Here is a 119,904-nt window from a genome sequence, read left to right as displayed (position 1 = left end):
AAGCATTACAGTACAATAGAATACGATTATAATACGTTATGATCCTCGTAAGTAATCATATGTAGTGGTACCGTCACGCACGCTCTGGGACGACATCAGCCCCTGGAAATGGAGCCAACTCTCAGCCTTATTGGCTGGCGTGGGTGTCGGATCTGGACCGGACTGCTGGTGTGGTCATTTTCGGAGACTTTCGGAGGCCCCAGGGCGATAGCAACCCCGGCGAGGCCGCTGCCAGCTGGTCTTCTCAACTTCCATCCTTGGTCACCGCCCAACTGAGCGCTGGCCAACTGCGTCGGCCATGGCCCACGCACCTCAGGCTTCCCACACGCCATCTGTCAGCGACCAGAAGGCGCGCGTACAAGCCGGCCTATCCGATCTCCAGCATCTCATCGATACACTCCCCCCCACTGTGCCAGAGGGAGCCGCTGATGGTCCGATTGCTCGCAACTTCAGCGACCTCGACATCAACCCCGAAGAGGGCCCATACTATACGCTCGACCGGGCGTGGGTCCGTACTTTCCAAGTCCCGGAGAGCGAGCAATCTCGTCTCATCTCTCGCGGCCAGTATGGGCTGCCCTTTCTCTACAAGAGCCTCTCTTCCTTTGCGGGTCTTCCTTCTATGGAAGCCCATAACGGCCTGCTTTTGCTGGCTGAGCGGATTGACTGGCTTAACAAGCTTGTTGTACAAGTGTGAGTACCATAATACGAGCCTACTCAGCGCACTGGTAACACCGTGTTCGATTTGCATAGGATTCTCAGCAGTCATAAGGTCATGGGTGTCGACCTCGTCGCCCAGCTGCATGCAGTGGCCTCTGTCCACGCAAGCGGCAGCCATACGGGAGGAAACGGTCGAGAGCAGGGGCCGGTGTCTGCGACGGTCTCGTCAAGCAAAGCCGGAGCCCGTACGTGCATTATCTACTTAGGACTCATGTCGGGGTCTCAAAGGCCGACTCACTCTTATCCCAGGTCCCAAGCAGCCACAGGCTGACAAGAGCGACGCTGTACAGCAGCATCCGGCGCCGACGAAGCGCAAGAAGAAGGTAAGCTTCGCATTTAACTATGAAATGAAGCATTGCTTCTCCGGCTTATGCACGCTATCAGGAGACAGACTCCGGGAACAAACCTTCTACCAAGCGACAGCGCAAGAAGGTGCGCACAAAGCATGTGCTACAAATGACATATACTAACAATGCAGTGGCGTCCGCATTGCTAGGTCACCAGCAACAGCGATTCCGAAGCCCAATCCGAGGGTGAGACTACCGACCCCGGGCCCGTGCACCACAAACGTGGCCGCCAGCCAAAAAAGAGCGAGTGGGCGTTTGCTCACTACGTGCCGACTCCGGTGATGAAGCCGGGGACCAGCGAGTCAATCTGGAAATGGACGTGCAATTTTTGCGAGTGCGTCCGCTTCCCCGTCTCTCCCATTTTCCAGCACGCTGATATGTTATTGCAAAGCACATTCCGTACCTCGCCACGTACGAAAGGCTGCAAGGACTACTCAAAGGAGAAGTTGCCTCGCCCGCCACCGAGCAACTTCATCTCTCACCTGAGCGCCTGCAAGCGTGTCCCACCGGAATCCACTTTCGAGGAATGGGAGGCCCGTAAGCAAGGCAAGCCCGGAACATCGAACGGGGACACCATCACGGTGCCGGGCGGCGTAACTGCAGAACGTATGGGCGGACGGGTGGGCCAGGTCGCGATGATGAAGGAGTTCCAGCACCGCGCTGTCGAGAACCCTGAGAAGGAGGTTACGAAGAAGGGCTTTCGGGAGCACTTCGTCAAGGGCGTCATCGAGGATGATCTCCCATATACCTTTGGGGAGCGGCGCGGCATGTCGCGCTGCTTCACGTACATACTCCCGAAGGGATACAAGGTCCCTGATCGAAAGGCTGTCCGGCGCGATCTTGACGTCCTGCACTATGAGATCAACCAGAAAATCAACGACAGGCTACAGGTTTGATATTTAATTTGGCAAGTTCATACATGATTGATACTAACTCAATGCTGTCTTTACGCAGATGAATCTGTCCATGATCGCCATCGGGAGTGATCTATGGACCAGCAAAAACTCCGTCATAGGTTTTGCCGGTCTTGTCGTATTCTTCATCGACGACACCTGGAGTCTCGTAGAGATTCCCCTTAATTTACTCACACTAGATGGCGATCATTCTGGTGCTCGTGCGGCGAAGCTCATTTACAACGACCTCAAAGCACGTCCAACTGTGCTTGAGAAGCTTGGTGAGTAGTCACCATGCATGTATTCTCCACTCATACGCTTACTGATTGCTTTGTTGACAACGTAAACAGCCGCAAGCTCAGCAGACAATGCAAAGAGTAACGGCACCATGAACCGGTCCCTAACGCGACGCATCGCCCGTAAGACAGATGTCTTCCTGATCGCTGAAGACATACAGATTGGCTGTGCAGGGCACGTAATAAACCTGGTATCACAGTACGTTCACAAGTGATTTCCATTCTGAACGCCTACCGATCGAGCTAACACTATCTTGGCTTCTCTTCGACTTTGACAGAAGCTTCATGTGCGGCCTCGGACTCGCACCCAATCCAGATGAAGAAGACCTCTACCTCAGCACTCGACAGTACCCTCTCGCTTATGAGCCAGAGCAGGACGAGGACTTTCAGCAGCACAGCAAGATTGCACTCGAGGAGCTGCGTGCGGAGAAGGAGGGGCGTGTCTCCGTGACCGCCGAAGAGGACCCGTCTGGCGATATGGATTCCGATGCGACGGACGACGACGACGACGACGATGCCTCAGGTGCCTCAGATGACGAAGAAGACGACCCTCTTGGGCTTGGAGCCGCCCCGGGTGGTAATGCAGGCACTACTGCGTCGAAGAAGCCTCCGAAGAAGCCTGGCAAGATCCTCACGGTTGTGGATAAGGTTTGCTTTCTTGCCGTGCCGTGTCAGCGCGCAAGCTCAGGCTGATACCTGCTCTCACAGCTCCACACAATCGTGGTCGACATCCTACGCTCTGAAGTGCGCCGCGCACGCATGCGCCGCCTCATTCGCCAGCTCTGCGATGAGTCGGTGCGGCATTTGGTGCCCGTCCGAAGCATGCCTGTGCGATGGAACACAACATACGCTGAGATCGAGCGAGCATTACTGCTCCGACCGGTGAGTTGATTATTTGTATCGATGTGTCAAGGAGTCTGCCCCTAAACGACGGCGCATATATAGGCTATCAATGCATGGATTGAACAGATGGAGAAGGGCCTCACAGGCCAGAAGAAAGCGGCTGCTACCCGTAAGAAAAAACGGTTATATCTCTCCCCGCAAGACTGGGAGCATCTTATCGCCGTCCGGGACACACTATCAGTATACCTCTTTTCATTGCGCACCCATACCGTGCTGATTACTGACTGTTCTTCTGCTTGAAGGTGCTCAACGAGGTGACCCATCTCCTCTCGAAGGGCGGTGTCCCGACGATCCCGATGACACTGCCGTTGTACAAGCATATCGAGACGAAGCTCAAGTCCTACAAGCAGAAGTTCCGCCGCCCCGAAGAGGCGCGGCTTCGTATGGGCTGTGAGAAGGCGCTCGAGAAGCTCGAGACATACACGGACATCGCCTTGCAGTCCAAGTATGTCCTGATCGGTGCCGGTGAGCTCTACTAGTATTCCCTCATTCTTCAAAATCAATGGATGCACTGTACTAATTACGCTCTATACTAGTTCTTCACCCGCTTACACGGATCAAATACTTCGAAAACCGCGACCTATGGGACCCGATTGTCCCGGTGCGTGCGCGTCGGCTGCTCGAGGAGCTCTTCAAGGAATATACAGAGAAGGCCGCCACAGAGTCGGCGCACTCTAAGCATCCCAAGCCAACGCCTGACGAGCAGTATCAGTCGGCGTTTGGGGCCTCAGTAGCAGCGGGGCGCGGGGATATGGCCGGGGACAGTGGCGATCCCGCCCTCGAGTCTTTGTCCGAGCTCGACGCCTATTTCCGAGACACATACCCTTGCAAAAAGGAGCACGGCGCTCTCGAGTGGTGGAAGGTCTGTCCGCGCCGCGCACTTCCTGCTATCCTTCACCATGCTCACGAACCTACGTATATCCCCAGGAACATACGGCCGACTTCCCGATCTTGTCGCGCATTGCGCGCGACGTCCTTGCAATCCCTGGTGTCAGCATCGCGGTCGAGCGCCTATTCTCCTCTTGTCGACACACTTTGTCCGACTCTCGTTCTTCTCTCAGCGCGGATTCTGCCTCGAAGACGGTCATCACGAAGGAGTGGCTCAAGAGAGGTTTCGGAGACGACGTGAACTACCTCGAACATATTTCTATACACCAATAGATACCATTTCATATGACTACCTTACCATTACAATATGATTACATTACGCTTTCATTAGGTTACGGGCCTCGCAAGTAATCGTATTCCTTTGTATCATTACTTACTCGCTCTCTGGCGTAAGTAATAGTAATTTTCCAGCACTACTGCTGAGAGGTAAGGGGAATTAAGGTTGGGAGAGTGTGCACGTGATGTTTTTGTATGTAGTAAGCGCTGGTCTAGTTATGTCGGAATAAATATGTCTACGCTACTTGAATTCGCCCCTTACCTCGAAGCAAGCGGCTGGTTGGAGCCTGTCTCGAGTGCGTCTCAAGCTTTGCGCCACGAGCGTCACATATTCAGCGTGGCGCAGACCAGCTTGAGGAGGCGCCCAAGTGACGTCGCCGGAGACCTTTACGATCTCTCAACGATGTCTAGGTCTGGCCTTGTAACGGATGGCCCGCAGATGAAAGCGCGAGGAGTAGTGAAGGAGAGGGTAGAGAGTGAAAGAGGGGAATGTGGGAGACGGACTGGCGATGTATGAGGTGACACAGGCGCGGGATCGCGTCGTGTCAACGTCGGCCAGAAAGACGCAACTCTGTTGGATTGCAAGATTGTCCTATATGACATTGATTATGGTGTGTATCCGTAGGCTTGGTACAAGGTGGTCATCATGATTCATGAACACGCTTTGGAAGGGAATTGCGAGTACTCAGTACATGAGAAGCGGCCCAGCTTTACCGATCGTAATGTCGGGTCTCCCTACATCGTCCCGGAAGTCGCCTAAGATTTACGACATTAGCTCTCCAGCTTGTGCCAAACGCGCATACCACGCCAACTTCATCCGACGTATCCTCCATCGGTGTTCCTGCACGCGAATCCCCGCAAAGGACGGGAGAACGGCCGGGACCATCTCCCAGCGGACACGCTGCTTGCGCGCCCACGACCACCACTCCCGTTCGATCGGCTGGATGTGTTCAGGCACATCCGGCTCGAGCGACAGCCAAGAGCTCTCCACCTCCTTGATGTCGCGGAGCGCATGCGACAGGTAGGCCGCCACGGCATACGGGTCGTCGATGGGGGACAGCCCCAGCGCGAGGCAGCTGAGAGTGGGGTAAGGTTTGCGGCCGAGCCAAGGGCGGCGCGCGCGTGGGCTCACGACGATGAAGGAGGTGTCTGCGTTCACTTCGACGCCGAGGCTGTCGAGGTAGCGGCAGTCGGCGATGAAGCGTACCAGTCCGGGGAGCGTCGCGCGCGGTTTACGCCAGCCTGCGGGCATGGGACCCGTGCGGGTGTCATCAGCTCCATCCGCGTCTTCTTCGACAGCCTCTCCGTCTTCGTTCGCGTGTCCGAGGTGTCCGTCGTCCCCGTTTACCCCCATCTCGGCCTCGTCGCTGGTATTGACCGCCGGTGTGGTGGAGGTGTTGACACTGTCCGAAGGATCCTCGACAGGCGCATCCCATCCGTAAACGCCCCAAGGGGCGCTGGTGTTCAGGTAGAGGCGCGTGATGTAATACCAGGACCTGCTCCTCTTGCACAGCAAGGCGTCGTCAACGTCGAATGGGCAGTGTATATCGAGACACAGATCGCGGAGATTGCGCAAGCCCCAGAGCGGGAAAAGCGTCTTGTTGCAGATCGGCGAGGGAGCGATGTCTGTGCGCTCGTCGCTGCGCACCACCTTCTCGACATTGACGGAGAGCGTACGGAATGTATCGCGCGAAGGAAGCGCGGCGAGGGCGGAGAACAGTGGCCGGATTTCGCGCCGCGGAACTTTGGCGGTCGCAGTGACTGTGAATTCGGCGAAGGTGGGCGACATGACGAACCGCAGGAATTGAGCGGGCAAGTGCAAAGTGGGTGCCGTGAGCCTGAGTACCTGCAACATGGGGAAGGTGCGACCGGGTAGGGCGTAGGGGAGGGGTCCGAAGTCATGCTCTTTCCAGAACATGTCGTTAGAGCTGCAGCGGAGAACACGGAGATTAGGCAGAAGTGCGAGGTGGACAAACATTAGTGGGGTGATCGGAAAGTGTTCGGGCGAGAGCTCGACGGTAGTGAGGTGACTCAAGCCGCAAATCATGGACGACACGGCCGCAACAATGACACGGCTAGATGGGTCCAAAAGTACATTGAGCTCGCGAAGTCCTGGAGAGAGGTCTTTGACCTTGGAGAACAAGCTGGCGATCATGTCCTCCGAGTCGACTTTGTCGAGGAGAGGTAGGTTGTCCGGGAGGGGAGGAAACCGTCCGAGTGCGCGACCCAGGATGTGCAAGGTATGTAGCTGCGGGCCGAAGAGGATATGGAGGGACCGCAAGATTTCGGGATAGTCTTCTGAGTCAAGCGCATAGTGCTGGACGACCTGTACATTGGGCAGAAGCGGTTGAGACTGCAGGACTTCGGACAAGAAATCATATGCGGACGGCGCGGCTTGATATCGGGACACCTCATAAGGAATGTGCCACACATACGCCTTCACAGCTCGGACGCGGTGGGCATTGGCAAAGAAGCGGATAAGATCCAGGCGTTGTACCGGTTCTTTGAAGCTCTGGAGACACGGGAGAGTGAGTGAGCGTGAGGGAACGTACAATGAAGGAACTTACGAAGTATTCGTGCCCCTCGTGGAAATGCCCGTCATAGATCTGTTCCCTCCGATAACAAGTGCGGGGCAGGGCGTAGAAGAAGACGAAGATATCGGGGATGGTGTGCCACAGCACATTCAACGAGGGACCATGAAGCGACTTACACGTCCTCGCGAGGGCAGCGAGTGTGCCACAACCTATGCGGTTTTCACGAGTATTCCATATATCGTCCTCCGGCCCAATAAGCTCACGGCATACGTACTCCCAGATGTGCGGGGGAAGCTGCTGGAACGCAGCTGCAGACATGACTACCAACTAGCAGTTCGGTACTGACGAATGTTTAGCAGCAGAGAAGAAGGGTGCCACGATAACAAGTGCAGTGGGAGCAAGCTTAGGAGAAGTTCGGAGGAGGGAGAGAAGAGGTAGGAGGTGGAGTCTAAGATGAAGATGCCGGGCGCCTGCCACACCAGCGTAGGAGAACGGTGACGACCGAGTCCGACGCGACGCGTCGACACACATACACGACCCACGTGACTGACGCGTCAACAAAAACGCGTCAATAAGTCTAAACAACTCATTAAGCGCGAGCGAGCGCTTGGCAGTACGTCAAGCCACGCCCGGCACCTGTCCTCTCGTCTCTCCCATCCCTCGTCGTCGTCGCCGTCGACCGTCCGCATCTCTCCCCGCGGGCCGCACGCGACCAACTCTCGAAAACTACGCGACAATGAGCCTCCCTACACCCCCCGGCACGTCCCACCGGGAAGAGAAGGAGAATCGGGCTCCCCGCTTTTCACGCGTCTCCTGGTGTGAGACCGCCGAGTACCACCCTATAACATCCAGTCCACCCCGCACACTATCTGCCCGATCTACCGTGTCGAGGGCGGGTCCATCCAGGTCGATCCTGAAGAAGCCAGTCTATCCCACTACGCTCCGAGCGGACGAAAACGCGAAGGAAGGAACCCCCGAGCCATCAGATCCTCTCACCGACCTACACTATTTGGACGGCCCAGTATCGCGAATCCTTGCCCCGGACGCGTCGTTACGCGACTTGATTGAGGCCTACTTCGTTTTAACAGCGCGTCTAAGAGCATGCGTCACGGAAAACACGGATGCAGACGCGTCTTGGCCACTTTTCCAACCCCTCAGGAAGCAACGCGACCTATTCGTGGAAGCAATGGTACGGGACATCCGTCACGTATTCGTCGACCCCGTGGAAGAAGCCGCATCTTCGACAGACTCGATCGAATCGCCACGGGGCGAACCCAGCACGCTACCCTCTCCCAGAGACAGCCCGAAGAAGAAGCACGGCATGTCTGAGGAGCAAGTCAAGCGTGCCCGCGACCTGTGTGGGGTTTGCCAAGCAGTGCTAAAGTTGCTCATTCTGGTCTCCACCGTACCAGCGCTCTACCAATTGTTCACCGGTACGTGACGGGCGCTCGCTTCCCAACCAATAGCTCACGAATTATCTTGCACCGGACGCGTCCTTGTTTGTCTGGAACTACAGATGACGAACTCGGATATATTCTAACTCAAGTCCTCGCAATTCCTCTGGCAAACGAGCTTCCTACTCCAAACGCTCGCAAAACCTGTTCTTTAGCCATCTGGCTCATCCAGGCGCAACGACTTCCCGCAGAAGTCCTTGAACCAGCTAAGGACCGGATCGCATACGCTCTCCGTCGTGGCATTGAAGGTGAACTTGGGAAGGAGGGCAAGAAGGGTTCGATTGGTGACGGTCTTAAGGTACGTGCAGAGCGAGAGCACTGAATATATGCGCTTACTTTGATCTGTGTCAGGCCGTCCACGACCTCTCGCTGTACCAACCGGCCATCTTCGTCCCCACATTCGCACCCTTGCTGCCGGCGATATTATCGAACCTCCTTGCACCAACGTTACCTATCCGCACTCAAGCATGCCATGCTTTGGGTGGCTTTGCGCTCGCTGTCGCCTCCCTTCCCCCAAGCGAGGTACATACCCGCATCTCTACCGCCGTGGCCGCGCGGCTAGTCAAGCAAGTCGACGTTAGTGGACCCATGTCTCCAGCCAAACGGGGGGCACTCGCAAGTCCGTCGAAGGATTCGCTGCTGGTTCGCACCCTCCGCACCACACTGCAAGGGCTGGAACCGAAACACGCCGCTCAAGGTCCAGTGTGGGCTTTCACCGTCCTTGCACACCTCATTGTCTTGCTCGGACCGACTGTCTATCTTCATGGGGAACTGACACGCGTCGTCATGGCGTTGTTCTCGCTTGGGATGCGTCATCCGAAAAGTTCGGTGCGGGGGCTGGGATGCCTCGCGTGGCGGGCTATGACTTGGGCGTATTTCAGGCCCCCTCACGTGAAGTTGACCATCACGACGGACACCGACGACGAGGCCGAGGACTCCGCGACCGAGGACGACTTGATGGAAGAGCGCCGAAAGCACGACGACGCGTTACGTGCCAGCTTCAAGTACTTCGCCGGGGTAGTGGATATGGGCGCCGGTGTCGGCTCTGTCGGAGCCCTGCTTGGGCAGGAGATCACCGAGGAGATTCATGTGCGAGGGGCTTTGCGGATTCTACGCGCCATGAGCAAGAAGGGCGGCCACACATGCAAGGACGCGATGGACATCGCGCGGCACCTGCTCGGGGTCGTCGCGTCGCGTCAGCAGCACCTGGAGCCGGAGTGGGATCACCACAAACTGCTCGCACCGGGACTTTTCTCGACCAACCCGGGCCTCCTGACTACGGAGTGGAAGGTTCTGAGCACGGTTGTGAAAGGCTTGCTGGAGCAATGTCCGCAGATTTCGGACATCCGCATGCTTACCTATGAGGAGATCGGGATGGACGGGATGTGGGACGAGTTCCTGGCTGTCTGGAAAGATGGCCTGGCCGTCTTGCGGTTGCAGTGGGGCAGTGAGGAGATTCCGGTACGTCGAGAATTCATTCTTGTTGTTGACGTCCGGGCTAACGATCTCTCCGCAGACCGAGATCAGGGAAATCTGGTTCAACCTCCTCAAGAGTCATGCCGGCCCTCTCCTTGGTATGTCTTCTTCCAAACCATAGTTGTGCAGCATTTAGGTTGACGTGATGACAGATGCCGATGACCACCAAGGTCTGGTGGAACTCGCTGCGCGAACGCGAGATGTCTTGGTCGAGGTCCTGGAGGATGACTCCTTCGACTTTACGCTCAGCAAGGAGGACTTCGGCGAGCACGTTCCCACATCGCCCATCAAGCCGACCAGCACTCGGACGAAGAACAAGGCCGCTAAGAAACCTCTGCCGGAGTCGCGATGGAACTACGCCGTCAAGCTCTTCCTCGTCCGAGACCTGTTCACGATCGCGCACGCGGTCTTCCCTGATGACGTCTTCGCGAGCCTCGCAGAATCGATTGCGAAGTTCCTCAACACCAACGAAGCGCTTCTTGTCGGCGACGTGCAATGTTCGGACGAAGTGCGCGAACAGTGGGCCTCTATCTGCGCCGACGCCACTCTTGCATGCGATATCAGCGTTCTCCAGGCGTTCTGGGCCAACACCCTCGGGAAGCCCAGCAACGGTCACCGGAACTCGGAGTGGTGTGTCGACGTCCGCGCCGCTGTGTGGCAAGTCTTCGTGGACCGGTGGGAGGACAGCAAGAGCTGGGAGGCGGCGATCGTCCTTCTCAGTGTCCCCTTCATCGAGACGAGCGGCTGGGAGCTCGCAAGCGAGGACCTCATCGCTTGGGAGGCGTTCCTCAAGCGTTCCATCGACGCTGCCCTCGACTGCGGCGTCGACGCTCCGGCGCTCATCGACCACATCGCAGGCGCCATCGCCGCCGGCCAGGCCCCCGGGGAGGCGTCCTCCGTGCGTGTCGCCGACCTGTTGCTGTCCAACTTCGAGGTCGCCGAGGCTCGTGAGGTCCCGAGCGAGCTGCTTGACTTCACCAGCGACACCCTCCATGCGGCGTACCCGCCTGCCCCGCGGCACAAGGTCATGTGCATGTGGCTCATTCGCTCTCTCACGCGCGTTATCGACGCTTGCCCACACGAGCTGTGCTTCTCGGCCCTCCAGCTGCTCTTGGAAGGCCTGTGCACTTGGATCGCGGACGACTTCGATGTCTGCACGGCGGACGAGTACTCGTCAGATGTACGTACCCGACATATCACTGCGTACTTCGCCCTACTAACTTCCCGCGCAGATCCTGCCATTGTACCAGACAGTGCTCGTGAGCTTCCAAGCGTTGGAGAAGAACGCATACCACCTGGAAGCTCTCGCGCCCATCCTGGAGGCACCGTTCCGCGGCCGGCAAGACAAGCATGCCGGCGTTGTCGAGGCATTCTCGGACTTCTGGCAGGAGACGTTCGCGTCCATGCCGGAACCCTCATCCGGGTGGCCCGAGCAGATCGTACGGTGCTTGGAGGCGGTCGCACGAGAGCAGGAGGACGAAGCCAGCGTCGAGAACCTCACTGCTCTCGACGAAGATTGTGCCAGCCCATGCTATGAGCCTACCGCACAGCAGGAAGTCGCTACTGGTGAAGATTCGGAGAAATCCTTTGATAGCGACGACGAAGGATCTGTCGAGTTGCCTTCGCCTGGAACCCTGTCCCGCCTCTCTGCAGCTCCATTGCTCAGGCCTGCTGTGTTCCCCCGCTTCTCATCCCCCGAGCCCTCCCTGCCGCTGGCACCTTCCACTCCGAAGTCGAGCCCTCGTACACAGCGGCCCCACGCCTCCTTGCGGTCCGTCAGGTCTATCGAAGATGCGATGTTCGTCAATGCTTCTCCCGCCTCCTCTCCAATCCGCGCCCCGACCACTCCCAAGCGTTCGCCAGCGAAAGCAGACGGTACGGGTTCGGCTCGCTCACAGGCCAGCCGGAACAAAGAGAACATGTCTCCCTCCCTGCGTATCGCGACGGTCACAGAACGTCTTGCCATGCGTTCGCCTTTGCTGCTGGAGTCGATTCTAGGAAAGCGGCCTCGCGGGGACGAGTTCGAAGACGCGGATCTCGCGGAGAAGGTGTACAAGAAGGGCAGACTCGATGCTTCGCTACTTGCGCCTCCACCAGCGTTTTCGAACGCTGTCCAGGTCCAAATGGTCATGCACGACGCTTCCAACGTCCCCAGGGAGTCGACGTCAGAACGGCCTGCGCCATCTGCTTCTACCGACGACAAGCCCGTCTTCGAGGAGGACGAGTCTTCGTCCTCAGCATCCGACTCCGAGGAGATCATCCAACCTGTAGCTTCGGGCTCGCGCAAGCGCAAGGGCTCGTTCCTGGATGCGGTCGTCGTCCCTTCGGTGGCCGAAGTGCTGCGGGCGAAGCGTCGCTTCAGCGCCGATTTACGTGGTACATCTCTGTCACTTGACAGCGGCACCCCCGCGAGCGAGCCGAAGTCTCCCGCGTTGCGCCGCACGCGTTCGGCGACGAAGCTTCTGGGCAAGGAGGCCGAGTTCCAGAGGCTCCCGTACACCCCCAAGAAACGGCGTATGGGACGCGCACATCAGCTGCGTGAGGAGGCGGCGTCGGAGCCGATGTCCTCTCCGTCCCGGTCTCTGCAGGACGCCCAGCTCTTTGGCAGTGGTGAGTGTCTCAAAACGGGAATAACCTGCGCAACCGTCGCTGATATTTTCATGCCCAACAGACGACTCTATCATGCTTGCCTCACCTAGCAAGCTATGCGAGCTCCCGCCCTCCGATGATGAGCCCCATCTGGCCATAGGACAAGTGACACCCCACCGCCTTGTCTCACCGGCCATCCGCCGCGTTCAGCACGTCGACTTCAACTCGGACCCGCCGAGCGACGACTCGAACATGTCGAACAGCCCGTCCAGCCAGCGCGTCGTGCGCAAGATGGCGCGGCTGGGCAGCGAGTCGGAGCAGCCGTCGCGGCTGACCCCACTGAACCTCCGCGCGCGCTCAGCGTCCGAGTTCTCTTCTTTCTCCGCGCATGGGAGCGATCTATGATGCTCCACGCGCGCAGCGATTGCATCTCCCTTCGCCTTCGGTTCGGGAGTAGTATGTTTTTGTCCCCCGTTTCTTGTCGCGGTCTCCCGGTGTTTTTGTTCTGCATACATAGGCCTGACTGTAAGACCCGTCCACTCTACTCTACTCGCACTGCATCTACCCACTCACTCATGTCACATACCACATCACTTGTCCATAGTTCCATAGTTACAAGCACCCCAAGACTCTTAAACTTTGTAGAATAGTAGCGCGCTCGCTCGCCCTCGATATGTTCCGTATGCTCCTCTCGTTATGCGCAATCCAATGTCTTGCACTGTATACATCACGCTGTTCCGCATCTCAGAAGCCCTGATGTCCGTTTTTTGCAACGTTTCACGTCCCCCGGGGTTGCTCGTCGCGACGGGGGTCCTGTCGTCAAAGTGGTCTCACTCGTGCCCATTTGGCACCGCCACCGCTCTATCCGAGCTCAACGCATCCGAGATCCACATCGCCCGCCTCCCTTGCGCACGAACGCACGTCACCCGACGCACTCAAGCCGCGCAGATCCGCCACAGAGCCCGTCTGCCGCCTCCCGCCGCACATGGACGTCGGCGGTGCAGCGATACCTACAAGGGAGGCAAGTGGCCAATCATGGGAAACACGTGAGTGCGTGCGGTTCATTCTACATCCCAGATTGCCCGAACTTACGCGCAGGATGCAGGGAAGCCCGCGTCATCTCGTCTAAAAGCCGCGTCGGGCAGCATGAAATTCGCACCCGGTAGCCGACGATCCTTGGTAAACAGATACAACATTCGCCGCCCGCCGCCTGCCGCGCACCCATGTCCGCGCCTCACCCCACGAATCGGCGCTAGAAGGGCTTCTCGCGGGTAGCCGAGGGAGGTATATGAACCCCCCGCCGAGGAGGCAGCGCACTCCCCCCCATCGCACCCCGTTGCACTGTCCCCATTCACGCCCCGTCCGACTCCCTTACCTGTCCTGTCCTTTCGCCGTCGCACGCTTACGATACCACCCGCTCGCCATGTTCTCCACTAAGCTCACTACTCTCTTCGCGGCCCTCGCCGTCGCCGCCTCCGCGGTCTCTGCCGCGCCCGCCACCTTCTCAGGCGGCAAGGTCGACATCGTGTTCCGCCCGCAGGTCACCGCGCCCACTGCGGGCGACGTGTGGCCCGCGGGGTCGACGCAGACGATCACCTGGGACACCTCCGCTATCCCAGCGGAGGCGCGCAACCAGACTGGGCTCATCCTTCTCGGCTACGTCGAGGAGGGCGACGCGACTGGCAACGAGCACCTCGACACTGGTACGTGGAGCATCCATAATGATATGGCAGTTTTCTGATATCGCGATGATGTGCAGCGAACGCTCTTGCGTCGGGCTTCCCTATCACCGCCGGTACCATCGAGGTGTCAGTCCCCGCTGTGCCCCAGCGCAGCGACTACGTCGTCGTCCGTACGTACACCATCCCCATCACCTCATTCACCATGCTCACCTCGTATTCAACAGTCTTCGGCGACTCGGGCAACACCTCCCCGAAGTTCACCATCACGAACTCGACCGCCGCCGCCGCCAGCAGCTCCGCCTCGTCCGCGCTCCCCAGCCTCCCCACCGACATCGCCGACGTCATCATCCCCGGGCACAACTTGTAAGAGCGTAGCTGTGCTCCCTTTGTTCCTGCTTCTGCTGCTGCGACGGACGTATAGCATTACGACGACGCTATTATAGCACTGCTGAGGTACTTAGTCTTGGGTCGGGACAGTTTGCACGGATTCTCCGATACGCTACCGACTCACTCTTGTTGGACGTGAAATACATTCTTTTGTCGTGTTATGATATGATGCTGGCGGCTGCGAGTGGTGGAGAGGCTCGCTTAAGTTGAGTCGTCTGCGAGATACACGAGCGTCATATCCAAAATGTGAAGGAAAATACGATCACTTCATATCTTTGAAAGCGTGTGGTGATACGCGCCAGATAAATCAGGATGATATCACAGTTTGATGTCTATGGCAGTGAAATTTAGAGGGAGCCGGCCGAAGCTTTGGACACAAATCTAGCGCGATACGTCGACACGAGTCCTTCGCGGGCGACGCGCGTCGCGTACTGAGGAGAAGCGACGGGTGTCGTGCGCTAGTCGAAGTCCAGGCGGAGGTACTGACGCATGCTAGTGACGGCAGAGGGCGAAGCAAGCTTCTAGCTGTATCCCTGTACACTGGCAAAATTTGGTTAAGCTCAAAGAGCTGCAGACGAGAACGTACATCGCATGCACATGGTGGTCGAGAAGAAAGAGACGCTTGCGGAAGGACGCGCGGCGGCTAGCGAAACGCGGTCACGTGCCATCGGTAACGACGCGCCTCAACGCGTCGCTCGGGATATAATATATATTGACTTACAAGCTCGCGTTACTATAGGCGTGGATGTAAAGCCATACTAGTACTCAATACATCAGGGTAAATACCCCCTTAGACCACAAAATGCCTGTAATACCAGCAATTAATGCTCGTATATCACTGGATGTACGACAACGATAACCACAAACCAAAATCGTAATGCTCGCCCAAGCGTTCAAGAGCCGCAATTATGCACATACATGCCAATACCAGCGGCGTATCCCGACAAACTCATACACCCTCTGATCAAGGAACCTCGTAGGGAGGTGCTGCCACGACCCCACACACCCGTTCAAGCCCTACACTCAAGTCCGGCTCCCTCAGCCGCTTTCCCGCCCGCGCCGCACACGCCCTCTCCTGCGCCCGTATCCGCGCTGAATGCGAGTACAGCTCAGGCACAGCCAACCCGTCCTCCTCGTCCGCAAACCGGCCCGAGAGCACAGAAAGCCGCGGGAACAGCAAAGAGAGCACCGAGGCCGCGCACACCCCGTCGCAGAACAGGGACCCCGTCACATCGAACTTGCGCAGCTGCGGCGCCGCAGGCCCCAGGAGGTGCAGCGGGGGCGCGGGAGGGAGCCCGCTGTCGGAGGGCGGGTGCCAGCCCATGTTGGCGGCGAGTGCGAGGGTGTGCAGGCGCGGGCAGCGGCGTGCGAGGCGGAGGAGCGCGGAGGGCGTCACCAGCGGGAAGTCGTCGTCTTCGGGCGAGCGCTCGTCCTCGGGGCGCAGCTCTACGTCAGGGTCCCACCCAAGGACGAGCTCGACGATGTCCGGGCAGCGCTGTGCTATGGTGTCAAGCATCGCGTCGTCGATGATGGTGATGCACGCCCCTTTGATGACGAGGCGCCGCAAGGCGAACAGAGCCGTGAACAGAGGGGCGATGTTCGCAGACCGATACCGTTCGCTCTCGGAGTACTGGCCGTCCCAATACGTCGAGCTCAGGCCCAAGTCCTCGTGCCCGGGCTGGAACTCCGTATACCCGATGATGAGGAGGAGGTCGGTGATGGCGCCGCACGAGGGGTGTTCGCTGATCGCGGTACAGAGGTCCTCCAGGAGCAGCGGAGGCGGGAGTTCGTGGTGCTCGCATCGGAGGGACAGCGCGCGCAGCGACGAAGAGGCGAGCACGCGCAGGAACGACGCGCACCACTCGAAGCCGATCTTGTGCAGCACGAGCTCTTGGAGGGCTGGGAAGAAGTCGGCGCGTCTTTCGTGGGGCAGCGTGTCCCAGGAGTAGTCCTTTGCGTAGATGTGCACCAGCAGCGACTCCAGGCAGGGGAGACTGCCTAGCACCATGAGTGCGTCTGGAGAGATGCACACGGTGCGCCCGGTAAAGCTCGTAAGCCGCGTGAAGAGGCACAACTCCGTACAACGGAGAGAGCCGGCGTCCCAGGAGCAGGGGAGCTGGGAGTTGACCTCGACGTTGAGACGCTCCAAGGCGGGCGCCACACCGGCCAGAGTGCGCACCACGTCCGTGGCGTGGCCGAATTCGCCGTACGGGCTTCTGAAGAAGAGGTCCGCCTCCCTCAGCTCGGGCGCAAAGAGCAAGTCGGCGGGGTGGAAGTCGGTGGGATAGTAAGTGGCGCCAGGCTGCGCGCCGCGCTCCCAGTGGTATAGGGACCGCAGGTTGGGGAGGAGTGGCTTGGGTGCGAATGCGGACAAGGCCTTCCACACCGCGTGCGGGATACGATGGTAGGAGACCAACATCATTTTATCTGCGCCAGCGGAGGACAATAGGTCGTCGGTTAGGAGGTCCCGCGGAAAACGTTCACGCCCGAGTTTCTTGACACGCTTGGAGTACGTGAGGAAGCGCTCGAAGTCTCCCTGTACCGGGTCGCGCAGGAACACCTGGAGGAGCCAGAATTCAGTGTTCGACAACGAGAGGCCTAGGGTTCAGAACATAGGAAGCACTCACTAGTTTAGTCCTTGTAAAAGACTCACGACCGCTCGTTGCTAAATAAACGAACGGGGCAGTAGTGCATAGATCCTGGGGCAGCGTGCACAGCAATGGAGCGAGCGTGTCGAGCGTGTGCCAGAGCGTATCCAAAGCGGGCTCGCTGAGGAAATGGCAAGTAAGAGCCAAAGAGGTTAGATCACGGCGCGCAGTGGATCGTCCACCCCCATCATCGCCAAACGAAAGGATCTGGCATATGCGACGGATAGTGTCCGGACGCAGAGAGAAGAGAGTGGGCGAGTTCGGGCCCATACCTGGGTGTGATTGTTTGTGGGGGTGGGGTCGAGAGACGGAAGTATCACCTCTGTGAGTTTATTCATCTAATGCGGCTGCGACAGGCCGTGCATTGAACATCATACATACCCGCACCAGACACACGGCTGACTCAGACACGGAGTCCGACCGAGATCTGTGCACGCAGTTGTTGCAAGTCCCCTCCGAAAGTTGTACCGGTGGATTGACTTTCCACTACGCTCTTACAAAGGTCAAAAGAGAGCTCGCTTGAGGGCGTGGCTCTTGAGCTTGAGGCCTTCAGAGGTGCTCCACTGGTGGAATGCATGGCAGTTGCCAGCTGGTTGTCGACCTCGTCACTGCGATCGGACTCCGGTGGCCATGGGCCGGCCATGGGCGGCACTAGCACGAATTAACGCTCACACCACGTTTTTCGAACTTGCTACCTCGTTCATATATCGTTGTCCGGTGTGCAGTGCGCCAACACCCCCTTTCATCTCCGACAACTGCCGGAATACGACGATAGTGTATCTCAATAATGCCAGGGCACGCGCGAATGGTCATCCATAAACAGGCTCCTCCCCCAGGCCAAACACCTGTCCGAGTTCGACATTGAAATCCGGCTCCCTCATCCGCTTCCCCTCCCTCTCCGCACACGCCCTCTCCTGCGTCCGTACCCGCACGATCCGCGAGTGGTTCTGGCTGATGTCCCACCAGCCCTGTATCGCGAGGCGGTTCGAGATTTCGGCCAGGCGCGGGAACAGCAGCGAGAGAATCGACGCCGTGCGCGCCTTGTCGCCGACCAGGGACCCCGTTGCGATGAATGTCTGCAGCGGCGAGACCGCCGGCCCCGAGACATGTAGCGGTGGCGCATGCGCGAGCCCGCCGCGGCGGGCGCCAGCGGTACGAGAGGGCGGGGGAAGATGGCCCATGTTGACCGCGAGCGCGAGTCTCGTCAGGCGGGAGCAGCGCCGGGCGAGGTGGAGGAGCCCGCAGGGCGTCGCGTACGGGAAGTCGTCGTCGTCGCGGGAGCGTTCGTGGTCGAAACCTGGATGTACCTCGGGGTCCCACGCGAGCGTGAGCTCTGCGATGTCCGGACACTTCTGCGATACCTTGTCGAGCGTGGGGTCGTCGATGATAGTGACGCACTGTCCGGTGATGTCGAGGCGTTGCAGGGCGGACAGGGTGGTGAACAGAGGCGCGATGTCTCCCGGCCAGTACGTTTCGCTCAGGTCGTAGCGCTCGGACTGGAACTGGGTGGCGCCGATGGTGATGAAGAGTCCGGTAATGATGTGGGCCGAAGGAAGCTCGCTGATCACGATGCAGAGCTCCTCCAGGAGCAATGGGGGCGGCAGTTCGTGGTGCTCGGAGCGGATGGAGAGCCCCCGGAGCGACGCGCACGAGAGCACGCGTAGGAATGCCGTACACCAGTCGAAGCTGATCTTGTGCAGGACAAGCTGTTGCAGGGCCGGAAAGACGTCCGGGGACCTTTCGTGGGTGAGTGCGTCCCAGGTGTACTCTGCGGAATCAACGTGCAGCAGCAGCAGCTCCAGGTGGGGCAGGCGGCCCAGAGCCAAGAGCGCGTCTGGCGCAACCCGCACGGTGTTGCCGACGAAGCTGGTGAGTTGGTGGAAGCAGCGCAACTCCGGACCGTGGAGAGAGCCGCTGTCCGGACGGCTGGCAAATTGCGAGTCGGCCTCTACTCTGAGATGCTCCAGGGAAGTAGCGGAACCGGACAGGGTGCGAACCAGGTCTGTGAGGTGCTCGGGAGGCGCGTGCGGGTTTGTGCAGTGGATCTCTGCCTCCTTCAAGTTAGGCCCGAAAAGAACGTCGGCAGGGTGAAAGATGGTTTCCCGGTAGTCGATACCATATTGCACTTCCCATTCCCAATGGTGGAGAAATTGCACGTTGGGGAGGAGCGGCTTGGGCGCGAACTCGGACAGGAAGTCCCACACCGCGGAAGGGATGCGGTGAAAGGAGTGCAGAGTATATTCACCCATGCCAGAGGGCCGCAGTTCATCGGTGAGGAAGTCATATTGGGGGACATCGCGCCCAATCTTCTTGACATGCCTCGCGTATGTGACGAAACGATCGAAGTCTTGTCGTACAGGAGCTCGCAGGATCACCTGGAGGCGCAACAATTTAGCTTCAACGAAAGTGCTCAGAGCTTGGGGAGCACTCACGAGCTGTGTCCCCTGGATGCCAGGCGCATTATAATTACCGTGCGAGGGCGGATGGATGAACGGAGCGGTGGTGCATAAATCCTCGAGCAGGGTGCGCAGTAGTGGTGCTACTGAGGAAAGCGAGCTCCAGAGCGTATCAAAGACAACATCGGTGAGAGAACGGCAGGTGAGAGCCAAGGCTGTCAGGTCGCAGCGTAGATCAGACTGTCGAGACTTGTACCAGTCCAACAAGTGGATCTGGCATATGCGCGTGACAATCTCTGGAGGCAAGGAGCTGAGGGTTGGCGAATTGGGACCCATACCGGGTGCAAACGTCTGTGGAACGGGTCACCGGGAGGACGATGGTATCAATGTAAGTAGATCCGGGAGTGCAGTCGTGCACCCTGGGGGCTGTGCCGGCGACATCGAACGTTACGTACCAGATACGTCTGACTCGCGCGTGGCAGTCGTATGTGATATGGCACCTACTCCCGAAGCTATACAGAGAGACGGTCGGCCTCAGGCGACCTGGTGTAGCTTTCGGATTTCATAAAACCCATTTGAAGCGCGTCCCCTAGTCCACATACCCAGCAATCCGAAAGCCCCCCTGCAAACAGCGAACCAAAACAGAGATCGAATATCAGCGACAGTACAGGTATGGACACAGCCGGGGTAAATGTAAACAAGAACGAGATCAAGAGCCCATGCACCGCACAGCGAGAGGTAGTAAAGATACAACGAGAGGGCGCGCGCCGTGCGGGGGGCCGCCCGCGAGAATACGCCCCGCACGCGCAGGCCCCCGGAAACAACAGGCGGGTGGCTGACAGCGATTATACGGGGCCTATGCGGGGACGGGGACCGGGGAATGGGATGGGATGGGAGGGGAGCGCACGATCTAGTGGTACAGGGGGTAGCTTGTGCGCGAGCGTTTTACCATGCTTCTGCGTAGCTGGCATTCTGTGCGGGGTGTCAGCGAGGGCCATGAGATACGGCGCGAGAGAACAGGGACGTACGTGGGTAAGATGACTCTTGTCGACCTTCGTTGGTGACATGTTTGATTGCTGCAGCTAACTCAGCAAGAAATATAGTGGAAATGTCGGACAGAGACTTACCAACTGGTTGTCTGCGTCGAAGTTGACGGTGCGCTGCGTGACCTTGCCGACCATGAGGAAGGTGGGCATCGTGGTGGTCTCTGCATCTGTACCGCGGCCGCGGCTGATCCTGCGCGTGTTCAACCTGAATTACATGTGAGCGTCTGCATGGATTGCAAAAGATTGTCACGGAAGACGCACGCAGCGAGGAAGGAATTGGCGTATACTACGGGCGAGTAGATGTTAGACTGGCAACATTGAGGTAGCCCCGCGGAGCCTACCTTTGCTCAGGACAAAGTAGAACGCCATGAAGATGAAGTTGCCGGGCATGAAGTTATACTGTGCTCATCAGCATTGGCGTGCATTCACCGCAATCACTATGTAGACTCACCAGAATCAGAGTAGTCAGACTGATCACACTATATTCCCCTCCGGTTAGCACTGCGTACGGCATGATATTGTGCCTTCGTACCTCGTCAGGCCGCCTGTGCTGACGGCGTAGAAAATCAACGAGTTAACCGCAGAGTCATCTCTGCAACAAGCGGTCAAAATCTGCGGACCGCGAGGTGAATAAAGTCAATGACGCGCACTTCCTGTGGCCTGTCCGCAGGTTCCAGAGGAAGAAGGAAAGCGAGGCGGCGATGACGACGTCTGTGGCCATGCCTATGCCAAGGGACAAGGTGCCGATGATCTTCATATCTGCGAGGTGTGATAGACTGTCCAACCGGAAGCTGCATGCGAAGTCAGGGACGTGCAGGTTCCACGAGAGAGGGACATGACGCACGCTTTGACGGTGTAGACTTTTAAGCATCGAGGTACGGCACGATCAGGCACTGTGCATCAATCAAAATCGGTGCAGAGGCAACTCACTGGATGCAACAGCTAGAATACCGGAGAGGCAATCAGCGTGTGTGGAGTTGCGCAGTGTTGTAAGGAACGTACCCAATTCGCCGAAAGTCAACAGGAACTACAAACAAGTTCAGATGTCGAGCTGATGGGATGCACAAGAAACGAGCTTACGATGAGGCCTGTGACCAGAACATTCTGGTTGCTGACTAGAGATCAAATGTGAGAAGGCTTCGCAGACTCCAGGGTAGGGTGCAACAGCTTACAGCGCCATACGCGTAGCGCGAAGTTGCTATAGGTCGCGTGAGCATTGAAGGTCATCCGGGGAGACAACGCGGGGATCACTCACATTTTAACGATGGTTCCTGTTACGACCTGAGAATTCCGCAGTGCATGAGCGAACACTTCTCACATTCAGATCAGCTCACTCACTCCGAACGTGATTTGTAGCTACGCAAATGCATGAGCGCCTATCCCGACATACGCGGTAGAAACACTCACGATGAGGGACCATATAGGTTTCGCTACGAGGATCGTGACAATCCCCCAGTTGCTGTGCATACAGGGTCAGGCAATGCCATGATGGCGAGCAAGAGCAGACGCACGTTACGAGGTAGCTGTAGACGGCGTGCGAGATGAGGGCTTGATCCGCGAGTTCGATCAACCTTCGCCCGACGTCAGCGCCCACAGGAGTCCACAACCGCCTCGCGAAGCGCACCAGAGACCGACGACCTGCACGTCGCGGAGCGAGAGCGGTTAGCGAGCGTTCGCGCGGGATAGGCGACGGGCTTGGCGGCGCGTACCAATGCTTTGTAGAACGGCTTGTCGAGCGGGTACCGCTTGAAGTATGTGTACGCCTGTGTGCTGAGGACGCCAAGGCAGCTGCACGAGCACGCCAAAGTCAGGAAGGGTTCGCGAGCCGTGCGGGGGCGGCGCGTACATGCTGGAGGCGGCGAAGCCAGCAAAGGCCGCGCCGAACGTGTTGTCCTTGTTGAAAGACTCCATATTGTCCCAATTCCGGGGTTAGAGAACGAGAGACGGGGTGAGCGCGGCAAGAAAGCGTAAGGACAGTGGGGTCTCGAGCCGCGGGGAGTCTGAGGGGTGAATTCAGGCTGCGCGCAGCGAGGACGCGAGGGGTGGGGGAGAGAAGAAGGCTGGAGGAAGACGCGAGCGCCGGGCTCTTCGTGCGACATGTGGGCAGCGTGATGGGGCCCTGTGCACCAAATTCGCTCGCCGTTGTCCACCCAGACCGAGGGCCCACGCAGCAGCTGCCCCGAGCCTCCGCCCGTCCAGGGATCGACGGAAGAACGAACTCCCGCTGATCCCTGTCCGCTTTCGGCTCCGGAGGTAAACATCGCAGATGACAGATCTTGCCCTCATAATTGCCCTCAATCTCCGCGCGCGCCCGGCCACTCGCGGCCAGCTCGCTCGCGCTCTCTGGCTGGCGAAAGACGGTCAGAGCTCTCATCCAGCTACACACGCATCCTACACCGCACACTGCGAACGACGCACCCAAGCCTGAGCCAAGAAACAGCGATGAGGTCGAGATTGCATTATGGCAGCCAGATCGCGATCCGAGCCCTCACACACCCTCCTCCTTCACGACCACACCCTCCGGCAGAACAACGCCCGGCGCACCTAATGTCGCGCTATCCTTCTCCCCCCGTGCGTCTCCCCCACGCGTCGCCACCGCGTCAGTCCCTACTGCTATGGAGCGGGGCGCTTAGTCGGCGCCTACTTTGCACAGTGGCAAAATCGGGCGGGGAGCAGGGCTAACCCTAGCCTAGGGTCGGCGCCTAACTGGGCCCCTAGGGGGTGACATACTTAGTCGGCCAAATACCTAGGGTCCATCGTGAGCTGAGAAAGACCTCTTGGGCAGAGTATGAAATCTGCTGCACCTTCAAAGCTGCGCTGTAGATTATTTGGACTGCACAACGGGGACCATTGCGTACAGTCACCTATGCGGATCGAGCGCCTAAATGCCATATCGAGCGCTTATTACCATATATGGAAGGTTGTTCCCATCCCTGGCAAAATTGGAGGGCCCAAAAATAAATAACTCGGTCAGTTTTGAGAATTTTGGAAATCCCTCTGACCGTTTTGTTCCCCTGATGAAAAGGAGTCGATTGGTCAGATGGATAAGGATTTGGGCAAGAATTGAAGTGTCCAATGTCTTGTTCAAAAGTAGCGGTGACTAGACGCCCCGCTCCATATATGAAACGCCCCGTCTATCGGGTCCCCTCCCTGTGATAGTGGTGCACAACGTTCGCCCAGCCGCGCAAGGCACACGCGCAACGCGCCCCCTGTCGCGCTCGTCCCCGTCCGCGCGACGCCCGCCACCCCGCGCAGGACGTGTGACGGCGCGAGCACCCTGCGCGGGCCCTCCACCACAGCGGTGGTGGCGCGCCGCGCGCGCTCGTGGCGCCCCGTACCAACACGCAACGCGGCCTCGTCCTGCCGTAGCGTATCGACTCCGCGGCCGACCAGCTGCCGCACGAGCGGCTTGAGCACGACCGCGAGGAGGGCCGACGGCGCCAAGTGCGCCGCAGCCGCCGAACGCGCCATCGTGCTTATCGAGCCTAGGGCGGGCGCGACCACCGGCACGTCGTCATCGTGGCCAAGAGCGGGGGCGCTGCGGCGGCGCCGCGGCAGGCTGGTGAGGCGTTGGATAGCAACGACGAGCGCGGGGTCCGCGACCGATACCAAGTCCGTGGCGGGCGAGCCTAACGGTGTTTCAGCCTGAGCCCCAGATTGCGGGGGCGCCACGAAGATCGCGCGGCCGAGCCCGTATGGTGCAGGCTCCTCCGCGCTTGTCGGGGCAAATTTGAGCAGGGAATGGACGTCGAAGATGGGGGCGCGCGTGGGCTCCGCGTCCGCGCCTGTGCCTGCGAACGACATACACAGGCCCCGCTCCAACGCCGCACCGAGCATGGCCGGCTTGATGTCCACGGGCTTCGTGTCTTCGTCCGCGACGTTGGGATGGTACGTCCGGTGCAGGCCGCATGTGCGGCAGAACGCGGTGCCGTCGTGCGCGCCCGCGCCCGCGCCACGCTGCCGCCGTGATGATCTTGCGAGCTTCTGCGATTCTGATAGTGAAGCCGTGGGACTGGCGCGCGGATAGAAGCCCTCGTCCTCGAGCCAGCGGAAGACGTCCACGGTGGTGAGCGGGATGAGATCCGTGCCGGGGCTCTGCTCGCTGAGACGGGTATATGCGTCTCGTAATGCACGGGCGCGAGCCATCTAGCGAAAGAAGTGATGAGTGCGTTTACGTTTGCAGGATAGAATCGTGCCTGACCTCGATGGACTTCTGACGACCATAATGAAGGCTCTGGAGCTGGGCCGGGCTGTTAGCCAATGTGTACGGCAGGCGGGTGGAGAAGCGGCCTTTCACGTCTAGCGGTTCACGATGAGTCGAGATGACATCCAGATGTGCTACGAAAATGTACCTTTCAGCGTCATTGGGAACTGTGGCACCAGAGTGCGCAGCTTTATCGCGTATTCTGAACAGATGGATGCTTAGTATGATGTACATGCGTACAAATCACGTCACTCACCAAGTTCAACTTCCTCCTCGGCCTGAGCAGCCTCCCGCGCATCGGGTGCAGTATCCGCGTCGTGCATGTCCTCCAAAGAGGGCTCCTGATCATCAGCGGGAACGGGGAGAAGTTCGGTGCTACGGTCCAACTCGACATCGAACATCTGCTCATCGCCCTCTACAGGATTGAGATAGTGCATCGGGTCCAGCTATTGCACGCGCAATTAGATAAAACGCGGTTGCATGGGAGGAATAAAACGCACCTCGACCCAATGCTCGATCTCCGTGGGGGGGTTCATCGTGCCAGCCCACGTAAACGTCAAGCGTGCAAGAAAGGGCTTCTCCGCCGTACCCGTTACGATGAATGGCGGCTTGGACACGACGATGGGCTCCACCAGAGTGGCGGGCGGCTGATCGGTCGCACAAGCGACGGTCAACGTGCGCAGGATCGACGATATTGGGAGACTCTACAGAGACTCTGAGCAAGGAAGCAAGGCCAGATGGGGTTAGACGTACGTATGGAGGAGAGGTCACTGTGAGTCGCCACCGGTGGGTGTGATCCGCACGTTGCGTAGGGCGATGATCTATGATGTTCAGTTAGACGAATATATGGCAGTAATATCAACAAGACGTACTTGGAGGAAGGAAAAGACTGTGGTCTGCAACCTTCACGCGTGCATTGATGTGAAACCGGGTTCCAGAGAGCATCTGCAGTGCAGAGCTCGCTTTACCATCCGTTTCCTCAGGCCGAGATTTACTCTCGGGTGCCCGGTCTTCCGCGGGGACGTTGTCGGGCAGTGTACTGAGCGGGACGATTTCATCTAACTCCTTACGAGCGATGTTCCGGTGCGCATATGGCTTGCGCCAGACATGTCGCGCGTGTAGGCCAGAGCCTCCAGAAGTATCTCCGATATCCACAACCTCGTCTTCGTTAGCGCGGACGTTGATGCATCTCTTCTTCGGTACACGACCGAGGAAAGGCGCGAGCGCAGGAGTATCGGCGTGATATCCCAAAGTCTTCGTAACGTGTGCGCTTGACTGTGAAATCTCCTTCGGAGCCTGTTCATGCACTTTCGCTGTTTCTGTAGAGGCCGAAGGTTCCTCCAGCGCCGCTTCAGGTTTTGGTGCAACTGCAGGGGATGGTCTTCTCGTCGGTAGGGCCAAGCCCTCGCCCGCACCGACGGCAATCTCGAACAGTCGTCTCAAGCTCGGCAGACTCACCCCGCCCACCTCAATCCCGCACGCAACCACCCAGTCGCGCTCATGCTGCGGCACGAGCACCGCGCAGCTCTGCATGCACTCGTCGTGGCTGCCGTACTCGATCTGGTGCCGCAGGCGGCAGTGATTGAGCAGGCCCTGCAAGCTCGAGAAGTCGGAGCGTGCGCAGACATGGCAGGCGAGCTTGGCAACTTCTGGGGGGTCGGTCGCGGTGTTGCGGATGTAGAGGAGGCGCTCGCGGGGGGCGGGTGCAGCGCGGGGTGGGCCGCGGGTGCGTGTAGATCGCGAAGGGAGGTTGGGTAGAGGTAGGGAAGACAGTTCCGTAGATGGAAGAGTGGGGGGAGGGGGAATGCTTGCCGGACGGTGAAGGGGCTGGGGGGCTAGCCTGATGTCCCGATTGAAAAGGAGGTCGCAGGGAGCCTCGATAGCGTCCAGAGCGTCCAAAGATGCAGTGCGGAACTCATCTGAACCTGTTTGATAGTTGAGGCAGAGTGGGGAGGCACGAAGTCGATGAGGACGCACGAGATCCAGCGTTCCTGTCCAGAGACTCTTGGAGTAGCAGTGCCCATGTGAGGCGCGATTGCACCGTATGAGCTATACGTTGGCGTATTGCTACCTCGAGGTCGATTTCTTCCAGTATGATCTGTTGAAAGCTTGGGCTGTAGGCAGAATGAGGTTCTGGATGCGTTAGGTGACAGTCCGGGAGTACTAGTTAAGCTCGAGACTCACGGGGTGAAATCTTCTGTCGTTTTCTCGGTCGCTCCCTGTCACCTTCAGCATGGTCTGAGCGTTGAGTAGACCCATTCGATGCTGCTTTCACGGAGCGAGACATATAGAGCTGCAGGTCGCAGCCAAAATACTAGCGGCTCAGCAGGGACGCAAGTTGCAACGGTGTGAACCAGATGTTCCGCAAACATGTACTTCTCCACGTCAGACCCGTTCCTGAGTGTTTGGCCGGTAGATGACCAGTAGTGAGCAACACAGGAGATTGTTAGCGTTCTAGGATGTCCATGAGACAGTACCTGACAGTACTTGCAAGAGCCTCAAACTCTGCTCATCGGGGGAACAATATTACACATCCGAAAGTCGTGGACCGTTCGGCATCACGATGGATCCTTATGGTAAGCCCATTGACATAAGGCGATATGGCCGAGCGGTCTAAGGCGCTAGAATCAGGCGGTAGTCTAATCTAGTCCGAAAGGGCGTGGGTTCGAATCCCACTGTCGTCAATATCTTTTGCTTTTTCGTCACCGCCAGCATCACTGACCATCCAGTCTGTTCTCAATCATCCCCACACGCCTTAATTGGTATGGTCTGATGCTCGCAGGAACCCCCCACAAACGTGTCTGGTACGTAAAGTTCACAACACAGTATACAACCTCTCGCAGAAGTCGACTCACGGGTGTTGTTACGATCGAGGTCAGGTCAAGAGCCAAGAGCGTCAGCAGACGGCCCCTACGCCCCTTACTATGTCGATCTAAGTGACTAGTTTTGCATTACAATAGGATCTTATCTTTGAGACTTACTTTACTTATGTAGGATTAGTACGAAGTCTTGTTCGCCGACTGAATAAAGCACCCTCGAGCTGGGACTCAGGTCCTCAGCTTCGAGCTGGTACATTCTTCCCCCATCTTCCTCCTCCTCCTCCTGGCGTGATCCCGACGCTGCTCGTATCATAAGCTCGAAGCTACCCCCTTTCTCCCTCGTCCGTGGCATCTAGCGGACTCGAGGGCGCCTCCATTCCTCACGCGACCGCTGGTGCACAGCGTTAGCGCCCGTCTTCCTCTTTCGACCACCATCACCCGACCTCTCCATTCCTCCGACTCCTTTCCTCCTCCTCGCGTCCTCGCGCTCTGAGACGACTTTCCTCGGCTACGCGACGACTCTCTGCTTCTCTCACACGCTCTAGGCGACACCTTTCGCGACGTTGGACGATCCTTTCCCGACGCTGCGGCACCCCTCCTCGACAACCTCTACTCGACTATCCGGAGACCCGACCTACCTTAGCACCTACGGTATCGTGCTCGCTTCGTTTATTTTAGCTAATTGTTCTCGTTCGTACCAGATAGCCTACCCTACAAGACTCCCCCCCACGCGTCAGTCAGCCTTTTGAGGCAGGCGCGTTACGACCTCTGAGGAGTTCGAGCCCCCGAGTGCCACTCGGCGAGCTCCTCACGTGTACACACCCCGTCTCCTGTCCGGGTCGAGACTAAATACCTCGATCGCAGGCGCACCGTGCACAAGACGGTGGACTGGGGTTACGGCTACATGGACCACGACTACGACCTACTTCTTCAGTCATTCACGCCTGAGCCCACTCCCCCTCCGACGCGCGCGACTCGCGCGTCCTCTCTAGCTCTCCCCCCTCCTCGCGAAGCACTCCCTCTCCCCCTCTCGGACTGCTTTGCGCGAACGCGTTCCACGCGCGCGACGCCGACCTCGAGCACGACCACTGGTTCGACGTCGACTCCGACGACTTCCGCCCGTGTGACACCCCCTTCTGTCCACACCGGCTCGACGACGTCACCTCGCAGCTCGGTCGCCTCGACGCGCACCTTTCCCTCACACCCATCTCCCGTGTCCCTGCTCCCACCGCCGCCACCCTTCCTTCCACCCAAACCGACCATCCTACCCCCTCACCCGAAGCTCCTCGCCAAGCAAGAGCGATGGCGGCACCACTCGACCCGGCTACGCAAGCCTACGTCGACACGGCGATCGAAAGGCTCTTCCGACGCTTCCAAGCCCCGACGTCCCAGCCCAAGATCAAGGAGCCCGACTCCTTCGATGGGACTAAGGCGCGATACGACGCCTGGAAGCAGCAGGTTCAGCTCTACGTGGGAAGCATGGAGAAGGATCGAGCCCTCACTACCATCGTCTCCTTCATCCGCGGAGAACGCGTCGAGCGCTGGAGACAGGCCTTCTCGAAGAAGCACCACCAGGACGGCACCTGGACCTTCGCGACCACCGGCAACTTCTGGACCGAACTCGACAAGATTTTCGTCGACCCCAACCTCGCGAAGACCGCACAAGCGCGGTTAGAACGCTGCTACATGGGCAACCGCACCGCGAACGAGTTCTTTCAAGATTTCGAAGAGCTCGTCGACCTCGCTGGCTTCAAGACCACAGACCTCCACGTTCTCGACCTCCTACAACGCAACACTCGCACGAACATCATCCAGACCATCTACGCGTCCGGCAGTGAGCCCGCCGACTATGACGCGTGGAAGGCGCGCATAGCCAACATCGACACCCTCTGGCGCAAGGGACAGATCGTCCTGCGCGGCAATGCGCCCACTACCACTACGACAACAACGAGCTCGACAGCTCGTACCTCACACCCCCCTTCCTCTACCTCGCACCCTCCGACCTCGTCGACGACTGTGACCACTGCGCAGCACCCGACGCCGCGCGTGGACCGGACCGACGGCACAGGTACCACGTACGGAGGACGCGGCCAACCTATGGACCTCGACCGCGCCTGCATCAAGTGCGGCAAGAAGAAGTCCGAGGCCGGCCCCTGCCAGTCCCCATGGCACGTCCCCAACCGGAGCCCTCAGCAACAGCGCATCCGCCGTGCGTGGGAGGAAGAGGACGCGCGCGAGGAGTTCCTCGAGGCGATCCGCCACTTCGCCGCCGAAGATCCCGAGGACTTCACGGCGCAGGGTTTCGACTTCGGGAGCGCGTGACCGCACCCACACGCTCCCCATCTCTCGGTGCCTGTACGATAACGACCACGAACGATGTCTCATCCCCTTCGCCTCGCATCTCTGTCATCTCTGGTCTCGGTTCCCTTTCGACTTCATCACCTCTCTCTTCGACTTCGACATCTCTCTCATCGACTACGGCGACCTCGACTCGGTCCCCGTTGACTCATACCGAAGAGGCGTCTCATCTCGAGCGTGGCCGGCGGTCTAAACCGGTGCTTAATTCCTCTTTTCTTTCATCTACTTGTACTAGTACGATACATATCAATAAAAACTCTGAAAAAATCGGAAAACCTCGTCCGAGTGCGGCGGACACCAAAACCAATGCATTCAGTATCACAAGGGAGGGTCCCCGGTATTTCAAGGTGGTTCGCGGGTCCGGCGCTAGGCGCCAGTTGGACATACCGCTGACCATTGAGAATCCGGAGACGGGCGAGAAGACGGACTTAGTGGGCTTGGTGGACACTGGCTGTACGGGCTCTTGTGTTCATAGAGACTTGGTTCGACGAGCTAGGCTTACAATGCACCCATTCGAGCAACCGATTGCCGTTTACAATGCGGACGGTACAGCGAATGCGGGCGGCTCGATTACCCACTACGTCATCCTATGGCTGCGCATCGGAGATCATCGAGAACGTGTTCAGTTCTTGGTGACAGACTTGGGGAAGGCTGACCTTTTCTTGGGCCATGAGTGGATTGAGCACCACAATCCCTCAATTGACTGGCAAAAGAAAACGGTCGAATTCAGCCGTTGTCCTTCCTCGTGTCAGCGCGTCGTAGACGAGGGTGATCTTGTCTTTAAGCTTAACACCTCATCATACCTAAAGTCTCGTCAGGAAAAGATCAATGCAGTACATATAAGGGCTAAGAGTTCGGTTGCAATGGACATCGCAATCGAACAAAATCAGGCGAAAGGAAAGCGCACGCTCGATGACATAGTCCCGGAGCCATACCGGGACTTCGGGGATGTATTTTCGGAAGACACTTTCAATGTTCTTCCTGAGCATCGTCCCTATGACCACGTCATTGAGCTACTTCCTGGAGCTAAGCCCTATTGCGGGAAGATCTATCCTATGACACTGGAAGAGCAGGATGCTCTGGACAATTTCTTGGAGGAAAATCTTCGTACTGGACGGATACGCCCTTCAAAGTCTCCATGGGGTGCACCATTCTTCTTCGTCAAAAAGAAAGACGGGAAACTCCGACCAGTCCAGGACTATCGGAAGTTGAACGACATGACGAAAAAGAATAAGTATCCGTTACCTCTGATGTCGGAGCTGCTTGACCGACTGAAGGGGGCGAAGTATTTCACCAAGTTAGATATCCGGTGGGGTTACAATAATATTCGCATGAAGGAGGGCGATGAGGAGAAAGCTGCGTTCATCACCAATCGCGGCTCGTATGATCCTCTCGTCATGTTCTTCGGTCTGTCGAATAGCCCTTCCACCTTCCAAATGATGATGAACGACATCTTTCGTGACCTCATCTTGAAGGGCAAGGTTATTGTATACCTTGATGACATCCTGATCTTCACGGAGAGCCTGGATGAGCATCGGTCGATTGTTCGACAAGTGTTGCAAATATTGCGAGAAAATAAGTTAACGGTGAAACCAGAAAAATGCGAATTCGAAGTACAGGAGACCGAGTATCTCGGACATATCATTGCTCCTGGAATTGTGAAGATGGACCCTGCTAAGGTCGCTGGTGTAACTAGCTGGCCCACGCCCAAGTGCAAACGGGACGTACAGGGATTCCTCGGATTCGCAAATTTCTATCGACGGTTCATCAAAGACCTCTCCAAGATTGCAGCGCCTTTGAACAGATTGACTGGTCTCGCAGAATGGCAATGGTCCGAAGTAGAACAGGAAGCCTTTGATAGGATCAAAACCGCGATTACCTCTGCACCTGTACTCGCAGTTCCAAATGATCACGATCCTTTCAGGGTGGAATGCGATGCTTCAAAGTTTGCGCTCGGAGCAGAGCTCGCGCAAAAGCAGGATGGACAATGGCGGACAATCGCCTTCCTGTCAAAGTCTCTCTCGCCTGCTGAGCGTAACTATGAGATCTATGACCGCGAGATGCTAGCCCTTATGACTGCGCTGGACGAATGGCGGCACTTCCTTAAAGGCTCCCAACAGAAGTTCGAGATTCACACAGACCACAAGAATCTTGAATACTTCAGGAAGCCTCAACGCCTTAATCCACGTCAAGCGCGCTGGGTAGTAACCTTGCAGGACTTTGATTTTGCGCTCATGCATCGGCCAGGCAGAACCATGGGCAAATCGGACGCACTTTCACGCCGACCTGATCACGACATCGGCGACGGTGCGAATGATGATGTTACATTGCTCAAGCCTGAATGGTTCCGGCCAATAGCTATTGATGGAGAGGACAACATTCGAAAGGACTGCTTCTCCTTGCGAGAGCGTCTGGAAGAATCTGTCATCAATGAGCTGGGTCGTAATGGTGACTTTGAGAAGACCAAGGACGGTCTTGTCTACAGGAAGGGGAAGTTAGTCGTGCCCAATGACAAGGGTTTGCGGGGACGCATCATCACCGCGCATCATGATTCAGTCAGTGCAGGACATCCGGGTCGAGAAAAGACACAAGAATTAATTTTCAGATCTTACTGGTGGCCGTCCATGCGCAAAGATATCAGCGCATACGTCAAAGGATGTGCCGTATGCCAGAAGTCTAAAATTGATCATCGACGCCGTGCCGCACCGCTGAACCCGAACCCAATCGCAGAGTACAACTGGGAATATATCTCAGTTGACATGATCACTCATCTCCCGGATTCACACGGGAATAATGCGATCCTTGTCATTGTAGACATGAAGTCTAAGGACTTCATCGCTGTCCCCTGTACAGACCAGCTTAGCTCGGAAGGTTGGGCAAACTTGTTCATTAAGCATGTGTACGCAAACCATGGACTACCGCGACGTGTGTACTCAGATCGAGGGTCTATTTTCGTCTCTGCGTTCATCCGAGATCTCTATCGGAAGCTAGGCGTTCAAGGGAACCCAAGCACTGCCTATCATCCTCAAACTGATGGTCAGACAGAACGCATAAACCAAGAGATTGAGAATTACCTGCGCATCTTTGTAAACCACCGTCAGGACGACTGGTCCGACTGGTTGCCACTCGCGATGTTTGCGTACCGGAACAGGAAGCACTCAGCCACCGGCTTCTCGCCGTTCTACATGACGCATGGCCGTGAAGCGTTCACCGGGGTAGAGACGAAGAAGACAGTAGCGGCAGAAGAGGCACAGCAGTTTGCGGCACGGATGAAGGGGATTTCGGAGCAGGCTGCAGCAGCGCTGAAGGTGGCAAAGGACACGATGAAGCGAAAATATGACAAACACCGTCGCGAATCAGTACCGTATCGTGTCGGCGACTGGGTGCTTCTTGACTCGTTCCACATCTCGAGCGACCGGCCTAATAAGAAGCTGGAGGACAAACGTTACGGACCCTTTCAAATCCAGGAGAAAGTGGGCCAAGGAGCGTACCGTCTCAAGCTGCCGAAGCAGTGGAAAGCCATTCATCCTGTGTTCAATGAAGTTCTCTTGTCGCCGGCGCACCAGCCAACCTTCCCGAGCCAGCCCCGAATGGAGACCACTGCCCCCGACGTGACAGACGTGTTATCGGAACCCGAGGACGTCTTGGACTCGAAGGTTGTGCGAGGAGGCCTGCAGTATCTAGTCAAGTGGAAGGGCAAACCGCGTTCGGAGAACACCTGGGAGAAACGCAGCAGTCTAACTAAGACTCACAAGCTACTGCTCGACGCCTTCCATGCTCGAAACCCGACTGCGCCCCGCATGCCGACCATCGTGATCGCGCCGCGTTCTCGCCGATTGCAGCTGTTGGATCCGGATGAGAGACACTGGGAGTATTGGGAAGGACGATGGAATCGCTGGCGCGGACATTGTAGGCAACAGTATTGGACGCTTGGAGTAGTGGAAGCAGATACGGAATCGTGAGGACACGATTCTTGAGCGGGGGGTATTTGTTACGATCGAGGTCAGGTCAAGAGCCAAGAGCGTCAGCAGACGGCCCCTACGCCCCTTACTATGTCGATCTAAGTGACTAGTTTTGCATTACAATAGGATCTTATCTTTGAGACTTACTTTACTTATGTAGGATTAGTACGAAGTCTTGTTCGCCGACTGAATAAAGCACCCTCGAGCTGGGACTCAGGTCCTCAGCTTCGAGCTGGTACATTCTTCCCCCATCTTCCTCCTCCTCCTCCTGGCGTGATCCCGACGCTGCTCGTATCAGGTGTACAGCCACTATAATGCTACCGATCGACGCGTCTTCCACAACTTGACTCGCTGCCACAAACATTTGCATCTCTTATGGGTCCGCATTCGCCCACTCTCTGCACCCTACCTCTGGAAACTCTCTTGTGCATATGCCAGAACATTTGGCTCGGCCGGGCGACTGCACATTCCAGCCCAGAAAACGACCTGAAGTCTTTGGCTCTTACCTGCCGTTTGCTCAGCGAGCCTGCCTTTGATACGCTCTGGTACAAACTGGACTCGCCGGGCCCGCTACTGCGCACTTTGCCCGAGGACCTATGCACCGCTGTCCCGTTCGTACGTCGGCCAGTACAATCCAGCGATGATAACCCCGTGATGGGAACCCAGCTTGTGAGTGCTCCCTCTGAACACGCGTGCATCTGTGTTGAAGTCCGGCGTATTCAGGTGTTCCTCCGAGCCCCAGTACAGCAAGACTTTGTGCGCTTCTATACATACTCTCGACGCGTCAAGAAGTTGACACACGAACGGCGGCCTATTCCACGAGACACTCTCACCGACGAGCTCTTGTGGAACGAGTTCTACGACAGCTCGCCTAAACGGGTTCTAGTCTGCAATTACCGTATCCCGTTCATGGTGTGGGACTTCCTGTCGGGATTCGCGCCCAGGCCTCTGCTCCCCAGCTTGCAGTCCTTCTCCCATTGGGAACGAGATGATGAAGTCGCTAGCTCACATTATGGCAGAATCGTCGGCAGTGACATCTCATCCTACCCTGCCAGCCTGTTATTCGGACCGAAGCTGAAGGAAGCACACATCGAATACACGACCCCTTTCCGGGAACCTGATCATGCCACGGAGCTGGTCCGCGCCCTGTCGCGTACAGTTTCTGCCACATTGGAGCATCTCAACATAGCGGCCGTACCGTCGCGACGCCCCGAGCTTGAGTTTCATGGAGGTTCTCTGTCTGGTACGGAGCTGGGCCTCTTCCATCGCCTTACAAGCTTCAGGGGGCGCACTGTGCGCGTCGCACCAGACGCCCTCATTGCACTCAGCCGCCTACCCCATCTGGAGTCATTGGTGTTGCATATCTCTGCAGCGGAATACGCTTGGGACGCATTGACCCACGAAAGGTCTGACGACTTCTTCGCGAACCTGAAGCAGCTCGCGCTTTACGAAATCGGCTTCGACTGGTGCGCGGCGTTTCTACAAGTTCTCTCGTCCACGTCGCTACGCAGGTTGTCCGTTCGCTCCGAACCCCACGAACTGCCAGATCCGGAACTCTTGGAGGAGCTCTGTACTATAATCAGCTTCCTTCCTTCCGCCGAAATCATTTCCGACCTCATCATCACCATCGGGACTCCCCAGGGCGAGAAAGGCCCCCACAACGACGGCGCAATTTATTGGTCTGAAGAGATCGCACCTCTTTTCACAACTCTGCGGGCCCTGCAGCGCTTCGTCATCAAAGGACAGTGCACCACTATTGTGGACGACCCGTTACTCCAATCCCTATCGGAGTGCTGTACGGACATTGTGGAACTTGTCTTTTCATGGAACTACAATGTAGAACCCCGTCCCGATGACGAACGCTCGCCCGAGGACGACGATGATTATCCTCGAGCGACGCCTTCCGGGCTCCTCCACTTGGCCCGTTTCTGCCCTCGCCTCAAGACACTCGCGCTCCCGGTCAACTGGAGCTGGTTCTCGCTCTCCTACCCGGGACTCCGCCCCAAACACCCACCCGCTCCTCCTCTGCCCATCTTGGGGCCTGCGGTGCATGCTCTGCGGAAGTTCAACGGGTCAGGGTCCCTGCTCTGGAACGAGACCCGCGTGGCATCGGTTATCTCTCTATTGTTTCCTCAACTGTCCGTGCTCACAAACGACTATGGCTGGTTGGATATCGATTCGCTATACTCGTGGTTTGTGCTGATTCGGGCGCAGGAGAGGGCGCATGCGGAGAAGGCCGGGAAGCGGCTTCGGGAGCCGGACTTGTATGTAGAACTCGGAGATGTGTTGAAACTCTGACCTACTAGCAACTGACATGTGCCTTGACTGTACGATAACCAGCCACACGCGAGAGACATAACAATCTTGGCGTACTGTGTGAGGGATGGAGGATACAACGATACGAGTGCGGCGTAGCCTAGTTGGGCGAATGACGGGGTGGCGTCCGACCGCGAGGCGTCGGGATCCGGATCGGGAGGCAGCGTGGGTGGCGTAACCAGCACTTCGGGCCCGCCTCTATGCCAACGCGCGGTCAAGGATGGATGCAATGCCGAGCACCTCTTCCCTCTCAACCTTCCCCTCGACTGCATGCGACGCAAACATAAAATGAAAATAGCAATAGTCGGTTCTGGCGTCTCTGGTCTTGGGGCAACATGGGTAAAGACCTCCGCCACGTGTTCGCGAGTTCTCCCATACTTACCACTTTGCTGTGCTAGCTCCTCAACGAACATACTGACCACGAGGTTCACTTGTTCGAGGCCGACTCGCGCCCTGGCGGACATGCGAATACGGTCACTTATGCTCGTCCAGGAAAAGAATCCACAGATGTCGACACGTGAGTGAAAGCGCATGATATACTTATTTCACTACCTCTGCTCACACGAACCCAATGACATTTCAGGGGTTTCGTAAGTGACGTTGGTCGAAACAAACATCTTAGGCAACTTACCTGGAGCGATAGATTGTCTTTAACCCGAGCACATATCCGAACTTCATCAACTTCCTGAACATGTACCCGGACCTTGCAGAACGTATTCTCCCTACGGAGATGACGTTCGCGGTCTCGCGGGACATGGGCGCGTTTGAATGGGCCGGGAACAACCTCGCGACAGTCTTCTGCCAGCCCTCGCGTCTTCTAGACCCGCATATGTGGCGCCTGATCTACGACGTTCTGCGATTCAATGCCAGCGCACAAAAACTCTTGCTTGAGCTTGAACGCGAAGGTGTGCAAGAGGAAGAAGTCTCTATTATTGATTACCTCGAGCAGCATGGTTACTCTGATTCCTTCCGCGACAATTACCTCATTGTATGCATTATTCAAGAGCGTGCGTGTTTAGTTCAAGGCTCCTGCTCACTCTTCTCCGCAGCCCATGACCGCCGCCATTTGGAGTACCCCTCCGGACAAATGTGCTTTAGACTTTCCCGCGCGTACTTTGGTAAAATAGCTCACAGAAACGTTTGTGGGGCCTGGCTAACTATCGCTCCCGCAGATCCAGTTCATGTATAATCACCACCTCCTACAGATCACCGGCAAACCTTCGTGGCTCACCCTCAGAGGCGGAAGGTAATGACTCAGAGCCCTCTATTCCACCACCCTTAATTCGCTCACCGTCACGCTGTCGACAGCCGGACATACGTGAAGAAGATCTTGTCCAAGCTCCCCGCGTCGCAGCTGCATCTCTCCACGCCCATTCGTGCCGCAAAGTCGATTCCCATCTCGATCAATGGCGCAGGTTCCGGCCAGACGCACCAGGTCGAGCTTACGACAGCGTCGGGCGAAACTTACACATTTGACCATGTCATCCTTGCCTGCCATACGGACACCACCGTCGGCATTCTCGACGCCGGCGGCGGGATGACTCCGGAAGAGACGCGCATCCTCGGCGCGTTTGGATGGAACAAGAACGAGGCGGTTTTGCACTGCGATGAGCGCGTTCGTTGCTTCTCCTTATGCTCTCATGTGCATGCATGCTTATGTTGTTCTCGCTTTTCTCATAGCTTATGCCGGTGTCCCGGCTCGCATGGTCGTGCTGGAACTACCTGACGCAGTCAGTCACGGATGCCGCTGGACGATACCTTCCCAACGTGAACCAGGTCTCTCTGTAAGCCTCTCACAGCCTACGGCATCTCCTCCGCTGCCATGCTCACTTACTTCCCAACTTCCGACAGGACATGTAAACCTTATTTTTCCTGTTGTTTCCGTCGACTCCGCAGCTGACGGAAAATCACCGGTAGACTGGATGAACGAGCTGCAGCACCTCTCGGCAGAGAAACACGGCTCCGTGCTGGTCACGCTCAACCCATCCTTCGACCCCGCGCCCGAGCTCACAATGGGCCGCTACCAGTACGACCATCCCATCCTCAGTCTCGAGGTGCGCCCCTCCCCCGCCTCCCTTTCTTCCCGCTTGCCCCAACACGCTCACGCCGCCCGTCCCCACAGGCCATCCGCGCCCAATCCGAAGTGCCCGCCATCCAGCGCACGCGCGGGCTCTCCTACGCCGGCGCCTGGCTCAAATACGGCTTCCACGAGGACGGGTTCACGTCCGGGCTCCGCGCCGCCGCGGCGCTCCTCCCTTCCTCTGCGCCCTCCTCGCTCCCGTTCAAAATCGCAGACGCAGACCGTCGCCCGAGCGCGAGCGTCGTGTGGCTCGCGCGCGCATTTGCGGCGTTCGAGGCGAGCGGCGCACCGCGCGTGCTCGGCGCGCTCGTCTGCGCCTTCTTGGCGCTCCTCCGCGGGGTGCTTGGGCGGCTCGGGTTGGATTTACGCCACCTGGAGGCGGACGCGGGGCGCGCACCTGCCAAGGCGGTGGGGTCTCACAAGGTCAAGCAGGCGTAAATCGTGGATGTTCGTGGCGGCGTCAGACGGTGATGGCGGCGCAATAGTACTAGGGAGGCTTGGTGCCTGGATGTACCATGTAGCGGCGAGCTGAGCGTGTGTTCCCGCTCGATGCTCAGTGGGATCCCGAGGATGTATTTGGCAAGCTGAGGCCTAAGGAGACTCTGGCGACAGCGTCGCGACTTTGCAGGATAGATAGTGATATATTGCGATACGATGCGTATGATGCCTGAAAGTGGATAGATGAATGTGCGGATGCATGGGGGACGGATGCAGATGCGAGCGTAAACTATGTAGAGGATACACCGGTACCGGGAACGTGCAGGGAGTCGCGAGAAGACGTGCAGGACGAGTTGAATCTGGGAAAGCGAGACGGAACCGACTAGCTACTGGACGAGGCAAGACAAGACGAGAAGACGGAGAGAGTAAGAATGAAACAGAAAGAAACGGCGAAGATGCTACAAAGGCAAGAGAGGCATTAGACAGGGACGGCCCCTGGTGATATTCTACAACGTCCGCGATCCCAGCATGCGGCCGTGGCATCGTCCGTCTATGTACACAACACGCCCGAACTCCAAGCGACGCGCATCTACGACTCCCTCATCACGACTGGCGCTCCTCGTGCCCCGTCGGCAGGCTGAACCGCACCTGGCTCCGAGGCGAATCGTCCTCCTGCTCGCCACCCTCCGCCTCCGTCTCCGCGGGCGATGACGGGTTTGTTGGTGACGTGATCTTTGGCGTGACATGCCCACTGCGGTCATGCTGCTCGTCCGCGAACCGCACGGAGCGCGCGGGCGACATCTCCCTGCTCTGCGTCGCAGACTTGATCGAGTCGATGCGCATGTGTCGTGGTGTGTGCGCGCCCGAGCCGTGGCGCGGGCCTGGTGGCGGCCGCTGCCCAGAACTTCGTCCGCGGCCCTCGTCCGGGGTGTGCGCGCCCGAGCCCGAGGTGGACTCCTCGCCTTCACCCTCGGCTTCAGGCACGGTCGAGCGCCGCGCGTCGAGGTCTTCGCTCTGCGAGCGCTGAATTACTTGTGGTCGTTGTCCGAGTAGACCGCGGCGGATGGACGTGCGTTTTCGCGAGCTGCTGCCCACTGGGCGCGACGTGGCAATCTTTGGCTTCGGGATCTTGATTTTCGGGGACTTTGAGCGGGCCTTACCCGTCGTCGCGCCCGACGGTGTGCCCCCGCTCTGGTCGGACATCCACCCCTCGTCTTCGCTGCCCGCGCCATTTCCTTCTCGTGGCGCGCGGTCGCTGTTTTTCTCCCGCTTCTGTGGTGACGACTGTGGGCTGAGTGCGAGCATTGCGGCGTGGCCGGCTTCCCTCGTCCGTTCACCCATTTCGTGGGCTTCACGCCTGACGCTCTGTTCGGCCAGGTCGAGGATGTCTGCCACGTCCTGGGGTGCGTGTCTGATTCTGTCGCGGATTTCGCCAATGACCGTTGCCGACGCGTCCTCCGCTACCCGTACTCTGTGTGTCGTCGTCTCGTGGGGGCCGTACGCGTTCCGCTGAACCTCGACTTCCACCTACATTCGGCACCGCCGATCAGCACTCTAATCTACGCGCTGAATGAGAGTCAATGGAAGAGAACGAACCTCCTCGCCAGGGCCCGCGCGCCGCTCTACCACCTTGTGGGGGCCCTCGCGCCATTCCTGGTACGTCTCCGTGCCGTCGGGCGGGTCCTCCGCCTTCTCCGCCGCCTCGCGCGGCGTCTCCGGCTGCTTCTCCTCCTCGGACGACGTGCCGGCGACGGGCGTAAGGCTCTCCTCGCGCTCCTGCCCGGCGCCGCCGAGGCGGTCGCGGTTGATCACGATCTCCTCGCCCGGCTGCACGTGGCGGATCTGCGTCGTCCACTCGGGAAGGATCGTGCGCGTCGCGGTGTTGCGGCGCGAGCCGAACGTGCCCGTCCCGATCGTGTCGTGGCGCGACCAGGTGCGGGAGACAGAGTGCACGCGCCGTCCGAAGGTAAAGAACGGGATCGAGAGGCCGTGCACCGCGATGGAGCACAGCACCATGAACGCGACGATGGGCTGGATGGACGCCGCGAGGAGCTCCTGCTGGCCCTCGGGCGGGTCGTGCGGGGTGGGGAGCTGCTCGGCGGCGAGTGTGGAGATGAAAATGGCGCCTGTGCATTGTATTGGGTGTTAGTCCGTCCGTTTCCACGCCCGTAAGCCGATTTGGGGTACTCACCGATGCCCATGGGACCGAAATGGCCGCTGAAGATGGCCTCGCGGAAGGTTTTAATGTCCGGGATCCACCTGTATAGCGCAATGACCACGGGGAGCCGCCGGAGGACCATCACGAGGATTCCGACGACTATTAGGCGCCATACCGACAGTGTCAAGTTCGGGTTTGCAAAGTCGCTGAACGGCATCCACGCGCCGACGAAGACGAAGGCGGCGATGTTGAAGAGCAAATCGATCACGGATGAGAATACGGCCTCCTCTGTTTGTTTATTGAAGAAACCGTCCCAAGCAAACGCGGTTCCGCACGAGAATGCAGCGAGTAGGTCGTCTGAGCCGAGGAGAGTCGTAGTGCCGATGGTGAGTATGGCAAGAGAGACATATTGCGCAACGTATGACTGTCGGTCGATGAGGTCTTTGCGCTCGCAGAACTTCATGAGGTGTCGGAAGCCGAATCCGATCAATGCGCCGAAGATGGTGCCGACGACTACCTGGTCTGTACCAATCACATGTGTTAGCATATAACGCGCATATGAAGGCGGAGATAGCATGCGCACATAGCCAAAGGAGCACGAACCAGTCGGAGACTGCCCGACCGGTGGAAGTGTCGATGATCAGGTAAAGGGCGAGGAAGAGGAAAGGGAATGCGGCTCCGTCGTTGCATCCGCTCTCTGCTGCGAGGAGGTGTCGTAGATGCGCCGGAACATGCTTGTCTGCGTACTTTCCGCCGACCACGGCTGCCGCGAGGATAGGATCTGTTGGGGTGAGGCACGCCGCGACCGCCAAAGATGATAGGAAGTTGAGTCCAGGGATGAGCGCATATATCAATGCACCGGATACGAACCAACCCTGCGGACGACGTCAGAAAATGTTATAGCTGCGAGAGCGTATGCACATACCCAAGTCATGACGGGGCCAAGCAAAAAGAGTAAACTTTTCCAGTGCTTCTTCATGTACGTTTTGGGTAGTTCAACTCCGATGGCGAACACTCCGATGGCGAGCACGACACGAGTGACCTCAAGCGTGATAGTATTGGTGACTTCTCGGTCGCCTCCTCCCCATCCCCGGGGGTCGAAAATGTTGGCGCCGTATGGTCCTGATCAAGTTAGCAAAATCTTCTGGTGATGGAGCGAGTTCTTGGCTCACCTATGACCACTCCGAAGAGAAAAGCCCAGATAGCTTCTCCGATGTAGAGCTACGCACGGTCAGTGTCACGGGCCTCCAGGTATCCATCGTGCACGACATACCTTCTCACGAATGAAAAGCGAGAACATGCCGAACTGGAAGGAGGGTGAGAGGGCATTGAAAGCCAAGGCGGTATGCTGGTGCTCACCAATACTACAAATCCACCCAGCGCCGCATAGGCGATGTGGGGGATGGATACTTCGAACTAAAGGACGTATGAGACTAGCGCAGACATATTGGACTTCAAAAAGACTCACCGGATGGAATCTCATGATGTAGGCGTGACGGGAGTCGTGTCTCGGACGTTTGTCTAGCGTTCACGGGCCGCCTGGAGCCCGCCGAGAAGACGTTGTGGACGAGAGGAGAGAGTGGGAGGTCGTGCAAGACGTCGTGGGTGGTCGTGGCCGTCAAGAGAGAGGCAAGAGGGCTATAAGACGAGGAGGAAGGTGGTGGAGATGATAACGGAGTACCAAGAGCTTCGGTACTGGGTGTAGGCCCCTGGAACGAATGCCGAGCGGCGCGGATTGCCCAGCCGATGATCCTAAAACTTGCAGACAAGTGTGGCGAACGGTCCCTGCTCGGCGCTCTTGACCTCGTTCCGCCTTCGTTGCGCAGAGCTGCGGGGTCGAAGAAGAGAAGGTGGGCGGTCGCGCGCAATGAACGCGGGACCCATTTTATAAAATGTGGACGGCGTAGTCGCCGCCTGGCACGGGCGCTTACCCGCCGCGAATTAAGGGTCCATATCACGCGTGCGGAGGTCCGGCCCACGAGGCTGACCCATCTCCTCGATCTCGTCGTCTATTTGAACGCCCACGACGCGATCCACCTTCTCTTCGCCGTCCCCGACGATGTCAAGACTGCTTTCCTCGCTTTACCCATCCTGACGGGATCCCTCGATGCTGCTGCGTCAACGCTCTCCCGCTCTCGATCCCTCACCGCCTCCGCCATATCGTTCTCCCCTTGCTACGGCGCATCCGCAGCGTTCCGTCTTTGCCAGCCTCGCGAAGCTCTTCCGGCCATGGGAACGCGAAGCTGACAGCCGCCTCCGCAAATGGATCACACGACGGACACGCGGGGGACGTAACTTGGGGTCGTGCTCGATGCCCCGCCCGCTGCGCGACATGATTGGACCCCGCACGCCGTGCATGGTACTTCTGTGGGAAGCACGGGTGAGCACATCACTCAGGATACCTCCCTCAGGCGTTTCGCCGGGCGGTCTACGAGCTCTGGCCAATGCAGCAAGGGCGGTTTACGTGGACATTGACAGGGCGGAAACGATACCGGTCAGGTCGCACCCTGTCGCACCCGCGCGATAACGTAGACATCATACTTCGCTCTCCTCCGCTGCACTTTGTCTGACTTATGCACGGCCTTCTGACGCCAGAACAGGAAAAATTGCATTGGCCGGGGACCCCTGGCAATCTTTCGAGATGCCTTACACAGCGACCTACGAAATTTCGCGGTTTAGTTCGCGCCGTGCGTAAGGAGTACGTCTTGTGGGACTTCATTTGGCTCGGGGACTGTGTAACGGCCCTTATAAACCCGGGGATTTTGCTCATTTCAACGCCAAACCTCATCCAGAATCGCCTTGCGGTTTGCGTGGGTGCAAGGCCTTTGCGCGTCCAGGAAACCCCAACGGGTCGAGGAATACGCCTTCCGGATGCCCCACTCTGTCCAAGGCATTTGGGCGGATTGCCAGGGATCCTGGTGGCCTTTCCAAGTTTGCCGCGGAGAAAGGCCCGGCCACAGCGACCTGCAGGACATCGCACGTCTTCCTGTCGTAATGATGGTCGCGCTCGCCGACATGCGTCCTCAGGGATAAGGTACGCTGCCCTGCCTCCTACACAATAAGGACGGCGAACGTCAACGGTGGATGACGTCCCACCCGTACCTATACCTGGTGGTCGCAGCGGCTGAGTCTTCTTCGCCTTCCGCTATGAACAGGTTCTGTCGGACGACCGCATAGGCGCCCATGGCTCCGAGGGAGTTTGAACGGAGTTAGTGACCGTGGTTGCTACTCGACGCCTGTAGGCGAACTCAAAGAAGCGGTGAGTGTACGCGACATTAGCCGCACTGATCTCATTCCGGCGCAGCGTAGCACGGCACACAGGGGATTCGCCAGTCCAACGATCGGTGCGGATCCGGGCAGTGGCCCTGCGTAGCCTCGCGCCTCCCCCATGCAAGCGGAGCCTTCAACCTACGCCCTCCCCGAAACGCGATCCGCAGGCGAGACGGTCAATCTCCCTGTAATCTCGGAATCTACACTTCCTCTTCCTTGGGAACGCGCGTAAACGCCGCGGACTAGATTTCAGGCTTCACTGCACGCAGCTTCGCGAAGCTCCTCCGCGCAGGTCATTCGCAGCGCGTGTGCGCCTCAGGGTGTCTGCAACCGTACCCGTCCGCCAAGGCGGCGATCTGAATGCAGTACACGCGGCTCCGGGGCGGGTGCTGGTACGCCAAGCGCACTCGTTACGGAAGCCCGCGCTGCTGATGGGGTTAGAGTGCAGGAACGCGGTTTGATATACATAGCCTGAGGGCGGCAGTGGTGCGCCCCATTGAACTCTCTCGCGCTTATGGACAAGCTCGCCTCACCTGGCCCAGCGACGAATACCCTCCCCGGCTGCGTAGAGGCGACTGCGCTACCTGTGGAGCAAAGCAAGGCCTGGAGCTGCTGCTGCTCCCCGCGGCGTGATGCTCGTCGCGGCCGCATTACCACAGTGCTGCAGAGAAGACTTCTTCGGGGCGCTACTTGTGCTACACCTTGACCCTGGTCGTTATTCCTAGGCGACCTCGGAGGAGGCGAAAGTGCCGCAGTCGCGCCGACCACCGTAGCAGAAGTACCTCGCTACCGGCGCAGGGAGCGGCATAAAACGCGAAACGTCGGACTTCATTTTTCCATCGAAAGACTTCTGGTGCAAAGGGTGCGGGGGTTCTGCTATGCCCGCATCGTCAAGGTCTGTCGCGCCGTTACGGCACCGGTAGCATGAGCGTTCGCCGCGGCGCGAGGTATTCTACAAATAAGAAGCGTACGATGTTCAGGATCAAACCACACCGTGTATGATGCTGATCTCTGCTGTGAAAGGGTGTCTGCTGTACAAGCTAGCGGTCGTGACGGGGAGCTATCTGGAGCTGTGCAAATACCGTGGGCACTGCGGCGGTGCCGTGCTTAAACATGGTGGGCGCGCCATCCGTCAAAATCGACATAGCCACTAACCTCCGAAATAGATAGGATGTACAGTAATCCTTGGTATCGACACAAAATATACACCATGCCCGTTGGCATCGTCAACCCCAGCGTCGCCCCTACAAGGAACTCGATTGTCGTCATCAAGTCGCTCCCCTAGACCTTCGCGCCGCAGCGCACGCAACGCTTCTCGACGTCCGAGCTAGAGGGTGCAATGTCAGCCAGTTGCACTTCCACTATATAGGTGGTCACGGCAACTCACAAGAGACAGATCAGACCGCAGGGGAAGAGGAGCACCGCGCAGATGATACCGCACACGCCGTACTTCTTCGACACGTCGTGGTTGCCCGTGGCACACATCGCCATCACTGTCATAGGCGGGTCAGCGAGTCCGCTCCGGGTCCAGGACGGGGGGTGCACGCACGGTTGTCCTGGTACTGCTTGCCGACGTTCGCGTTCATTTTGGTATAGGGATGGGCGGGTGGGTATGAAGAGAAAGAGGAAGTATCAAAGGCGCGAAGAGCGGCGAATTAAAATGTGGGAGGGCGGCGAAGAGAGCGGGCGTGCGGCTAGGGCGCGGGAGGATGTAAAAGGGCAAAGGACGAGCTGAGGTGGGTGAGGATCAACACCACTGTCGACAACTCATTATATACACCTCCAGTCGCTAGGCCAAGACCCACCCAGCTCCGCCGTTGCCTTCGCGTGTGTGCCTCTACCCCCGGAAGGCATCAGCGCCGGACGTCGTACGCAGACCACAATCTCAATACCCCGCCCCGCCGCATAGGCATTTTGATGGCGCGGAGACGCAGTACGTCGTTTCCGCTGACTCCATGTCACTAGCAGGCGGCTGCAATGCATTTGGCAGCGGTCCTGTGCCGGCATCGAGCAGCCACAGGGCCTTGCAGATCAGCAAGAACTGCCAGTGAGTTCGCAGTTGTCGCGCTCATGTGTACGTGTAAAGCGGCCGATTTGATATATCGTGTTCAAGGTCCGTCTGTGGCCCTGCTGCTGTATCCCGGCGGCCGCGTAAAAGTACCTGCGAATCTCAAATAAGTATGATTGGGTGCGCAGTGGCTGTCCGACGCGGTCGGCGATCCTTGGGGTCGCGCGTGCATCAGTGAGCACTCGCACACATTGCTCACGCGCGGTGGATCACTGACAGGAGATGGAAGCCCGAAGAGCAGCCACCTGTCAAATGTGGTCATGTCGTAAGAGGTCGTAAAGCCGCCATCGGGCTTGACGACCAGACCGCAGACACCATCCCGCGACATCGTGTAATTCCGGGCGCATACTGCATCGTGCGGCCAAGCCCACATGACAGGACTCACTACGGTCTGGTAGAGTGTCAGGATACGAACATACGATATCACTGCACAGCACGGTGGATGTAATTAGGTGCGAACGGCGGTACTGCACAGCATCTACACGAAGCAAGAGGAAGGCGCATCCAACAGCGCGCACTGCGGTCCCGAACCCGACTCATCCTTTGCCCCTCGTCCCAGATCAACGCCCGTCGTCAATATCACGCCCTGACGCTGCTACCTCCCACGGGCCATCCGAATTTCAACCTACCCAGAGCCCCGGACGCCGCACCGCACACATCGCTTTTCCACGTCCGTGCTGCACGCGGGAGTGGTCAGCGCTATCATCAACGGGGATACGCATGCGCGCCGCCCATGCACCGCACGAGGGCGGGATCGACGCCGGGCGCTGTTACTCACAAGAGACATATCAAACCACAGGGGAAGCACAAGATCGCGCAGATGATACCTGCGATACCGTGCTTCGTCTCGAAGTCGTGGTTGCCCGCCGCGCACAACGCGAACACTGGCGGACGTCTGGTCAGCATTCCTCACGTCCGCGCATGGCTGTACGACTCGTCGCTCACGTTGTTGTTGGTACGCCGCTCCTGCGGTGAGCTGTGGACCTTGACTCTGTGGTGGAGGGCCCATCTGGGAAGGCATCTGTGGAGGGGGGTATCCTGGCTGGGGCCCCGAGCCCGGGGTGCCCATTGGTTGCGGGGACTGAGCCCCGGGCACGCCATACGAATTCGATCCCTCGGTGTGAGGGTACGGTTGTGGGGTCTGAGGGTATGGTTGTGGGCTTGAGTATCCCGCCGGTCCTTGCGAGGGGTTGTAGCTTGCGCCTTGCGGCGGCTGCCCGTACGCGGGCGGAGGATGTTGTGGGGCTTTCTCGTCAATCATGGTGATAGTGGGGGTGCGGACGCAGGTAAAGGAAGGTGAAGGTGAAGGGACGCCCCGGGAAGCTAGGAGATGGTGGGAGGTTGCAAGGAGCGGACAGGGGACTCGGAGGGGGATAGGGACCTGGGATGTACGCAGCGGCTGTGCATATGCCCCGCCCGCCGCCCCGGCACTGTCAATGCAGACACCGCCCACCACGGTAGCTAAGCGAGTTGCCTTGAAGTAAGCGCGGACCGAGACGTATTGGGTGGCCAGCCCGCTGACCTTACGTCCTCCGATTCGGAGCTCGGCCCATTGATTTAGTGCGCATATCAGACACAAAAGTTGGGGGCGGTGCGCGATTTGAGCCCTCGGACCTTTATCGTAGCCACACCAAGGAGTTCGCAGTGTGAATGGGCGGTCCTCAGTGATCGCTGCGTAGTTGCGATGGTGCGGTGGGCGGAGGTGGCAGTGATGGCCTGATGCTAACCCACGTTCTGCCATTTGAGGTCATTGGACTGGTTCGTATGCACGTGGTTGTATAAACTCGAATGTATATTATATACCTTTGTAGCAGCAGCGCCAAAAGCCCAAACCTCACGCACAGTTTGTCTTCCTTCTCCCTCAAACTGAGGCTGGCGCTGGGGTCCGATCGTGCACATCCGTGGAAACGTTTCTCGGTGTGAGTTGTTCCCAACACATAGGCTTTGAGTTCTACATTCAAGCCCGGCTGGCGAAGCCTTCACTCCGTGCGCGGCGTCCACTCCTACGTCCGCATCCGCACGAGCCGCGCGTAGCAGAAGTGACTCGGTAGGGAGCAGATTGTGAGCAAATTTGTACCCATGTGGGTTGAAAATGTTTGTGGAGATCTAGCTGGTCAAGAGGGAGGTAATACATATCAGTCGCTCACTGCAAATCAAACGTTACGTAGCCTGTCTAGACACGATCGAGCACGCAGTGGATTGCCTTCCTGATGGTATGCACCTTGCACAGGGGATACGTGATCAGACTGCCAGTATCCCAGGGTATCAACCTAACCATGCAATGGGTGCACTTGAACATCTGATAATAGTGGGATTCGACCACCTCGAACTGGGTGCCTACCCATCTGCTAATGCGCATACTAGTAAAACAAAGGGGGAAGTGTTGTAACCTGGTGTAATGATATCAGTAACACAGTGTACGCAATTGCGGATCACTCGTGGTGAGCCAGTATCTTCTCCTGCAAATTCGCAACTCTTGGCTTGAACCGCACCACGAACGGATATGGGTGGGCGAGTGCGCCGTCCATGATCGCCATCGTGTCGACCGGATGCGCCGGGTCCTCCGAGATCTCGAACGCCCACAGAGTCAATGCCGTGTTGATGAATACCGACCTGTGATGACATGATGAGCACACGCCCCAGCGGCGCGAGTTCGGACATACCGCTCAGCCACATGCAAGCCTGGGCAGATTCTAGAGCGGCGTTGTGTGAGCGTACAAGCCACAACACAAGTGGAAATACGTACCTCCGTCCGAACCCCCAGTTAAAGAACTTGAGATCCTCCTTCATCTTACCCTTCTCGTCCAACCAGCGATCTGGCTTGAACGCTTCCGGTTCCGGATAGACGTCCGGATCGCGCGCGATGGCCCTACATCGTAATACCGGAGGTCAAACCACTACTCTTTGCGGAATAGGGAAGCTTACGCACCAGTGGCACGCGAGCACCTCTGTTCCCTCTGGGATCACATAGTCCTTCTACGCGACCCCTCAGAGAATGTGTCAAAAGAGTGATGTGGGCAAGCTCACCCAAACCACGTCCTTCGTTGCTCTATGCACGAAGCCTGTCGATGAGAATATGGGTGAACATTGGCTCATTCGCGCTATTCGGGAGACGAAAGTACATACCTAACGGCGTAACTGGCCTCCACCGGTACACCTCCTGCACGAAGGCGCTAACCTCCGGGAGCGCGTCCCAGTCTGCGAACGTAGGCACTATGGGCGGTCATCAGCTTCCAAGACCCTCATAGAACCGTATAAAATCTCTTACACCGGTCTCGGCCGACAACCGCGTCTAGCTGCGTCTGTACTTTGGCTTGCAGCTCAGGATGCCGTGCGGCAGCCATGATTATGACCGGTAGTACTCCGGCGGTCTATCATAGTGTAAGCGTAGCGGGAGGATACGGGGACACAGGAAGGGCGTACGGTGTCGGAACCAGCGCCGAACATCGACCCGGCGAGGTATGCCAGCTCGTCGTCCGTCAGGTTGAATTCCTCTTGGCGCTCCAGAATGGACGTCGCGAAGCACGGCGGACACTCGTTCTTCGCCTACATGGCAAAGAGAACTCTTAATCTACAAGTCAATTGGTTATGCACATAGAATAATGCTTACTAGACGCGTCTTCACGCCCTGCAGCTGGCTGCGGTACAGCGCAAGCTCTTCGCGATGGAAGCGCCGGAGCTCAGACGTGAAGAAGGGAATGTACTTGAGGAAAGGGTACGAGTCGACGAGGTACGCCCCAGGGCGCACTGCGTTGCCAAGGCGCTTCAAACCAAGGTTGATCTGCTTGACCTCCGGGTCTGAGTACGAAGTCGGCGTCGTCTTCCCGTACGTAATCGACATGATCACGCTCGCCGAATACCTACCGTTCCGTAAATAGTGTTCGTATGCCCGTAAGCTCATGAAAACGGCAAGAACTTGCTTACCGCTTCGCATGGTTGAGAAACTCGGAGGGGTCGCGCAGCAGATCAAGGACAAACGTCCGCGCGTTATGCATCTGCATGTGCTCGTACCGAGCCGCATTCTGCGGCTGCAGTGTCGCATGCAACGCACTGACTGACGTCAGCACCTCTCATGTCTCGGACAAACGGGAGAATTCCTGAGCGTACCTCCTGTACTTCTTGAGGCGGTCGCCCGCCCCCAGCGTTAGCACACGCATCCCGTCCGAGAGAAGCTCGCCCGCGGCCACGGTACGCGGGCGGTCGGCAAGATGATGCGACTGCTTCACCATGATGTCCGTCGCGGCCTGCCGTGAACATGGAGTGAGACTGCGGGTGTTGTTGGCGCATGCCAGATGCGCGCACCTGGTGCCGAGTGATCACGCAGAGGCGGCGCGAGCCATACCGTAGAGTGAACACGGGACCGTATGTTTCTGCGAGGCGAGTGTACTGTAGATGCGCGCTGCAGACTGCGGCGTCAACACACTGAAGTCGTCAAGATCTGGCGACTGTGTGGCGCCAGCGTGGGGTGCGGTGGGACTCACTATGAGGTCGGAGGCGCGCTCCCGAAGAGCCAGTGTCCGGGTAGGCTTGGGGGAAGTCGTTCGTTCTGCCTGTCCCGGTGCAGCCTACGTACGACGGAATAGCAAACCGCGACGAATACCCCGAGCGCGAGAGACCAGGTGAAGAGCTGTAAGAGCGACGCGGCGTGTATATCCAGCATGAGTAGGCGGGGGTTCAGTGAAGGAGTGCGACGACGGCCGCGCTCTGTGTTTTCGCAGAGGATCCTTCGCTATATATTCAAATCGGGGTGCTCTCCCAGAGTCACGCACCAAGGGGAAGAAGCGGGGGTCGTGCGAATGCTCTCTCATGACAGCTGAGCTGTGTAGGGCGTGTAACATAAAGATCGGGATTACGCATATGTTTGTTTTGGAGCGTAACGCGCCTGCAAGATAGGTCATAAGATTGCTGGATAATGGGCGACCCGGCCGCCGCCCCACGCCGCCCGTCAGCTGCTTGGTATGTCGTCAATAAGAATGACGGAGGAGTGTGTGTTTACCGCAATGTTTCGCAGAGAAGTGTGTCATGCACAGTCCACAGTCCTGTTTTGAGGGAGTAGTTTCGCTTCGCGAAGGGTACATCGGAGGTTCATGTTAAGCAGCTATGCGAAGACTCTGAGCAGACGTGGTCAGTTGAGTAGTTCTCGGGTCGCGCGAAGCTCTTCGCTGGAAATCAGTGCCACTCAGCACCCTTTGGAAATAGTTTATACGGTTATGTTCGCCGGCGTACTGTTGTCCCTGAACGCAAGACTGCAGCCAGCTGTAGTGAACGCGCAGAGGAGGTGAGAGATCGAGGACAGGACCAGAGGACGGCTAAGCGCCGTTGCATTTATACTCACTCGGGTATCCGGGCCGGCCACCTCCTGCAGGAAAATATCCCCTAGCGCCGGGTGTACCGAGCCTGGCATCTTGTATCGGACGCTGTACTCTCCCCTCGCACTCACGGACTCAGGGAATCTCTGCTGCTGCACTAAAATCCACCATGAGCCTCTCGTCGCTGCTCTTCCCAGCCAAGGGCAAAGCCAAGGTCATTGACAAGGGTCTCGACGACCTGTTCCGCACCAATGCAGCGGTCGCTCCTCCACGCCCAATAGCACCTGCTTCTTCTGCTCCTACCGCCATTGCCACCTCCACGACACCATCCGACAAGAAGCGTAAGGCGGTAGAAGCCACACCGAGCGGAAAGGCGAAGAAGTCAAAATCTGACTCTGCAGGTGCGCATGGTAATACGACGCACAGTTTGTGGAGACTCAACCAACCTTCGTACTAGATGTCCCATCCTCGTCCAAGTCTGCCTCGAAACCCGGGAAGAAAGAGAAGAAACATGCCAAAGCTGCTAGCAGCAGCGAAAGCGAAGTGGACGAGGACGCGAAACTTCAAGAGCAGATGCACAAAAAGAAGAGCAAGAAGCGCGACTCCCCCAAGCCCACTCCTGCTGCAGAGGAGGAGGCCGAGAGCAGCAAGAGCGACTCTTCCGACGAAGAAGGCGACCCGTCAAAACTCGTACATGAGTCCCTTCTGAAAGGCAGCCAGACCAAGAGCCAGTCCCGGCACAGGAAGGCAAAATACGTCCCCGCAGAAGAGAGCCCGGAGCAGCGCGACGCGCGCACAGTCTTCGTCGGCAATGTTGCCGTGGACGTCACCAAGTCCAAAGTGAGCGCGCACCCGTACACGTCCGTTCTCCCCGTGGGCTCACCTCCCCGCGATAGCCCATGCAAAAGCAGCTGCAGCGGCACCTCCTCGTATTCGTCCCCGGCGCGAAGATCGAGTCCGTCCGCTACCGCTCCGTCGCCTTCAAGAAGCCGACCGCGGAGCTGCCCACGGACGCGACCCCCGGCGGCAAAGCGAAGAAGCCCGCGCGCGAGCACACGCGCGACCGCACCGCGACGTGGCGCGCGGACAACCCGAACGACGACGAGGACGCGGAGCCGCGCAAGGCGTTCCTCATGCCGAACGAGAAGAAGCGCATCGCGTTCATCAAGCACGAGATCCACGAGCACGTCGACGCTGTGAACGCGTACGTCGTGTTCGCGCACCCGCCTCCACCTGGCAGTCATCCTGCGAACCTGCCCCCGCCGGCTCCAGTGATGGACCCGCATGCGGCTGCGGCGGAGTGCGCGGAGAAGGCGGACGGGAGCATTTTCGAGGGGCGAACGCTCCGCGTCGATCTCGTTAAGAAGGATACGAGTGCGGGCGCGGCAGGATCGAAACCCGGGACGATGGTGGGAGACCCTAAGGCGACGATATTTGTGGGCAGCCTGGACTTTGCGAGCAAGGAGGAGGACTTGCGTGCGTTCTTCGAGAGCGTCGTGAAGGCGGAGCGGGGCGAGCCTGGGCAGCGCGCCGACGACGAGAGCAGCGGGAGCGACGAAGACGAGGAGGCTGAAGGCGGGGAGCGGCCGCGGACATGGGTGAAGCGCGTGCGCATCATCCGCGACCGCGATACACAACTCGGGAAGGGGTTCGCGTACGTTCAATTTGTGGTACGTCTCGCTTTCACTACATCTCCCTGCCGCCTACGCGTACTAACCTCGCATTTGTGCGCTCTGCAGGATCGTCAATGTGTAGATGAGATCATCGCACTCGAAGCCCCCAAGCTCAAGTTCGCAAAACGCAAGCTCCGCGTCGAGCGCTGCAAAACCCTCCCCGGCGCGCCCAAGCTCAAATCCGACGTGCCCATCCGCCCGCCCGCCCGCACCCCCTCCTCGCGCCCCGACCCGCCGCACATGCACAGCGCGCGGCACGGGCCCGTCCCGCGCGGCAACCCCGAGCTCGGCGCGCAGCTCGCGCACCTGCCAAAGGACGAGCGCAAGCGCGCGAAGGCGACGGACCCGGAGCGTGTCGCGCGGCGGCTCGCGAAGAAGCGTGCGGGGGCGCTGGCGGACAAGGGCGTGAAGTCGTCGCGTGTGGGGGAGAAGGAGAGGGAGCGCGTGAGGAAGCCGAGGCCGGCGGGCGGGAAGGAGAGGGGGGTTGCGAAGGAGCAGCAGAGGCCGAAGAAGAGGGTGAGGAGTGGGAAGGCGATTGCGAAGATGAACACGAAGAAATAGTCGGGAGGGAGAGGAGCGTCGCGTCGATGTTCGTGCTCAGAGTATCCAATGTTGATTTACTTGCGATATCTGAACCTGTGTGCGAGGACTGGATGGGTGCTTATGGACTAGGCTACTGATACAACAAGTGAGGTATACAAGCGGAGCATATGCTAAGATGCAAAACAGACAGCAAGACGAACAGAAAAGTCCCGGGGACAGCGGCTCAGGCGCACACCGTCATCTACTTTTTCTTCGTCTTCTTGCTGCTCCCCGCTTCTTTCTTGTCCTTGTCATCTGCCTGCTAAACCCATGTCGGTGATCAGTCGTGTCGTGCACACCAAAGGCTGGGCTGCATACCTTGCGTTTCGTGCCCTTGCCTTTGCCCTTCTCCGCCGGCTTGTCGCTCTTCTTGGGCGACGCCTTCGGCTTGGCCGTAAAGAACCCGTCTAGGCGGCCCTGCTGTTTCGCATTCAGGAACTTCGCCAGCTTCTCCGCGCCCTTCCGGACGCGCTCCTCACTGCGTAACCCCAGCGTCAGTATGATGTCAGCGCAGAAGAAGATATCAATGAGCGACGCACTTGAATCCCTTCTCCCGGACAAGGAAGTCGACGAGCCCGTCGACGTTAGGGCTCTTCCACTCGAGCTCGAGCTCATCCGCAGGCGTGACGTCTGGTTTCAGGAAGATGGCCTTCGCCTGCTCCCAGGGCCACTCCTCGGGGATCTGGACGCCGCCTTTCTTCTTCTTGCCCTCCTCGGCCGCCTCTTCCTTCTCAGCAGCTCTATAAAAGGGACTGTCAGATTAAGTGAAGCGTATGGAGCAAGCCGGGAACGTACTTTTCTTTCAGGTGTTCGAGGATCTTTCCTAGTGAGCCATGCTCGCGAATGAGCTTGAGTGCCGACTTCGGGCCGACACCTTTGATAGGCTCGAGGTAGTCGCACCCGAGCAGGATGCACAACTCGGTGAACTACGCCAACGCATCGTGAGTTCCTTGTCATATATGAATGAGCTATAAAACGAAACGGCGCACCTGCGACATGTTCATCTCGAGGCCCTCGAGGGCCTTTTGCAGGTTAATCTCGCTGATGGGAGTCTTGCGCGCCTCAGAGAAGGTGAGATGGCGGTAAAGGATCGGCGCGCCGAACGTGAGCGTGTCCATGTCCTCCGAGCCCGCCGCGTACACCTTGCCCCCGCGTGCGAGCTCTGCGCACTGCGCCTCCGCCTCTGAGGGCGCCTACGCGTACGCATACGTGATGAGCGCGGGAGCACAGATGAGAGAAGAGGGAAACGCACGACAACGAAGGGGATGCCCATCAAGCCGAGCAGCCTACGGCACTCCTCGTTGTGCTCGCGCGTGACCTTGACGGTCCTACGGGAGAAGCGGTCCATGTCCTCTGCCGTGCCCGTCTCTTTCGCCTCCTCGTTATCCTCCTTTGCTTCTTCGCGTTTCTCGAAACGTTTGGACAGCTGTGCAAAGTATAAGGAGTGTAGCCACGGGAGGAATGCGCTGAGGACTTACCACGCCGGACTTAAGCTCTGGCGGCTTGCCGTCAAACACGTATGCAGGCTTGATGCCGTTCTCTACCATCCGGATGGTCCGGTAGAAGAAGCCCATAAGGTGACTAGAATACGCGTGTTTAGCAGTAGTTTGGGGCTACAAAGCATGGCTCAGACGCACCTTGTGGTCTCTCCGGCATCGTTCGTGAGCAGCTCTCCGTCCTTCTGACGTACGGCGATGAGGAACTGGTAGATGGACATGGACGCGTCTACTGCCACTTTGCGCCCAAAAAGCGTCTTCATTTCATGTTCCTGTTTGAAGACCGGGTCAACTGCTCGCCCCCTTGCGTGAGGTCGTCTAGGAGCAGACCTGGAACGCTTTGGGTGCGTGCTCGGCGAGGAGCGCGGTGAGGCCTTTGATACCCATCCTGTCTCAGTGTGGCTCGCACAAGAATGTTGTCGCTGATGGAGGCGAGCGCGAAAGGGGTCCACAAGACGAGGTGAGGGGAACAGCAGCGAGGGCGGAAGCAGACTCGACTTCGGCGCGGCGCTCGCGACGCGCCCAAGCCAGCTCGTAACGCGTGACGTAACGCGTCTGTCACCCCTTTCGTCACGAAACCTCCGCGAGCGCTTGCCACTTGTCTTCGGACTCTCCACCCCCGCGGCCCGCGGCTATGTCATCTCACTTTTCGTCCATACATAACGCTTCATCATCGCAAGAGAAATATAAGTAGTACAAGGTATGTGTAGCCAGGAAATGTGGTGCAGTAGGCCGCTATGATACATACGCGGGCGTCCGAAGCAAAGCAGAACATGCGATAAAGTTACAGAATATGGTAGTAGGCGGCACTGACCAGAAGTCCGTTCATAACCTGAGAGAATTTGACGGCAAATCGAGAAAGAGCACATCATGTCCGTGTGCTGTAATATCGTATCGTATGGAGGAGGGTAATGCGAGATGTTCCGGGGACACAGTAGGAGGTGGGGATAATAATGTAGGATGGGACGGGACGGATGCGGGGGACGACCAAATATAGCGTGCAGGGAAAACGCGACGAGTGCATCATAACATAGCGAGATAACAGAAGATGTACGAACATGAGACGGGTATTTGGAGGCCTGAGCGGCAGACTGTGGCCGCCAGAGTTCAGATGGTATTTTGAGGTTCAGGTCTGTGTAGATCCTGCTTGCTCAGCGATCGGTAGAAGTTGGGGCTGAGCAGGTGGATCGTTTTCGGAAGGAGAGGACAGCGGGACCCCGGCAGCATAGCAGGAACCAACGAGCTTCTGGTAGAGATCGTCCCACCGCCGTCTCTGTTCTGCAAAATGGAAGACCTGCATGAGCCCGCCAAACGCAGCCACGGCGACAATCCGCGAACTCACCGGGACAGGGCCACAGGTTCATCAGGTACTCAACCGGACGTGAGAGCGCCCTCGCGACGTCGAGGGCCAGGGACAGCGTCTGATCGTACGCCCAGAGCGTCAGCGCCCTGAGTGCCCCCAAGCACGAACGCAGGCGTGGGAGGCAGCGGCGCGCAGGCACAGTTTTCAATTATGTGCGGGACCGTGACGAAGGTTGCGGAGGGGACGGGGGGGACGGGAGGGACGAGAGGCACAGTCAGGCACATGAACGTGATACGCACACACGCATGACGAGCACGCACCTCTCGATCTGCGACATGAACCAGAACAGCAGGAACGGACGCTTGGCCAGGCTCGCCGCGGGCAGGCCCGTGACGGACGGAAGCCCCGCGTTCAGGACGCGCTTCCCAAGAGACGCCAGGTGCGTAACTGTCCATCCAGCGGAAATTACGGCGGGTGGGGAGCGGCGACGACCATCAGCGACACCGCGATGAAAAAGACGAGGGCAGGCAGCGGAACACGTACGCCATTCTTCCGCCTTCCTCCGGTAGAAGAGCAGGTTCGCGTGCCTACAACGATCAACAGCGCAGGCATCAGTACACGACCACCCACAACAACGCCGCGCCCGACGTCCGCCCATCGGACGCGGGCGCGCCACGCGGCGGAAGAATAATTTACGTACGCAGTCGTCTGCGGCAGGCACCGCTGGAACTCGTACGCGATGCACATCCGCGAGCTGATCCCGCACAGATCCACGCGTCCGTTTCGTTCCGCGGCAGCACCACCAGCACCGCGCGCAGTCGGGCCAAGCCAAACACACACCACATCAGTCAAAGTCAAACAAAGTCACGGTGCGTCCGTCAGCATGCGCAGCCTAGCAACAACATAAAAAAGGAGTGGGGAATACTCACTTGAAGAGCAGCTCGCGGCCCTGGAAGAGGAAGGAGCGCTCGATCCCGCAGGTGTGCCGCTCGAGCGCGTCCTCGATCGCGTCGATCTCCTGCCACGCCGCGACCGCAAACGCCGCCTTCTCGCTGTCGGGAAGCGTGCTGTCTGCGCGCATGCGGATGCAGCTGTTCCACATCAGCATCGCGCGGGTGTACAGCGCCCACACCGAGGCCTTGTCCGGCGGCGGTACCGCGGGCGGATCCCCCGGCGCGTCTGTGTGCATGAGCGATTCGCCAGGGAAGAGCAGTGCGTACTAGAAGTTTCAGTTAGCCTCGATCCCCAGCCCGCGTCAGAATCTCGCGTTGAAGGAGAATTTGGGGAAGACGAAGCTGCCCCGGACGCCACAAGAAGGGAAGGGAGGCTACTCACGTTCCGCGGGTCCATCAAGAACAGCTGCTGGACCTCCATCGCCGAGCTCGCCGCGGTGTACGAGCTGTGGCCGGCGGTGAGCACGACGCTGCTCCAGACGAGGCGCCGGCACTCCTCCTTCCGGATCTCGCTCTCCGTCCACTCGCTCTGCCACGTCGGCGTCATGTCCCAGAGTGGCGCGAACTCGCGGACCATCGGCCAGGTGTGCCCCAGGGTAAACGTCATGCAGGTGCAGGGCGCATCGGAATCTTCCTCCAGTTGCTCCGGATGTGCATGGACAGGCCGGCGGGGGAGTCGGGCATCCACCGATGGCTGGGAGTCGTGGAGCGGCGGGAAGTCAGAGCCTTGCGGGTGGACATAGAGGGGCGTCGGCCGCTGAGTGGGCGGCTGTCCTGTCGGGTCCGTCGAAGGCGGCTCGGGCTGCCACTGCTGAACGGCAAATAGGTGTTGATCGTCCGTAGGAGGAAGTTGTTGTTCTTGGGGCGGCGCCTGGGCCGGAAAATCCTGGACGGCGAGCTGTCGGTGACGCACGGGGCGCGCCAACGCATTTGTCACTGCCGGCACGCCCGTGGTAAAAATGGATGCGCGCGGGTCCTCCGCGTCTATCGCCAAGAGGCCCATGCTGCGCAGGAGGGCGTCCAGCATGCCCATGGACGAGCGGACGCGAGGCGTGGAATGTAGCGGGTGAGCACATATTTCAAAGAATGCGATAAGCTGCGACAGATGGGATGTTAACCGTGAAAAAAATCGCCGGGCATTTTTAGGCGGACACTCACCCATGCAGCTTGGACGAGGCTAGGGTCGACCCACCGCGAGCTCAAGCTCGCCTCCAAGGCACTCTGCGCCTGGTCCCTAAGCTTCAACGCCCGACTCCTCCCGGCGGCCCCAAGCTCCCCCTCGTGGCTCCTAAAGAATGTGGCGAGCGCGAGCGCGCCCAGTATCAAGCTCGGCTGGACCCTGTGGCGGGCGCGCGGATCCAGCAAGGTCCCGAAAAACCGCGGCAGGTTTATGAAGTTCAGCCAGTACGGGGAGGCGCGGAAGATCGCGCGGAGATCGGCCGTGATGTTCTGCGTCGTGTCCTCTCGTATTCCCGGGGACATCGTCAGCGCGATGTCGTGCGCGGCCTCGTGTGTATCGCCCTCGGTCGCGTACAGCACCAGGAGGGCGTCCCACCACGTCTCCCGCGTGAACTGCACCCCGGGGTCTGCCGCGATCGCGTCCTTCTGCTCCCGGCGCCCCGACGGCCTCCCATCTTCGCCATACTCGTACTCCCCTTCCTCGCCGACCCCACGGCCGAACGGGTGTGCCTGCGCGACGGGGATATCCGCAGCATACCCGACGGCAGTAGGTTCGTCGGACAGAGGTGACCCAAGCGGGATCGCTTCATAAGCGGCCGCTGGGGTCTATGTGGGCAGGGTGAGCGGCAACATTGATGTCGGCTAGAGCACTTGATGGACCTACGTGCGCATGGAGCGTCCCGCCGCCGAGGATAGTGCGGTCGTGGCTTTGGGCGTAGTGGGTGCCGAGCCCGCTGGAGACCGGCGACATATCCTGACGGTGCCTGTGGTACTGCCCGGGCCCGACCTCTTGGATAATTGTCAAGCTGTCGTGATGCGCGACACCCGCGTCGGTCATGAAGGTGTGGCCCGTCGGGCTGAAGGTGACCGATTTGTAGTCCACTGGGCTCGTGCTCGCGCTCTGGGAGGACTCGAACACATGGCCGCCCGCGTCGAGGGGCGGGGGTCTCCTACGCCTGCGCGGCTTGTCGTTGGGACCGGTCGCCGACCGCTGGCGCGCCCCAGGTACCCTGTCGGGCCCGCGCCGCTTGGGAGCCGTGTCGTACGAACACAGCTGGGGGTTCTCCGCCCTGCGACTGCAGTTGTGGCAGACCGGCTTCGCGCCGTCGCAGCGAATTTTCCTGCCGCGGCTAGCGGCACCCGGGAGTTAGGGCGACGGACTGAATGACGACGGCAGTGCTCCACTCACCACTGGACACACGCTACGTACACACGCGTGCGTGGCTTCCCCTGGGTGGTCAGAGGCTGGTCGGCAGCCAATTCGAGCCGCGGTTTTTCCCTGCGCGAACGGCCCGCCGACGAATTCGAAGCCTCGGAACGCATGGAAGCGGGCAGCCCGCTCTGTGCTATGTTCTGGCCGTGGGAGGGGCCTGGAGGGGGCGGCCCTTGCGCCATGGGAGGCTCGTATTCCGAAGGCGCACCTACGTCGTGATTTGGCTGCTCAAGACGCGCCCGGAAAGCCTCGGCCGTGGGCGGCGAATAATGCCAGAGCTGTTCGCGCGACTCCTGGTGCGCGTGGGGGTGCGAAAACGCGTCGCCTGAAAACCCGGAGCGCGAATAGTGCTGCTGCGGCTCGTCTTCCTCGTGGTGGTGGAACATACCAGAAATGGACGCCGCCGTCGCAGGATCCATCCGTCCATGGGGCGCGTCGAAGCTGTTGTGCCTCGACTGAAAAGAAGGATACGGGTACGTGGCGGTCCCCGGACCCGAGGGATATGTGGGAGAGACATCCTGGCCAGTGTACGAGGCGCGATTGTTGGAGAGCGGGAAGGGGTGCGTGCCCGACATGGTGTATATGAATGCGAGATCGGGTTGTGGGTGCTCAATCGAGTTTAGGCTCGCTGAATGCACCCGACGGGCACGGGTATGATGTGGCGGGGTGCGGTGGGGGTTCTTGGCGGACCGGCTGCTGTAGAAGACGTTAGTAGGATGGGCACCGTCGAGGTAGTTGTAGCTGCAGCGGGCGCACTGGGACGCGCCCGGGGCGTTGAAACGAGAGAGGGCGCGAGCGAGCGACTGGGGAAGAGCGAGGGTGGCGGGTGGATGGACGAGCGCAGGCCGATTGGATAAATAACATCTGGCGAGGCAGGAAGAAGCGGGAGGCCATATTTGAATACACACTCGACGAATCACCTCCTTTCGGATTAGTTCTTTCATTTTCCGCTTTCAATTATGTAACACCAATTAACCCACCGAAGCGGCAGGGAAGCTTCTCTCTCCCTCCGCTTGTCCTCTCTCTGTCCGCTCCCTCGTCCCGCGCGCGCCGCCTCTCACTTTGGCTCTCCACGCCGCCGTGTGCACGCTCGTTCCCTGCGCCCGCATGTGCGGCGCTGGGGGTGGGCTGGGCTGAATGGGGGCGCGTGGGGGGCTGCAGCGTGAGGGTGATACCTGATACCCTCGGACGGCCTTCGACTGCGCGGAGTAGGTTCAGCGCGCCGGGCCGAGCCGAGATCCGTCTGTGACCAACGCAATGGGCGCTGCGCGAATTCACGTTCGCCCTTCTCTTCCTCTCCCAGGCAGAATCCTTTTCCCGCATTCCCACCCAGCGCGATTCAATTTCCTCTCAATCTGCACTCGCCGCGCGAGCCTATTCTCTTCTCATTCGACAGAAATGACATCCCAGCCCCAGACGGCGCTCGCGCAACGCACGGCCCCGCCAGCCCATCTCCCTCGAGGCACCCGACACCGCGACCCTACCCCATCCGTCTCCTCCTCTTCCCACCTCGCCCGCACATGTGGACCCCCAATACCCGTCTTCTCGCACAGCATGCCCACCCACGCTCTCCACGGGCCTCGCCTACTGTCCGCCCAGCCTGATATACCTCGCCGCGCTCGCTCCCAATGTCCTGTCTTGCCCCTCTAAAGCCCCCGCTTGTCTTTCGTCTTCCTGCTCCCAACTCCCATTCGAACGTTCTTCCCGGACCTCTTCCTGCGCCACCTTGCGATCTGTCACTGTCCAGGCGGCCGGTGATGCATGATCGTGCAAAACTTGTCGCTACTTAACGCTGCAGCCGGATTGCCATCGACGGGCTGCCGTCACGGCCGTCTCGCGACGGTCTACCGACGCGCTTACTCGCTGGCCTCCTGCCTGGTTCTCATTCGCTCCCCGGAAAAACATCGCTATCTTAGGCCACTGTGGATCATACAGCCCTGGGAGCCAACGGCCCCATACTGTCCCTGCTGCTCAGCTCAGGATGGTCAAGTGCGGACTGCGCTCCAGACCTGTCACCCTGCACGCCCTTCTCCAGGCTCGGCACGGCAAGAGAGTTTACTTGCGACATCCCTGATTACCTTCAGCCGGACAACGTCTCTTCATCAAACACTGAACGCGCTACCGGATTCCTATGGGCGGGTTGGATCTTCGTGTTCCATGCTCCGGCCACTGTCACATTGACGCTCCGCCTTGGGCAATCTGTGTCTGACATGTCGGAGCCATATGAACATACAGCGCATCTTCTTCCCACCGCGCGCTCCCAGCAGCCGCTGTCGTGCCAGCTGGCCCCCGAGCGCCCCATCTCGCCCGTCTGGGTGGCTCTAGGGATCACGCACGACCTCGCGAACGCGTAAGATTATGGGGCGCATCGCGCTGCCGTTCTGGAACGCGGCTGGAATGAGGCGTATCCAATCTTAATGTGTTCAGAAGCCTTCGTTGGAACTGTCACGGGCGGACGCACTAGGCTGTTTGCCGGACGTCGCTCTCCCCGTGGAACGTCCGCGGGACGAGAGCGGCCCACGCCCACTTCGGCGATCAAGATTCCAAGGCTGTAAATTGGTGAGTACCGGACTCCCGGACGTCCTGTGGGAGCGACCCTCACGAACATAGCGAGAGAGGCTGCCGAGGTGCATGCCATCCGCTCGTCCGCCCAGCGCGGCGCGCTGCCGGTTCCAGGCTCTCGACATGGGGAGCACCGTCGAGATGGAGTCTGTGGATACCACGCCTTGGAACGTGTGCGCGCACAGAGAAGCGCCGTGCGAAGCGTCGTGGCCGCCGCCCGGTCGCTGGTGCCGTTCGCGACATGTATGTCTTTATTGCGCGTCGTCGGCGCGCGGCGCAATACATCTCGGAGGATGTATCGCGGGAGAGCCGGGAGAACGCAGAGAACGCACGCCCCGCACGCCGGTCACATCACGGCCGCCGCCAGGCGCGTCCTATCAGGCAGTCGGACGCCAGGACGCATTTGCGCGCGCGTGCGCGTGGGCCGTTGACGTCAACACGCGCATGTGCGGTAAATACGCCCCCAGATGGGGTGCGGCGGGGGCGAGGCCCCCCGCGCTCGCCTGCCCCCGGGGGTGCGCACGCTGCGATCATGCGCGCAGGCTGTGGACATCGCAGGAGCGACACCGACGCCCACAACTCCCAGTGTCTCCGGCGCGGGTGCAGTGCTTACCCCTGTCTTAATGAACAGGATCCGCCACGTCGGGTGGACGAATTTTGACGTCGACTGTCGGGCACCCTCGGGATATTCGCCACTGCACCCGATCCTATGCACTAGTTTGTCTTCTGGTATGCTAACGCGGCGGAGGACGATGGCCCCTCACCGCGTGGAGGGTCTGCAGCGGCATGCGGCGAAAGAAGGGCCGGGGTCGGCGAACGGAGGGTAAGCGTCCGCGCTGACAGGTGGACGAACTTAGCTGAAAATTTCTGAATAATAGCGCAGGAGGACCGGTCAATTTCTGGGCGGATGCTCTCGGACGTAAACTAGCCTGCGGAGGTCCCGTTGAATGCCGAGCGACACTCAATGGCCGTCGGAGACCGCCACAGATGCCATACAAGCACTTCCATTCGCCTTACGGCTCCGCAAGTTCCGATGTTCTCTGACCTCCTCCTGCGATCGCAGGGGACACAGTGGCCGTAAAGTCCCCGGCCTCCTGAGTCCTCGTCGGAGACAGGCGCTCCGGCGAATAATCCGCGGCGGCGCGCATCGGCGGGCGGACTCGATCACCTGATCGTGTATGCGACTACCAGACTTTCCTTTTTGGGATAAAGCAGGAATGCAACACTAGACATGTTGGGATCATCCTGGATCACCCAGCGACAATCACGACGATGTACACAGCGCATCATGCAACCTCACTGCCATCTGGAATATTCACGCTAGGCACGACATTGCCGGTAATGTGACCGTGCATAGCGTGTGGGGAATCCCCCAGGTCAGGCCCCATCTCGACGCGTACGAGCTTTGATTTCTTGGTCTGAGATTGACGAGCCATTCGTATGCAGGAACCATCCCACAGCGCGATGGGGAGCAGCCCCTGTGCACCGCCGCCAAGCACCAATGTAGCATCACATGGATACCAAGCGGGTATCGTGCTACGGAACGGTGATGCCGTGGCGGGGTCGTGCAATATGGCCGCGATGATTGCAACGGTAGCGAGACATCCTCTCGGTCCGTCGCGTCGTGCGGGCGCGGAAGCAGTGCTTTGCGTAGTCGGGAAATAGGCGCACGCTAGGCATGTCCTCGCGATCGTTTCGCGTCCTCCGCCGCTCCTCCAAGCCCCTTTTCATTCTCCAGCTCTCTTCGCGTGGACAGGTTCCATTCACGATCTCTCTCGGCCTCTCTGCTGAGCACGTCCTTCTTTGCTATTTAACGGTCGCAGGCGTCCACCGGTTATTTTCTCTGTCCTCCCTCCGGCTTTCAAAGGTCCACCCACGCCAGTCCGCGCAGAAACAAGTCCAGAGGTCTTCCGGCCCAAATTCGCATCCACGACACTCGACACCCATTCGTCAACGATTCAACATGCGGTTCACCCCTGCTCTTCTCTACGCCCTCTCGGCCTCGAGCGCCGCCCTGGCCGCTCCGACCTCGAAACGCGCAGTCTCCGCGCTTGCGGCGGACACACTCGCGTCGTTCGCGCCCTTCACGCAATTCGCCCGCGCGGCGTACTGCCCGCTGAGCAAGGTCACCAACTGGGAGTGTGGCGAGGCCTGCGACGCGCTGCCCGGGTTCCAGCCGACCTTGACGGGTGGCGACGGCAATGCGATACAGCAGTGTATGTTTCACCAGTGCCTTCTTGATTTAGTGTGATGTAGCACTGACACATATTCCCAGTCTTCGTCGGATATTGGCCTGAAGATAACTCTGTAATCGTTGCCCACGAAGGCACTGACCCGATTAAATTGTGCGTTACCTCGGCTGTTTACTCTCTTTATCGTATTTACTCTATACCATACAGGGAGTCCGACCTGACCGACATTAACTTCTTCCTCGACGACTTGGACCCCACGCTCTTCCCCGGGCTTGACAGCGACGTCCAAGCGCACAACGGGTTCGCGGACGAGCACGCGAAAACAGCATCTACCATCCTCCCAGAGGTGCAGAAGCTGATCGCAGAAAAGGGCGCGACGCAAGTGACAGTGGTACGCCGCGAACCCCCCGCGCGTTTCAGCTCAAACTGGCAGGACTGACGGGCTGCGCTTTTGCTCTTCCCTTGCAGATCGGCCACTCCCTCGGCGGCGCGCTCGCCGAGCTGGACACGCTCTTCTTCACGCTGCAGCTGCCTTCTAGCATTCACGTCAAAGGCGTGACGTACGGCACGCCCCGCGTCGGCAACAAGGCGTTCGCGAGCCTGATCGACAGCAAGGTCAGCCAGCCTCTTCCATTGCTCGTCCCGCGCGCGCTCGCCCCCGCGGCCCTTCCCTCGCAGCGTTCTGATTCCCTCATTCCCAAACAGGTGCCCGACTTCGTGCGGATCAACAACGAGAAGGACCTGGTCCCGATCGTGCCCGGGCGGTTCCTCGGCTTCGTGCACCCCCATGGGGAGATCCACATCGTGTCGCCCGGGAACGCGGTGTCGTGCGCGGGCGACGACGACGGCGACGACAAGCAGTGCACGGACAAGACGGTCTCGAACATCCTGTTCGGCAATATCCTGAACCACTTGGGGCCGTACGAGGGCATTTCGATCGGCACGCTTGCTTGCAACTGAGAGACGGATGACGGCTGGCCGAGATGAGACGATCTAGTTTATATTGTATTAGCTTAGGGTAATGGTTTATGAATTGTGGGCTTGAACGTACCGAGGAGGGTTTGAAGCTGTCCAGTGTTACGACCAGATGTTTGTGCGCCAGCTGCCGGGGTTGGCGGACAACGCTTAGCGACGACGACTCTTCGATATTTCAATCCTCGTCATTGTTGCACAGAGAACATAATAATCCCCTGCACTGAGAGGTCTGCAGGAGACTAGCCGATTGCTCTGTGCTCTGTGCTTCGTGGTCCTGGACAAGCTCGGTCGGCCAGTATGCGGCGGGGGACCGTCAAGCAGGCGCTAATCTATGCGGCGCCTAAGTTAGAGGCATCTTCAGCCGCCGACGCGCTACTTTCGCCACCTGCTCCTGCTCCCTCTACTCACTGCTCTACAAGATGCCCCGCGAATCCCCTCGACCGCGATACCGAGGAAGAGACGACGATGAGGGACCGTCTCGTTCTCGCCACGACCGCTATGCCCGCGAGGAAGACCGCGACGACCGTGGGTCTCGACGTGAACCCTCCCGCAGAAACGAGGACGATAGGGACAGAAGTCGAAGAGACCGAGGGCCTGGAGATGACAGGGTTCGCGACCGTCCTCGCGACGAAGGCCGGTACGGGGACCGAGACCGGGGGCACGGCCGCGGACGCGAGCGAGAGGACGACAGAGAGCGCGACTCGCGACGTGCATTAGTCCCTGGGCCCTCGCGTCGCTCTGCGTCGCCGCGGGCCCGGTCCCCCAAGCCTGAATCGCGCTCAAAGTCCCCCTCTGTCCCCGCGGAAGACAAGACGAAACCTAACTTTGCGCCGTCCGGCCTTCTCGCTGCGGAGACGAAGACGGTGCAGCGTGCGGACGGGACGAACACCGTGCTCAAGTACCACGAGCCCCCGGAGGCGCGGAAACCCGTGGTGGGCTGGCGGCTGTACGTGTTCAAGGGGAAGGAGCAAGTCGGTGAGTGCCAGAGCCCTTCGCTTCGCCCATCTGCGTTCGAGAACTCAACCCGCACTTCTCGGGACGTATAGAACTGCTGCATATACACAGGCAGAGTGCATACTTAATCGGGAGAGACCGCGCCGTCGTGGATCTCGCCGTGGAGCACCCTTCGTGTTCGAAACAACATGCCGTGATACAATGTGCGTCGCCCCCAGACCCTGAGTATTACGTCTCACTGGACCTTCCCCCCATCTGCCCGCAGATCGGCAAGTTCGGGAAAAGAACGAGTTCGGCGACGTGAAGTCCGCTGTGAAGTGGGTCTCCACTGCACGAGAACCCCAGTGGCATGTGCTGACTTCGCCCCAGGCCCTTCATAATCGACCTGGAGTCTACAAATGGCACTATTGTCAACGACGAGCGCATCCCTACATCGCGATACTATGAATTGATGCTCGGCGATGGTGCGTCCCTGTCGTCTCTTTCTGTGGGAATCGGCCTAAGCTGGACCCTCCACCAGTGATCAAGTTTGGAGAATCTGCCCGCGAATATGTGCTTCTCAGCGAAGACGCGGCATGAGGCCTCCGAAGCGGGCGCGCTGATCTTCTGTGGTCTGCCACGGGCCGCTGTGGCCGCTGTACGTCCGTGCTCACTGTATCATAATAATGCGACCTCGCAACTTCAGCCCAGGCCTGTTCACACCGAGTGGAGACGTCTAAATCAGGCTGGGAGTGATTATTGAGAGGTATGTGCTACAGTGCGACCGAAGAGTGGGAAGGCTACAGATGAAGTGCGAAAAACAAGTCCTGCGCGAACGCGCCCGTATGTACAAAGAGGAGTGTGGCATATGCGGGTATGAAGAAGAGAGAAATGGGTGAGTGAGTCTATGCTGTCATGAAAGGTGCCGCGACGTCTCGGACGCGGTCCCTCACGGGTTGGTTTTGTCCATCCGCGCGTACTGGATGGAGCCAATGCAGGGGTTGTTGTTGTTCCGCCAGTGCCGCTTCAGCGCGTCCATCCGGCTGAAGTCCTCGTGGCAGCCGCCGACCATGTACCTCCCGTTGAACACCCACCCGTTATCCTTCGGCCCAACGCCATGCTCCGCCGCCTCGTCCGGCGGGAGCCCGCAGCAAATCCACAGCGAGTCTGAGTCGCGCCGGAAGTGCGAGCGGATGTGGCGCTCCATGTCGGGGGACCGCTTGTTCCTCTGCACATGGTTGCACCACGGGCACTTGTACGCGAACGGCCCCGTCTTGTCCCAGCTCCCGCGCGGCGGCGCGACCTGGTCGATGATTTGGAGGTTGCGCGACCCCGCTCGGCGCGAGCTTCCTGCCGCGGAGCTGGACTCTGTGGCGGACACGGACGCGGACGTCGCCGATGCGGAGGAAGAGGGATACGGGGAGGCGGAGACGCGGGGCGCGGCACGGGGCCTGATGCGACCCTGCGGCTGGTGCGGTTGGAAGCGGTTGGAGGAAGAGAGCTTGCGAGGGCGGATGCGCGGGGAGGGCACGTACTCGTCTTCCGACGCGTCGTCGCCGCTAGAAGCGTCGGCCTCGCCGTCGGTGTCAACGGAGTATACGTGCGAGAGGTCTTGGGCCGCGCGAGCGGTAGCACGCTGTGTGTTGTGCGCTCGAGCGCGGCGCGCGCGTGAGGTTTCATAGCCAGAATGTGAGGGCTCGGGGGAGGAGTTCAGGGGCAGCGATGTGGTGAGTTCGTGAGGGGAGAGCGTCTGTGGCTGCTGTGGCGGCGCGAGATCGCGGTAGACGTAGGGGTCGTAGGAGGACGATGGTGCGAGGTCGTCGGGGGAGAGGAACAGCCCAAGGCCTTTGTCCTTCGACTGCTCACCGGTCGGAGGAACGTACGGTCTGTCCTCGACGTGAGTGCTCGGGGCGAGACTACAAAGGCAGACTTTCGGTGAGTGATGCGAACAAAGGCAAGTGAGACATTCACGTACTAGCTGCTCTGCAGGTTGGGGTCTGCGGCATAGACGTAGTCTCCGTTGCGCACCCACTTCTGGTTGGGGTCTACGGTGTTGTACGGGTGGTAGGGGTCGTCGTCGTTTGATTCCGAGCCGGCGGATTCATTGTCGCTCGCGTCCGACCCGTCGTCGCCGTTGCGGGTACCGGAGAATGGATAAGGGGGCGCGTCGGCACCGGTGTGGAACTGGGGCGCTTCGCGCGCCAGCCATTGGAGGTCGTGGTCGACCTGCTCGGTGAGGTGGTTGGGGTGCATTCTGAGAAGCTCTCGGGGAAGCTCGCGGGAACAAGGAGGATGGGAAGGTGGGTGGTTGGGAGAAGGCCCATGATGCGCAGACTTATAAGGCGAGTAGGAGCACCAGGACAAAGAGTAGGAAGCTGGAATAACGGGCTATGCCAACGGGTCGGGGCGGTCCAAGCCACAGGCGACGGTCAAAGCCCAATTGTCAGAGTAAAGCGGGCCCAAAAACAAGGCGGCAGATCGCCAGATCTCCGCGAAGGTGCCTCACATCCTACTGACCTTCCTTTATGGTAACTGGTCATGAAGACGGACCATGTGCGGCTGCTTTGTCGTGATCCAACCTCACTAGAATCGACGTCTGATAACGCTGTGTCCGCTCATGCCGCACTCCAGCACGCCACTCGGGTGCACACCATGTCGAATTCAAGTCAGCGTCGACAACGTGCTGCGGGTGCATTGTATTTGGTGCCACCCGGCTAACAAGTGTGATCACCGGACATATACGGTCTAAGGGCCATGTTAGCCCCAAGTGTTACCACTTCAATCCGGTATGGTGTAACGGCTAACATTACCGCCTTTCACGCGGTAGCTCGGGGTTCGATTCCCCGTACCGGAGCTTTTTGCACTGGACTGCCTCCTCTGGTCCTACTTGGACCTCACCCGTCTTCCAGAACCTAGACACGCGCACAACAGTGCCACTCCGTCCTCGAGGCTGCATGTTGTGGGAACACAACTATGCGTGTATCAGTCTTCGCTATCATAGAAGAATGGGCACGCCTCGCAGGACGCACTGCCTGTGCAGTATTAGGGTACGCAAATATACAGGTACTCGGTCAAAGCGGGTGATGAGGACGGAGCGCCATGTCTACCGGTGCCTTCTCGAGCGCAGCCTCTTGCCATTCTGCACTGACGGTCCACGTCTGGAAGGGGTGGGCTAAGCGGTCATCGCAACGGGGCGCAGGAACGCATGGAGCTTACCCTCGAATCTTGCTTGCAGGCTTCGGCGGGTGCGCGAATTCCGACGGGTCGAGCCCTTGACGGAACTTCTCGACGCTCCAGAGGATATACCTGTACGCGATGTGACGAGGTGGGACGTGGGTGAGCATCGCCAGCGTTGTGCGCCGCTTGCCATATACGAGCATGCGGGCACGTACCTGCGGTCCTCCACCGTGAGCCCCGCCTTCCTGAGCTGATGCCCGTTTGTGTGGAATAGCTCCTCCCACGATTCCGGGGTCAACTTCGTCTCCGAGGAGCGCCCGATGGCCTTGAGGAAGTCCTGGGGTGTGGCGATGGTGCCTAAAAGCGCGGCTTGGGCTTCAGAGAAAGAAGTTCTGTGACACGGCAGCGGGCGTACCACGCGGCGGAGGAATGGGTTTCTGAGCAGCCCTGTTCACGAGCGTGCGCACGAGGGACGGACAAGGCAGTGCGAGCCGTGCAACGAGGCGGAGGGACATGACGGTAAAGAGGGAACGTGGACGGTGGTGGACGTCTGTACGGTGCACCCGCCACAATCCAAGGACGGTAGCGCGGGTCCGGCGCCATTAGGCGCCCATGTATTCGCTTCCGGATCCCCAGGGACGCATCAACGCTGAAGAGCCTTTGTCGCTCTGCCTCATGTTGCCTACTAGGACTTAGCAAGCACGTCTTCTGAATGATGCGCGTGTCATGGCTGGCGACATTCACATACTAACAGCGCCTCGAGGCATGCTCTGGCCTATCCGCAAAGGACACAAAAACGTTCCAACTCGACTCTCACGCAGGGACCATCGGACGGTGAGGAGAGGTGGTGCTGTGCATTTGAATTACAACTATCTGCGAGGGTTGGGATAACGACGCCCCCTTGTGCACTGTTATCGCCTGACCATTGCCCTTGGCCAATGCGCTCGTAGAATGTTCGCGTTCACAGGCTAGATGTCGACTGGCCGAACAGCTCCTGAATGAACGCTTCGGAGTTGGGCTCCCGGCCGAGGAAGTCCTGTGCACAGGACCACAATTAATCGAGGGGACACGGGACGACATGCTGAGGCGTACCTTGAGCGAGTCGATCTCGTCGCGGCTGCCTCCCGGGAGGAGGATCTTCTCGCGGTACCGCTGGCCGCGCGTGGGGTCGAGCGGGTCCTTCTTGAACACCGTCGCGTACATGTCCGCAGCGAAGACCAGGGAGTACGTGTACCCGTAGTAGCCAGCGTCATACCCGCCGGCGATGTGGTTAAAGCTGCCCTGGCCTGCGCCGAGGTTGCCGCCCTTGACCAAAGAGATGTTTTCCCGCATTTCGTTCCAGAGCTTAGTGTAGTCATCGGCCTCTACCAAGGCGTGCTTCGTGGTCAGTTAGGCTCGCGTCGTAAACTATAGTTGGCCTACCTTGGTCGGTGTGCACCTTGAGGTCGAAGTTCGCGAAGAACAGTTGGCGTAGGTAGAACAAGCCGACGTTCACGTAGCGGCTGATTGAACAGCGTCAGCGCAGAGCAGCGATAATCCCGTAGGTTAAACGCGCACCTCTTGATGATCTTCTCAATGAGCTCCGCGTCAAGGGGCTTCTTCGTCTCGTAATGGCTCGACATGCGTTCCAGAACCTTGGGCTCGAAGCACCAGTTCTCCAGCATCTGCGACGGCGCCTCGACGAAGTCGCGCGCGACGCTCGTGCCGTGGAACCGGGCGAATTTCGTCTTACTCAGAAGGCCGTGGAAGACATGCCCCATCTCGTGGAAGAACGTCACGACGTCGTCGTGGCGCATCAGCGCGGGCTTCTGCGGCGTCGGCTTCGCGAGGTTCGCGACCATCGCCGTAAGCGGGTAGTTGCGCGAGCCGTCCGCCTTGTCGTACCCTGGCAGGAGTGGCCACACGGCGGCGTGCGAGTACTTCGAGGCTGTTGACAAGAGGATATCAGATACCGTAACGCAGTGCGGCAGGTTGGACGTACCGCGCGGGAAGAGGTCGAGGTAGCAGAAGCCGACAAAGCCGGACTCGTCTTTGGCGTCCTTCTCCCAGACAGCGAATTGCTGCACCTCTGCAAAATAAAGTATTTAAATCGGCACTGACGTCCCACTCGTTATCGTATTACCTGGGTGCCATGTCTCGCCCTTTGTCTCTACAAACTTGACACCGAGCAGGTTCTGGTAGATCTCCAGGATGGCGGGTACCACGACTGCGACAGGGAAGTACTCCTTCACGAGCTGATCGTCAAGGCCCAGACTCTCCTCGATGAACTTGCGGTCGTAATACCGGTAGTCCCAGAGGTAGAATTCGCCGTCGAACGGCAAGCCCTTCTCATCGTGCTCCCGCTTCTTGATCGCCAGGAGCGTCTCACGGTCCTTCAGACCGACTGGGCGCAGCTTCTGCTCCAGCTCGGTGAGGAACTGGACACAGCATATAAGCAGTCGATCACGATGCGCGAACCAAGTGTCGCAAATGTTACCTCCTTGACGCTCTTCGCGTTCTTAACCATCTTGACTTCCGTGACATAGTCAGCCCATGTGGGGTATCCCAAGAGCTTCGCGATCTGACGACGGAGGTCGAGGAACTTGCTCATGTTGGGCACGTTGATCGCTAGTCGGTTCTCGAAACCTTCGTAAGCCTTACGGCGGGTGTCTGGGTTCTCTGCGAATTTGAACTGCAGCCTGAAGGTCAATATATTATGCGTGGGCCATTGGGCAGAAAAGGCGCACGAGAGGGAAGATGTCGGGTGTCTTGAAGGTGATGTCGTAGAGCTCCTTGTCGCCTTCCGTGCGCTTAGCGTAACCGGAAATGACGTCCGCGGGAACACCCTTAAGCTCCTCTGCAGTGAATGAGACGACGCCCTAGGAGTTTGACGTCAGCCCGTGGAATCGGCGTAGCCCTGGTGGCGAAGCATACATACATTCTCCTCATTGAAGTTTTTCTGTGTGCACTGTGTTCAGCACGAATGCGTTAAATATACAACATGCATTCCACTTACGCTAAACTCAAGGCAAGTCTGAGACAGCTCCTTCTTGAGCGTGGTCAACTTCTCCCGCTCGGCATCGGGTAGCGCAAGGCCCGCGCGGGTGCCGTCCAAGATCATCTTATCCACCAGACGCTGTTCCTCGGTCGATAGCTTCTTACCCGAGGCTTTGATGTTCTTCTCAGCGGCTTGCTTGGCACGGAAGACATCAATCCGCATAGACGACTCGACGCCGAAGTCGCGGACGATGACCTCCGCCTCATTGGAGGCATCGCGAAGCTCCTTCGACGTAGAGACGTTCTGGTAGAACGAGAGCGGCTCGGCTACTGCATCAAACTTGTTCTCTCCGTGCGCGAGAACCAACTACGGCGCCGGGCAGCGATCAGATGCGCGGGCAGAGAACCAATGCACAGAGGCAACGACTTACGAATACCTAGTAACAAGTTCATCAGGAAGATGAGGCTCAGCTCGCATCATACACAAGTGTGGTGTGACGCACCGAATCAAAGTTGCACTCCTCGGGCTTGAGCGCCGCGACGCTGTCCTCGAGCGCACGGAACTCCGCGATCGCGTCCTTGGTGAGTTTGAGGACCTCCTCCGGCGTGTGTGTCCATTTAGGTGCTGCCTGGGGCGGGTTCAGTGATGCCATTATCGAGTCAGCTGTAGAGAGCGAGAACAACCCTGAGAAGGTGGATTGCGATCGATAATGGCCATGCAGAGCGCGAGCGGCCGACGGAAGCAGAGACGGCGTGACCTGCAGCATGCGCATGGCTGCACCAGGCAGAGACTGGCGGCATGCCGCAAGCGCACCGACACCGACAGCAATACCGAGCATTGGGCGGCGGCGCAGCGCCGAGACAGCCACCGTGCAGGTTGCGCGAGGCTTCATAGTCGAGAGCGAAGGACAGCGAGCTCGCGGTCGACGGCGGCGGCGGGATACTAATGGGCGCCTACGCGCGACGCGACAGGCGCTCGGAATTGGCCGTTCGTATTATGTAAGCAGTAAGCGGGATGTTAAGCGAGCATCGGGGTCCAACGCCTCCATCCCATCCTGGGGAACTCCTCCACCGTCGCCGTCGCCGTCGTCCCCATCGTTCCCGTTGTTGTCGTCGTCGGTCGCTGCGTCTTTACCCCACACTCCTCGAGGCTCTTCCCCCGAGCGAAGCATGATGGCTACCCCTGCCCCCTCGGGCCCCGTCCGCAAGAAACGCAACTTCAAGGCGCTCCAGCTCGACGTTGCCCAGCCACCCCCACCCCCTCAGCCAGAGCCCACGCGCCTTGCACCCGTACCTGCTGGCGGTGGCAAGAAACGGCCACCGCCTATGCAGCTGAAGGCGCCAAAGATCTCGACGAATGCGACTGCCGCTGATCCTGACACCAGTAACCTCTTGACCGTGAACGGCCCAAATTCCGCGCCACCTACGGGGTCCGCGTCTGCGCATCGCATGACTTACCACACCACCCTGTCAACTACCCTCGCCAACCTTGATCTTAATTCCGAGAACAAGTACCACGACCTGCGCAATGAGGACCTCAAGGACCTCCAGGAGCTGGGACAGGGCAACGGAGGCAGTGTGAAGAAGGTCGAGCATCTGCCTACGGGCACCATCATGGCGAAGAAGGTGCGCGTATTGTCGCGTTGTCTGCCCTCATATCTGTCTCACGACGCACCCGAATCATTTCAGATTGTGTTGATCGACGCAAAGCCCTCCGTGAGGAAGCAGATCCTCCGGGAGTTGCAGATCATGCACGACTGCCATTGCGACTACATCATCTCGTTCTATGGCGCGTTCATTTCCGACCCTAACATCTGCATATGCATGGAGCACATGGACAAGGGGTCGCTCGACGGCATCTACAAGAAGATCGGACCCATTGATATCGATGTCGTCGGGAAGGTAGCGCTCGCCGTGCTAGAAGGTCTGACGTATCTCTACGACGTGCACCGCATCATTCACCGTGGTAAGCCCATCTCACATGGCCGGTCTTATATCCCCACATTCAACTTCTCTAGACATCAAGCCGTCGAATATCCTCTGCAACTCCAAGGGACAGATCAAGATCTGTGACTTCGGTGTTTCCGGCGAGCTCATCAACTCCATTGCGGACACTTTCGTGGGTACGTCAACATACATGAGCGTGAGTGACTGCGACCTTCTGCGTAAAACTCCCTGTTGCTAAGAGCTATTCGTGTGACACAGCCGGAACGTATACAAGGCGCGCAGTACACGGTCAAGTCCGACGTCTGGTCGCTCGGCATCTCCTTGATCGAGCTTGCGCTCGGGCGGTTCCCGTTCGCAGACTCTGAATCTGACGACTCCGACCTGTCCGAGTTCGAGGGAACGCTCTCTCCGAGTCGACCAAACCCCCTTGCGCTGCCGCCGAGGACCAAGGAGCAACGAGACAAGAGGAAGAAGCGAAAGAGCAAGGGTGTCAGTCTTCAGGGCGGCGGTATGACGATGAGCATCCTCGAGCTGCTGCAGCATATCGTCAACGAGCCCGCGCCAAGGCTCACGCCGGAAGGCCGCTTCCCGAGAGAGGCGGACGACTTCGTGGACAGCTGCTTGTATAAGGATCCCGACCAGAGAAAGACCCCCAAGGAACTACTCGTGAGTCACCCATAATGCTAGATCTCAAGGTTCTAATTCGCCGCACAGAAACACACGTGGATCGAGAATGCGAGGACGACTAAGTTCGACCTCGAGGCCTGGGCCTCGACGTTCTAGTCGATATATGCGCACTCGCTTTCCCCCTGCTACCGACAGTGTAGCCTGCCCTGTTGTACAGATGTTGTATCCCAACCCCCTCGCAGTCCCTACAAGTGTACATGTATACCCTGTGCTCCTCCGCTGACCACCCCAGCTCGGGGCGTCGCTAGTCGAGTGCCCTTGGTGCTCAGCACTTCGGAGCCATCTCGTTCCGCTCTGTTCGCCCTCGTGCAGTTATCGCTGGTGTAGTATAGAAAGAACGCAAAGGACATTGCGGTTGGAGCTTGGACGGGCCTGGCGCGCTGCGCGGGCTGGCTATGCGTACATACATACAGATTGTTTGTACCGGAAACTGGCTCTATGGGCCGTATATCATTACATGCATGGTTCGTGTGGACGGAATATTGTGTGCTCTACAGGTTGTGTGTCGTGTCTACCCACCGCGGGCAGTCGCCTTGACCTTGCGTTTCTTCTCGGCCTTCGGAATTTTGTGTTTGCGCTTTTCGCGCGCCTCCTCCTTGGACGCCTTTTTGCGCTCCTGACAAACAAAAAGCAATCAGCTTCGCTGTTCCATGTAACTCGGAGATGAGCTCACCTTCTTCGCCTCCTTATCCTCATGCCGGTGGCCCCTCGGCTTCCGATCCTTCTTCGCCTCATCCTCATCCTCCGAATCTTCCTCGCTCGCTCGCTCGGCCCCCTCGCCCTCCTCATCCGAAGACTCAGGGTCCTCCTTCCCATCTGCAAAACTCACGGCCTTCTTCGGCTGCGCGGCCTTCCCTGTCGGCGCCCCGCTCGCGGCACCGTCGACGTGATCCCCCGCGCCCTTCTCAGCTGGAGCGACGATCCCGATCGTGTCGCGGTAGATCAGGTTCCCGCCGTCTCCCCGCGCGAGCACGTCCACGTCGCGCTCCGGGTCGTACACCTCGTTCAGCGTGCGCGGGATGTATGAGCGCATGAACACCTCGTCTTCATGCGCCGCGCCGCCGTTCCTCTCCCCATCCGGGTGCGGTTCCTGGGCGTCGGGCTCCGGGGCCGCCATCCACGCGCGCAGGGTCTCTTCCGCTGAGGCGCCGTCGTCGGAGAGACGGTCGCGTGTGACGAATTCGAAGGTGCGCCGGAGGCCGATGGTGGGCGCGCCGCGCTTGGAGAAGAAGTCCTCGACGTTGTGCAAGTCGGCGCGCAGGAAGTCGAACGCGTGCGGGTGGTCGTGTTCAACAGACTGCGAGACGTCGATGATCCAGAGGTGCCCTCGTGGGGCCGGCTGCGCTTCTGTCTCCTCTAGTGCGGCGCCGGACGTCGAAGGTTCTACGGACGTGTGACCGTCTACATCTGCCGGGGGCGCTTCGGTGTCGTCGATGTGGTAGAGGATGTTGTATTCGGACAGATCGGCGTGCACGAGCTTGCAGTCGATGAACATCTTCCGTGTCATGAGCAGCAGCTCCACGTAGAGATCTGGGAACGCGGATTCGGGGATGTCGGCGTCTTTGAGACGTGGGGAAGCCCTATACGTCCATGTATGCGTTAGCGGCTAGAAATGGCTGAGCGTGCCATAGAGGGACAACTGACCATCCATCTTTGTCGCCCACGAATGTCATGACCAGCACGTTTTCGCGCACTTCGATCGGCTCGGGACAACATATGCCCGCGGTCTTTAGTCGCTTGAGATTCCGCATCTCCTTCTCTGCCCAGACGCGGACCATCTTGCGGGGGTTGTGTCGGCTGGGCATTTCATTAATCTCCTAACAAACTCCAAAGACTCGCAGTGCGACCCTTACCTGTAACCTCGGCGGAACCGATATTCGCCCGAGACATAGCGGTCTCTGTCCTTGAAAACCAAGATAGATGTCTTGTATATCTTCAAAGCGAGATGCTTGCGCTCTGGGGTCAACGCATGATACACATTGGCCTGTGCGATCGTCGGTCAGCAGATTCTTGTACAAGATGATTAGAAATCACATACCTCTTTTCCCGTGCTAACACAGCCGTTCACTTCGTCGATGAGTCCGCGACCGATCATTTTGAACAATATGATTCGGGTTCGCGGGTCGAGAACCTGCTCATTTGTGGCACGATCGCTCTTGTCCTTCATGTTCGCAGTGGCAGAGGGCCCCTTCCGGTTCACTCCTACGCTGAGATCATACGGCGTGTCGAGGTTCCGTAGCCGTGAGGAGAATTTAGAGAGCGCCTGTAGCTGGTTCTCTGTCTTGTCCTTCGTATGCTCCTGCTGGGATGCGGATGGCGTAACCTTGGCAGCCTTAGCGGGACGAGGGCGGTTAACGGCGGGCAGAGCGGCAACCGTGGATCGAGAATTGAGAGCCGAAGCCACACCCTGCGCTGACCCCGTTCGGACCGCTACGTGTTGTCGTAGCCGGTTGTACTGCTTGGTAAAATCTGCGTGGGCGGTTCGTTCCGTGCAGGACGGTGTATTGAGAGGGGAACATACCTCGCTCCGCGATCTCCCAGTCCTCGTCCTCCGCCCGAAGAGTCTGGAACGCCTCTGCCTCTAGAGTGTCCTGTTCCTCTTCGAATTCGTCGGGTTCGCTCTCTTCGTCTGAGCTTTCTGAGGACCATGCGAGGAGCGCTTCGTCGTCGATGAAGTTGTGCCCCTGCCGCGGATCAGCGGGCGGTGGAACAGAGCCGTCCTCCGGAGCGTCGTCGAACTGGCCCGCTTCTACGGCTTCTTGCGGAACGACCTCAGTGCTTGACGGCATATTCGTAGATTTATGTGCCCTTCTCTTTTCCTGGAGTTTCTTGGACGGCGCAAAGGATATGAGGGCAGGATGTCGAGGTGGTGAAGTTCTGGGACCGGAGAAGCCAGTGAATTTGAGATCTAATATCATCCCGATTGCATGTCTAACATGGATCTTATCTTATCTATAGCACGTCCATGACGTGCCTCGATGCGCGGTTCCTCGGGAGGCTCTCCTTGCCTCTTACTCTCAGCTGCACGAACTATCACGAAATCTGTATTCTCGGAGGCCTACGTCTCACTACACCTTCCTGGGATATATAACCAAAGCTTGTATACCCAAACCCGATCTCGAGCTTGGAATTCGACGGTGCACGGTTTCGCAATGGCCGACATGAGACAAAGGGTACCATTCCGTTTCTCTGAAGACGAGGACCAGGAGGATCATATCCTGGACGAGCAAGGTTAGCATGCTGTAATACACTCATGCAATTATATGATAACCTCATCTCTGCATAGAGCAAGAGGCGGTCATCGACCGTTTACGCCAGACGAGTGCTAGCTCGAACGCGATATACCTCTTAGGACTGCAGGCAGCCATAGGCCTTTCATTTCTCTTGTAAGTCTATCGCTAGTGTGAATTTTGTGCAACTATTGATGGTAGTTTATCACACCAGACACGCCCTATATGCATTCCGCTCTCCAAAACGCTCCCCTTTTGCCGTCCTTTTCCCCGACGTGCCCTCAGAAGCACCTGTGCCTCTTGCTAGTCTGTTGGTTTTGCTCCAAACAGCGATTCAATGCAACCTGAGCCTAAACGTGCTTCCTCCGAACCACTGGCTACGGCACGCGGTACAGACAAATGCTCTCCCACCATCCTTTCGACCGCCCATTCCACTCTCCCACCCTGTCACTATCATCCTGCCACTCGTAGCACCCGTGTATGCCCTACTGTTGGGCCAGGGTTGGATTGATGTCCTCTGGTGGAGTACGGCAGGCATCCTCACAGGTATAGTCGCCGTCGCTCTGCAGTGGATGAAGGAGGCAGAGGCTGCGCTCGCAGAGCTGGAGAAGCTGCGCTACGTGGCGAGAGGTGCTTAAGGTATCTCAAGCCGTGTTCGAACTGTATCCAGTAATGGTGATCTTTGTAATGTCTCACCCGTTCGCAAGTAATCTAATTCACCCCATAGATATCATCTTGTAGCTACATTCCCTACGTCCCCGGTACCCCACTGCAGTGGCTTTGGAAAGCGAATGCTTCACACACTTTCACGCCTTCCGCCTGCTGAGGTTCCCGGAAACTGGTTACTCTCCCAGCATCGCTCTGTCATAAGAAACAAACAGAACCTGTTCCTGTTGAACTTCCACGAACCGTGATGGGCGAAGATTTTCTCATGTCTCATGGCTCCTTCTCGCGCTCGCACTGCCTCGCACATCATGAGGTCCCCAGGAGATAGTAAGTACTTGGCATAATTCACACCTCGCCGCGGAATCATGCTGTCACCCGGATTATTGTCTCCTTCATAGCATCCGCCGTTGAGAGATATAGACTCCCACATCAGCCATCGAATGCCCACGCTCTCCGAACCGTACTTATCTCGCTGATAATGCTGCACAGGTCTCCTTCACGCATCCAACGATGGCAACGCTCGTACCACCTCAGCCAGCCCCGACGTGGACGCATCCGCGGGAAGATATCGTCAGGCTCACTAAGGAGGCGATCGCCCGTTACAAGGGAGTAGAGGACAAAGTCGCCTCCTTGAGCCCGGAAGAATGTAACTTCGACACTGTAAGTATCTCACCACAATCTCCCCGTCCTCCGTTTAATCATGTCCTATCTTAGGTATTCGTGAGTGCTCTCATCTAAGGCTATTGCTACCACACTAGAATGCCGCATATAACCTACATGCTGCATAGCTTGCACTCGCGCACGCAGAAGCCGAGCGCATTGCGACGGTCCAGCCGCTCACGTTCCTGCACGATGTCTCGCCATCCCAGGCCGTCCGCGACGCGTCTGACGCCGCGGACAGCCTCCTGCGCGACTTCACCGTCGACTCGACTATGCGTATCGACGTGTTCCGTGCCAAACAGGATGCAAAGCGAAACATCGAGGCCTCAGGAGTTGCGCTTGATCCCGAGGAGCGCCGGCTCGTCGAGAGGATGGTCCTGGACGGGACGCGCGCAGGCCTCGCGCTGCCTGAAGCGGACAGGGAGAGACTGATCAAACTGAAGAAGGAGATAGAGCAAGCGAGCATGGCGTTCAGGGTGAGTGGACATACCACCGTCCAATATCGTAGCGTTTCACTTACGAGCCGCGTGGCTAGAAAAACGCGAATGAAGAAAACGTAGGTGTTACACGCTGCGGTTGTGTGAAGCTCTCTGGAGGAATAATTCCGTCTACGTATAGGGGAGCCACTCATTTACCCTTGATGACCTCAAAGGTGTCCCGTCCGATGTGATTTCTGGATATACGAAACGGACCGAAGGTGACAAGGAGCTCTACGTAGTGGCGTTCAAGAATGCAGAGTGGGGTTCCATCGTACGTCCATCTCGCCACAGAACAGAGCGCAACCTCCTTCCTCTCAAGCCACTGACACTCGCTGTTGCTTAGACCAGATATGCAGAGAATCCGGAGACACGCCGGGTCGCATATGCAGCATACGAGAGCCGCCTGGCGGTCAACGCTCCGATCTTGAGCAGGATATTCGACCTCCGTCGCCAGATCGCACAGCTGCTGGGTTATGCCAGCTGGGCGGACTACGTCACGGAGGTCAAGATGGTAAAGACTGGGCAAGCAGTCGAGGAGGTGCGCCTCAGCCGGGCTACGCTTCACCAGTATCTGTACCAACCCCGCGTGCCGTTCACTCTCAGTTCCTCACGGATCTCGAACAGAGGCTGCGCCCTGTCGGACTGCAAGACCGGGCGGTGCTTCTCGCGCTCAAGCAGAAGGAACACGCGGAACGAGACCTTCCGTTTGACGGGGAGCTCTACGCCTGGGACTCAAACTACTACGACCACAAGCTCATCCAAACACGCCTCGGCATTGACGTGCAGCGTCTCAGGGAGCATTTCCCCGTGCCACATGTCGTTCCCGCAATCTTGGCCATCTACCAGGAGCTCTTTGAGCTTGAGTTCGTAGAGGTCGACAATAAGGGCCAAACGTGGGATCCCGGTAGGTCGAGAACAGTCTGCAGCATGTGCTAACCGTAACTGACATGTGGCGGGCAGATGTGCGGCAGTACGCTGTATGGGAGAAGGGCGCGACTGACGAGTCTGGTTTCATTGGACACTGCTACATCGATCTCTACCCGCGTGGTACGCACCCTAGCACGCTGCCTCGTCCTAGCACACCCTCAGGCTGACCCACGCCCTCAAACAGACAACAAGTCCCCCGGCACGTCCGTGTGGCCACTCGTGCCCGGGTACACAACTGCGTCTGGGGCCCGGCAGTATCCCACAGCCGCGATCGTCGCGAGCCTCGCGAAGCCGCGGGGCGACAAGCCGGCGCTGCTTGGGCACTTCGACACAACGCTGCTGTTCCATGAATTCGGGCATCTGTTCCACGAGTTGTTGAGTGCGACGCGTTTTGCACGCTTCCATGGGACGACGGGCGCGTTAGACTTTGCAGAGGCGCCATCGCAGATGCTCGAGAACTGGTGCGCTTTCATATTGTCGTGCGGATGGTGATGTGCGGGGAGCTGACTGGGCCGATAGGTGCTTTGAGCCGAAGATCCTGACGCGCCTGTCCAAGCACTACAAGACAGGGGAACCTCTTGATGAGGACTTTATCAACAAGATATTGAAGAGGTCAGTTGGGGATGTGGTTGTCCCTGGCGTCGCCGACCGCTGACAGAATTGTTTGCAGCCGATACACGAACGTCGGGATGTTCTACCTGCGTCAGGTTTCTTTCGCCGCCTTCGACTTGAGGGTCCACCTTTCCGAGCGTGAGTCCGAGGCGGTACGCGAATTCCGAAGCGGCGTTGGCTGACGTCGTGGTTCTCCGGACTCGCAGCCCCCGCAGGCTCGGACTACACCAAACTTTGGAGCGAGTTGCGCGACTCAGTCGCGCTGTTGAAGACCCCCGAGCCATGTCCCGGGCATGCGGGCTTCCACCACCTGGTCGGGGATTATAGCGTCGGCTACTACGGGTTAGGCGTTAATTTCGTGGCGGCCTAGGGATCCAGTACGCTGATCAGTTGTTAACAGATACTCCTACTCTCTGGTCTTTGCGGCGGACATGTACGCGACTGTGTTCAAGGAAGACCCACTCGATCCAGCTAGAGGGCGACTTTATCGCGAGAAGATTCTCGCTCCGGGGAGCAGCAAAGACGAGATGGACTTGCTCAAGGTACGGCGCATCGCATGCTCGCTGCCGTAGGTTAATTAATGGTCGTGTGCCGCAGGATTTCCTTGGAAGGGAGCCCAACTCGGAGGCGTTCGTGAAGCAGCTGTTCGGCCAATCAGCTGCGTCTGGTTCGTGAGTTCCGATAGGGTTTGGAGAGAGGGAGCAGCGGGAGGTCCGCGCTGAGAATTAGACGTTACCTGGCTTGCTTGGAACGCTCTGGCCTGTGTATACATAGGGGTTCGAGGACATATGATAAGCGCATGAATGTGCAGTAGTTGGTGTATGTGATGGAGGAGCTGGGACTGGCTCGATCGCCTTGGCGGGGGTCGGGGGCGCATCGTCGGACGAGCGGAACGTCATCTGACGATATAAACGCAGACCCGCTATCGATGGGTCGTCCATCTCCCGCCCATCTCCCGCCCGCGCCGTTCTCTGCTGCAAGAAGACGTGATACTCGCTGCGCTTGCCTGGCCTTGATCTAGCTTCGCGCATTGTGTGTCTTACTCTGCCTGACCTGGGAACGCTTGGCACAACATGGCGTCCTTCTCGCAGGAGAATGTGTCGCAGCTGCAGGAGCTCGGAATACCGGAAAGCACGGCGAAGTTTGCACTAGAGGTGACTCGTGCGCGGTCCCGGTGTGTGGATGGCAGAACATGAGAGCTGATGAGAGAGCAGAACAAGCGCGGGAGGGTGGAAGAGGCAGCTGAATTTGTATGTCCCATCCCTTCTCAATTGCCCTGGCGTTTCCCGAGTCTTGGCAACACTGCTTCGTCCCATCCCTCGTGCTCCCCGTCCCACACTCACTCACTCTCCGTCCTTGCACAGGCCCTCTCAGGCGACGCTGGCAAGGCCGAGGTGAGCCTCTCTCTCGTCTTACCACCCACTCCATCCTCTTCCTCGCACTCTACCTCGACGACCTACTCCGACGAGCACCATGTCCGAACGCGGCAAGGATCGCGCCGACGGTACGCGTACCAAGCGCAGCTGGATCGGCAAGTCCTCCAAAGAGCCCCATCTCCCCACCACCGTCGAGGGCAAGGAGCAGACATATGGCCCTATCCCCAGCTCGCCTCTGCCCGCGGCGTCTGGCTCTGGCTCTAGCTCCAGCTCCGGTGGCATCCTGCCATTCAAGCGGTCCAACTCCGGACAATCGCTAACCACTGCGACATCTCCACGCCCGACCACCCCCTTGACCTCCAAGAAACGTTCGAATTCGTCTACATCGCTGACCCAAGATGAACCGCAGTCACAGAACGCGCTCGAGCGCACAATTTCTACTCAGTCCCAACCCGCCATCAACGTCAAGTCCCCACAAGATGAATCCCGCGCCTCCGGCTCCTTCTCGAAGATGTCCTTGACCTCTATGCTCTCCTCCCTCACCCTCACTCGGAGCAGCGGTGGTGACGATGAACGGCGCGGTCGATCTCAGCAGAAAGAGAAAGATAAGGACAAGTACCGCTCCTCCTCCTTCGCCGGCTCCCAGGCAGACCGCGACAGCTCTGGCTCGCGTGCGCGCAGCCAGTCGCCGTTCCATCTCAGGCGCATCCGCACACGCGACCGCGACCCTTCCCCCACCGTCGAGGCACTGTCGCAGTCGGACGTGGAATCGGACGCGGAGGTGTCACGCGTACGCCCGCGCAACGCGTTCTCCCTTTCCGGGCAATCCGACGACGAGTCCGGGGAGGAGACCGAGGACGACAGCGGGTCCGACGAGGAATCATGGAGCGAGGGCGACCAGGAGCTTGACGATATCACCGAGCTGAACACTGAGCGCAATGCACTCATCCCTGCCGCCTCCGTCGACCAGGAAATGCCGGACTACCTCGGGGAGGGTGTGAACGTTATCATGCCGCCCGAGCCATACTTCCCGAGCACACTCAACGGCACCGGGGGCGGACGGGGCCCCCGTCGACGGAAGAGCACCAAGCCGCACGACACCATGTCCCTCGTGTCCTCGCGCCCGGTCTTCCAACGCGACCGCTGCACGATCACGATAACGCACGGTGACCCAGACGGCGTCCGGCAGGAGACCGGGAGGCCCCGGCGGCGGTATGTGCTCGCGAGCGACCTGAGCGAGGAGTCGCGGTTCGCGCTGGAGTGGGGAATCGGCACTGTGCTGCGAGACGGCGACGAGCTGTGAGTGGTTTCCCAGGTCCAGTGTACGCATAGGCTGAGCAGTTGTCCAGGATCATCGTGACGGTAGTCGAGAATGAGGGCAAGAGTAAGGCACCGCTTCACTGATCGCACTATATATGCTCACCCACCCCGCGCTGCAGTCGACCCGGTTATCCCCAATCCGGCCGATCGTGCGACGAAACTACGCGCCCAGCAGGAGGTGAGTGCGAAGTGCCCTTGGGCTTCTGGTCCTTCCCCACATATGGCGTGCCTGATCGCTCGCGCTCTATACAGCGTCAGGCCTTGGCGTATATCCTCGTCCGCCAAGCAACGGGTCTCCTGCAGCGCACGCACTTGAATGTTTCAATCCAATGTCAAGCTTGGCATGCTAAGAACAGCAGGCATATGATATTGGGTGAGCGCACCAAGCGTCTTGTTCGTCCGTGATATGCCGCTGACTTTTCTCGTGCTATGTGCCCAGACATCGTCGACTTCTATGAACCCGTCATGCTTATCGTCGGTTCTCGTGGTCTCGGAAACCTCAAGGGGTATGTCTCCCATCCTTCACCTAACCCATGGCCGCAACTAATCTCGTGTGCAGTATCCTCCTTGGCTCAACATCGCACTACCTCATCCAGAAGTGCTCGGTGCCAGTGATGGTCGCGCGCCGCCGCCTGAAGCGCCCCCCGCGCCGCGCCGCGCACCTCAAGGCGCACCGCGCCCGCGTCTCGCTCGCGCAGGCCGCGATCGACCGTGTCGCGTCCAAGGTCGACCAGGACGTCGCGAACATGCGCAGCGAGATCGAGCGCGACGACGAGCGCCGCTCCGAGGGCCACACCGACGTCGAGGACGACGACGACCACCCGGAGGACGACCAGATCGAGCCCGATGCGGTGCGCACGGAGAGCCCGCCGCCGCAGCCCGCGAGCCCGCCGCAGCGGCCGGCGAGTCCGGACGCGCAGCCCTTGAGTCTCGGCGAGAAGGTTGCAGGGGACTAACGGGTCTGCCAGGACGGGCGATGAGGTAGATGTAGAGAGGGCGGAACGGACGAGGGGTGAGCGGAATATGCTGTAGGTTCATTACGAATGGACGCTTTAGGGCTGAGGTATTCTACGGTGTATATTATACGGCGACTACGTTTCTGGCTCGACGCCAAAGATCTTGCGATAGATGTATGTGTGCTACGTGCAGATGCAAAGTGTACCGATCCGTGTGACAGTATCATCCCGGTGTCTACAAGGTGCCCTCATCCCTCAGGATGGTGGGCTCGCCCTCGACGGGGTCCGCTTGGAGGGCAGGGTCGGCGACTGCGTCCTCTACTGCGGCGCCTGCTGGCAATGCCGCAGAATCGACGGGGTCGCCGCGCGAGTTCGGGAGCGAGTGGGCGATCGACATTTGCCGTCCATACGCTCGATCCCGCCTCAACAGGATCTTCTCCTGCTCCGCCTGGCTGCGTTCGATACGATACTGCACCGTCCCTATGTACCACAAACTTCAGCACACGCGACACTGACACGGGCAGACAAACACTCACAAGGGTAGTCGGAAAATACGGCGTACTGCCCGCGAGCACGGCGGCCATGCATCATGCTGTTGATATGGAGCTGGAGCTCGACGACGGGCGGAGGCTTGCTCGGGTCGGGGTTCACGAGCGGCTCGACCCACGCGCGCACGACGCGGAGGCGCTTCTCGAACGTGACCTTGACGGACTCGTTCGGGAAGCAGCTCGTGATCTCGCGGTAGAGGCGCGCCATGAGCGTGACGCAGCGCAGGAAGACGCGGTCGCCGGCGTCCTCGCGCCCGAAAAGACGCGAGTCCATCTCGCGCAGGGAGATGTACTGCAGGCCGAAGATGCGCGCGGTGTTGTGGTAGGCGACGAACACGCCGTCCATCCCGCCGATGCGCGCCTGGAAGGAGTACTCGAGGAAGGCGGAGCGGATCATGTCGTAGTACTCCTTCTCGAAGGAACGCTGCCATCCCGTGAGCGTCTCGATGTTGTGGTCGAGGTAGTTCTAGGAGCGTGGGTATGAGACGGGCGGAGACTGCGTGCTGCTGAACATGCGCACCTGGTAATTGTAGACGTCGTGGCGGATAACTGAGATCGCACGGGTCTTGAGATCGAAGACGCCAGAACCGGGGAGAGAATCGTCCCGACAGTCGAGCTGGGAGCGCAGCAAGAAACCCTCATGCTGGAGAAGACGCGTGAGGTATAGACTTTTGACGTAGAAATTGAGCGTACCTTCGCATATCGATGCGTATCCTCTAGTTTGGGATGGTCGTTGCCCGTGTAAGTCTTTCTGAACTTGTCGAAAGACTTCTTAGGCAGGGTAAAGAACTTCTCCAGCAACGTCCCCTGCGCGGTGTCAGCACCAGCGTTGGTCGTGTCATGCTAAGGAAACGCACCATCGGGAGCAGGATAATATCCTCTTTACTTTCGTCTCTTTCCCCATCATAATCTGTGGTATAGACACCGTCTTGGTAGTTCAAAATCACAGATACCGGCATTCGTTGACCAGGGGTAAAGAATCTTGGCTAAAATGACACACAGTCAGCCTAGTAGCACATGTGACTTGGCAGGACATAAACGTACGGCGTCCTTAAATTCATCACTCAGATCCTGGATATTGACATACTTCTCCTCCGACAGGAGCAAGTATATCTGGACAAGAATGCCCGTCAAGGATGACGTCGAGCCCGCGAACTTGCAGTTCGCCTTCTTCGCCAACGCAACGATTTTCTATTCGAAAGAACGAGTCAAGTATAGGCCGAGGGAAGGTGAACGGGGACTGTACCTTGTCCTGCGAACTGGGCACAAACCCAGGTAGTCTGTCAAACGCAAAATCCGCGACCTGGGGTATTGTTTCCAGATATTTCGGGAAGTTGTATTCCCCCGTATCAGGATCCTTAATCCAATGTACACCTGGTCTAGAAGGCGCGTGTTAAATATACCAGTTGTAGTGCGGTAGCGTTCACCAACCTCTCCAGTACGTTGCGCATATTATGCTGCAACAAGGGAATAAGCTTTCGTTTGCCCGGTTGTACATCTGCAGCCCAGAAAGCTCAGCGGGGAAAGATACTGGAATAAATGAATAACGCTAACCCTTTAATGGCTGGAAGTGGTTGTCTTGAAGGGTACTTTCCGAGAGCATCAGAGCTTCTGGATCGTCAAGACTGTCGTCCACGGGAATCGGACGCATAGCTCGCCCTGTGATACGTATCAGTACCGAGCGAAGAGAAATTGTAGGCGAGCAACGCGCACCGTCCATTGGTTTGAACCCCTTCCCATCCACATAATGCGGTGGAGGCTGTCTCGCCGCGTTTGCAGTGGAACTCACCGGATCCTAAGCGCGTCAGATATCAGATGGATTGCAAACGAGATTGAACACACACCTTCATTCCGACATTATAGTGGGGATCTGGGGTGGTAGACGGTCCTGCCACCGGACCTCCCAGATCAACAGCGCCTGACACAGGAGAGTCGCGTGTAGGCCCTGGCGCAGCAGACGCACTTGAATTATATCTAACCCGTATAGCACGAGGAGCGCGCAGTCTTCTAGCGGGAGCAAAGGCAGGCCATCGTGCTATTGACCGCATGTCTGGTGCAGATCAGGAATGCAAAGGACGCAAGCCGCTAAGACGTATTCCGGTATAGCCTGAGCGATCGTTCAGTCCCAACACCCCAAGCGAAAGCAAGACAGCACAACACGAAGACAGAGGCAGAGACCGAGACAGCGAGGAGTACGAGGAGAGGTCCTCGGCTCGGCTCTGGCCAAGCTCTGGCGTTGTGGCGGCGTACCAAAATGAGACGCCGCACGTGGGCGTATGCATGGGCGCCTATCTGCATCCGCGCGCTACCGCCACGGTCGCGACGGCGCGTTCTGCCGGCTCCTCCAGTCGCCCGAAAGGTCGAGCTCCTCGACGCCGGCGGCAGCTTCAACTCGTACTTCATTCTCGATAGTCCTCCGACTTCGCATACCCTCCTTGGACTTCATTTTCAACCTCTTTCATGCGCTAAATGGCTGGCTTCTTCTCTTCTTTGCTCCAGTGGCTGAGCGGGTGCGGCACTTCTCCTGAATTCTTACAGCGGCCCGGACGGTACTGACTTAGTGCAGCTTGTTCTTCTCTAAGACGGCGGAGATTGCGATAGTAGGACTGCAGGTATGTACCATCACACACTTGACCATACCAATCTTCACGAAATTCGCGAACAGGCATCAGGAAAGACATCGTTTGTGAACGTACTAGGCTCCGGACAGGTACGTCCATAAGACGTATTGTCCTCCGCGCCAGCCGCTCAATTCATCGGCACGACACAGTGGAGCGAGGATGTCGTACCAACGGTCGCATTCAACCTGAGGAAGATCAGAAAGGGCAATGTCACCATGAAGATATGGGACGTAGCCGGTATGTCTGTCTCTACTCGAGCATGATGCCTCAAACGCATACTTCCTATAGGACAACCGAGATACCGCTCTATATGGGAGCGGTACTGTAATGGTGTAGACGCAGTAGTGTAAGTGCATAGAAGAAATCCTGATAAATCTGCTCTGACTATCCTAACCCCTCCAGGTTTGTGGTCGATTCCTCAGACGTGAGGTCCACTTAGATGCTGCGCATGACACACGGCGCTGACCCCGAGCTTCCGGCTTCTCAGAAGGAGAAGTTCGAGACTGCACGCTTCGAACTTCATCAGCTCCTCGCGCAGCCCACTCTGCACGGCGTCCCACTGCTCGTGGTGCGCTTTACTCCTTGCATCTGTCGAGTATCCGACGCTCACTGTTCCCCCCTACTCAGCTTGGTAACAAGAATGACCTCGAAGGACATGCGTCCGTGAACGAGCTCATTAAAGCACTGTAAGCACGCAAACTCCACGACTTGCTATGATGAGACTAATGGTTGTTGTAGACAATTAGACAAGATCACGAACAGACCCGTATCTGTAAGTTCGCGCCTGAGGCTGCTCAAACCCAATTCACTAATTCCCTCTATCTCCAGTGCTACTCGGTAGGTGCCCATCAGTCCTGTGCGCATGTTGTCATCTTACAGCCCATTGCAGTGCTCGATGAAGAGTCAGCACAACCTGTAAGCGATCACCTCGCAGCTCACACGCAGCCTTACTGAACCTTCGATGTTCTAGAGATATTGTTTTACAGTGGTTGTCGGGGCGAAGCCACTAATCCCCCCCCCTCTGTCTGTCCTTCTGTCTTGTCTTGGATGTCTCTTACATTACTGTATCAGTGGACTTGGCTATGTACTCTGGATATTCACGCATTCCATCTCACCCCTTACACTGGAAAAAATGACTAGAGAAACGACGGCGTGCAACATATCAAGCTTCGAGCTCAGTCCGTATCCATCTGGTCCCCCTCTTCCCTCCGCGCCTGCTCCTGCAGCGCCCTAAGGAACGGTTCCACGCCAGTACCCGCCTCCTCCGGTAGCCCAAGCGTGCGCACGAGTCCCCCAAGGAGCCCAGTGCGCAGCGCCATGTCCAGATTACGCACCGCTGCGCGGAACTGCGGCGACGCAACAACGCGCTCAAGCGTCTCAACGCTCGGCGGGCTCGGTAGGTCCGCGGGCAGGTGCGGGAAGAGCGCCTGCGCGAGCTCGGGGCGCGCAGCGAAGAGCGGGCGCAGGTTCGCGGGGGTGAGCACGTCCGTGAGCGAGATCTCTTGCTGGGGCTGTGCGGCGGCTGCGCCCCCAGAACCCCCGGCGCCGAGCGTGGAGACGATGGAGCGGATGCGCGCGAGCTCTTCGGGCGTGGCTTGGAATCCGCTTGAGGGCACTTGGGATCTGGCACGAAGAGGGAGCCGAGGTCAGCGGTGGTTACAGCGCAGGCACTGGAGAGACGGGACTCACGAGCTCGCAGCGGAGGTAGAGGGGCCCGCGGATTGGGTGTTGGGGTTGTAGCCTGCAGAGTACCAGATGGGAACGATGCTAGGGTCTACGAGGAGACGATTGATATTTCCGACGAATTCCTCATCACGACTTGCGTCAGCGTCCTACGTAGATACAGGATGTTAGACGGTGCGGCGCGGGCGGTGGCGGGGTGATGCATACCTGCATATAGAACTATATAGGAGGTGAGTAAGTATAGTAGAACAATGATCACTGGGGACGTACGAAGTGCCTCTGGTTAGAGGACGAGAACTTGAGGACATACGTCCGCCCCCATGCGGACTGCTCGACCTTCGCGAACGTCGCGTCCCCGGGGAAGAGGATTAAGTCCTACGGCGTCCCAACCCATGTGCATCAGCGTCTGGGCATCTTGGACGCCGAGATACCGCTACGCACCTCATCGACCACGTTCGACGACCGGTTCTTCCAGATGAAGTGCAGCAGGCCGTCCTCGCCGTTCTGCAGGAGAAGCGCGCCCTTGGTGGGGTCGGGGTCGACGAAGTTCGTGCTGCCGCGGCGGAAGGCACGGCCAGCCTTGAATGCGAGACGAGTTTCTGCCATGTGTAGGTAGAGTGGTCGAGGTGGGTGGCAATGTGCAAGGGGCACTTGGAGTTGATGGGACGAGGTCAGGGTCCACAGAGAAGCGGGACGCGTCACCGTGAATGGGCGCTTGTGGACGCGACGCGCTTTAAACGCCCGATCGTAGCTGCTAAGTAAGCCCTTTCAAGTACAGCTTGAAGTGCCAAGAATCGATCCGTCGCAGCAGCTCGAGCCTCGCAGCAGGTGCAACACCGTTTATACCGTAGCTCTGGACGAGACAGTAGGAGCTGTTTCCACCAGTCTTCTCGTGAACCAAGGATCCGGAGTGGAATATTACAGGTGAGCAACTCCAAAAAGTTGTAGTACTAGTCGTCGGACATTTGCACCGGAATGGTCGTTACTTAGGTGTATACACGGGACTGATGATATTCACAGTTCGCATGGACACACTTCCCACTGAGCTCATCGATAGTATCCTCGAGCACATATACTACGACAAGGGTAAACCGCAGCGGACCACCCTCAAGGCGTGCGCCTCTATCTCGCGGGCCTGGCGCGAGCCTTCGCAACGCCTCCTCTTCCGAACGGTTTCGCTAGGGAGTGGACTTCACGGACGACCGGCCCATATATCGTTCTGCGAAGCAACAGGCCCAGAGACTGAGCACGGACGCCTCCTGGGACAGCATGTGCGCGTCCTCGAGGTGTATGTGGGCGAGAAATCCGGAGCCGATCTAGACGACGCGGACCTGGCGGACATCCTTTCCCGCACCCCCCGCTTGCACGAGCTCGCTCTACAGGTCGCTGCCGTCTACAGATTCTCCCTGCAGGCCATGGAGGATCTCATCCATCTTGCGACCAACGGCTATACATCCCGCCGTGACCCGAGCCTCACTCCCATCCCGCTCCGCGTTCGCTCGCTCGCGATTCTCTCCTGCGGAATACAGAGCCCTATCCTCTACCAGCTGCTTCAGATCTGGCCCTGCGTCGAGTTCCTGTACCTGGGCGTTGAGGTTGCTGCACCTCCGCCGAAGTGGACCCCGACGTTTCGCCTCTACCAGCTAACGCTCATGCGCATGCCGCGCTTCGCAATCCTCTCCTGGCTGCTGTCCTCGAGCGCGGAAAGCTTGCGAATCGCATCCTTTCGCGACGCTCCCGGACGCGAAGTCGATCCCCTGCTCGAGGAGATTGGACCGAGGCTTCGCTCACTCCGTTTGATGAACTATAATCTCCGTGCAACCGCAATTCTCAAGTACTGCCCGAATCTGGAGGAGCTGGTGATCGTCCAGCTGTCGACGCTATTCAAACTGGACAACCTGCCGCGTGGGCTGGAACATCTGAGCTGCAGGAACCTGCCTGCGGAGGATCAGTCGCTCGGGCTAGTCATCCAGGCGGTGGGGGAGCTGTCGCGTTTGCGGGTGGTTACCTGCGCGGCCGGTGCCGCGCAAGACGAGCGGTTTGGGGAGCTGTTGGAGTTGTGCGAGTCGAAGAAGGTCGAGCTCTGCGTGGATCAGGTACCATTTTGGGTGGTACGTGGAGCTCATCATCCTCGTAACAGAAAACTGACATGTTCGCAGAGAGAAGACTCGGTTTACGTGGATCGTTTCCCCAGGAGTAAGGCGGTAGCTAATTTTGCACTGATGAACTGACTCACGAGTAGCAACTTGCGCAAGGAGAGCTGTATGTTACTATCAGGGACCTAGAGTTCGGACGGGACCCAGAGTTCGGACATTCCGATGATAGCCCTTCTTCCAGACATCCGATAGTCATGCAAACTGGCACACTTATACATCTACATCTGGTCTACTATCTACAAAAATTCCGGCGATTTTGGTTGCAGAGGAGGGTCCGATCTTTGAAGGACAATGTAAGGAGGTCCGGTTCTTTCACATGAGAACCTCGGCGCTCTTCCACATGCAGCCAGCGCTGCCCATGAAATTTGCTGGGGGTATACATCATGAGCTAGAGTGTATGCATCATGTTTTTCCGACGTTCTCCTGCTTGCTAAAGAATGGATAGTTGAGTAGTTGAGTGAGAGGAGGTACGAAGCGTGACAACCGCGCCTCGGCTACCGTAGGTGTTGCAACTCCGATGTGTGCGATGATTCTCAGACGGTGGCGCGCCACTGCTGTACCTGTCGGAGACTCAATGCGGCGGTGGTCGGCACCGTGACATTGCGTTACTGAACCGCATCAAAACGTCCGAAAACTGGGTCCCTCTCACTGTTCGTCCTCGCAATCGTCACCAACTTCACCAAACTCTTTCAAATGTGGCAGACAGGTGCAATAACATCCTGAAAATACACCTGCGAAGTTTCACAATTATCGTAACATAGGGGAGGAAGACATTCGTTGTGCAACGCGAGGTCCCAAAACGCTGTCCGAACTCTAGGTACCTGATAGTAGTGTACAAGTGTTGAGAAACGGAAATCTGACCGGCCGCAACATTGTTTCAATGCTTCAAATGCTGGTCATCATTACCCGCGGCGCTTTGCCATCTGCATAGTAAGGTTGTCGATGTACATCTGCAGCGTCTCGTTGCCAGAGACAAGTTTGTCAACATCTCCCTGGACGCCTTTGGCCTTCGCCAACATGGCTTGAGGGGAGCATAAGTGTCCAATAGTCCAGATAGTGATGAGGGTGACCAACCGCGTAGGTCCTCCTGAGCAGCAACGATTTCCCTATGAACCGGTAGGTGTCAATCTGAGGCCTCACTTCGCGGAGTGGGCATGCGAGACGCACTTGATGACTTTGTCTTTCTTGATGGCTGTTGTCACAATATCTCCCGTAGACGGGGTGGGTGCTCCCCACTGAGGAATATCGTCGAACCCAGAGAACGACATGGGGGTCGGTAACAAGGAGGCGGTACTTGGTCGTCCTGAACGAACCCATCTCCGAGCGGAAGCGCCCAAGATACACCCACGTGTCACATGACGAGCGTGTCGCGTCGCGTCGGTAATTGCGCGCGTCTGCCACTCTTTGCTGATCCCCACACTCTCCGGGCTTCCCCTCGCCATCGGCTGCACGACGGGGCTGTAGCACGACATGGCCCACATCAACAAGCTCGCTATACGCGGCATACGCTCGTTTGACGACAAGCAGATCTCCGTCATCGAGTTCTTCTCCCCCGTCACCGTCATCGTCGGCCACAATGGCAGCGGCAAGACGACGATCATCGAGTGCCTCAAGTACGGCACCACCGGCGACCAACCGCCAAATACGCGCGGAGGTGCATTTGTGCACGACCCGAAGATGGCAAACGAGAAGGAGGTGAAGGCGCAGGTGAAGCTGCGCTTCTACGCGGCGAACGGCTCGCGCATGCTCGCTGTGCGCAACCTCTCTGTGTCCGTGCGGAAGAACGGCACGCTGACGATGAAGACGCTTGAGAGCATTCTTGCGCTGGCGGATGGGAATGCGGAGAAGGGGGGAAAGGTACGCATCTGGTTTGTCTGCGGTGTGGCTCAGCTCATGGATGGAGTGCAGCGCGGGGTCATCTCAACCAAATGTGCAGAGATGGACGCCGAGATTCCCCATCTGCTGGGGGTCTCGAAGGCCGTATTGGAGAACGTCATTTTCTGCCATCAAGAGGACTCCTACTGGCCTCTGTCCGAACCCGCTGCCTTGAAGAAGAAGTTCGACGATATCTTTGAGGCGACCAAGTGAGCACCTTGCGAAGAGCTTAGCCGAGGCAGCGCATCTGAGCTCGCAATGCAGGTACACCAAAGCACTTGACAACATCAAGGCTTTGCGGAAGGAGCGTATGGCTGACCTGAAGGCCGAGTCCGAGCGCCTCGAGTCTTATTCGCGTGAGAAGCAACATGCGGACAAGCTCAAATCACGTATTGGTGAAATGAACGGTCTGATCGCGTCGCTCGCGACCGAGTACGACGACCTGCGTGCTGCATATGAGCAGCAGGTCCGCTCGAACCAGCAGTTGAATGATACCGGCAGCAAGTTTCGCGAGATCTACATCAAGGCCGATCAGCTGAACCAGCGCAAGGAGCAGTACAAGGAAGAGCTCAATCTCGCGCGAGAGAACCTGCAGGAAATCCAGGGTATGCTATGCACTGTCGGCCGTTTTGCTAATTTATGACTAACGCGAGCAATATAGGGACGGACGACGAGCTCGCAGACCGTCTGAGGACATACGACGACCATGTAGTGCGGCAGAGACAGAGGCGCACCATTGAGGAAGGGCATCAGCAGGACGCCGAGGACGACATCGCGGAGGCTCGTACTGAACATGTCAACTTGGTCAACCTGCAAGGCCAACTGCTCTCGGACGAGAAGGTATGTAGTATTGACACCTGCACGGTGAGGCCTGCATTGACAGATCTCGTCAGGCACAAGAGCAGCGCATCGCGGACCGCGAAGAGCTCATTCACGACATCGCTTCACGACACCACATCAAGGGATTCGAAAACTCTCAGCTCGAGCGCGACCAGGTCCAGCAGTTTATCAGTACACTCGTGGACACCAAACGTAGGCAGAACGCGGAGACCGACAGGTTGCAGGTAGGCTGTCTCAATCGTGAAACAATTCAATGCAATCAACGAGTATGAGCACTCAGGCAGAAGGACGTGCCCACAACGACGAGTACAACGTTCAGTCGAGGCAACTGCACACTACCTTGGAAGGCCACAAGCAGGAGAGACGCAACTTGCGCGATCGGGTGGTAAGTCAACCTCGACTCCCGTTTCACGACTGCACTCAACCCAAGACATTCGATTTTCCAGTCTACATTGCAAACCAAAATTTCCGATGCCGAGCGCGAGGTTGACGCCGCGCGTCTACTGACTTCCCGGCTGGCGGACTTGAGCGCAGATATCGAGGAGAAGCGTCGTCGGTTAGAGAAGGCGCGCGAGGACCTTCGCAACGCGAGCTTCGACGAGAAGATCGCGGAGAAGAACTCGAAGGGGCGGCAGTTGGACCTGCGGCGAGATGAGCTCAACGCGGAGCTGCGCAGCCTCAGCTTGCAAGCGGACAGCAGAGCAAAGCTGGACCTCCACAGGGCGCAGGTGAAGACGAAGGATACGGAGATCAAGACCACGTGAGGAACCTCTGACCGCTAGATCAACTCTGTCTGACTCTCCTGAGGGCAGGCTCGAGGTCTGCAATCCGAGATTCCGGAAGCTCGTCGGCGTGGATGCGCGGGCAGAGACCATGGAGCAGGAGCTTGACAGGATTGCGCTGTGAGCGATACTATATCTGCTTGGCATCCTCGCATACTGATAGCATGTCAAGGGAGAAGGAGCGAGAGCAGGCCGAGCTAGAAGTTCAAGTAGCTACAGCGAACAAGAACCTCCAAGCCGCCCAGACAAGCCTTGCAAGTCTCAAAGTGCAAGCTAAGGCTAAGCAGGACGAGATCAAGAGTAGCTCTCTATTCTAATCACTGCGTGAGAATCCATCTGACAACGCTCTCAGGCCTCGACAAGCGTTTGCAAGCAGGTCTCCGAGACGCCGAAGGTGATGGTACAATCGAGGACGCTGTCGACACTGCGAGCAAGGAGATCGGCGTTCGGAATGAGTACGTGTCACCCCCTCTGTACAGAGACACGCTGTTCACATTGCCACTAGGGATCTCGGCAAGTCTGCGGGCTCTCACGATGTCTACAAGCGACTCCTTCAAACCGGAAAGTCGCAGAAGTGCTGCCCGCTTTGCGTGAGGAACATGAACGCTCAAGAACTGAACAAGTTCGAGAAGACTGTGCGTGGTCTAACGTTATCTATTCGTGTCGGCGGGTTCTAAGGAAGCATGCAGATCACCGAAGCGATGAAGAAGAGCACCCCCGAAGCTATCAAGGGTCTCCAGCAGGAACTTCAGGACTGGGAAGCTGAGCTCAAGAGGCTTCAGGACCTGGCGGTTCTTGCGGCTGCTAAGACTAAGCTCGAGAGTGTGGAACTTCCTGCGATCCAGAAGGAGCTGGCCGTCAAGGAGGCCGAGATCCCCGGGTTGACTACAGAAGCCGACGAGGTATGTTCTTTTGAGGTATATATAATTGCAGTATCCAATAATAACAACTGCTTGTGTAGGCCACTGCGCAACTTAGCGAAGTCACCAAGGACCTGAAAGAGCTTGCCGCTATGCAGCAGCATGCGACTTCCATCACCAAGGCCCAGAAGGACATTGCACGTTTGAAGCAAGAGATTGCGGCACTAGAGACGGATCTCCTCGCCAGCGGTACTGCGAAGACGGCGGACGAGGTCCAAGAAGAACTCGACAAGATCTCCACTGACCTGTGCGTTGTTCGGATGGTGTGCTCAGTATTATACACGCTCATCACTATCACAGGCGAACGAACGAGCGCGAGAAGCAGAATCTCCTTACCGACCGCGATAGGCAGAACACGGCGTTACGGTCCCTCGAGACAGACCTGCACCGGCTAGAGCTCGAAGAGAGCCAGTGTCGGAACCAGCTGCGCGACAAGGACGAGCTGGAGCGCAGGATCGCGGAGATGAGAGCCGAGATCTCCGCGGCCAACGTTAGACTCAAAGTGGGGCCCCGCATCCACCGTCGTGGCGTTCCGCAAGCTGACTAGCCGTTTATCCCCGCAGGATCTGGATGTGAAGATTGCGGACGCGCAGGCGCCGATTGAGAAGCTCGAGCGGGAGCACAAGGAGCTGGAGCGCGAGATGAATGCGAAGATCGCGCAGGCGCAGAAGACGTCGCAGGATCTGAATATGAGTGCCGACAAGCTGGAGAGCATGAACAAGATCATCGAGCGGTAAGTTGCCGGAGGGTCTACGGCATATATGGTCGCTCAGATTGAGTACGGCAGATACGTGAAGGAGAAGCGCGGTCGTCGTCTCAAGGAGGTCACGAAGCAAATAGAGGACCAGGAAGAGAAGGTGCAGGAGCTAGGGCTTAGGTTGGAAAAGATCCGCGCCACCGTCGGTGAGATCGACAAGGAGATCAACGAGGCAGGCATGACCATGGCAAACCTCCGCGAGAATATCCGCGTGCGCCGCCTCATGCGGGAGCTCGCCTCCACCCAAGCGGAGCTGGATGCTATCGACATGGAAGAAGCGGCGAAGGCGAAGCGCATATGGACGGATAGGTGGAACGTCGAGAAGCAGAAGGAGACCGAACTGCAGGCCAAGGTACGTTCAGCTCACAGTTGCGACCCCGGTGGCTGCTGACCAGCGTTGCAGTACTCTCATATTGGGGGAGAGCTCAGCTCGTACAAGTCGCAACTGAAGACTCTCGAGCACGATGCCGAAGACTTCAAGGATGTCCACAAGAAGTATCGAGACCAGCTTATCAGAGTCAAGGTCTGACTTAATCACTTACACTGTCAATGTTGTCTCACCATTCGACAGATGTCCGACATGGCCAACAACGACTTGGAAAAGTATGCCAAAGCCCTGGACAAGTTTGTACACACATGCCGTATACTGCTGGCCACCTGCTGATGTCGTGTCCGCTCTAGCGCCATCATGAAGTATCATTCGCTGAAGATGGAGGAAGTCAACGATACAATGCGTCACCTGTGGAACAAGACATATCAAGGGACCGGTAAGAGCATCCGGGCTGCCGTTCAGTACCCCCAACTTAATGTCTACGCCGCATGTTCCGCAGACATCGACGGTATCAAAATATCCTCGGACAGCGAGGGTGGGGCGACGAAGCGGTCGTACAACTACCGGGTCTGTAATGCACGAGCCTATGGGCTTTCTGCGGCGCTGACTTATTTTTGCTTCATCACCTCAGGTGGTCATGACAAAGGATCAGGTCGAGATGGACATGCGCGGACGTTGCTCAGCAGGCCAGAAGATGTTGGCTTCCATCATCATCCGTCTTGCACTTGCGGACTCTTTCGGGCAAAATTGCGGGATTCTTGCGCTAGACGAACCCACCAACGCGCTCGACACCGAGAATATCGACGCGCTCGCATCGAGCCTCATCGAGTGAGCAAATTCGTATTTCGTCCGGGCATGTGAGCACTCACGCGTTGCCGGACAGCATCATCAACGAGCGCAGAAATATCGCCAACTTCCAGCTAATTATCATCACGCATGACGAGAACTTCTTGCGAAAGCTCGGGCAAAGTAACGTCATGGAGTACTACTGGTAAGCCCATACCGACGACTCGCCGCGGCACGACACTAACGCCGCGCAGGCGTGTCTCGAGGGACTCAAGGCAGAAGTCGATAATTGAGCGACACCGGTTCGGCTAGTCCCCGGACCCACGTCGGCGGCGAGCCATTACGCCTGATTTCGGCGACGTGATGGTTCGTCGCTTCGCCCTCTGGCACTGTGCTTCTACGATCTGCGTCGCCGCCCCATGTGGACCGGACGGCTTGCGTGCTTGTTTGTATTGACGGCGTCATTTACCTTCATATCCCACCGATTTCTCCCCGGAGAACTGCTCATTATGCGCGCGGCGCAGCCCGGACGCAGTCACGCCGGCCGGACGCTGTACACTCCCCGCATGGTGCGTGACAGAAGCGCATCTAACAAGGGTGGTAGATGCTCTAGATGACAATGTGTCCGAGCATCTCTGAGGGCGCCCCGGGGCTGCCCCGCAGGTTTAGAGCCAGACTTCCCGCTTATTGCACATCTGTCCCAGATCAAAGGAACGTTGCATCGACGACTCGGAAAACGCGCCGATGGACCAGGATTGACAGGGATTGACCGAGGTATGTACTCTACATCTCAGGAAGTCGCGTCACGCACATGTTAACTCAGCATAGCCCTGTAAATCCATGCGTGTCGCAGATTCTCCACCCGGCACTCGGAGTGTTATTCTCTGCAAATGCACTGCACTCTGCACTCAACACGCCCTCTGATTCCCGGACCGTGGACCTCGGGTGTACCGTTTGCAACTGTTGGCGGCCTTCAAACGTCGTCGTCCTCATCAGTCGCGGCGTAGTGTCGCAGCCCGGTTACCACCTTTACACTGCGCGCAAGTGTTATTCTCCGCCTACCTGCGCGCCGGCGCTCCGAGCCGAGGGTACGACGTGGGACACACGCCCGACAAGGTTCGTCCTGGAAGCTGGAAGCCAGTAGCGAAAAGAGCATTCCCCGGTATGTGCACGGAGATGTGCTGCGTGAGGCAGAGGAATTACGACAAGATGGTGGCCGGACCACACCACGTCGCGGGTGTCGCCATGAGCATACGAGTTGCGGACTTGTTTGGGTATGGCGTGGATGGAGAACTTCACCTGACACTGCAACAGACACATAATATCAGACATCTAGCACTGCGAAAGATGTCAATGATACTCAGAGCACGAAGGACTCACTGAAATGGCGAGCTTGGACATTACCATGAGTGTGCGGCGTAGATACTCATGCCCCGAAGACGCCGCCGCGAGGCGGATCCGCTCTGGCGGGTCGATGCTTCTTTGGATGATTAGGGCGCGCAGAGCAGCTTCTTGGATGGAGTAAGGCGGGCAGCTGGAGAAGGAACCTTGGCTCGAGCCAGAAGAGGGGAGCGCATACGCCCGTCCGATGGTCGCACTCCGGCGTATTTCCACTGTTGCTCTGCGATAGGTGGCGGAGCGCGCCATGGCGCCCCCATACGCTCCTCCCAGTGCGCTTGAACCTGTTCGAGCAACCGAAGATAGTGCGACTTCAGCAGGGCGATTCATTAGAGCTTGGGGCGGGTTACCACCGACCACGACCGAGGCTATCGAGGCTAAAAGGTGGGCCCTGCCCGTCCCCGCGCGTTGCGCTCCCTCTCATTCCTTGTCGCTCGTTCTTCCTCCTCCACTACGTTCATCCTGTCCCCACCCCCGGCGGCCCTGGGAACCAGCATGGCTTGTCAGGGCAATGGTGTACGTGCTTACTCGTGCTTACCGCTTAGCGAAAACATTCGTGCAACAAGGGCGCCATGTGGACTTCCATCGCATGTGGAGAAGTTGGTTGTATCTCGGCCTCTGTCGACCGCCGACCACCATACGGCGCCAGGTTGCGCTCTTCCATTGGGCTCTTCATCGACCTGCTTCACGCTGCCCAGCGTACCTCTGGTCTCCAACGACCTATCAACCATGTGCCGCTCTGGATGAGGTGATGGTCCTCTTGATATGCCGTGAGTTCTCGGAGTCGTCTGTGTCAGCGTTTGGCTGCTGTAGCCTGCCAGACCCCGTTCACTTGCATAGCCATCGTCGACGAGCCGCAGCACATGGTATCGACAGTTCCATCCATCACCGGTGGGGCCGTCGTCCATACGCTGCGATTTCGTTCCAATTTCAGCTGCACATCAAAATTCTGTCCGAGACGCGAAAATTCCGCCCACCCGCAGGTTTGATGTTTGGTCCGAACCGGCCAAGCTGGCGCCGCTGCAGTCAATAGTGGACTGACATTTGTTCGTCGTTATCGACGGCGACGGCGTGACAGTGACTGCGTGGATCAGAATCTGGAGCATTATTCTGGCAGTACGTCTGCACACCCAAGAGTGTGCCGAGTGTATGTGTGATGACGACCCGAGGACTCGAAGCCTCCTGCCAAGCGCAAGCCCGGCGTCGGCGTGGTGGGAGTATCTGCCCATGCGAGGTATGCGGTCTCGGTTTGGGGAAAACTTCGGCTTCGCGCGAACGCTGCTGACGTTGTCCCAGGTTCTCCCACCACCACTCAGAGTAATTGGCCCCGTCAAGGCTTGGGAAGAAACAGATCATTTGGGCAAGTCCGACGCAAACCTAGCGAGTTTCCTGCGGACTCGGTGCGCTTGCCGTCCTCCGATACCTCGACCATTCCCCGGCGCCGCTACGCGCCTACTTGCATGATGCATAGCTTCCGCCGGCTTGCACTCGCGCTACGCCCGGCCGCCCTGTCTCCTGGTCGCCACATGTGTCCTCCACTGTCGACCATCTCCGCATTTTCATCTCGGATGCGATCTTCGCTCCGATACGATCTGGCTTCAGCAGCCTCCAGCGACGCCAGCAACGCGCCCTTGTTCCTAGCGTGTGGTCGATCACCTGCTGCCTTCACTCTGTCTTCTCTGCGCATGCGTAGCGGCAGTGACACATGTTGGCGACCCTTCTTTGCGACACGACGGGCTTACGTCGGTTGTGCTCATCGCTGCCGCCCAGTGGCGCGACAGCCCCGAAGCGCACTCTGTCGCATGAGGATCTAGTTCCTCACGGAAGCAACTCCACCTCCCCGCAGCGCGCGTCGGCAATATAAAACGCGAGGCGTATGCCGCCTCAATCTCTCCATCCTCACTTGCAGGCTAGTACTTCCCTCCGCGACTGGAAGCTACACCTAACGCCGCAGACATGGCCGCTTCGACGCTTCACTCGCTCTCGCTCGAAGACCAACGGCTCTTTGCACGCTTCAGCTTCGGCACCCGCCAGCGGGCCCCGTTCGCCTGCGTGCACCATGCGTTCGAACACCATGCTGCAGCGCAGTCGGACGCGGTCGCCGTCGAGCACCTCGGCGACGCCATCACCTACGCCGAGCTTGACAGGCAGGCCAACATCCTCGCCAACCACCTGCGCGCGTCGGGGGTCCGCCCTGGCGTCCGCGTATGCCTCCTGGTCCAGCGCTCCATCCTCATGGTCGTCGGGATCATAGCCGTGCTGAAGGCCGGAGGTGCTTACGTTCCGCTGGACGGCTCTATCGTCACCCAGTCCACCCTGGATTACGTGCTCCAGGACTCCGACGCCAAGATAGTACTGACCATGAACGAATACGTTCACCGCGTCACGAACACGCCCGCGTTCTGCCTCGAGGACATCGGGACGCTGACTGCGGACGTCTCGAAGCCGCAGGACCTCAGCTCCTTCGCGGACCCTATCTACATCATCTACACTTCCGGTAAGCGATACTCACTCCTCGGTGCCAAGCGATACGGATCCTAACATGGTCTCCGTTAGGAACCACCGGCAAGCCAAAGGGCGTCGAGGTTATGCATGGGAATGTCACCAACCGTATGTGCTTGTCATTCGTGGAGAGATCCACAGCCTTCTGATGCTTCTTCTCCAGTCGTTTGTCTAGCCCCGGGTAACATCGAGATGCGCCCGGGACGGAGGGTGTCTCAGCTTCTCAATGTCGCGTTCGACATGGCCGCCTGGGTAGGTATACTGTCAGCTCTCTTTGGCTCTTGACTCACCCATTCATTCGCAATTCAGGAAATTCTCGGAAGCCTCAGCAACGGCTGCACCCTCTGCGTGCGAGGCAAGTCCTCCAAAGAATGGCGCGCAGTTATGAAGACCGTCGACATCGTCATTGGTGAGTGCATCGCTCCGTATATCATGTGCTGTAGTCTGACGTACCGCGATATTTCCAGCGACGCCGAGCATGATGGGTACGCTTCTAGCGCATGAGTGATCGACTCGAACATGGTGCTGAATGGTGCTGATCTAGCTCCTCACGATCCCGCCGACTACACCAACATCAAGGTGGTCGCTACTGCCGGCGAGCCATGTCCGTTACGTACGTGCTGCGCAACTTAGGCTTCGCCCGTGGCGCTTATCTCGATGACGTTACAGCGCTGGCGGAGAAGTGGGCGAAGGCGGCGCACTACTACAACTGCTGCGGTCCCACGGAGGTACGTTTCTCTCACAGGTTATTCCCCCGTCCATATCGATTGAATGGCATCCCATAGGTCACCATCGTGAACACCGTGCACTTGCACACCCCGGGCGAGTTCCTCAGCATCGGCGGGCCGGTTCCCAACACCAATGTCTACGTCCTCGACGAGAACATGAAGCCCGTGGCGATAGGCGAAGCGGGCGTCATGTGGGGCGGCGGCGCGTGCGTGAGCAAGGGCTACGTCAATCTTCCAGAGAAAACCGCCGAGCGGTACACGCTGGATCCATTCGCTGGCGACGGGTTCGTTTCACCTCCACCTTCTGAGAAGTTGCGCAGTACGCTAACGTGCCGGCCACTCCGCAGGAGCTACATGTTCAACACCGGTGACCTTGGCCGGTGGCGCGAAAATGGGGAGCTCGAGCACCTTGGCCGCGTCGATGATCAGGTGAAAGTCAAGGTGCGCTCGGCTCGAATATGCGTTGGTGGTATCATCGTCCTCACCACCCTCATGCTGCGCAGGGTTTCCGCGTGGAGTTGGACGGAGTGTCGGCGGCCATGCAGGTAATTTGATCTCTCCGATCGACTACATGCAGTAGCTAACGTACGATCAGACGTGTGCTTCTGTTAAGAACGCGACCGCGCTACTCGTACGCATCCCACTCTTTCCGTCATCCTCGGACTTAGAGACTCACCGATGCCGCAACTACAGATTGAGTCCGAGCTCTGGGGTTTCGTGACCCCCGTCACCGTCAAGCCCGAGTCTGTCAAGGCCTCGGCGGCGCTTGTGCAACCATACTACGCCGTCCCGACCCAATACATCACGATGGACGATTTCCCATACACGAGCAATGGCAAGATCGACAAGCGCGTCCTCAAACAGCTCGCGCTGAACGAGATCGCGCGCATCAAGGCCGAGAAGGAGGCGCTCTCCATTATCCCCTTGAAGCCCGAGTTCTACACCCCGTCGCCCTACGACGGCAAGCTCCTCGCCGATATCGTCAACGTGCTCCCGCAGCCGCTCCCCGTCTACCAGGTCGGCATCAACGAGAAGTCGGGCGCGCTCGTCACTGTAACGGGCGACTTCAGCAAGTCTTCCTCGAACTCCAGCATCTCTGAGGTGACGGAGAAGGGCGGCAACGTCTCCGTCTCGTCGCTCGAGAGCGGAAACGTCTGGGACGGCTACAAGGAGGACGAGCTGCCCGAGAAGACGAATGGGCACGTGCTCCGCAACATCCGTCACCAGGTCTTCTCGCTCTACCGCCGCATGTTCGGCATCGTCTTCATTACGAATATGGCTATCTTCATCGCTACTCTGGCGAAGGGCGGCGCGAACGCGCAGGAACTCGGCCTTATCGTCGTCTCCAACCTCTTCTGCGCTATCCTGATGCGCCAGGACTACGTTATCAATGCCTTCTTCACTGTCGCATGTGCCGTGCCGAGCAGGTGAGTGCCCTCTAACTTGCGCAGCCCGCGTGGTACAAACGCTTCTCCTTCTAGCTGGCCGATGGCGATTCGCCGCATTGTTGCCCGCGTTTACCACATCGGAGGCTGTAAGTTCGGTTCGCACTGTACACCTGACTTAGACTAACCGACATCTTCAGTGCACTCTGGCTGCGCTATCAGCGGCCTTGTCTGGCTGATCTTCTTCACCGTTCAAGCTACACGGGAACTTCTGAACGGGGAGCAGGTAAGATCCGCCAGAAATCTAGCTGTGCCATTACTCATCCTCCGCCCCGTTCGCAGACTTCAGCTGCGACAGTCGCCATAACTTATTTCATATTGGTGCTGCTGGTCGGCATCGTACTATTCGCGTACCCGAAGGTCCGCTCAACCCACCACGACGCGTTTGAGCGCACCCACCGCTTCCTGGGCTGGTCCGCGACTGCATTGGTGTGGTGCCAGGTACGAACCTTCGTGCATGTCCAAATCGCCGGATCGCTGATGCGTAATTTCTTGCAGGTCGTACTACTCACCAACGACTACCGCCCGCGGACCCAGCCTCTCGGTCAGGCTCTCGTCCATGCACCCGCCTTCTGGCTCGTAGTGGTCATGACGAGCTCTATCATCCTACCATGGCTCCGGCTCCGGAAGGTGCCCGTTCGCGCGGAAGTGCTGTCCAGCCACGCTGTCCGGCTTTACTTCGATTATGGTACGTTCCTGGCACACCTTCTATTCGGGATTCCCATGCTCACACAAACTCTCCTCTCACAGTCACGCCCAAGCCCGGACACTTCACGCGCATCTCCGACAGCCCGCTCACTGAGTGGCACGGGTTTGCGACGATCGCCGAACCGGGCAAGACGGGATACTCGCTCATGGTGTCCAAGGCGGGCGACTGGACGAGCAAGATGATCACCGAGCCCCCGAAGCACCTCTGGGTGCGCGGTGTGCCGTGCTACGGCGTGCTCCGCATCGCGCCTCTGTTCCGCCGCGTCGTGTTCGTCGCGACCGGCAGTGGCATCGGGCCCTGCGCGCCCTGCATCCTCGCACAGGCCATCCCTATCCGCCTCCTGTGGACGTCCCCAGACGTGCGGAAGACGTTCGGCGACAAGTTCGTCGACTCGATCCTCGAGAAGTCGCCGGGTGCAGTCATCTATGGTGAGCCGCTTCTCTCTCACGCTTCTTGCTTGTGGGCGGCGGAGCTCACGATATGTCGCAGACACGCGCAAGCACGGCAAGCCGGACATGGTCAAGCTGACCTACCGCCTCGTCAAGGAGTTCGACGCGGAGGCGGTGTGCATCATCTCCAACCAAAAGCTGACGCAGAAGGTCGTCTACGGCATGATGAGCAGGGGCATCCCCGCCTTCGGCGCCATTTGGGACTCGTAACCACACACATACATATGTACCGATCATAGGAAGCATTCGAGACTGTATTCAATAGTGTATTTTCTACTTGCTGTACTACAATATAATGGGCAATTTATCCACATCCTACCCGAGTCTCCCGTCCGAGATCCTGGTTTGACGTTCCTGACTTGGCACTATTGACGCGACCCTGGATCTGCGAGTCCGTCATTCAATCGATGTATGCTAACTGCGCACAATATAGTGACACAATGTAAACACTGCACCATATGGGTGTATGGGGCTTCAGGGGCGATGGTACACTCAATTGCGACCCACGCGGGGCTGGATGGCCGTATGACTGTGTACTCAGGAAGGACAGCTTACTGAATCATATTACAGAGTATATCATTGCGTAGTCCAAGAGATGCATGCAGTGAACAAGGAACATGGATGCGCTCGAAAGATGTAACATATGTACGTGCCGACACTAAGGATCCGTCCAGCTCAACGCTCATCTGTCCTCTCACCGCATGGTTTTCTCCCAACCATCCCAACACCCCCCGCTGTTCCCGTCTACGCCCCATGCACGACGCGGCCCGCGCCCGACGACAAACGCATCCTCGGGCCGCTTGATTACCTCGACGCCAGCCCCGATGTCGTGCACGCGCGCGTTGTAGAACGCGTGCAGCGCGGCGAGGCGCGCCTTCTCATCCAGCGTGCTGTCGCTGCGGTTGAACAGGTCCGGGTCGTATGTCGGCAACGGCGTGGGGGAGCGCGAAGACGCGAGGTTTGATGTCTTTGATGTGCTCGTGGATACTGGGGAGGAAGCGCGGGTGTCCGCTTTGGGGCGGCGGAGGCGGCAGGTGAGCAGTCTTGCCCATACACGGAGGACATCCTAGGATTTCGAGAGAGTGATTAGGATACACCACCGGCGGGTGCTACATTACGTCCACTCACCGGCTGCGTGGCAAACACGGCGAAGAAGGCTGTTCCTACGGAGGCGGCGAACATATCCGGGAGGATGGAATCAGGACTAAACACGCTGGCCACCATGACTCTGTGTAGACATCGCGATTCAGTATCGCTGTCATTCCTCGCTCACCGAGGATGATTGAGCGACTTACATCATGCCACAGAACACATACGTCACGAAGATGCCCACGCGGATGATGAGCTGCACGTCAATGCCAGTATCGTTACCCGCGCGGCGTAGTGCCCTCCAGTTTCGGGACAAGATCCAAACCAAATGAACTATTGAAATAGAGCCCGTGAATGCTTGAACGTGCATATCAAGAACACTACATACACACCTTCGAGGAGAGTAGCAATCAGGCACACTCCAGCCGTGAACAGGGCCATTGCGTTAGAGCTGGAAACCACGCATAAGTCCTTAGCTCATATCAGGAGTATGATACCAGGGAGTAGAACTCACAAAGGGTCGTAGTTGACGGAGCAGTAGAAGAACCTGCGCGAACGATTGACCCTGCTAGTGTCCTGGAGAGCCACCTGGAGCACCAGATGTTAGACAATCCGCTAGATTGGGTGATCGAACTGAGCGTACGTATAGTGCACCGGCAGCGAAACACAAGTGGGTTAGATACGGTGCTGCAAGAAGCTACGCGGCTTGTTTAGCACGCGTACATTGTAGGCACCCACGGCAAGTCTCCACTTACTCCTGCGGTTTGGAGTCTGCTCCAGCCTGACGGCTTGCGCAGTTTTCGGTTCCTCAGGGCGGACGGCCTGAACGTCGACCATGTGTGGTACACTAGTGCAAGGGCTGCGACGGAGGTCCTATTCAGCGCGAGGGATAATGAGTGGATCAACAATTATCGTGTCACGGGATAGTACCGAACATCCGGACTTACATCGGAGGGACGGGAGAGATCAAGACTGACTGCACGATACAGAGTCCCTTGTCTGGCTCGGGCCCCGTCTCCTGACGCGCGTACAGTCTGCGCAGAATGTGGTTCAGTAAACCCCTCTACCTCCTAAGCCTGACTTCACTGAAAAGAGATGGACGTACAGGAGGGAAGAGACGATCCCAGCCATGATCCAACTGCAGCACACATTGATGACCACGGGGTGCCGTACGATCGTGCGCGAGAGCAAGAACGTCGCAACGAGCAGTGGGAGCAGCACCTGGTCGCCGCCAATCTTGAACGCGGACCATATGGCAAGGTCTCCTCGCGCGTTCGTGCCCAGCTCGGCCGCGTCGACACCTATGAGTGCAAACCGCCACAGGGCATGCCGTAAGTAAGCGTGTACCCTCTGCGCTGTTCCCCGTAGGCACCGTGGGGAATAGGGGCTACCGACTCACGTTTGTCGAGATGTGAGCTTGTACTGAATGCCATTTTGGATGTCGCGGAGTTGTACGGTATCTCGAGTGCCGTACCAGGTACGACTCTGTGCGAGTTCAGGCTGTCGCTTCCTGGCAGACGGGAGGAAAGGAGAGCAGGGAGGGCAAAGGGCCTCGCGGTCTGCTTGCAAGCTGCACCGAAAGCCGATGGACAAGGTTCGCGGGAGCAGCTGGCCTTATAGCACACCAGGTACACGAGGCCTTAATGTACACCGAGCCGGGACGAAGGCCGGATTCCACAGCGCGGCGTGGGGCTTCCTGCGCAGCAGCGCGGACGCCAAAGGGAATCTAAATGAGCGGGAGGGGGCGACGAGAGCCGGTTAGAACCTGCAGGGCGAAGAGCGAAAACGGCAGACGGGGGGAAGGGGCGCACGTATATAGTATCTGCCAGTGGCAGGGCGTCACCGAGCGTGCCGGTGCCGCACGTCTGGGATCTGCATCCTCTGCGCAACGCGAGGACACACGGGTGCGCTCTGAGTCGGAGGGGAGCGTGTCATTGACAGCTTGGCGGGGGATGTGCACGCCCGTGTCGACATTGACGTGGGCGGGGTGGGCGTGACGGATGGTTACCAGCCACGCGCGGGCGTCCGACACGCACGCGGTTATTGGTCAGTGCCGTCCACTGCCGAGCTCACTGGTCGGAGACGTATGAGTCTATGCGCATACCCTCTCTGAATATGCAGGGATAGACTGCAGGAGTATGTGCATGGCCGTAGTTAAACCTATGTGGGGGAGGCGGTAGTGGTTAATGAAAGAGTGCTGTGCTAAACTCAGCTACGGTAACTTGAAGGACCCCGCCTGCCACCGTCCCACGACGCACATCTCGAGCGAGAAGAGGGACTCGGACACTCACGCCGCTGGCCACAGTCGGCACCGAATCTACCCTTGCGCGTCGTAACCATCCCACTGTCAGATTAGCTGGAGTCGCATTATATCCGTTTATGGAGGTCAGTGACCTACTCGACACCTTCTCGGTAGTGCGTGTGCCTGCCGCGTAGATCATGGGTGATGCTTGTTTGATAGTACACTGCATTAGACGGGCTGCATATAGTACTTGGCGAGAAGGATCGATGGACTCTGCGAGCTCCGGGTGCGGAGGTACTGCGGCCTCCACGGAGGGAAGCCGTGAAGACGTACCTACTACAGGTCATCTTCCTCCACTTCATCAGACTCTTCGTCATTTTCTTCCAGCACGGACGCAGGCGGGTGGTCCTTCTCGTATACGGCCTGCTCGGTGTTGCGCACGACGGAGCGAATTTCCCCCTTGAGGTAGCGCTCAAACGCACTGTGTTCAAAAAGCAAGGACGATACCGTCTTCTTCTTTCCGTCGATATCCTGTACAGCAGTCAGCATATTGCAAGAAAGACATCATCCGTGTGCGGTACTTGCATTGTGATAGCTTAGAGCATCCTCCACTGGCGCCTTATGCGATTCCGATGTGAGCCGAGCTTTGCCACCACACATGAGCGAAGACATATCTGCTTACCGCGCCTTTAGCATTTACAAGCTCAGGATGGCTGCTCGGCTCGCCCATTTTCCACAGATAGTGCCCCTTCTTGTCTGGGTCTATGGTGATATCGACCTCCCAAGGTGCTGTACACAAGACCATTCAGTCCATCCCGCGCCGGTTCATGGTGTCCAAGAGACTCACAGCTGAGGTCGTACTCGAACCTGATAGCGAGCTCCTCATTCGAGCACTTCCCTTTGCTGAGGTTGTTCTTCCAATCTTTGCTCCAAATATCCTCCAGCGTCACCTCCCCGGGCCTTTTGCGCGGCACCTTGAGATTCGCCAGTACCCTGTCAAAAGGATCGTCCCCGTCCCGCGGCTCGCCCAGCCACGCATCCTCATAAGTCTTTCCGCGGTCGCTCACGCGCAGAACCGGGTTCTCCAGCGCGCCGCCGTAGTGCACCGCCCATTCCTGCCACGCCCACATGTCGTCGTCGCGGTCCGGTTCTTCGGGGATGCGAAACGAGCGGCTCTTCTTGATCTCCCCAGGGCGGTTGGTACGTGCGTAGAGCTCGACGTGTGAGAGCACGGAGAACGTGTGCGCGTGCATGCCGGACCAGCCGAAGAGGAACAGGAGGTACGCGTAGAGGTGCTTGAAGGTGAAGGTGAGCGGGACTTGAGCGACGCGGTAGACACCTTTGAAGCGGCGGAGCTGGAAACGCAGCTGGATGTATGTATCGCAAGGTGGGGGAAGGAGAGGGGGGGCGGGAGCGTGTGATGAGGACGAGGTGGGGGGTTGCTCGAGCTGGTCGAGGATCTTGGACCGCTTTGCTGAGGCTTCGGGCTGCTCTTCCTGTCTGGCATCGTCGAGCGTACGTTTGGCAGGCACGACTGAAGAGCCAGGGGATTGATTAAGGGAGTTATTGAGTACGTCTGAGATAGGCATAATATCTAATGGCATCAGAGCCAAGAGTAAGTACTGCTTAGCGCAGCCCTTCGCCATTGACATTGGCCGAAAAAAGACGTACCCGTGTGTAAATGTCACTAGCTGAGATGTTGAGAGTGTCAGTAGGGTAGGGCGAGGGGAGTAGTTCGCGAGATTATTTATATAGATGGGGTGTCGCTAGGTGGTGCATGCTGAGGAGAAGGCGGGAGAAGCTGAGATTGGGGCGCGACCGTCGCGACTCCAGCAAATTCGCTGAGGGTCGCGCAGCCCACGTGATCGCGATAGCCGTGTCGACCTCAACGCGTCGCGCTCGGCGTTCGCATCTCTCTCTCTCTCCACCTCCGTCGCAAGCGCGCGGATGTTCACCCCCCACGTCTGACTAGCACACAAAAAAGCAGACATTCGGAGATGCTACACATGAAATGGGATACAAATACAACAATGGTAAGAAGTTTTTACTCGAACGGCGCCTGCAGCGGCGCTTCCCTTGCTCGTCGGTTGATTTCGTTGACGACAGAACAAGAGATACATAAGACTTTTACCAGTGTACGTACGGATACAATATTATAGCGGCGTGTAAATTCGCAAATGTGAGGGTGTCATGCATCCGATATTTTTTCGTTGATTGTTTAGTGGTAGTACATACGAGATATCGTTACTTAAATTTGTTCTGCGGAGATGGAGGATCGAAAACTCAGCAACGCCGCGAGACTAGCGATGTTGCTTTCTGCTTCGAGTTTTGGTGCTTGAGGTTCCCAACCTGTTGTCGTCTTTTCTGAGAGGAGGTGACGGTGGTGGCGGCGGCGAATGACTGAGGACCCTATGTATTCTACAGCTCACGAGTCTTAGCTCACGTATTATGGGATTAGGTCACCTCATAGCTATTTCGTGAAGTCAGCAATCGGCTTTGACACGGTATCCGAGAAGCAAGAAACACTACATACCTCCAGTCTCTTGCGAGCGGCCGCCTGTGATGCCCCCGACGCCGACTGACGGCTTCTTTCCTCCAATGCAGTCCCTAGGGCAATGCGCAAAATCCCTCGGCATGGGCGGCCTGTACTCGGCCTTACTCAAGGTGTGCCCCTTGCCCGATTGCGTCCAGACAGAGACGTTGGCGAGGTCGCGGCCGTCTCGCTGACGTTTCCCTTCACAAATTGGTACAGGCCCGTGGTCTTGCTACTAAACATACACATAAGCACATGATGTGCGGTGTAGAAAAATGGGTGGATGACGTACTTGGGCTCGCAGTTGGTCACCATTGGTGTTGTAGATCACGGTGAGGATGGGCAAAGCGAAGTGTCGTTAAGCACCGTGACCGTCTACCGTCATCATCGTCTGCACACTCATCGCCAGCGCATTCGACACGACCAATACTTACGCCAGCACGCCTGTATCCTAGTCGACATCTGCATCGGCAATTTAGATGCCATTGTTAATTCGCTATACATATGGGGTGCTTGTCAGTTCATAAATTGCAACCGATCTCGGTATCTGAGGGCTGACGCACCTCAAAGAAGGCTTGTGTAATTTCATTGCAGTCTTACATAGCAACTGGCCGTTTGCTGCTAGTCGATCTACCAGAGTTTGATCATACGCACGCAGTGCCTCGGCGGGCGTATACTTGGTTACAAAGCAATGACCTTGCACCTCGTTCCTTGTAAGACAAGTGCCTCTGGTAATCATGCGAGGCTGCAGCTCGAAACCTGAACGTACATGGTACTATACGTCCAACTGTAGGACGGGAGTCAGAGGTACGGTGGAGGAATGAGCATGCAGTCGAGCCTCGTTGCCAAATGCGTCTGGCGCGGGCCGAGCAGCCTGGCGCACAAGTTGGTCAGCAATGACGTAGCGCACGGTTTTGAGGCCCTCGTATGAGGGTGGAGATCCTTGCTCTGACGAGCAAGGGATACAGCTTCAACAGCGCGTGTCGTCTCAGTCTTCGTTCTTCCACGCATCATCCCATCCCAGCGCGCTCCTATCCCAAGATCCCTCCTTCTGCCCATGAGTGACCCACCCAAGCGTATCCATCACCACCCCCGCCGCGCGCACGAAGATGGACCCATCGACCTTCGCAATACCAGCGTGCGTCTCGCGTCCCTCCGTGTCGAATGCTCCAATCGCGCCACCCGGCGGGGTACGGCCATACCGCTGCGCAGCGTAGTACATCGTCCTCACAGCTTTCAGCGTGTGCGCGTCCGGAGCGTACACCACCGATGCCACCATCGCAGGCCACGGATTGAAGTCTGCAGGCTCCTGCGGACTTCCGATCGCCGACGCGTCCGGCTGCAGGCGCTGCTCATTCGGCGCGCGCGGCGCGTCCGTGTACGACATCGCGAGCTCCGCGTCGATGCGCGGCCGCCCGCGCACAGTGAGGTAGATGAGCAGCACCGGGACCAGCGCGCGCAGCAGCGTCGCCCGCGACTCCATACTCGGCACCGCCTTGAGCAGCGACGGCACGAACAGCGACGCGTTCAGCATGTGCATAAGGAAGAAATCGAGTCGCGGCGCGCGTCCGCGCCTTCCCGAGCCGACGAGCAGCAGCGTCGCCGCCCAGAGGAGCTCCTCGGCCTTGTCGTCAAGCTCCGCCTGTCCGCGCGCTGTGTCGATCTGCCAGAGAGCGGACAGACGGCGGATCTCGGCGGGGCGGCCGTCGGCGCAGGCTGCGCGGAGACGCGCAGAGAGAAGCGCGTCGGGATCGTAGGGCATGACGGGCTTCATGATGTCGGAGTCGTATGCTTGGCGGAGGATGGAGAGGAGGGAATGGCCTTTGGAGGGCTGGCGGTGAGTGTGATCTGTCGATTTGTAGGTGAGTGTGTCTTGAGGGGGAGGCGCGCTTGTGAGGTCGAATAGATCCGGCTGGAACGCATCGTGGACGGCCGTCTGGGCCAGAGCTGCATGGGCGGTGTCAGAAGTACGTGTGTCTGACATTTTCGCATTTAGGTTATACCTTGCGCGACCATGGGGTCACTGCCGAACTCGACCGCATACTGCAATCGGAGGGGCGTCAGTCTCTGCACTGCAAGAGCCTCTTTCAAAGGAGAGACGCACCCCCATCTGGATCAGCGGGTGCAGGCTGGCGAGATGTTCAGCATCTGCGGCTGAGTAAAGCTCCATCTAGCCCTATTTGCATGAACGACTCACGCTCCCCCGATGAACCGCAACAGCATCTGTGCCCCGTTCCCGTTGGCCGCAGGCGCGAAGATATACTTCTCCAGAGTCTCGCCCGTGCCGTGAGCCACGACCTCGCGCGTAAAGAAGGCGAGGTAGCTCGGGTAGTATCTGGCGCGTTCAGCGCGGATGTCATTCAGTTTGCAGTCTCTACCAGCTCGCAATCGGGCACTTACTTTCCGTCACCCAAGAACCTCGTCCAGTTCTCCGCAGACACTTCTTCCTGCAGCGGCTCGACCGCGCCCCCCTCGGTGCGGTTCATTGTGTATAGGTCCCACGGCTCTTTGCTCTCCGCATCGAAGATCTTCTGCAGCAGCGCCGCCGGCGCACCAAGGTCGTACGCTGCGAGGATGCTACACATGGTCAGCAACCACGCGGGAGACATACATAAGTCTAACTTACTGGTGGCTGAGGTGGTTGTGGAACCCGACGCGGCCCCAGAAGCAGTGGTGCCGCTCGCGGTCCTCGGCGAGCAGCCGCTCGGCGGTGCGCTGCGTCTCGAACGTTGCCCCCGGGAGGTTTAGCACGCCCTGTCGAATCGTGGGCGAAAGTTTAGGCTCTGCGGAGGTGGCCATTGCGAGAGGTGGTGGTGGGTCCGGGGTCGACGACGCTCGCTCGGTCATCGTCAGCGGTGTGTATATATGTCATACTGTAGCGTGAGCACGTCAGGCGCATTGAGGAAGGCTTTCTCATGTGAGTGTGGATCCGGTGCAGCCCTTCTACGGACCTGGGACCACCTGACCGACATGATCCTACGGGCGTCGGCTTAATGGCTAGTTGTGCTAGTACGTTCATTTTGCTTTTCTGCTCACCATAGTTCTACACTCACGGTGACGGCTGCCACAGTGAACTCGCAAGAGACTTCGTGCTGCGGCGTTAGGTACTCATCTGAAAGCCTATTTTGATCTTTGGGCCGTGTGAGCACGGATAAGTATGAGGCGCTAGGGCTCGAGCATCGAAGCTCTGTGTACATGCCCCAGGGCAAATGCCAGGCGGGGGTGGCTCGCATTTGGCCGTTGGATGTGCGCACTCAGAGCATGCGCCCGGCGATGTGCGACACTATCAATCTGGCTAGAGGAGATCATTAAGTGTTTCGAGGGTCAGCACACGCTGATTTATCGCACTCCCTTCAATCATGGCAATCATAGCGGTGTGCTTAAGGCGTGCTGGGTGTGCTGGTGGGAGGATAAAGAGCGACGATGATCACGATAGCTGAGGAAGGGGCCCGCGGCAGGAATGGGCGCTTATATGGGTGAGGGCGGTGTGCCACGCGACAGGGCACGCACGTCTGGCCTGTTTGGGTGGTCCAACGTTGTTCGTTGGACTCCGTCCCTCACGGTGGACACGCGGGCCCGCGGCACTCAGGCTCGTGCAACGAACGCACCTCACAGGGATCTGCAATAGCTATCGACCATCGTCTGCGACATGGAATATATATCTTCCACTTCCTCCCCCTCTCCCCCGCCAAGCTTGGACACTAACGCCATCCTCCAGCGCCGTGTACCCCATCTCTTCAGCTCACGACGGCACCCTCGCCGATCCAAACGTCTCGACATGTCCTCACCGCCTCTATCCCTTTCGCGATTTGACACGCGGGACGACGACAGCGCCTCCACCGGCCACTCCTCCATTGAAGTTATTGGCCAGTTGCACCGTGTGCCGCAGGAAAACGTGCTAGCTACGTTGGATCTAGAAACTTTGTCAAATGCTAGGTACGGCTTGTCCGACGGCGGTCACTCGTCGCAAGGGCGCATACGTACGCATATATCAATTCGAGGTGTCCCTACACGCACAGCCCCACTGACATCCTCTCGCCTCTAGCCAGCGACCTCGAAACGACCCAGTTAGGGAACTCCAACCCCAGACAGGCCTCAGAAAATTCTATTGATCGCAATCTATCGGATCGAGCTTTTTCGGAGGGATGGCTGTCGCAGGCAAGGATGGTGGGAAGCTCGCAGGGAAGTTGGCAAGGGAGTGTGCAGAGTATGTGTTCCCCATTGAGGTCGGCTGGCAGGATCGTACTCATTCGTTCCCTCCCCTCATCCTGATGCGCATACTGTAGCTTCGGAGAGGGTTGTCTATCGCCAAATCGAGGGTAGCGACGGCGGCTCGCTCGCTAATATCTTGCGCTCAAACAGCACCTCTAGCTTACGCTCCAATGCCGGCTCTAGCGTTCAGGGCGTACCCGCGGTGCACGACCAGTCTGCATCTGCACCCTCGGTGTACGGCCAGTCCGCATCGGCGCCCTCGGTGCACGACCAGTCCGGCTCTGAGCACCCCTCCTCATCTCCCGATTCCTCCTTCTTGACGGCGCCCTCCCACAAATCCTCCTCTTCCTCCGCCGCCGCCATCGTACCCCGCGCGCCCGGCACGCCGTCGGTCCGCAGTCGAAGCTCCGCCCCGTCCGACTCTGACCGCGAGCAGCGACGCCGCAGTCCGCTTACGTCGGGGATAGCGAGCCCGACCTCGAGCGTGGCTGGGGGCGACGAGAACTCCGCGAAGTCCCGTCACGGTCCCCGCGCCCGAGCGTGTTCTGCGCCCCCAGGCGACGCAGGCGCGCGTAAGTACCCCCGTCGCGCGCCAGTACAGACTATACGCGACATCTCGAGTGGCGAGGTTTCCTTCGGTGGGCGGTCTTACTTTGCTATGTTTATTGTGCAGTTGATTGAGGAGACGCACACAGATACGGGCCTTTCGATCCCGTCGTCGCCTATTCTGGGGCCGGATGCGGAAACACTGAAGGGGTATAAGAGGGCTATGAAGACTGCGGAGGAGTCTCTGGCGAATGAGCGGAGAGAACGGCCGAAAGAAATAGAGCGGCTTTTCCGGGTGCACGCATCTGACCTGCGCCGCATCGAGGAGGGGCACGCAGCTATAGTGCGTCGCTTTGAGGAATCGCTCAAGCGGGAGAGGGAGGAGCGAGAAGCCGAGGTCAGGCGGGAGAAGGAGGAACGAGCGAACGAAGTGGGGCGTCTCGAGGAGACCCTCAAGCAGGAGAGGGAGCGGGAGAGGGAAGAACGAGCGAACGAAGTGCGTCGCTTTGAAGAGTCGCTCAAGCGAGAGAGGGAAGAGCGAGAAGCCGAGGTCAGGCGCGAGAAGGAGGCGCGAGCGAACGAAGTCAGGCGCCTGGAGGAGGCGCGAGCGAACGAAGTCAGGCGCCTGGAGGAGATGCTCGAGGGCCTCAAGAAGACGCTCGAGGAGGCCCGAGAGGAAAAATCAGTTTTATTTAAGAAGCTACTAGAGAAGGTATAGATGCACCCAGCGCCCGTAGCCCACCGTGACGCTCTCGCTGCGTTCCTTTCCGCCTCCACACATCGTTTCTTCCTATCTGCTCTCGTTTGTCATGCTTTCTGTTCGTGCTTTTCTACTCCCTCGCTAAATGGTGCTTTGCAATTGGATCGTTACGCCGGAGTCGCCTTGTTGATACCGTTTCGGCCATGTATGACGCTTGCACTGCTGTACTCGAGAATGGTGATCAATTGGTATGTGAGGCTCGATATGTATACTACTCTGCTTGCACAGATCTTCTATAGCGTCATGCACGTCGAGTTTGACTTGCCAGATTGCCGCTTTGAAGACGATGAAAGGCCACGCAGGTGCCGCGTTACACATGCTCAGGGTTGACGTGCTGTACACACAGAGAGTCGGGGGTGACTACGAGTATACCTTAGACGAAACCCAGACGGGTTACCGCGACTTGCGGCGACGCAGACGATGAGTTGGAGCGAAATCATTTCATGAGAGTTTCTAGAGGTACATTGATTTCACGGGGCAACATGAACTGGTTTAGAGTATCCGACGCGTCCTGTGGGTGCATTTAGATTCCAACACGGGCGAGGAAGGTCAAGATCTCTCCGCTGATCTTATCCAGCGCAGTCTCCCTGTGCGCGCAATCAGTCACCTGGCCCGGTAAACATGCGACATCACTTACAGAGCGAAATGCCCGGCGTCCACAAACTTGATGACCGCGTCTGGGAGGTCCTTCTTGAAAGCCTCTGCGCCCGCGGGGACGAAGATTTGGTCATTCTTGCCCCATACCGCCAAAGTGGGCGGGCGATGGGTGCGGAAGTACTTGTGAAACTCGGGGTAGAGCGCGACGTTGTTTTTGTAGTCGAGGAATAAGCCGACCTGGATGTCGGCATTGCCAGGACGTGTCATCAGGTAGTAGTCCAGGTAGTACACCTCCGGCGGGATGACGGACGGGTCCGGCGACCCGGTGACGTACTATGCGAATATTAAAGCGTCAGCGCAGGTCTACATGGAGAAAATGGTCGTTAAATACCTGCGACTTGGTAGTCGCGAGGTCGAGGAAGGCATAGAGAGCCTTCACTTTTTCCGGAGTCGGGTTGGCCCACGCGTCCTGGAGGGGCGCCCAGAAGGATGCGCCCAAGCCCTCCACATATGCGTTTCCGTTTTGTGTGATAAGGGCTGTGATGGCCTCGGGGCGCTGAAGAGCGAGCCTGTTTTGTGCAAGTTTTGTGCTCAATACTGATTCTGCGGCGGCGAATAGGCGCTACTTACCTGAAGGCCGTGGGCGCACCGTAATCGAACACATACACAGCGAACTTCGCGATTTTGAGCGCGTCCAGGAAGCTGATGATGGTCGTCGTGATCGACGCAAACGTGTACTCGTACTTGCGTGCCTCGGGGACGACCGTGAAGCCGTAGCCGGGCAAGTCGGGGGCAATTACCCTGTACTTGTGGGCAAGACGCGGGATGAGGTCGCGATATTGAAACGACGATGAAGGGAAGCCGTGGAGGAGCAAGACCACAGGCAACGCACTGGGGTCTTGCGAAGAGACGGGTACGGCCTCACGATAAAAGACGTCGATGCCGTTGTCGACAGTGATGGTCTTGACTTGAGTCGGAGCAGCCATTGCAGCACAGAATATGGAGGAGGGTTTGGAGGTGTAGGTAGATCCCAATTGGCAGTGGCGGATAGTCCAGCAGTCATCATTCATCACTTTCTTATATACTGACGTCTCCCTCTGGTTCTGGGGATGCTGAGTTACGCAGCGGTCCGACGACGTAGAGTCTGGCGGCTTCCCTAATCCAAGATTAATCAGAGCTGGCAGTAGAATGTAGCGTTACTAAGCGCTTCATGGGATAGAGCAGCACGTAGCTGGGCCTGTTCGATGTCATCAGCTGCTAGGAACAGCACGCAACAACGTGTGAGACAACGCCCTCGGTCGGCGAGGGAGGTCAGTTGGTCATCGTTGGTGGACAAGCAGTCAGCGAGCGCTCTGGCGCTTAACACGACGCTCGAGCAGGTCGCATGATCTGAGGCGCTTATGACAATGGCAGCGACCTCGACCTTCTCCTCCTACCTTCATGTCTGACTTGGAACGCTACATCAGCGACAATGCTCTGCAGGTGTGCAATATGCTCTACGACGAGCGTGGGCTTGCTAACCCGCTCCTCAGTTCTTCGGCCTGTCCGACCGTAGCATCGTGGACTATGTCGTAGCCTCAGGCAAGTCCCGCCCTCGCCGTATGCACCCCGCGAGCAGCTGAGTAACTAATTTGTCCAAAGCATCCTCCGCGAAGTCACCGGATGCCCTCTTCGCCCAATTGCATACATCCGGTCTGCCTGACACCAGTGACGCTCACAACTTCGCACGGGAAGTCTTCGCGCGCGTACCACGCAAATCCAAGCACAAGAAGGCGTCCGACAGTGCGCGCAGACAAGCCGAGCAGGA

The 119,904-nt window shown here is 58.3% G+C and overlaps 36 protein-coding genes and 2 non-coding genes across 38 annotated transcripts; 19 read left to right on the top strand and 19 right to left on the bottom strand.

Annotated features, from left to right (window-relative positions):
• Positions 1-3,075: 3,075 nt before the first annotated feature.
• TRAVEDRAFT_104808 (uncharacterized protein) lies at positions 3,076-4,021 on the top strand (the record flags this gene model as incomplete). The annotated part of the gene is made up of 4 exons (XM_008039505.1): positions 3,076-3,135; positions 3,199-3,336; positions 3,399-3,621; positions 3,693-4,021. Coding segments are annotated over 4 exons (750 nt in total), but the record flags the coding sequence as incomplete, so codon positions are not given.
• A 59-nt stretch (positions 4,022-4,080) lies between these two features.
• Positions 4,081-4,317, top strand: TRAVEDRAFT_121626 (uncharacterized protein; the record flags this gene model as incomplete). Its single annotated transcript, XM_008039504.1, has 1 exon — positions 4,081-4,317. A coding segment is annotated over one exon (237 nt), but the record flags the coding sequence as incomplete, so codon positions are not given.
• Positions 4,318-5,030: 713 nt separating this feature from the next.
• On the bottom strand, positions 5,031-7,172 carry TRAVEDRAFT_46566 (uncharacterized protein; the record flags this gene model as incomplete). The annotated part of the gene is made up of 3 exons (XM_008039163.1): positions 5,031-5,055; positions 5,124-6,832; positions 6,888-7,172. The coding sequence occupies 3 exons, from the start codon at positions 7,170-7,172 to the stop codon at positions 5,031-5,033; spliced, it is 2,019 nt and encodes a 672-aa protein (XP_008037354.1).
• Positions 7,173-7,590: 418 nt separating this feature from the next.
• On the top strand, positions 7,591-12,953 carry TRAVEDRAFT_166567 (uncharacterized protein; the record flags this gene model as incomplete). Its single annotated transcript, XM_008039503.1, has 8 exons — positions 7,591-8,287; positions 8,371-8,606; positions 8,660-9,769; positions 9,825-9,882; positions 9,937-10,964; positions 11,017-11,895; positions 11,944-12,394; positions 12,456-12,953. 8 exons carry the CDS (start codon positions 7,591-7,593, stop codon positions 12,776-12,778), a joined length of 4,782 nt encoding a protein of 1,593 aa, XP_008037694.1. The 3' UTR covers positions 12,779-12,953.
• Positions 12,954-13,719: 766 nt separating this feature from the next.
• On the top strand, positions 13,720-14,598 carry TRAVEDRAFT_28514 (uncharacterized protein). Its single transcript, XM_008039030.1, has 3 exons — positions 13,720-14,076; positions 14,133-14,225; positions 14,280-14,598. The coding sequence occupies exons 1-3, from the start codon at positions 13,797-13,799 to the stop codon at positions 14,420-14,422; spliced, it is 516 nt and encodes a 171-aa protein (XP_008037221.1). The 5' UTR covers positions 13,720-13,796; the 3' UTR covers positions 14,423-14,598.
• A 3,301-nt stretch (positions 14,599-17,899) lies between these two features.
• Positions 17,900-19,822, bottom strand: TRAVEDRAFT_36718 (uncharacterized protein; the record flags this gene model as incomplete). Its single annotated transcript, XM_008039085.1, has 2 exons — positions 17,900-19,465; positions 19,523-19,822. The coding sequence occupies 2 exons, from the start codon at positions 19,820-19,822 to the stop codon at positions 17,900-17,902; spliced, it is 1,866 nt and encodes a 621-aa protein (XP_008037276.1).
• Positions 19,823-20,431: 609 nt separating this feature from the next.
• TRAVEDRAFT_46562 (uncharacterized protein) lies at positions 20,432-22,443 on the bottom strand (the record flags this gene model as incomplete). Its single annotated transcript, XM_008039162.1, has 20 exons — positions 20,432-20,458; positions 20,515-20,562; positions 20,614-20,737; positions 20,794-20,818; positions 20,874-20,931; positions 20,984-21,011; positions 21,065-21,124; positions 21,183-21,323; positions 21,377-21,392; positions 21,463-21,474; positions 21,535-21,559; positions 21,613-21,647; positions 21,705-21,730; positions 21,788-21,813; positions 21,871-21,888; positions 21,940-21,991; positions 22,044-22,103; positions 22,157-22,170; positions 22,242-22,320; positions 22,379-22,443. 20 exons carry the CDS (start codon positions 22,441-22,443, stop codon positions 20,432-20,434), a joined length of 939 nt encoding a protein of 312 aa, XP_008037353.1.
• A 1,173-nt stretch (positions 22,444-23,616) lies between these two features.
• Positions 23,617-27,168, bottom strand: TRAVEDRAFT_71391 (uncharacterized protein; the record flags this gene model as incomplete). Its single annotated transcript, XM_008039502.1, has 9 exons — positions 26,921-27,168; positions 26,714-26,869; positions 25,609-26,661; positions 25,490-25,557; positions 25,237-25,440; positions 24,993-25,182; positions 24,885-24,938; positions 24,734-24,831; positions 23,617-24,678 (listed from the first exon to the last, which is right to left on the bottom strand). Exons 1-9 carry the CDS (start codon positions 27,021-27,023, stop codon positions 23,617-23,619), a joined length of 2,988 nt encoding a protein of 995 aa, XP_008037693.1. The 5' UTR covers positions 27,024-27,168.
• Positions 27,169-27,330: 162 nt separating this feature from the next.
• Positions 27,331-27,420, top strand: TRAVEDRAFT_t75. The gene has a single exon. It is a non-coding gene; the product is annotated as a tRNA-Leu (tRNA).
• Positions 27,421-28,953: 1,533 nt separating this feature from the next.
• On the top strand, positions 28,954-29,424 carry TRAVEDRAFT_78906 (uncharacterized protein; the record flags this gene model as incomplete). The annotated part of the gene is made up of 1 exon (XM_008039501.1): positions 28,954-29,424. A coding segment is annotated over one exon (471 nt), but the record flags the coding sequence as incomplete, so codon positions are not given.
• An 863-nt stretch (positions 29,425-30,287) lies between these two features.
• Positions 30,288-30,560, top strand: TRAVEDRAFT_106570 (uncharacterized protein; the record flags this gene model as incomplete). Its single annotated transcript, XM_008039500.1, has 1 exon — positions 30,288-30,560. A coding segment is annotated over one exon (273 nt), but the record flags the coding sequence as incomplete, so codon positions are not given.
• Positions 30,561-38,166: 7,606 nt separating this feature from the next.
• On the bottom strand, positions 38,167-42,518 carry TRAVEDRAFT_147171 (uncharacterized protein). The gene is made up of 10 exons (XM_008039499.1): positions 42,336-42,518; positions 42,227-42,283; positions 42,141-42,173; positions 42,040-42,088; positions 41,793-41,989; positions 41,451-41,742; positions 40,901-41,389; positions 40,306-40,835; positions 38,314-40,236; positions 38,167-38,245 (listed from the first exon to the last, which is right to left on the bottom strand). The coding sequence occupies exons 1-9, from the start codon at positions 42,348-42,350 to the stop codon at positions 39,313-39,315; spliced, it is 2,586 nt and encodes an 861-aa protein (XP_008037690.1). The 5' UTR covers positions 42,351-42,518; the 3' UTR covers positions 38,167-38,245; positions 38,314-39,312.
• Positions 42,519-45,418: 2,900 nt separating this feature from the next.
• On the bottom strand, positions 45,419-45,756 carry TRAVEDRAFT_122430 (uncharacterized protein; the record flags this gene model as incomplete). The annotated part of the gene is made up of 3 exons (XM_008039498.1): positions 45,419-45,464; positions 45,525-45,630; positions 45,687-45,756. Coding segments are annotated over 3 exons (222 nt in total), but the record flags the coding sequence as incomplete, so codon positions are not given.
• Positions 45,757-46,608: 852 nt separating this feature from the next.
• TRAVEDRAFT_71387 (uncharacterized protein) lies at positions 46,609-47,466 on the bottom strand (the record flags this gene model as incomplete). Its single annotated transcript, XM_008039497.1, has 3 exons — positions 46,609-46,882; positions 46,984-47,089; positions 47,151-47,466. The coding sequence occupies 3 exons, from the start codon at positions 47,464-47,466 to the stop codon at positions 46,831-46,833; spliced, it is 474 nt and encodes a 157-aa protein (XP_008037688.1). The 3' UTR covers positions 46,609-46,830.
• A 1,118-nt stretch (positions 47,467-48,584) lies between these two features.
• On the bottom strand, positions 48,585-50,865 carry TRAVEDRAFT_58172 (cytochrome P450; the record flags this gene model as incomplete). The annotated part of the gene is made up of 13 exons (XM_008039352.1): positions 48,585-48,818; positions 48,869-48,898; positions 48,952-49,074; positions 49,135-49,181; positions 49,233-49,267; positions 49,332-49,418; positions 49,474-49,576; positions 49,629-49,751; positions 49,816-50,065; positions 50,130-50,255; positions 50,313-50,449; positions 50,508-50,591; positions 50,779-50,865. 13 exons carry the CDS (start codon positions 50,863-50,865, stop codon positions 48,638-48,640), a joined length of 1,413 nt encoding a protein of 470 aa, XP_008037543.1. The 3' UTR covers positions 48,585-48,637.
• A 1,152-nt stretch (positions 50,866-52,017) lies between these two features.
• Positions 52,018-53,806, top strand: TRAVEDRAFT_147166 (uncharacterized protein). Its single transcript, XM_008039496.1, has 3 exons — positions 52,018-52,354; positions 52,411-53,184; positions 53,254-53,806. The coding sequence occupies exons 1-3, from the start codon at positions 52,088-52,090 to the stop codon at positions 53,746-53,748; spliced, it is 1,536 nt and encodes a 511-aa protein (XP_008037687.1). The 5' UTR covers positions 52,018-52,087; the 3' UTR covers positions 53,749-53,806.
• Positions 53,807-53,971: 165 nt separating this feature from the next.
• On the bottom strand, positions 53,972-55,742 carry TRAVEDRAFT_71384 (PIN domain-like protein; the record flags this gene model as incomplete). Its single annotated transcript, XM_008039495.1, has 9 exons — positions 55,596-55,742; positions 55,407-55,537; positions 55,248-55,350; positions 55,022-55,195; positions 54,759-54,962; positions 54,565-54,695; positions 54,309-54,509; positions 54,088-54,247; positions 53,972-54,031 (listed from the first exon to the last, which is right to left on the bottom strand). The coding sequence occupies exons 1-9, from the start codon at positions 55,650-55,652 to the stop codon at positions 53,972-53,974; spliced, it is 1,221 nt and encodes a 406-aa protein (XP_008037686.1). The 5' UTR covers positions 55,653-55,742.
• A 649-nt stretch (positions 55,743-56,391) lies between these two features.
• On the bottom strand, positions 56,392-60,023 carry TRAVEDRAFT_122167 (uncharacterized protein; the record flags this gene model as incomplete). Its single annotated transcript, XM_008039494.1, has 11 exons — positions 56,392-56,543; positions 56,608-56,714; positions 56,889-57,015; positions 57,112-57,155; positions 57,269-57,322; positions 57,498-57,787; positions 57,904-58,155; positions 58,414-58,617; positions 58,680-59,284; positions 59,352-59,830; positions 59,890-60,023. The coding sequence occupies 11 exons, from the start codon at positions 60,021-60,023 to the stop codon at positions 56,392-56,394; spliced, it is 2,448 nt and encodes an 815-aa protein (XP_008037685.1).
• A 4,201-nt stretch (positions 60,024-64,224) lies between these two features.
• On the top strand, positions 64,225-65,718 carry TRAVEDRAFT_28509 (alpha/beta-hydrolase). The gene is made up of 5 exons (XM_008039029.1): positions 64,225-64,691; positions 64,751-64,820; positions 64,875-65,058; positions 65,136-65,282; positions 65,373-65,718. The coding sequence occupies exons 1-5, from the start codon at positions 64,439-64,441 to the stop codon at positions 65,625-65,627; spliced, it is 909 nt and encodes a 302-aa protein (XP_008037220.1). The 5' UTR covers positions 64,225-64,438; the 3' UTR covers positions 65,628-65,718.
• A 422-nt stretch (positions 65,719-66,140) lies between these two features.
• TRAVEDRAFT_58166 (SMAD/FHA domain-containing protein) lies at positions 66,141-67,279 on the top strand (the record flags this gene model as incomplete). Its single annotated transcript, XM_008039351.1, has 6 exons — positions 66,141-66,167; positions 66,203-66,617; positions 66,689-66,799; positions 66,862-66,913; positions 66,966-67,060; positions 67,117-67,279. 6 exons carry the CDS (start codon positions 66,141-66,143, stop codon positions 67,173-67,175), a joined length of 759 nt encoding a protein of 252 aa, XP_008037542.1. The 3' UTR covers positions 67,176-67,279.
• A 245-nt stretch (positions 67,280-67,524) lies between these two features.
• On the bottom strand, positions 67,525-68,828 carry TRAVEDRAFT_46548 (uncharacterized protein; the record flags this gene model as incomplete). Its single annotated transcript, XM_008039161.1, has 2 exons — positions 67,525-68,491; positions 68,551-68,828. The coding sequence occupies 2 exons, from the start codon at positions 68,826-68,828 to the stop codon at positions 67,525-67,527; spliced, it is 1,245 nt and encodes a 414-aa protein (XP_008037352.1).
• Positions 68,829-69,357: 529 nt separating this feature from the next.
• On the top strand, positions 69,358-69,429 carry TRAVEDRAFT_t76. Its single transcript has one exon. It is a non-coding gene; the product is annotated as a tRNA-Glu (tRNA).
• Positions 69,430-69,678: 249 nt separating this feature from the next.
• TRAVEDRAFT_19722 (uncharacterized protein) lies at positions 69,679-70,267 on the bottom strand (the record flags this gene model as incomplete). The annotated part of the gene is made up of 4 exons (XM_008038963.1): positions 69,679-69,733; positions 69,792-69,881; positions 69,968-70,127; positions 70,168-70,267. 4 exons carry the CDS (start codon positions 70,265-70,267, stop codon positions 69,679-69,681), a joined length of 405 nt encoding a protein of 134 aa, XP_008037154.1.
• A 446-nt stretch (positions 70,268-70,713) lies between these two features.
• TRAVEDRAFT_46546 (Metalloprotease) lies at positions 70,714-73,381 on the bottom strand (the record flags this gene model as incomplete). Its single annotated transcript, XM_008039160.1, has 12 exons — positions 70,714-70,788; positions 70,845-71,116; positions 71,175-71,254; positions 71,310-71,679; positions 71,734-71,820; positions 71,875-72,169; positions 72,229-72,423; positions 72,479-72,610; positions 72,670-72,690; positions 72,748-73,095; positions 73,160-73,165; positions 73,232-73,381. 12 exons carry the CDS (start codon positions 73,379-73,381, stop codon positions 70,714-70,716), a joined length of 2,031 nt encoding a protein of 676 aa, XP_008037351.1.
• A 544-nt stretch (positions 73,382-73,925) lies between these two features.
• Positions 73,926-78,154, top strand: TRAVEDRAFT_147143 (kinase). Its single transcript, XM_008039493.1, has 10 exons — positions 73,926-74,354; positions 74,418-74,694; positions 74,747-74,871; positions 74,934-75,341; positions 75,390-75,978; positions 76,036-76,942; positions 77,007-77,162; positions 77,219-77,348; positions 77,403-77,831; positions 77,884-78,154. Exons 1-5 carry the CDS (start codon positions 74,055-74,057, stop codon positions 75,456-75,458), a joined length of 1,179 nt encoding a protein of 392 aa, XP_008037684.1. The 5' UTR covers positions 73,926-74,054; the 3' UTR covers positions 75,459-75,978; positions 76,036-76,942; positions 77,007-77,162; positions 77,219-77,348; positions 77,403-77,831; positions 77,884-78,154.
• Positions 78,155-78,523: 369 nt separating this feature from the next.
• On the top strand, positions 78,524-79,230 carry TRAVEDRAFT_122460 (uncharacterized protein; the record flags this gene model as incomplete). The annotated part of the gene is made up of 3 exons (XM_008039492.1): positions 78,524-78,593; positions 78,649-78,748; positions 78,807-79,230. 3 exons carry the CDS (start codon positions 78,524-78,526, stop codon positions 79,228-79,230), a joined length of 594 nt encoding a protein of 197 aa, XP_008037683.1.
• A 538-nt stretch (positions 79,231-79,768) lies between these two features.
• Positions 79,769-82,611, top strand: TRAVEDRAFT_46542 (Metalloprotease; the record flags this gene model as incomplete). The annotated part of the gene is made up of 14 exons (XM_008039159.1): positions 79,769-79,918; positions 79,973-79,978; positions 80,047-80,394; positions 80,454-80,474; positions 80,537-80,668; positions 80,741-80,935; positions 81,001-81,301; positions 81,358-81,444; positions 81,509-81,785; positions 81,844-81,936; positions 81,995-82,074; positions 82,143-82,278; positions 82,337-82,478; positions 82,534-82,611. 14 exons carry the CDS (start codon positions 79,769-79,771, stop codon positions 82,609-82,611), a joined length of 2,046 nt encoding a protein of 681 aa, XP_008037350.1.
• Positions 82,612-83,409: 798 nt separating this feature from the next.
• TRAVEDRAFT_46541 (uncharacterized protein) lies at positions 83,410-85,588 on the top strand (the record flags this gene model as incomplete). Its single annotated transcript, XM_008039158.1, has 6 exons — positions 83,410-84,611; positions 84,662-84,696; positions 84,752-84,810; positions 84,885-85,005; positions 85,072-85,138; positions 85,192-85,588. The coding sequence occupies 6 exons, from the start codon at positions 83,410-83,412 to the stop codon at positions 85,586-85,588; spliced, it is 1,881 nt and encodes a 626-aa protein (XP_008037349.1).
• Positions 85,589-85,823: 235 nt separating this feature from the next.
• On the bottom strand, positions 85,824-87,787 carry TRAVEDRAFT_46540 (Pet127-domain-containing protein; the record flags this gene model as incomplete). Its single annotated transcript, XM_008039157.1, has 9 exons — positions 85,824-86,068; positions 86,125-86,602; positions 86,657-86,779; positions 86,830-86,943; positions 86,994-87,122; positions 87,181-87,327; positions 87,383-87,515; positions 87,568-87,634; positions 87,691-87,787. 9 exons carry the CDS (start codon positions 87,785-87,787, stop codon positions 85,824-85,826), a joined length of 1,533 nt encoding a protein of 510 aa, XP_008037348.1.
• Positions 87,788-88,499: 712 nt separating this feature from the next.
• Positions 88,500-91,066, top strand: TRAVEDRAFT_166523 (P-loop containing nucleoside triphosphate hydrolase protein). Its single transcript, XM_008039491.1, has 16 exons — positions 88,500-88,646; positions 88,703-88,748; positions 88,802-88,846; positions 88,907-88,994; positions 89,046-89,103; positions 89,160-89,181; positions 89,245-89,325; positions 89,385-89,443; positions 89,496-89,529; positions 89,586-89,594; positions 89,647-89,672; positions 89,728-90,380; positions 90,447-90,589; positions 90,648-90,659; positions 90,711-90,815; positions 90,882-91,066. The coding sequence occupies exons 1-12, from the start codon at positions 88,606-88,608 to the stop codon at positions 89,765-89,767; spliced, it is 549 nt and encodes a 182-aa protein (XP_008037682.1). The 5' UTR covers positions 88,500-88,605; the 3' UTR covers positions 89,768-90,380; positions 90,447-90,589; positions 90,648-90,659; positions 90,711-90,815; positions 90,882-91,066.
• A 399-nt stretch (positions 91,067-91,465) lies between these two features.
• TRAVEDRAFT_46537 (uncharacterized protein) lies at positions 91,466-92,671 on the top strand (the record flags this gene model as incomplete). The annotated part of the gene is made up of 2 exons (XM_008039156.1): positions 91,466-92,551; positions 92,600-92,671. 2 exons carry the CDS (start codon positions 91,466-91,468, stop codon positions 92,669-92,671), a joined length of 1,158 nt encoding a protein of 385 aa, XP_008037347.1.
• An 827-nt stretch (positions 92,672-93,498) lies between these two features.
• Positions 93,499-93,864, bottom strand: TRAVEDRAFT_121613 (uncharacterized protein; the record flags this gene model as incomplete). The annotated part of the gene is made up of 3 exons (XM_008039490.1): positions 93,499-93,617; positions 93,671-93,702; positions 93,764-93,864. The coding sequence occupies 3 exons, from the start codon at positions 93,862-93,864 to the stop codon at positions 93,499-93,501; spliced, it is 252 nt and encodes an 83-aa protein (XP_008037681.1).
• Positions 93,865-102,241: 8,377 nt separating this feature from the next.
• Positions 102,242-106,434, top strand: TRAVEDRAFT_58160 (nonribosomal peptide synthetase 12; the record flags this gene model as incomplete). Its single annotated transcript, XM_008039350.1, has 18 exons — positions 102,242-102,782; positions 102,842-102,895; positions 102,951-103,039; positions 103,097-103,196; positions 103,255-103,272; positions 103,332-103,400; positions 103,457-103,515; positions 103,573-103,799; positions 103,863-103,956; positions 104,019-104,060; positions 104,111-104,146; positions 104,209-104,942; positions 104,997-105,049; positions 105,101-105,186; positions 105,243-105,401; positions 105,459-105,648; positions 105,711-106,097; positions 106,159-106,434. 18 exons carry the CDS (start codon positions 102,242-102,244, stop codon positions 106,326-106,328), a joined length of 3,108 nt encoding a protein of 1,035 aa, XP_008037541.1. The 3' UTR covers positions 106,329-106,434.
• A 378-nt stretch (positions 106,435-106,812) lies between these two features.
• Positions 106,813-108,640, bottom strand: TRAVEDRAFT_58159 (uncharacterized protein; the record flags this gene model as incomplete). The annotated part of the gene is made up of 10 exons (XM_008039349.1): positions 106,813-107,184; positions 107,247-107,346; positions 107,414-107,540; positions 107,600-107,658; positions 107,722-107,795; positions 107,851-107,904; positions 107,963-108,080; positions 108,155-108,241; positions 108,313-108,508; positions 108,607-108,640. The coding sequence occupies 10 exons, from the start codon at positions 108,638-108,640 to the stop codon at positions 106,813-106,815; spliced, it is 1,221 nt and encodes a 406-aa protein (XP_008037540.1).
• A 1,027-nt stretch (positions 108,641-109,667) lies between these two features.
• TRAVEDRAFT_58158 (uncharacterized protein) lies at positions 109,668-110,633 on the bottom strand. Its single transcript, XM_008039348.1, has 4 exons — positions 110,297-110,633; positions 110,132-110,238; positions 110,035-110,067; positions 109,668-109,980 (listed from the first exon to the last, which is right to left on the bottom strand). Exons 1-4 carry the CDS (start codon positions 110,577-110,579, stop codon positions 109,786-109,788), a joined length of 618 nt encoding a protein of 205 aa, XP_008037539.1. The 5' UTR covers positions 110,580-110,633; the 3' UTR covers positions 109,668-109,785.
• Positions 110,634-112,876: 2,243 nt separating this feature from the next.
• On the bottom strand, positions 112,877-114,784 carry TRAVEDRAFT_147129 (uncharacterized protein; the record flags this gene model as incomplete). The annotated part of the gene is made up of 6 exons (XM_008039489.1): positions 112,877-113,929; positions 113,986-114,025; positions 114,087-114,111; positions 114,180-114,317; positions 114,383-114,559; positions 114,609-114,784. The coding sequence occupies 6 exons, from the start codon at positions 114,779-114,781 to the stop codon at positions 112,971-112,973; spliced, it is 1,512 nt and encodes a 503-aa protein (XP_008037680.1). The 3' UTR covers positions 112,877-112,970.
• A 976-nt stretch (positions 114,785-115,760) lies between these two features.
• TRAVEDRAFT_64384 (uncharacterized protein) lies at positions 115,761-117,638 on the top strand (the record flags this gene model as incomplete). The annotated part of the gene is made up of 4 exons (XM_008039488.1): positions 115,761-115,962; positions 116,028-116,189; positions 116,269-116,832; positions 116,890-117,638. The coding sequence occupies 4 exons, from the start codon at positions 115,761-115,763 to the stop codon at positions 117,456-117,458; spliced, it is 1,497 nt and encodes a 498-aa protein (XP_008037679.1). The 3' UTR covers positions 117,459-117,638.
• Positions 117,639-117,949: 311 nt separating this feature from the next.
• Positions 117,950-119,083, bottom strand: TRAVEDRAFT_71369 (alpha/beta hydrolase fold protein; the record flags this gene model as incomplete). The annotated part of the gene is made up of 4 exons (XM_008039487.1): positions 117,950-118,087; positions 118,138-118,430; positions 118,489-118,666; positions 118,728-119,083. The coding sequence occupies 4 exons, from the start codon at positions 119,081-119,083 to the stop codon at positions 118,024-118,026; spliced, it is 891 nt and encodes a 296-aa protein (XP_008037678.1). The 3' UTR covers positions 117,950-118,023.
• Positions 119,084-119,904: the final 821 nt, after the last annotated feature.

Source organism: Trametes versicolor (assembly GCF_000271585.1).
Source record: "Trametes versicolor FP-101664 SS1 unplaced genomic scaffold TRAVEscaffold_5, whole genome shotgun sequence".
NCBI classification, from domain to species: Eukaryota; Fungi; Basidiomycota; class Agaricomycetes; order Polyporales; family Polyporaceae; genus Trametes; species Trametes versicolor.
The sequence above is the reverse complement of the archived record's forward strand: the minus strand, read 5'-3'. Positions and strand labels throughout refer to the sequence as shown.

Bases quoted from the DNA above. Each gene is read 5' to 3' on its own strand.
- TRAVEDRAFT_28514 (XM_008039030.1), top strand. From the start codon at position 13,797: ATGTTCTCCACTAAGCTCACTACTCTCTTCGCGGCCCTCGCCGTCGCC. The intron at 14,077-14,132 runs GTACGTGGAGCA...GATGATGTGCAG, and splicing joins CAACGAGCACCTCGACACTG to CGAACGCTCTTGCGTCGGGC. The intron at 14,226-14,279 runs GTACGTACACCA...CGTATTCAACAG, and splicing joins CAGCGACTACGTCGTCGTCC to TCTTCGGCGACTCGGGCAAC.
- TRAVEDRAFT_147171 (XM_008039499.1), bottom strand. The intron at 41,743-41,792 runs GTATGTGCATAC...CGTCGTCCGCAG, and splicing joins TTGGCCCCGTCATGACTTGG to GGTTGGTTCGTATCCGGTGC. The intron at 40,237-40,305 runs GTTCGTTCTCTT...TGCCGAATGTAG, and splicing joins GCGCGGGCCCTGGCGAGGAG to GTGGAAGTCGAGGTTCAGCG.
- TRAVEDRAFT_147166 (XM_008039496.1), top strand. From the start codon at position 52,088: ATGCACAAAAAGAAGAGCAAGAAGCGCGACTCCCCCAAGCCCACTCCT. The intron at 52,355-52,410 runs GTGAGCGCGCAC...TCCCCGCGATAG, and splicing joins TGGACGTCACCAAGTCCAAA to CCCATGCAAAAGCAGCTGCA. The intron at 53,185-53,253 runs GTACGTCTCGCT...TGCGCTCTGCAG, and splicing joins TCGCGTACGTTCAATTTGTG to GATCGTCAATGTGTAGATGA.
- TRAVEDRAFT_28509 (XM_008039029.1), top strand. From the start codon at position 64,439: ATGCGGTTCACCCCTGCTCTTCTCTACGCCCTCTCGGCCTCGAGCGCC. The intron at 64,692-64,750 runs GTATGTTTCACC...ACATATTCCCAG, and splicing joins CGGCAATGCGATACAGCAGT to TCTTCGTCGGATATTGGCCT. The intron at 64,821-64,874 runs GTGCGTTACCTC...TATACCATACAG, and splicing joins GGCACTGACCCGATTAAATT to GGAGTCCGACCTGACCGACA.
- TRAVEDRAFT_147143 (XM_008039493.1), top strand. From the start codon at position 74,055: ATGCAGCTGAAGGCGCCAAAGATCTCGACGAATGCGACTGCCGCTGAT. The intron at 74,872-74,933 runs GTGAGTGACTGC...CGTGTGACACAG, and splicing joins GTACGTCAACATACATGAGC to CCGGAACGTATACAAGGCGC. The intron at 75,342-75,389 runs GTGAGTCACCCA...TTCGCCGCACAG, and splicing joins AGACCCCCAAGGAACTACTC to AAACACACGTGGATCGAGAA.
- TRAVEDRAFT_166523 (XM_008039491.1), top strand. From the start codon at position 88,606: ATGGCTGGCTTCTTCTCTTCTTTGCTCCAGTGGCTGAGCGG. The intron at 88,995-89,045 runs GTATGTCTGTCT...TACTTCCTATAG, and splicing joins GAAGATATGGGACGTAGCCG to GACAACCGAGATACCGCTCT. The intron at 89,673-89,727 runs GTAAGCGATCAC...TCGATGTTCTAG, and splicing joins ATGAAGAGTCAGCACAACCT to AGATATTGTTTTACAGTGGT.
- TRAVEDRAFT_58158 (XM_008039348.1), bottom strand. From the start codon at position 110,579: ATGTGGGCGTGGCAGGAATGGGCGGTGCACTACGGCGGCGCGCTGGAG. The intron at 110,068-110,131 runs GTAAGCAGATAT...GAATCGCATAAG, and splicing joins TTGTAAATGCTAAAGGCGCG to GCGCCAGTGGAGGATGCTCT. The intron at 109,981-110,034 runs GCAAGTACCGCA...ACTGCTGTACAG, and splicing joins ATGCTCTAAGCTATCACAAT to GATATCGACGGAAAGAAGAA.